Source organism: Balaenoptera acutorostrata, chromosome 17, assembly GCF_949987535.1.
Source record: "Balaenoptera acutorostrata chromosome 17, mBalAcu1.1, whole genome shotgun sequence".
Lineage (NCBI taxonomy): Eukaryota > Metazoa > Chordata > Mammalia > Artiodactyla > Balaenopteridae > Balaenoptera > Balaenoptera acutorostrata.
This window is the reverse complement of record NC_080080.1, coordinates 6,860,729-7,004,907: the sequence shown is the minus strand read 5'-3', so window position 1 is coordinate 7,004,907 and position 144,179 is coordinate 6,860,729. Positions and strand designations below refer to the sequence as shown.

The following is a 144,179-nucleotide window of genomic DNA, read 5'->3' as shown; positions in this document are numbered from 1 at the left end:
CCCAAGTCCTGGACGTCTCCAGAGTTTTGCGTTACAGGATATAGTTTTGTCACGCACATGTCACTCTGCTAATGCACAGAGCTGAAGTTCCATCCATCCTGTGCCATCAGTCACCTTTCTCCGTGCTATTTCCCAGCACTTTAATGAAATCCCTTAACCGCTAATGGACTTTCTGCAGGTACTATCTTCATTGTGAGTTTAAATACTTTCTACTCCTTTACAATTGTAGAGCTTCAGAGCACAGGGCCTGAAGATGCAGTGCTTGGGAAGTGCCTCTACTTTTTAACTGTGTATCTTTGGGCAAGCTAGTTAGCATCTCTCTGCCTCAATTTTTAATCTGTAAAGCGAGAATAATAATGACTTTCCTTGTAAGATTTTGTGAGCATTAAATGAGGTAATCCAGGGACTTCCCTGGTGGCACAGTGGTTGGGAGTCTGCCTGCCAATGCAGGGGACACGGGTTCGAGCCCTGGTCCGGGAAGATCCCACATGCTGCGGAGCAGGCGGGCCCATGCGCCACAGCTACTGAGCCTGCGTGCCACAACTACTGAAGCCCAAGTGCCTAGAGCCCGTACTCCACAACAAGAGAAGCCACTGCAATGAGAAGCCCGTGCACCGCAACCAAGAGTAGCCCCTGCTGTCTGCAACTAGAGAAAGTCCGCGCACAGCAGTGAAGACCCAATGCAGCCAAAAAATAAATAAATAAATAAATTTATTTTAAAAAAAAAATTTGAGGTGATCCAGGTAAAGAAAGGAAAACTTGACATCTAGTAAGCTGACTCATAGCTGACCTTTCAAAAATCTCATTCATCATTATTTTAGTGGATTTTTAGCATGGAGAAAAAATAAAAGCTTGTTTCAATCCTCTGTCATTAACTGGAAGTCTGATGAACTTTCCTGATATTTACGTATTTCAGGCAGTTGCTTGAGGAATTAATGAGCTAATATATGGAAAACACATAGCACACGGCAGACACACAGTCATCCTTATTAGTAGTCGTTGAATAAGTGTTTGTTGAATGACTGTTGAAGATAGAGTGTTATACAGGAAGCAATCCCAAGCCTGGATGTTGGATGACCTGCATTTAGTCCTGGTTGCCACTCTCTTTCTGTGACTTGAACAAGTCAATGAACCTTTCTGAGCCTCAATTTCTTCTTCTGAGAATAGGAATAATAATAGCAGATACTTAATGATGTTATAATGATGAATTCTACGATAAGTGTTATGCAAACTGTAAAGTGCTTTATAAATAATAAGCTATATGTGGGTGTGCACACCCATGTGTGACCATGTGAGTTAGGCAGTTCGAAAGACAAAATGTGAAGATGATACACCCTCATGATGTTGTCAGAGATGTCAAGAAATTACACCACTTCTTAAAAATGTTGCAATTTCCAGATGTAACCCAGACGTCTGTGCCCAAGAACAACTAATCAGTGCCACCATCTCCAGACTTGTGTTCAGTGCTTTCCACTGCCTGTGGCTCTTAGTGAACCCAGTCAATGGGGAAAGGCTACTCATCATTGATCAGAGTGAAGCACTAGTCACTTCCTGCCAAGTTGTTTCTGTCACTGAAACGTACTAGACACAATTTTGATGAAAAGGAAGAGACAAGAGGCTATCTATCTCTGAGTCTTTGCATGGAGACTCAAGATTACAAATCGGTTCCCCTTAACCAAGAGAATTCCAATTTATTTATTTATTTATTGGTTTGGCAGGGAGAGCTCTCAAAGATGGGTTTTATTTTCGTAATTTTTCTCAATTAGCACTAAGCAATGTTCACAAATGACCAATGAGAGAATAAGATGAGATGGAAATCTAACCTCCAAGCAGCTCCCACCAAACTCCCATGAAGTGGCTGCTTATGTTAACTTCTGAGGGACCCCCTCCTCAGCCCTGCATCATCTCTCTCCCCCTCAGACAGACCCGTGCACTGACTTTCTCCATGGAGCCGGTTTACAGGGAAGCTAATTATTTTTCCTCGTGCAAAAGCCCACTTCTGACTTTGCAGCTGTGCTCCGTCTCCTGGGGGAGAACAGATCTGAATTTCAGTGCTCCCGACTGTACATTGGATGGCCTAAAAATACCCACAAATTGGTCTTCTCTTTCCTAATCGGGCTGGGCTCTTATCGAAAGGCAAACTCTTCTGAGAATTCTGAGGGACTATTACTTCTCACGGATGGCATCAGCTATAAATAGCAGTGCCTTCCAGGTAGCGTGCTGCTGGCTGGCACAGCTCTGTGCTTGCTTTATTCCAGGGAAGATTGAATGCCGCTGGAGGATTCTGGGAGCGAGAAGGCTGGTCTGGCACTTGGGGCTTGGAGAAATTCACAGGGATCCTCCCTGGAGACCCTTCTCTGTACCAGCTTCCCTCCCAGTTGGGTACCAGGGTCACAGATACGCATAAGACAAGCTTGAGCTTTTCAGGGTCTCATAGCAGAGAGCAGAGCTGCCCAACAGGAGTGCAATGCAAGCTACATATATAACTTAAAAATTTCTAGCAGCCATATTTTAAAAAGTACAAAGAAACAGGCAAATTCATTTTAATAATGTATTGTATTTAACATACTATATCCAAAATATAGCCTTTTCAATGTGTAGTCAATATGAAAAAGATATTTTACATTCCCTTTTTTTTGGGGGGGATGATACCCACATTGTGACTGATTTTCATTATTTGACAAGCTCCTAAAAGTCATAAGCTGTACAAAAAGGTAGACTGACAGAAGTGTCCCCTCTCCCTCTCCCTCCCTACTACTTAGTTCGTAGGCCAACATTCTTTATACCCTGTCCTTGTCCCTTCGCCTTGAGAAAGCATTCTCCTTAGTTTTTGGTTTATCTTTCCTGTCCTTATCCTATCCTTTTCCAAAAATGAGCAGATATACTTTTAAAGAAATATTCCTCCTTTCCTATATGAAGGGTTCACACTATAGATATTCTTTGGCACTTTGTTATTTTTGACTTAAAAATATATCCTGTAAATCTCTCCATATTGGTACACAAAGATTTCTCTCTCTCTCGTTTTTTTTTGTTTTACTTTGGCCACGCTGTGTGGCTTGTGGGATCTTAGTTCCCCAACCAGGGATCGAACCTGGGCCCTCAGTAGTAGAAGCGCAGAGTCCTAACCACTGGACCACCACGGAATTCCCAAAGATTTCTCATTCTTAATTGAACTTCAGAGCCCTTCATTGTATAGATGTACCAAACTTGTCTCAACTATTCTCCTATGCATGGTCATTTAAGTTGTGTCTAACATTTTGCAATTACAAAAAATACTCCTGACGATTCTGATTCCAAATACAAGGTATGGGTTTTTTCCCCACATCAAGCAATTTTCTGACACCAGCCGGGTGTCTTACAATTCAACTCAATTCTGACGCTGTCTACCTGGAGAGAGCATCAGATCCTGCAGATTAAGGGCTCAGTCCTGCAAAACTCTCTCCCTCACCCCCGCATCAGATACTAATTGCAAGTCCAGGTTGTCACCTGTGCTTCTGCTGGCCCGGCTATAGATCCGAGGTTCTAACAACCCCTCCTTATGTTGGATTAATTTGCTACAGCTGCTCACTGAACTCAGAGAAATAGTTTTCTTACTAGATGATTGATTTATTATAAAAGACATAAGTCAGCAATAGCCAGATGGAAGAGATGCATCAGGCAAGGTATGGGGGAAGGGCATGGGGCTTTTATGGCCTTTGACCTCTGAGCGCATCACTCTCCCTGAATCTCCACGTGTTCACCAACCCAGAAGCTCTACATTCCCTTTTTATACTAAGTCTTTGAAATGTGTGAATTTTACACATTTAACACATCTCTCTTTGGATTCTAACTTTTCATTGGAATGACTTGATTTTTACTTAAATTTCATAAAACTTGCAGTAGGAAAAGTGGATTCACAACAACGCAGGTTGTTTCAAACATTCTTACAAATTTTCCAATAACTGAATTGAATATCAGTTTTAAAATTTATATTTAAATTAATTAAAATGAAAAATGCGGTTCATCAGTTACACTGGCCACATTTCAAGTGCTCACCAGCAGCATGTGGCCGGTGGTTACTACACTGGATTGTGCAGGTCTGGGATAAGGAGGCTGTAGGCTGAACCCCCTTGCATGGGACAGATTTCAGACCCATCACTGGCTGGGTGACCGACTGACTCACTAACACCATCTCATCACCGTGCGCCAGCCACGTACTCTTTTTTTTTTTTTTTAACATCTTTATTGGAGTATAATTGCTTTACAATGGTGTGTTAGTTTCTGCTGTGTCACAAAGTGAATCAGCTATACATATACACGTATCCCCATATCTCCTCCCTCTTGCGTCTCCCTCCCACCCTACCTATCCCACCCCCCTAGGTGGTCACAAAGCACCGAGCTGATCTCCCTGTGCTATGCGGCTGCTTCCCACTAGCTATCTATTTTATGTTTCGTAGTGTATATATGTCCATGCCACTCTCTCACTTCGTCCCAGCTTATCCTTCCCCCTCCCCATGTCCTCAAGTCCATTCTCTACGTCTGCGTCTTTATTCCTAGGGCAGGACAGGCATACTCTTTTTTTAACATTCTAATTTTAAAGGCTAACAAGCCCCGCCCCTCCACAGACCTTTGCCTAGGCTGTGTTCTTCTTCAGCAGCACCGGCTCTTTTCCCTCTCCACCTCTCATCCCGTCACCTCCGATTCATCTGTCATCCTCAGCCCAACTGTGACCTGCCCAGACTACATCAGGTCCCCTTTGTAAATTGCTCTCTCATTACCCTGCCTTTCTCCTTCCTCCGCTCATTCTCCACAAGCATGTTGAGAACTTGCCACGTGCCAGGAACTGTTCTAATGCTTGGGGCACCATCAGGGAATGAAACTGACAAAAATCCCCACCCTCGTGGAGCTTATGTTCTGATAGAGGGAAACAGAGAATAAATAATAAATAAAGTTATGCTATGTTACTGGAGAAACTATTAAATGCTACGTTTAAAGTAGAGCAGGGTGAAATGGAAGGGGAGTGTGGGGTGGAAGGAGGACAGGTGTTCGGCATAAGGTAGTTGAGCCGACTCGAAAGAGGTGAGGGAATCAGCCATGCAGCTGCCTGGAGGAACAGTGTTCCAGGCAGAGGGAACAGCCAGTGCCAAAGCCTGGAGACAGAAGGACAACTGGCATGTTCCAGGGCCAGCGGCAAGCCAGAGGGAGCCAGGAAGAAAGAGGCTGGCATGGGTTGGACAGGTAGTAGGGCGTGGGTCATGTAGGGCTTCTAGACTTTGGCTGAGATGTGGTTTCTCCTGAGTGTGCGGGGCGCCACTGGAGGGTTCTGAGCAGATGAATGGTTCTCAAGCTGGCTTCCTCATCCACAGCGCTATAACATCGGGCAAATTATTTAGCAATGAGCAAGACATTGAGCAAGGCTGCAGAACTCTGCTTCCTTCTCTCTCTGCTTGGCTCCTTTGGAAAGAAGTCTGAAGAACTTTACGTGGCATCATGTTGCTTGGCTGGAGATGCCAGCTGGTTGGGGGCAGGAAGCCCAGCTGGCAGGAGGGAGAGCAGATGAGGGAAAGGAGAGGAAGGAGGATGGTCCAACAGTCTGGGCATGCTGATTCTCAGAGGTGGGTGAAGTGTGGCCAAGAAGTTCACTGCGGATGTCCCAAAGTGGCAAGTCCTTCTTATACCACCCCCAAGACATGGCACAGTGCAGGAAGGCCCACAGATGGAGTCCCAGTCATCCAAAGAGGAGAAAGGGCAAGGAACTGGTAAGACAGCTGGGTTGCATCAGAACTGCCCTATCAAACCCCACTCTCACACGTGCTCTTCAGGAACCACTGCAGAGCCTACTTTCAGATGGGAGTGCACGATTGAACCCCCTTTTTCATTTCCTTTCCTTTGGCCAATGGCATATTTCCTCATAATTGAACTTGGAGCCGTTATTTGTTAAGAGTATCAGGTATTTTACACGTCCTGATGGCATTTGTTTTCATCTTTGCAATAATAACTCTCAGGCAAGAATTATTATTTGCATTTCCCAGGAAGGAAATTGGGGCTAACAGAAATTCAGTAACTCTCCCAAGGTCAGCCAGTTAGCCAGGTTTGAATCTAGGTCTGTCTTACTCCAAAGCCTGTGCTTTGTCTTTTAATTCATTTGTTCATTCATTTATTCACTCACATAGGTGAGGAAGACAGACAAATGTCCTGCTCGCATGGAACTTTCTTTATAATAGGAGAGGTATACAGGCATAAACAAGAAACAGATACAAAAATGTCATTTATATAGTGATAAATTTTATGAAGATAAAAGTGGCTGGGGTGGGAGTGGGGGTATTTTAGACTGGATAATTCGGGAAAGCCTCTCTAAGGAACTGGCATTTGAGTTAACACATAAATGAGAAATAGTAGCCAGCCCGTGGGAAGATCTCAGTGTAGAGATCTTTTATCCTGTCCAGATAACCTGAAAGCCATACTCACATAGAGACACAAAGGTTCTCTTTTCAATCTGATCACCTATTCTCATATAATCATGGAAACCGAGGAGTCAGGGTTGGAAGTAGACTTAGCTGGCATTTCATGCCATAAAATATCAAATTTCTGTGCAAGGCTTTGCAATTTATAATTGTCATATGATATTCAGAAAGGCCTTGTGAGGTAGGAAAACATGTATTTTTGCCCCAATTTTTCAGCTAACAAAATAAGCAAAAAGAGATTTTGTCCCTTTCAGGAGAGTTTTTTGCTCTTAAATTCCTTACCCACTGGGCAGGGTCTGTGCTTATTTATTGTGCCTGGCCAATGGCTGTTTGCTGAATAGGAACCCAGGGATTTTAAACTGCTTCCTGTTTGCCCAGGATCCTGTAATGCATCACTCCTCTCCACCTACAGAATGAGTCTACATTCTGAGGAGAGTACTTGCCTTTTTAAAAAAAATTTTTTTTTTTACTTATTTTAGAGATCTTTCCATATATATTTATATATATATATATATTTTTTTAATATTTATTTATTTATTTATTTTGGCCACACTGGGCTTTAGTTGCAGCATGCATGTGGGATCTAGTTCCCTGACCAGGGATTGAACCCAGGCCCCCTTCATTGGGAGCACGGAGTCTTACCCACTGGACCACCAGGGAAGTCCCGAGAGTACTTTGCTTTTGATCTCTGCTTCCTCTCTCTTTCACCAAAATTACCTTATCCATGTTCAATTTTTCCAGAACTTGAAGTGTGAGTAGTTAAACTGAAAAATTAATATATTTATATATTCCAAATTTTGTCCCCTGCAAAAAATTTAAGATGGTTCAAAATTTAAGAGGATTAAAATTACACAATAATGATATTAAAAGTGAATATACTGAATGGGGGGAAAAACCTACTGAATAGGAGAAAAAAATTACAAATTGTATATCTGATAAAGTGTTAATATCCCAAATATATGAAAGACTCATACAACTTAATAGCAAAAAATCAAAATTAGATTACAAAATGGGCAGAGCATTTGAATTAACATTTTTCCAAAGAAGGCATACAAATGACCAACAGGCACATGAAAAGATGCTCAACCTCATTAATCATCAGGGAAATGCAAATCAAAACCACAATGAGATATCACCTCACACCTCTCAGAATGGCTATTATCAAAAAGACAACAAATAACAAGTATAGGTGAGGATGTGGAGAGAAGGGAATCCTTGTGCACTGCTCGTGAGAATGTAAATTGGTGCAACCACTATGGAAAACAGTAGGCAGTTCCTCAAAAAATTAAACATAGAACTACTATTTGATCCAGCAATTCCACTTCTGGGTATTTACCCAAAGAAAATGAAAACAGTAATTCAAAAAGATACATGCACCCCTTTGTTTATTGCAGCATTATTTACAATTGTCAAGATATGGAAAAAACATATGTGCCCATTAATGGATGAATGGACAACGAAACTGTGGTGTATGTGTGTGTGTGTGTGTGTGTGTATATATATATATATATGTATATATATATATATATATGTTTATTTATTTATATACAATGAAATACTATTCAGCCATAAAAAAGAATGAAATCTTGCCATTTGTGGCAACATGGATGGACCTTGAGGGCATTATGCTAAGTGAAATAAGTCAGACAAAGAAAGACAAATACTATGATCTCTCATAGATACAGAGAACAGATTGGTGATTGCAAGAGGCAAGGGATGGGAAGGTGGGAGAAATGTATGAATTTTTTGTTGTTTTTTAGTTTAAATAATTCAAGTAAAAGTTTTTAAAAAGTAAGTATAGAGTAGGGACTCTTGAGCAACGTATAAGAGAAAGGCTACATGTTAATCCTAAAGGAATTACCTCTCCGCCTTTTCTCCTGTTATTGTTTATGACCAGTGTTGTCTAAGACTAACCTACACTTTGGTTTCCTAGTTAACACAGACTCTTGCATATTCAAGGGTATCATTTCATAAAGTCTTCCTCTTCTTTCCTAAGTCATCCATTTCCCCCTTTCAACTGGATCACTCCCATCAGCATGGAAATAGGCTATGATTTTTGCTACCTTAAAAATACCTCTCTTAAACCTATATTCTCCTCCAGATACTGACCCTTCCTTCTGCTCAAAACAAACAAACAAACACTTCTCTGTTGTTTAGTGCATATATATTAAGGATTCACCAATTTAGAATTAAATAATGTTCCTTTTTATCCTTGATATATTTCCTTGCTTTGAAATTGTCTGACATTTGCCACATATTTGTCTTATATTTGCCTAGTATTAATACAGCCATTCTAGCTTTCTTTTGTATTTGTATGGTAAGTATTTTTCATCCTTTTACTTTTAACAATCATTGTTACAGTTTGTTTCTCATAGACAGCATATAATTGGGTCTTGCTTTTAGAATCAATCTGATAATATCTGTCTTTTAATTTAAGTGTTTAGACCATTTATATTTAATGTAATTATTAATACACTTGGATTTAAATCTAATAGCTGTTTTCTATTAGTCCCATTTACTCTTTGTTCTCTTTTCTCTCTCTCTCTTTTTTCTTTTTTGTTGCCTCCTTTGGATAAATTGAGAATTTTATGTGTTTCCTCTTTTGCTTTGGCTTCCAGTGTTTTACACTCTCACACTAGCCCACATCTAGCCTTTAGCAATTTGTTGAATTTTTTTTAGCTGCTTGTATGGTGCCCAGCATCTCTTTCTTCTGTGGTCTGCCACAGGTGAGCCAGGTTTCAAGGTCTGTTTTTCCTTGGATTTCAGGTTACTTTTTAGCCCCGTGACTTCAGCTGTCTGATGGGTTCAAGGAAAATAATAATTTTGTATTCTATCCCCCTTATTCTTGTTGTTAGGATTGAAGTGATGCTCTTTACAGCTTTTTACGTCTTAGGCCTAAATTCTCTGATTGTTTTTACAACAAAACAATGAAAAAGAGATGTCTATATTCATATTCTCCAAAGTATCTCTCTTCATTATTTCTTGAAACTTACTCCAATAAGGCTTGTACCCTCATCCTTACACCAAAAATTGTTTTTCTTTTTTAAGGTTTCCAATAAACTCTGTGTTGTTAAATATGATGGTTAGTTCTGAGTTCTCATCTTACTTTACCTTTCAGCATCATTTCACACAGATGACCTCTCACTCCTTCCTCAGTAAAATACTTTAACTTGGCTTCTGGAGCACCATACTTTCTTGAATTCCCTCCTACATAAGTGGCTGCTCCTTCTTTAACACCTTTTTGAGTTCCTTCTCTTTTCCTGACCTCTAAGTATTGAGTATCGTGGGTTCAGTTTCTGCACCTCTTTTCTTCTTTAATGATACTTATATTCTTTTTGTGATTTCGTCTAGTCTCAGAGTTTTAAATATCATCTATTCACTGACAAGCCCCCTGAACTCCAAATATATACCCTACTAGACATCTCATTTGAATGCCTGAGACATCTTAATTTAACATGTCTAAAACCAGATCTTCCCCCAACAAACCTGTTCATCCTCCAGACTTCCCAAACTTAGTAAATATATTCTCAGTAAAAGTCCTTCTATCTGTTCAGACCAAAAACCTTGGAGTCATCTTGGCACCTCCTTTCAGAGGAGACCACATCTGATCAATCAACAACCCTTGCTGACTATACCTTCAATATATATCCAGAACTAATTGTTTCTTATAATTTCTGCTATTACTACCCTCATCAACACTACAGTCATCTTTGGCCTGGATTATTGTAATAGAACTCTAACTGGTTTCTTTTCTCCTGCCTTCCCTACCTAGTCTATTAATGTACTGGCCAGTAACAAAAAAGCAATGGCAATTATAATTAGTAGTGTGATATTAGGCAGGTCACAACCTCCCTGTGTCTCATTTTTCTCATTTGAAAACTAGAAATGTGAGCAGAATTCTAAAGATGTTCTCCCAAAATTTTAGTCCCCTGGCTACTCAATTGAACATTAATTTAGGTACTGTTGTGAAGGGATTTTGCAGATATAATTAATGTCCCAAATAAGTTGACCTTAAAATATGGATATTAACTGGGTGGCCTTACTAAATCAGTTAGGTCTTTTAGAAGCAGAAAGTTTTCTCCTTCTAGTGGTAGAAGAGACATTCAGAGATTAAAACTTGAGGGGAATTCAATGTGCCATTGTTAGCTTTGAAGATGGAGGGGGCACAATGCAAGGAATGCCTTCAGCTTTTAGGAGCTGAGAGTCAGCCAGCAAGGAAATGACTACCTCAGTCCTACAACCACAAGGACCTGAATCAGCCAATAATCTGAATAAACTTGGGAGCAAATGCTATCCCTAGAGCCTCCAGATAAAATCCTAGTGTGGCCTGTGCCTTGATTTCAGTCTTGTGAGACCCCAAGCAGAGAGCCCAAATGAGCCTGCCTGAAATTCTGACCTACAGAACTGTGAGATAATAAAGGTGTGTTATTTTAAGCTGCTTAATTTGAGGCAATTGTGGTGCAACGATAGAAAACTAATGCTAGGAATAATAAGAAACTTGTTCTCTTCATGGTACTTGCTCCTTTTCAGAGATAAGTCAGATTATGTTTTTATATTTCTTTCGAGAAAAGGGTTTACCATGTCACATTGAATAAAAACTAGATAGGTTAAAGGGTTCAATAAGACTCTACTTTATCCTGCCCTTTCACCTCTTTGACTTAATTTACTACTTTCCTGATTATTCACTCATCTCCAGTCAAATTGGAATCCTTGCCTTAGAATGCTTGTACTTGCTGTGCCCAAGGCTCAGAGTATAGGCTCTAGTATAGAGCTTAGATGTCTTCACAGCTCCATCATAAAGTAGTGGAGGTCTATCTCAGTTCTTTGCTCAAGAATCTGTGGCTTGATATGTTTCATTAGCTCATTAGTTGTGGAAAGTCTACAGTCACAATCTTTTCAAATACTGTCTTTAACTGATTTTTTCTGTCCTTTCTTTCCAGGACTTTAATTACTGTTAAATCTTTTGGTTGTGTGTCAAATGTATCCTATTCTTTTTTTCTGTGCTTTTCACCCTTTCGTCTCACTGTGATTTAGTCTGAATATTTTCTACTGACCTGTCTTTTAGTTCATTAATCCTTTATTCTTTTGTGCCTAGTTTTCTTTTAAACCAATCTATTAAGTTCTTAAATTCAGATACTATATTTTCAATATTACAGTTTCCATTTAATTATTTTTTAAATAGTTTCCAGTTTTATGGTCAAATTTCCTGCCTGGTCATTTATTTTCTTGCACATATTAACCACAGTTATTTAAACATTTACTTCTGGACCTCTTTTGGGTCTGTTACTATTGCCTGCTTTTTTCTCTTGCTTTTGGTTCTGTCTCCTGATATGCCTGGTAAATTTCACTGAATTCCAGCTACTGTGTGTGAAAAAATTCTAGAACTAACATGAGACTCTGGGAGGAAATTATCTTCCTCTGGCAGGAATTTAGGGATTAGGAGGATAATAAGCCAGTCTGGGATTGAGCTGAGTTGAAGCTGTGTCTTCAGTCTTTGTGGAAGTTGGCAAATTTCTAGTATGCCCTTATTCCTGGGGTGTAGAACTTCAGTGGTTCCAACTGAAAGCCCATGGTATTTACCATGTCCCCTCCTCCGTGACCTGTTCTGAATTGCAATGTTTTCTCCCTAGCCCTTTGATATGGCTGAACTCTCAGCCTCTCAGCACAGTTTCTTCTTGGTTTCTTGGCCTCTTGGTCATTATTTACTAATGAGCAAATACCTCAAGCAGAGGCAGGATGTAGGGCTCACTTCTCTATGCTTCTCTTCTCTCTTGAATCTTGGCCCTTCAAGTTAAGTAGCTCTTTAATATTTTAAAAATAATTATCTTTTTTTTTTTTTTCTGGTTGTCTTCAGAGAGAAGCTTGGTCTGATCTAAGCTGGCTAAGATATAGCTGGAAATGGGAGAAATGTCACCACCTTTATGATAACTTTCCTGACACCCTGTAAAAATGGCAACCCATCACCTCCCCTCCTCTATTCTAATGCTTTTTGTTTCTCTTCTCTGCATTTTTTCTGTATAGTATTTATCAGTATTTTATGCACTATATATGTTTATTATTTATGTGTATTCTCCACAAAATATAAGCTCTAATAGAGAAGAAATTTATAAATATATTTCTTCCATTGCAGTATCCTTAGCCCCTAGCACAATGCTTGGAACAGAAGGTAATTAATTAACCAAATTAAATATTTGGTTAATGAGTAAAAAAGTTGAATGAGTAAATATGAAAAAATGTTGAGTAAATTTGGTTTAGACACTTTTTGGTGGCAGCGACAGAGGAGAAAATGTGATAGATTGAAATGCTCTTATTATCTGTTAGAAGAAAGGATACCATTTATTAAAGAAGTACAAATTTATTTCCTGACATGACTTTCTTAAAGGAATTTATTACCTGATACAATATATGAGTCTTTTAATGACATAATAAAAAATATATTTAATGGTACTTTCATAGAAGATGTAGAAGCAATTTTATATGATTCTTTTGGTTCTATTATCCATAAAAATTGAGAAAATGAGTTTAAGCCGGATAGGTAAGGGCTGAAAAAAAACCTCAAGGTAACTAGAATGGTAAAATTTGTATTTTATAAGTAATTCTCAGAAATTATGAGAATTACCAGTAACATCAGCAACAGGAACAACTACAAAATCTAGCAGGGTGACAAAGAGCAGGTTAATTACCTCTTTGAGCCTCAGTTTTCTTTCCTGTAAAAGAGGAATAACGAGAACTCTACTCTTTCCAGAACTGCTGTGAATATCAAAGATAGAATTCTAAATGCTGGTTAACAAACAGCTGAATTGATTAATCACCATTGATAAAATGCTTTTATGTGCATTTTCACATTCACATAAGCAGGTTCTGTGTGCAAGTATTGTCATTACTCTCCGTTTTCCAGGTGAGGAAACCAAATTCAGGAGGCCCATTTGGCACAGCCAGCAAGCAGCAGAGATATAATTCATCCCTCTGTCTTTGATTCACGTGCTCTGTCTCCAGAGCCATATTGTCTCTCCACTGGAGGGATTCTCAAGTGGTAGAAACTCAGACATCAAGGCACACACTGATGGGTCTGGTGGCCTTTCTCAGGCTCCTGTGGTTACTCCACATCAGCTCAGCTCATCGACTGTTGCAGATGTGGAAGTAGATAAAAATCCCAAGGACTTCTTTCACTTCAACACCTAACCCCAAGGGCTAGGGACCAGATGAATTCCTCCCAGTTGTGAGAAATCTACACAACTTCTATTTTTTCTTAGTTAAAAGGCAACACATTTCATTTTTCCCTTAAAAATTAATATTTGGTCTTTATCTGGAGCTGAATATAAAGACCCTCCTGATATCTGATTCAGTAAATTGACTCTATCCTTTGATCTCTGCAATGGCCTCAGGCTACAAGAGTACAAGAAATGCCTTCACAAATATCAAAGGCACAGCAAGTTTATCTCTCTAAATATTAAACCTAAAATAGCCACGACTCTGGGAGAATAGACCTCCTTGCTCTCCTGGCCTCCTTGCTGGAGTCTGTGGTGCTACCTTGGATTAACAGAGTCCATTCTTTCCCTGGAAGAAGGGGAGAGGTTGTGTATTCCTGGAGTCTTCCAGAATGCTTTTGAGCCCAGAACCTGGGAAAGCACATATTTAGGGTTTTCTGTTGCTCTCATGACCTCATCCATTGGCATTTTATCTCTACTCCTAAGATCTAAGGAACCGGAAGCAGATGATGCATTTATTTCATGGTCTAACAGATTGGCCAGTAACTCAGACAAGCCAATTCTTTAGGAAAAAATATGCCAGGAAAATGCAATTACATTTAGCTGGAGCTAAAAACCCCACACAATACAATAATGATGCCGTAATTTATTTTTCCTCTTCCTTTGTGCCAGATGCCACACTATGCATTTCATATCCATTGTTTCACTTCTGTCACATAGTATCTATGCAAAATTCAGTATCATCCTGTGTTTACAAATGAAGAACTGAGCCTTTGAGAAGGTAAGTGACTTGTCCTATGGTCACATGTTAGGTGGGTTGTAGAGTTGAGATTTGAACCCATATTCTTTCTGATAGCAAAAATGACACTCTTTCTCTTCACCATTATTATTATTATCAGTAGTAATTGTTAGTATCTTATTATTTGTGGCAGGCAGCCTCTAAGATGGCCCAATGGTCTCTGCCTTATGTTGAGTGTGGACTGGACCTAGTGACTCAGTTATATCAAATGGGATACAGCAAAATGATGGGGTGTCACTTTTGCAATTAGGTTACAAAGAGACTACAGCTTCTGGCTTGGGTATCTCCCTTTGGGAAAGCAAGATGCATGTTGGAGAGGCCCATGTGACAAGTAACCAATGTTTCAGACAGCCAGTAAGGACATGACCAGCCAACAGCCACAGGAGTGAGCTGAGAAGCAGATCCTACCCCATTCAAGCCTTGAGATGAATGAAGCCACGGATGACCACCCGATCGTAGTCTTGTGACAGACCCTGAGTCAGAACCATCCAGCTAAGCCAGTGGCTACCCAGGGCAGATGCCTTCCTTTATGTATCTCATTCTTGACCTGCTGATCTGAATGGGTGGCATCTACCTGGGCATGTTCCTCCACGGTGGGAATCTGAAGTTGTCAGAAGGGCAAGAGGAAACACACGAGCTCCTAATGTGTGGGCTTGGAGCCGGCACTCTGCCATTTTTGCCCATGTTTCATTGGCCAAAGTAAGTTACAAAGCCAAGCCCCACATCAAAGGTCAGGAGGTACTCTCTTCCCATGGAAGCAGGATGGGGAAGGGAGTTGTTGGACAACTAAATTTTCAAATCCTCTCTTATGGCTGAGCAAACATTGAGCTCAAGGATGAAAGAGACTGTGCTTAGATGCAGCATTTTGTGGCCTCAAATCCCGTGAGCTTTTTCTTAAAGAAAATCTTCCTCGGTTCAAATATTATAGGGTTCTTCAGTTCTCTAGGCAACAGATAGAAATTAGAGCGAGCATCATGGTGCTCTGAGAAAAGTCAGTGAATTCTGGGTTAGTTAGAAAAGGAACTTAAACTTGGAGCAATCAAGAGCTGATTTGATTTGAGTAAGCAGGGATGCTGAGCAGCGAGGAAACAAGAGGAATGAGGGGTGCTCAGGCCAACAGAGGAAGATAACATCTACAGAGTGTGAGCTCCACGTGGGTGGGGATCTTTTCGTGTAGTGCTCCCTGATGAATTCCAAGAATAGTGTCTGGTAATAGTAGGGGCTCAACGTGTATTTGTGAAGTGACTGAAAAAATATGACTAATGAGATAATGAAATATTTGCTAATGAAATGCTGCTAATGAATAGCAGGATGATATAGACCAAGGGCTTTAGAATCAGATGTGTGAATGTAAGCTGTGCCACCTGTCAACTCTGTGTAAACTTGGGCAAAGTATTTACTCTTGATGACTCTTTTTCCCTTACCTGCCCATACCCGATTCATTATCAAGTCCTATTGACTTGACCATCTAAATATCCTTTCACTCCATCTTTAGTAGTAGAGACTTTGCTCTAATCCAATTTACTTTCCTTTTGCAATAACCTCTCAATATCTGGATAAAGGCAAATTGGGTGCTAGGGTTAACTTAGGAAGGACACCTAAATTAAACCAGTGGGACAGGAAAGGCTTCCCAGAGAAACTGATCCTTGAGCTGAGTCCTGAAAGATGAGAAGATGTTATCCAGGCAGAAGGGAATGGAGTGGGCTTTCTCGTAAGAGGAGTTAGCAAGTGCTGAGGCAGGAATTTCCATGAGTTGGTTATTTGGGGGCTTCACAGCACATGGGAAATGTGAGCATAGAATGGTGGGACATTTTGCAAGAGAGGTAATAACTCACCTGAGTGATTAAACTCAACCTCCTAACGCCCCCCCCCCGCCACCTCTGCAAGCTAAAAAGCCAGAAAGAAGAGTCTAGGAGGAATCATTTAAAAAAAGACAACTTTGTTGAGCTTGATGGTCATGCTTGCTGAATTCACTTATTCTTCTATTCATTAATTCTCTCAACATGCAGTTTTGAGCCCCTATAATATACTAGGTAATTAGCTAGCATGCTGGGAGGGTATAAAACCAATGTATAGGATGCAGACCTTTCCCCCAAAGTCAAGTAGGGAAGCACATGCAAGCAAAGAGTAAAATGCACTGTCGTAAGTCCTGTAATCGATGTGAGTACCGAGTGCTGTGGGAGAAGCCAAGGGCCGGGGAGGGCAGTTGGAGAAGTCCTAGAGGAGGTGATAGAGAGTACTTGCAAGATGAAGGCGTGCCAGAAGGAGCTGGGGTAAAGGGAAGGCCACTGCGGGCAGAGAACACTGCGTGCAAAGGCATGGACGCATGAAAGATCACCATGTGCTCTGAGAATAATAAGCTCAGTGATCCTGGTAGGGAGAGATGGGGGGTCAACTAGTAAGTAGTAGGAATAAATCAAGAGCAGGGAGAGAGGACAGCCCACAGCTTCCTCTGGCTTCCTGCTTCTCTACCTCACATTTGTAGTCGATGTTCCTTCATTTCCCTTTTGTCTATGTGAGTTTTCGTAACTGTGTCCATGGACTCTTGATTCACATTATTGCTGATGATCAGCTTTGATCATCACTTTAAGGCAGTTATGAAACCTACCGAAGACCTCTCTCTATTGGGTTAAGTAAAGCCAATTCCTTTTACTTTTCCTTGGGGTTTTGGTTTTATTAGAAACGTTAATGAAAAAATATAGTTTTTTTAAATGCAAATGTCCTCTTCCCCGGGCCTTTGGACTCTTTTGACTATAAGGTTTTATTCTCATGTCCAACATGGAAGGTTGGCCTGAGGGGGTGTTAGGAGACTTTATTGATGGAATCAGGGGGAGGAAGACTTGAGGAAGGGAAGGTCACCTGCTGGGCTCTGTGCAAGGTGCTTGAAATGTGAGATTTTTATAATCCTCCCAGCATCTCTGAAAGGTAGGTGTTACTCTCCCCAGTTTGCAGATAGGCAAATACAGCCTCAGGAAGGTTTCTGTGATTTTCCCAAGGTCACATCATTAGGAAGAGGCAAAGCTGGGCTCTGCACCAATGCCTGGCTGAACTCAGAGCTCAGGTTCTCCTCATTAAACCTTGCTGACTCTCCTTTGTTTGTCCAATGATGCACTTTCAAGTTACTCGCTGCTGTCCACATTTCACCAAATATGGACCAAACAATTACCCAACAGCAACAGTCATGATGACAACCAAACACATCCAGGACCACTACAACATGTATTGCTTTCTTTTTGGTAAAAGGCCACCCAAACTACCTTCATTTTGGATCCTCCCAACCCTCTGCAAGAATAGCAGGGCTGTGACTAGTATCATCATTTTACAGAGGAGAAAAACTATTGGGATATCAGCAAAATGAATTTTGTATTTGGTGTGTTTTTTAAAAGTAGTTTGATAATTTCTGGGATCACAGGATCTGCAGAAGGTAGCCTATTTAAGTCATTGTGGGCTAATGGAGAACAGAAGTTGAGGAGCTGTGTGACATTTGGTAACTCACTAACCCCTCTGATCATCAAATTCCACATCTTCTAAAGTGAGTTCCTACTTTGCATCGTACCACACTTAAATGGGCTTGTGAGACTGGCAAAGAAAGTACAGCAAACCTTGGACCAGGGAAGGAACAAAACCTCGAGGTTTTCTTTCAGTGGATGGAACATAGGCATCTACCTTCTCCCCTTCCCCAAACCGTTCTGAAATGCAAGTAAAGAAATAAAAAGAAGCATAAACCTACAAAAAGGAAGAATAGGAGGGGTGATAACATAAGATGAAAGATGACCAGTGTCTGGTCATTTAAAAGTTGATGAAAAATTATTAAAACAAAGACAGTCAGGCAGTAGGAGCCTTGCAATAAAAAATAAGTTGTGTTGCTTCCACTGAAACTCAGAAGTGCTCTGGAATTAGAGGCGTGAGGCATAGAGAAAGGTAAGGATGAAAACAAGGAACTTGTTAGTCTCTATGAGGAGCAGTGCCCTCCTTTCCATATTGCATCTCCCATCCCACACCGTTGGATCACAGCTTTCCCCTCCCCTGGAAAAGACAGGTTTATTCTGCAGAAGCCATCAAAAAAAGCAGAGGAGGGAATAAAAGAGGCAAACTCCCCCACCCCTTTCATTGCTGGGCTCTAGGAAGGGAGAAGAGACTAACTATCCCCAAAGGAAATGCCTGTGGACACTAGCATCTTTCATTCCCCCAACAAATTATTGGAGCCCTACCCAATCATCCTAAAGTGAGTGAGATATAGCTGTTAACAAGCCCTGCCCACACCTAGAGAACTCTCACAGCATTTTAGTGGCTTCCCTTTTAAATATGAACAGACAAGATAGAATCATCATGTTCCTGAAGAAAACCTCCAACAAGAAAGAGAGAAACCAAAAAAGTAATTCGGCGGAAACAGAAACAATACAAGGAGCAGTGTTAAAAGAAATTCAGGACTTCCTTGGTGGTCCAGTGGTTAAGACTCCACGTTCCCAATGCAGGGGGCATGGGTTCAATCCCTGGTCAGGGATCCCGCGTGCTGTTCGGCCAAAAAAAAAGAAGTGGCACAATGTTTAAAAAAGAAGTGGCACAATGTTTATCAAGTGCCGAAAGAAAATTGTTGAGCCAGAACACACAGTTAAACTGTGGTGCATTTATACCATAGAATACTGCTCAGCAATAAAAAGGAACTAACTATTGTTGCATGAAATAACCTGAATGAATCTCCAGAGGATTATGCTGAGTGAAAAAAGCAAATCTTAAAAGGTTACACATCGTATGATTCCATTTACATGCAATTCTTGAAAAAACAAAATCATACAAATGGGGAACAAATTAATGGCAACCAGTGGTTAAGGAGGGAGTGGGGGAGGGAGGGAAGTGGGTGTGGCTTATAAAAGGGCCACATGAAGGATCTCTGAGGTGAACTTTACTGCATTATTGTTAATATTATATTGCTAATATTGTCCTGTAGTGTTTTCTTTTTGAATTTTAAAATTTTATTTTATTTATTTTTTATACAGCAGGTTCTTATTAGTTATCTATTTTATACATATTGGTGTATACGTGTCAATCCCAATCTCCCAATTCATCCCACCACCACCACCCCTGTCCTGTAGTTTTGCAAGCTGTTTACCATGGGAGGAAAGTGGGTAAACAGTAGCTCTCTGTATCTTTCCTTATGAATGCATGTGGATCTACAATTATCCTAAAATTAAGATTTTAATTTAAAAAATACTATAAGAATATTCCCCAGGACTGAAGAACGTAAGTTTCCAAATTGTAAGGTCCACCTGAAGATCCAAGACAGACTTATATGAATTTTATGTGAAATTCCAGAAAACAGTAAAAAAAAAAAAAATCCTAAAAGCACACACAAGATAGAGAGAGAGAGGAAATAGAAGGGGGAGGGGCACAGAGAGGGAAGGAGAAGGGAGAGGGAGGAAGTGGTCAGGAGGAGGGATAGTCAGGGAGTTTGGGATCGACATGTGCACACTGCTATATTTAAAATGGATAATCAACAAGGACCTACTGTGTAGCACAGGGAACTCTGCTCAATGTTACGTGGCAGCCTGGATGGGAGGGGAGTTTGGTGGAGAACGGATACAGGTAATGTATGGCTGAGTCGCTTGGCTGTGCGCCTGAAACCATCACAACATTATTAATCGGCTATACTCCAATATAAAATTATAAAAGCTTAAAAAAAATTTAGGTCTTTAACCTAAAATTCTCTACCTCTTCCAATTAAGCATGAGATTAGGATAAAGATATTTTCAGGCACGCAAATACTCAAAATTTTTACTTTCAATTTAGCTTTTTGTAGGAAGGGAGCAAATCAAGAGAGAAGATATAGAATCCTAAACAGAAGGTCCACACCCAAGTGAGTTGAAGCGAAGTCCTTTTGTGGCAGCTGTGCTGTGAGTGAAAGGTCAACCAACACAGACTACAGCAGGCCAGTGAGGGCTGCAGAAGTATCTCTTCAGGAAATAAATTCATTAATGAGATTTATGGCATGCTTGTTTGTGAAGAAATATTATTTAAAGTGGTTATAAAATTTTGTTAGAAAATTGGGAACGTGGAAAACTGAGCAAATTCCCAAAGCCAACAACTGAAAATGAAGCAATTAATTACCCTTTTGAAAAATAAAAAGCTGTATAAGAAAAAAAAAAACTGCATTCTTAGTTTGACTTGGCTTAGTCATGAACATATTTACATCATCATAAGAAACACTGGATTTAACAAAAAATGTTAATAGTAGGAGAGAGGGAGAATAAAAGTGAAGGGTGTGTGTAGGGGAGACTTAAAGGTGCTGTCTTGCATTTTTTATATGATAGATTTAGATAATGTCCAAAATCAAGAAATCAAGAATCACAGTAATAGCTAGCATTTTAGGTAAAAAATCTAATATGGTGGGAAGTGCAGAGTGTATAGCTAAAAAAGTGAAAATTGGTTGCTTTTAAGGATAGGGAGAGATGGGGCAGTCCGCTGCTGATTTGATTGTAAGTCTTCTAGTGATTTTGACATTTTAAACCATGTGTGTGTATGACAGCGATAAAAAAAAATTCTTAAATTTGAAAGGTAGGACCAAGAGGCAGTTTTTTCTTTTTTTTTTTTTCTTTTCCATTCAGATACATTGTGGACACAGGCTCAGTTGGGTCAGAGGCATTTACTTGTCTAGAGATATTTCAGAAGATATAGGCACACCTTCCAGACAATTCTTCAGGACCCTCTGCCCATCATCCATATTAGTAGTAACCATGGTAACCTGACTAGATGCTCCAGTGGCCGAGCCAAAGATAGAAGGGCAAGATAGAAAGATGGTGGGTATTTTCTGGTTTTTGTCTCCTTGGCCCTTCCCTTTGGCTCCTTGCCTCTATAAAGACAGGGGACTTGTGGTTATGATAATAGAGCAGATCCATGTACCACCTAAATGATCCTGTTTCTCTTCTTTATGACCTGCTGAGGGCTGAATGACTAAAAAATAAGTGCGTTAAAATGCGGCAGCTAGCACAGCTAAACCAATAAAGAATAGCAAGGGAAAAAATTAGCCCAAACAGATGGTTTTTCAATCTGACCTAAGGAGGAGTCATTTATTGCTGCCTCTGCTCTGGTACAGACTAAGTTTTCTGATTTGTACCATGCTGTTCTCATACTATCAAACTTTCTGCCAACGGGTGGAAAATCCTTTGTGTCTCACTGAGCTGGAAGTTCACAAATAATCAGCTGCCCTGTCTGCATGGAAGCAAAGAACATCCCCATTTTACAGATGAAGAAAGTGAGGTTTAAATTTATTCATCCATGTGGCAAAACATTTAATAGGCACCAGCTATGAGGCAGGCAGTTTCCTGGGTACCAAGATATGGAGATGAAAGTCAGATGCTACGTGAGCACAGAAGAGGGGGGCTGACTCATTCATTTATTCATTCATTCAACAAGTATGTATTAAGGATTCAGTGCTTAGTACTGGCTGGATGCTGGAGATAGAGCTTGGAATAAACTAGACTGAGTCCTTGCTTTCATGAAACTTATTTTCAAGTCTGGTGGTTCTTGGCTGTGCATTGGAATCTCCTGGTGGAGATTTAAAAGCTCCTGATGTCCTGGTCTTATCCCAGACCCACTGCACCTGGGGGAGGGAGGGGTATCCAGGAATCAGTGCTTTCCAAAGCTCCCCAGGTAATACTTATGTGTAGGCTACAGTCAATTGTAGACAGGGTCTCACGGTGCAGATTTGGTAAGAAGCCAGGGTTTATGGAATTCTGGAGAATAGCCTGTTTGGGTTCCTTGGCCAGAAGCTCTTTTTCCTTCCACATTCCCCCTGGGTAAATTCCAGAAAGGAGCATCACATTCAGACTCTCCTTTTTTCCTGCCTGTATCGAAAATCAGAGCTCCATTTAATGGTAGGTACTGCTGCTGATTCGACAGCATGATGCTTTTACGATTACTTCTTTTCTGAGAGTTGCTCTTGAGACTTTAACTATAGAAATGCTTAGAAATTTTCTAGATTTCTCATGGCTCAGGCAGTGTCTTTGACACACCCCTGTCACCTGCTGGTGTCTATTGTCCCTGGTCTTTAAAATATATCTGACCTTTCTCCACCTCCATGAATAGGATCAGGGACAAAGATTACCTGGAAGCAACAACACTTGTCCAGGTGTTCAAGACAGTCCCAGGACAGGTGGCTTGTACTTACTCTCTAATAATCTTGATTCTGAACCAACCCCCAGTTTGGCTTATTATTCAGGACTCTTTGTTGAAAGTGGCAGAAAACCAATCCAAATGAGCATTAGCCAACAGGGAACTTCACAGCTGGCTCCAGGATATCAGACATTATCAGGATGTATCTTTCTCCATCTCTTTTCCTGCCCTCTTCTGTGTCTTGGGCTTATTTTTACAGACGAGAAAGCACAGAGCTGGTGAGCGGAGTAGCTGGAATTCTCGCCCAGATCTTTATGATTCCAAAGTTCATGCCCTCTTTTTCCATTACAACATCCTGCCTTCTGAAGCGCTTGGATTCCACTTCTTCAGAGTACGACCCCCCTGCTGGGGCTGGCGTGCAGAGCTGAATGTCACCAGAAGCACCCGCTGCCAGAACGTTAGGGACACCACCCTTTTAAATCTGTCCTTTCCTGTCCTCCTTTCCCCATATGGCAGCTCCCTCTGTTCCCAGTTCTGAGTACTGGGCAGAAAAAGAGGTGCTTTCCTTTTGCCAAATGCAGGAAACTACAGATCTCCGGATTCTTGTTCCCATCTAACTGCCTGTGTCTGGTCCGCCTTCACCCAGATCCTTCCTCATGTGTTATATGCTCATCTGTTCAGTTAATAATCACTGTTTATTAATCACTGTTTTAGCTCACTGAACCTTTACTGAGCAATAACCCTGAGCCAGGACCTCTGTTAAGTGTTGGGATTAAGAGAAGAATAAGGCACACGTTCTATGTCTTCCATGAGCTCAAAGACCACTTCAGGAGGCAGACAGCTCCCGTGATGCAATCAAGGATGTGTTCGGAGCACGAGAAGGGCATGGCTATTGCCACTTGGGCACGGAGTGTCAGTGACACATTCTCAGACAAAGAGGTAGCAATATTGGGCAGTTACTGCCAGTTATCCAACCACGACCCATCCTTCTATCCATCTGACAATTGCACTTAAGTCCACTTTTGCCTAATGAACTCTGGCACCTCAATGTGATGGTTTCCCCAGGATTTAGGGTCTTCTACAGGCCAGCCTCCATGCCAGACATAAGTGTGGGAGGGAGTACGTCCTCTTGGAACTTAGAGTTTATGGGAGTCAGGTTCCCAAATGTGTTGAACATAATAGTCACCTGGGGCTGTATTAACAATTAACAACACATTCCCAAACCTCACTTCCAAAAATATGAATAATTAAGTCAGGAGAGCAACCTTAGAACCTTCACGCTTAGGAAGCACCCCAGGTGAATTTAGGTAGATTACACTTTCAGAAGCATTGCTCTCTTTGATGTCTAGGCCTTGAAAAGTGAGAAGCTGAAAGTAAGACTAGACATTCAGGGTAGAAATACATCATTAGAAAAAAAAAAAAACACCCAGGAATGCAAAAGTGCAGGGGTGAGTTTAGGGAGGGAAAGAGATTCAATGGCCAGATAATAGGGTAAACAGGATTCGGGCAAGCAGTGGGCAACATGAACTGAAAATGCTGGAAGGTGGATAGAAGCTAGGGGGTTGAGGTTCATGCTGACAAGTTTTGGCTTCATTTTATAGGAATTGGAAGTTGTAGAGGTACTTTAAGGACCTGATTTCTTTTTTTTTTTTAGTATTTTTAAAAACGGAAGTATAGTTAATTTACAATGTTGTGTTAGCTTCAAGTGTACAGCAAAGTGATTCAGTTATACATACATTATATATATATATATATATATTCATTTTCAGATTCTTTTTCTTCATAGGCTATTACAAGATACTGAGTATAGTTGCCTGTGCTACATAGTAGGTCCTTGTTGTTTACCTACTTTATATATAGTAGTGCGTATATGTTAATACGGAGTTGGTTTTTTAAAATATCCCCATGAAGTTACACAAGCTGGGGCTTTAGTCATTTTCTAACTTTTATGAGCTTTGGTGTCTTCACCTGTGAATGGAAGTTTTCTTCATTCGGGAACAGCCATGCCCACCTTGTAAGGTAATTTTAGGAATCTGATGATAGCACAGAGACACAGTAAACAGCAGTGTCCTTATGTGTATTATCACCTGGGTAGGCACAGAAGCTGTGACCGTTCCCCCTGGACGTGGAGGACTCCAGGAGCGAGACGCGGCGAGGGGCTCTCACTGAATTAAGCGTAATATAAAGTGAGACATAAAGTTGGGGGTATGGATCCTTGCTCCCAGGGTTAGTTTGTGCGAAGACGACACAATAAAGGAAAAGAGAATCAAAATCTGGGGGCACCTATTCCACGCTTGGCTGTTCATATAAAAGGCTCAGTAAGTCTTCAAAATGACTTTAGACTTACTAGTGACACGTATTCTTAATAGGAACAACCCCGGCAAAAGAGAAACAAAAAGAATTGCTCACAGCCCTGGCCTTTACACTGCTGTCTCATCTTCGTGTGAGCCTTCTCCCTGCCCTATATCCCCCCACCAGTCCTTCCAGATCTCTGCTCTAGCTGCCTCTTCTGGCAGCAACTGGTTCCAGGAAGGTCCCTGAGGGACAGTGGGCAGGCACATGCCCTCTCTGGTTTCCTTGAGCCCCTGGAGGGCAGGACAGTCCTCCTGGGCATCTCTTGTGCCATTTGGCTTCCAGAAGCCCTGCCTTTACCAGCTTTGGCCACCTCTTCATGGCGAATGCCCTGGGCTCTTCTCCTTGTCGGCAGGGCTCTGGGTTCTGGGAATGGTACCTCACTTACAGGGTCTGCTTCTCTCACTAATGAGTGAGTTGGGTGGATGCCGAGAAGTCTATTAAAGTTGTTGATTCATTAATTTTTTTCTCTCTCCCTTGGCCTAAAGACAGCAGCATAATCACGTTACTATTGGGTCGCTGCACCTGAGTGACTCAGTGAAAGGAGGGAAACCCAGAGGGGAGACGCTCCGGCTGCAGGACCCTCAGTGTAACCACTTCTGTGCCTCCTTCCTCGGAGTTCAGGGGGCACCTGCTATGGGCCCTGCAAAGCAGGCTTAGCGATGAGGGGGAGGTGGTCCTTGCTCCTGTGGGATCTACAGCCCAGTGGAGAAGACCTGAGTGAATGAATGGACGAACACAAGCATGAGTGAATGCATGTGCCTTCATTTACACAGACTGCCGTGGGCACCGCCCGAATGTGTGTCCTCATTTATTTATTTATTTATTTTAACATCTTTATTGCAGTATAATTGCTTTACAGTGGTGTGTTAGTGTCTGCTGTATAACAAAGTGAATCAGCTATACATATACATATGTCCCCATATCTCCTCCCTCTTGCGTCTCCCTCCCTCCCACCCTCCCTATCCCACCCCTCTAGGTGGTCACAAAGCGCTGAGCTGGATCTCCCTGTGCTATGCAGCTGCTTCCCACTAGCTATCTATTTTACATTTGGTAGTGTATATATGTCCATGCCACTCTCTCACCTTGTCACATCTTACCCCTCCCCCTCCCCATATCCTCAAGTCCATTCTCCACATCTGCGTCTTTATTCCTGTCCTGCCCCTAGGTTCTTCAGAACCATTTTTTTTTTTTTTAGATTCCATATATATGTGTTAGCATACGGTATTTGTTTTTCTCTTTCTGACTTACTTCACTCGGTATGACAGTCTCTAGGTACATCCACCTCACTACAAATAACTCAATTTCGTTTCTTTTTATGCATGTACCTTCATTTATACAGACAGTAGTGGACACCGCCCGAATGTGTGTCTTTATTTATTTATTTTTAATTAATTTTTATTGGAGTATAATTGATTTACAATGTTGTGTTAGTTTCTGCTGTATAGCAAAGTGAGTCGGTTATACATATACATATATCCCCTCTTTTTTAGATTCTATTCCCGTAGAGGTCATTACAGAGTACTGAGTAGAGTTCCCTGTGTTATACAGTAGGTCCTTATTAGTTATCTATTTTACATATAGTAGTGTGGATATGTACATCCCAATCCCCCAATTTAACCCCCACCTCTTTTCCCCCATCTAACCATAAGTTTGTTTTCTACATCTGTGACTCTATTTTTGTAAATAGGTTCATTTGTACTAATGCGTGTCTTTAAAATACACAAGGTAACATCCTTGGGTGGTTCAGGGAGCGAAAAGATGGTCTGAAATTCCAGCCCATTTTTGTTCAACTAAAACAATATGGACAGGCCCCAACCGGACGGTGATTTGGAAACTCCTGGGATTCATGGATGAGAAGTTCTGGAAACCTCCCAAGGATGAGTGATGCAAATTCTGAGCACTCTCCACCTTGTGGAGTTAATTGATTCAAAGTCCTAGAAACCTCAGGAGGCTAATTGCTGGCGAGAACGATGTTCACTTCCAGCCTTCAGAGGTCCTATAGGCGAGGAGAAATACTCATGAGCAGAAGCATTCATGAGAGAACTAATGGATTGATTGAGGGGAAGGGAAGATAATTAAGGGGTTGGAATAGTCGTCAGTAAAAGGCTAAGAATTCAGCTGGAGTGAGATCAAGGAATCAAGAAGAATAGAGATAGATATACCTTCCAGGCCCTGCATGCCAAGAGCAGAGGTCACCAGATGAAGTAAAGGAGGGGAAAATTCGAGTGCATTAAGGGGAGGTTCTCAACTTTACAAGCCCCTGGAGACCCCCCAGGAGGAAATATTTCAAATTGAAATTACACTGTTTCCTTTCTGAATATTACTTTTATTTAATATTCATCCTCTTCCTCTAATAACTAAGTTTCCTTTTGGCTTTTTCAAGGAGCAATTATAGATATCTTTAGATATTGTGTCCATGAAGAAGCTGAGATACAGAGGTGAAACAACCTAGCTGGGGCACAGAGCTGGTTTGTAGAATGCACCTGTTGGCCAGTGAAATGTATTTCAGCTTATTATCAATGAGCCAATTGTTTTCAGAATGATTTTGCTCCAGACAGAAATATGTCCTTTAAAAAAATGTTTCACTGAAGTATACTATACCTACAGAAAAAGGCATGTATCATAAGTGTGCAAGCTGGATGAAGTTTTGCAACCTGAATATACTTATGTAACTAGCACCCAGATCAGGAAACTGAACATACGAGCACAGGGAAGCCTCTGGTGCCCCACTGTCCTGATTTCTAACAGCCTAAATTAGTGTTTCTGCTTTAGGAACACAGAATAAGAGAGTCCCATTTGCTCAACATTGTGTTTGTGTGTTTCTTCTATGTAGTTGTAGGTTGTTCATTCTCACTGCTGGTAGTATTTTATTCCATGAATATGCCACAATTTATCCATTCTACACTGGTGAGCATTTGGGTTGTTTCCAGTGTATGGCTGTTACAAATGGTGCTACTATCAATGTTTAAATATTTCTTTGGGTAAAAATATGTGCGCATTTCTGGAGTTGCTGGCTCAGGGGGTGTGCATATATTCACCTTTAGTAGATGCTGCCAGACTGATGTCCAAAGTGGCCGGACTAATGTATTCCCACCAGCAGGGCATAACCATTCCTATTGCTTGACTACCTTCCCAACTTTTGCTATTTTCTGTTGTTTTCAGTTTTAGACATTCTTGTGGGTAGTAGTGGTATCACATTGTAATTCTAATTTGAATCTCCTGATGACCAATGAAGCTGAGTGCATTTCATACCTTTATTAAGTCCATGGTTAGTGCCTTGGCCAGCTCAGGCTGCTATAACAAAATACCACAGATCAAGTGGCTTAAACAATAGACAATTTGTTTCTTCCAGATCTGGAGGCTGGAAGTCCAAGGTCCAGGTGCTGGCAGATTCAGTGTTTGATGAGAGCCCTCTTGGCTTGCAATGGCCACCTTCCTCCTCACCTGGTAGAGAGAGAGAGAGGACTAGACTCTTCCTCTTCTTGTAAGGACACTAATCCCAACGTGAGGGCCCCACCCTCATGATCCATCTAAACACAATTCCCTCCCAAAGACCCCACTTCCACATATTATCACACTGAGGGTTTAACATATGAATTTTGGGAGGACACAAACATTCACTCCATAACAATCAGGAAGGGGCCTAGTCTACCTTCTCTGGGCACCAAAATCTTGACTGCAGTTGTCAGTGGGAACAATCTATTTCAGTTACAATTCATAAGGGAACATGTAGGAATTTGACAACATAGGAAGATAAAAATACAAAAAAAAAATCATCAAATTACCTTAACTAAAATCAAACTCATCCAATTACCTTAACTTAGTTTGTTGACATTCACTTAGGCTTGACTCCATACCAGGCACTGCCTGTGGGCTTTATTTAAACCATACCATGAAATGGTCTCAGTGCAGCTTGTTAAACAGTGAAATGAATCCAATATCCATGCATGTTTCTGCACACAGGAGTGTGTGCACACAGAGAATGCACTCTTCATGCTGCAATCCTGGTACTGCCCCTACTTCCCCACACTACCTTCCCAACCCCAAATGCAAGAGAATTAGTAAGACTCATGGTTAGATATGGCTAAGTAAAATATTTCCTTCCTGACCCCACTCAGCCTCTCGCATTCATTCACTCAACATCTATTTATTGGGCATTGTCTAACGCCGAGCACTGTCCTATGCATGGGATACAGCAGTGAGCGACCCAGGCAAGGTCCCACCCTCATCTAGCTCCCAGTATACATCTTTGTAAACTGTAAGAAGAAGAAGAGTGCACAGGGACGATCACAGAAACCAAACCATAGCACAATGCATCAGGGTTTTCTGGGAAAATTAAACCCGTTAACAGACAACTCCCAAATGAAGTCAGATTTCAATTCATTTTCATGGCTTGAGAGGTGACTCACCTCCATTCCCCCTCCCATGCCCTGTCCCACTAGGCTGGGGTTCCACTGTGCAAGGGAAATTCAGACCCTAAATTTTGTGCTTTTTATCATAGAAATGAAATGAATACTGGAGTGAAACACCTTTTTAAAGTGAAGCTGTGTTGGAAGAAAGACGAGCTTCAGGAAAGAGAAGTGACTGATTGGGGGAGGAAACACATCTAAATGATCTATGAGAACACGTATGCAACTATTTATGAAAATCTTGGAAATCCTCCTTTGCTAATGAAAGATAAAAGGAAGAAACTCACAAAGCTCATCTTCAATGCAAGATAACATAATATTTTCCTCATACAATTCTTGGGGAAGATAGATTAGTTCCACTTTTTAAGAGCTGTAGGATTTTGGAGGAGGGGAACTTAACCTAATCTTGGGGGATGGAGGCAAGTTCTATGAGGGGACCCGTCTTTGTTATAAATCCATACATGGAGGGCAATATCCTCTCATGAGTTCCAGTCAAAGACCATACTTTTTGCAGTTAGAAGCAAAAAATTGGTCAGTTTCTTCTTTGACTTAGCTAATTGGAACATTTCATTAAATGGGCTTCCTCCCTAATTCTGGTCTTAAACCTGCATCAGCATAATCATGACATAATCATAATCATGACGTATCTTCTGGCTTTTATTTCATCAATTTCGGCCCCTCTCACTCAAAGACCTTCTGTGAATCCACTCTGTCCAAAATCCTACCTTCTCAGGGCCTCATTTGAGAGCCCCAAAGTCTGACTTCTACTTACTTTTTTGCCATAATTGCCTGCTGTCCTTTACATGAGGGTGGGCATGGCAGAAGGAGACCTGAGTATCTGATTGGTTGGAAAGTTCTTTCTGGCTTCCTCTGGGGGCCTTTACATGGGCCCCTCTCCCCATGTGATGCATCCTCTCAAGCCCATTTGCCATCTGGGTTTTTTTCTGCTATGATCTGTTTAGTATCTTATTTTGTGTTTTACTCTTCTGGATTTCAACTCAGTTGCAAACTTTTTGAGGAAGGCTTTTCTCCTCTACAGGGTCCAGATAAAAATGCCTGCAGCAAATGATACCACGCCACTTAGGTGGAAATGCCTGAGATCACAATAAAGCCGGATCGACCTGACCTTTAATCAGCTTGTTGACCTTGGGAAAGTTCTTTAACCGTCATGCAGCCTCAGTTTCCTCATCTGGAGCATGAGCATGATTACGCCTGGCTGCATTCTTGCCAGCATTGGGCAAGAAATCTAAAGTAGTTAGTACGTGTGGAGCAATTCTCCCTGAAAACTACTTAGCATCGTGCAAAAAAGTACCTGTGGCCTGTTGCCTCCCTCAATAGATCCTCACATATAAACAGATTACTCTTACTCTGGGACCTAGTACTTTACCTATAATACAAGATCCAGAGTAAAATTTTACAATATTATGTATTTATTATCATTATTTATAAAGAGGAAAAAAAATTACAGTACAGAAAATAGAGGTGGGGTGTATGCAGGCTGCAAAGTTTTAAACTAAGATGGAGCCCCAGAGCTGAAAGAATGAGTGAGTGCGTGGAGGAATCTGATGAGAGAGGGGTTTGAAATGAGACTCTGCGTTGGACGCTCAGGCATGGACTCCCCTGTCTCCTCTTCCGGCTCAGTCTGCAGAAATGTCACCTTGAGGAAAACCCAGGGAGTGTTGATGCTTTGAAGGGTTTTCAGAATGTTCTCGCCTGCTGTGAGGGTTGGGACCGAGGAAGGCAGCCGAGAGCACATCAAAACCCACAGCTGTCTGGAGCATCAGCCGGGCAGGGGTTTTGGTCTCGCTGGACAAGTTTTGATCATCTAAAAGCAAGAACTCTTCCATTTTGCTAGCTCAGGAAAAGACCCTAAGGTTTTTCACCAAAGTCAAAGCACAAATAAAGACTTTCTCTGCCTGACAAGGAAAAGAGGGGCCCACAAAACTAAAGACAGGGCTCTGTAAGAGATGCTGGGGGCAACATTAGGAAACTGTCTTATTTTCACAGTGGCTCCTCCTCCCACATTTAGTGGCCGATCCAGAGCTGATCTGAGGCCAAGCCCGTGGGAAACCATGTGGTATTTTTTGAGCGACTTAGGGAAGGAACCCCACCCAAAATATCACCTTCATACTCGATTTCCATCATTAAAAGTCACGCCCTTGAAGCCCGAGTGATTTATCAACTCACTTAGTAAATGTGTTTATTTATACCAGGCTGCATACCATAAAGAATTTTAAGCACCTTTCCAGGACATATTTACTATAAGCTAAGGCATAAAGAAGAATTAAAAGGGACCAAATAAAAATAAAGGTAAAAAGTTTCAAAGAGAGGTAAAAATAATACAAAGGTGAAAGGCATAGGGTATATATAAGTGCTATAATTGAATCTAAAATTTTTCTCTTGGCTGGGAAAACAAAATAGAAGACATAGTCTTCTTACAGTTCTTACTATCAGGGAGGAAAAACTTAGACGCCAGCGTAGTAAAGGCTCTGAGAAGTCCTGCAGCAGATTACAATAGCAACACAGTAACAGCCATTTGTGGTTCTATGTTCCAGGCACTGTTGGAAGTGCATTGCACATATTACCTCATTTAATCTCACAATGACCCATGGCATGGAGAGCTGGACATAGTCATTTGGCACCTGTCAGTGCTGTCCCCTCCATCTTGTGTATCTTCCTGAAATGCAGAGGCTGGGACTCTGAAATGGCATGGTCCACACTCTCTTACACATGGGATTCCAGCTGAGAAAAAAGTTCCACTAGCAAGATGCTCTGTGCTGAGATGGGGAAGGAGGAAGTGAAGATGGAGCCAGTTCCTGTGGGTTGGCTATTATTAGTGTCCAGTGGGCGTGGTCACGGGGACCAGTGTCCAGCTGCTGCCTTTGGGTACAAAGAGGCAGTTGTGGTGGTGACGGTGACTAGACTGACTTTTTGATGGTCAGGCCAGTCCAGCAATGGCAGTGGTGGCTTCCTGAACCCTGAATGGTACCTACCATGGTATTTCAAGCATGGCCCTATGATTCCTCCCATTTCTGATCATGACAGAGGCACAGTTAGTTCTATTTTCTTTTTTTCTGGACATCACTCCTGGAGGTCCAGCCTAGAATTTCCTCCTCCAGTCTTTCCCGGGCTTTTTTGTAAGCACCTAATTTCCTCTGTTGAATCCTTTTCCACCCAGAATGCTTGCAATGTTCTCTGTTTCCTGCACTGAACCCTGACTCACACGGGCAGGTAGCAATATCATTTCTATTGTGTGGATAAAGAAACCGAGTCACAAAAAGCTTAAATAGTTTGCACCGAGTCACAAAGCTAATAAAAAGCCAAGCTAGGACTCAAACCTGGTTCAGTAGTCTGATGCCAAAATCCACTCTCTGAACTGTTTAATTTTGTTTAACTCAGAATTTCCCAAACCAGTTGACTCCAGAAACTGCTTTTGTGTAACACCTATTAATATTCCGTGGAAGTAATCCCCGAAAGGACCGCCTTCAAACATGGTATTTTCAGCTACTTTTTTTCACCCAGTGGGTTCTGGCCATGAGTGACATGGATGTATCAGTGGCGGGAGAAGAAAGGGGGTGCGTCCTCCACCAGATTCTGGAAAGAATACATGAATTGGGAGCTGGGGAGGAAAAGCACAGTCCAGCCAGAGGCGCACAGGAGTCTTTGAAGTGCAGAGCATGAGGTTAGTGTGGTATATGTTTGAGGGCAGGACTCGCAGTGTGTCTTAGGGACAGGTCATCACTTTTCTGCACTTTTGTTTCTGCACCTGTGAAATAAAATCAACAATACTGTTCACTCGCTGGTGTTTTGTAAAGAGATGATTTGGTCAGAATTCTTCCTGATGTGAGCCACGGAAGGCCAATTCAAACTAGCTCAAATAAAAGATAAACGTTTGGCTCTAGGCCCTAGCTCACATCCTCATCCCTCCTGCTAACTTACAGCCAGCATCAGTGTGTGGGTCCAGAATTCTTTTGACCTTCAGGGCAATTTTTTCTTTCCAGGGGCTGATTTCTCCTTCCATGGTTCTGGGTCTGGATTAATTGAATCTATTGAACTGATTTCCTTAGTTTTGAATTTTGGAAAGAAGGAATAGGGTTCTTGTTTAATCTCTCTGGAGGCATCTGGATATGTTGTGCAAAATGACTCCCTTCTCCCCGAGCTCTGCATGCCCAGGGGAGGGGTAGACTTTGCTAAACCACACACACACACACACACACACACAGGCATGCACACACCCAAGGCAATGCACACACACATCCATGAACACTCATGCATGTGTACATACATGCACACACACATGCATGAACACATACACACTACTGTAATTCACTGTGCAGTGGAGATCTTGGACTCTTGTTGAGAGTGGAGATTGTTAGGAAGGGGTTTGGAGGAAGCATGGAAAAGGGGGCAGACGTGTTGGGAAAGGGGTGGAAGAGCCTCTCCCTCAAACTTTATCTTGGGATTTTGGGCCGTAAGAAAAGACTAATGTAAATGGTCTTACGCTCAGTGAGTAAGAGACGTTCTAAGGCCACCTGCTTGCTTCACTTCAGGTCTTCGGGCCACCTCCCTCACACCGGTTGTGTCCTCCCTCTGCCCGCTGCCCCCCTGGGATTCATGGTCATTATGTTTATGGTAGGCATTCAGGAGGATGCAGAGATCGACCCCGGCTGGAGGAGCCATTAGTCTGACCCAGGTCCCTCTGGGAGCCATTAGTCTGACACTCCCTCTCCCTCTGGCTCAAGCCTTCCTGGGCCTCTCTGCCAGGTGGCTGCATGGAACTGGGGCCCCAGGGGCTCTGCAGCAGAGAGATGTCTGGTTAACCATTAAATTGGAACATATGCTAGAACATCTGAAATGAGGGAAAGACAATGTCAGCACGGCAGGGCGGGAGGAGCGCATTCCTGGAAGGAAGGAGGCCCAAGCTGGCTCTGTCACCTGCGAGTGGTGTCACCTTGGACAAGTCCTTTTGCTTCTCTGACCCTGGATTTCCTTCTCTGCAAAATGCTGTGGTTGGACCAGCTGAGTTGAAAATGGCCGAGTTACACTACCAGCCCTGGGCCATGACCTTCCTAGTCTTTAGGCGAGAGAGAAAAAACTCCCATTGTGTACCCAAGGTGGCTTTGGATTTTTGTTGTTGCTGTTGCTACAGCGACTTAGCCTGTACTCCAGTCCCAAGAATGACACCGATTCCAGTAGGGGTGGGGAACCTGAGAGCGGGGATGACCTGTGCCCCATACCCAAGGTGAATTCCTGGAAAGCAGCAAGACCTCAGAATTTCCTCTGGACCAGTATGCCTCAGGCAGCAATGCAATAACTGGACCAGGTGCCTCCCACTGGCATACTTGAGGGATTTAGATCCTGAGAGAGGAGCAGGGAGGAAGCTGAATGTTCAGGCATCAGATGAGGAACCGACTGGGTCTGCTCGGAGGTAAAAAGGCATAAAAACGCAAAGCTCATCCAGGGTCATTCTCTTTTTCCACGTGTAACCTCCTGTCTAGTTTCTGCCTGCTTTTGGTCGTTCTCCTGTACCTGCAGGTAGTTGATTTATGTATGTTTTGCTTGTGTCTATGTCTATGTTTATGTCTATATCATCAAGATCTAGCTAGCTAGCTAGCTAGCTATCCTCCAGAGGATATACTTATTATCTATGGGAGGATTGGTCCAATGTGAGCTAGTTCACCATTACTAGAAGCAGAATTGTAAAACTCTATTCTCCTGGGCAATAAAATGTTATTTCTAAGGCAGGAAAGGACCAACTATGGCCATACACATTTGTTCACTTATCACTTATGGCTGCTTTCTAGTTCCAACAGCAGAGTTGCCTATCTGCAGCAGAGATGTGCAAAACCAAATGGTCTGCAAAACCTAAAATATTTACTGTTTGGCCCTTTATGAAAAACTTTCCAACCGTCAATCCACAGGGATGAATGAACTACATAATTATTCATAAATAAATAAATAAATAAATAAATATATATATATATATATATATATATATACACCCAGGATATAATTATCCTGGGTAATTATCCATAAATATTTCTTGTTAATAGGATTTTGAAAAGAATTAGAAGGTAGAAAGTTTAATGTCACATTTTCTGGCTAGAATTTGGGCTAGAAACAGTGTGTGTTGCTCCTTAAATGAAGATCTGTATGCTTTGATAAACTGAATGAGGCTCAGGGGTTAAAATTCTTCACCAGGTTCACAAGGGTAGTGAGGCCAGGCCATGAGTCAGACGTAGAGCCTCTCGCTCCGAGGTGTGTGCCCTTTCTACTACACCTGCAGAACTGCCTCAACCTGGGAGGAAACATTCTTCCAACTCAGCCTTCCGTGATGTTTGTGGAGAGAGCGCAATTAAGATTCTGACTTGAACGACTGGATGCTCTGTTCTTTGGAATCTCTCGAGGTCAGAGGCCAATTGACTAGTCCCCTCCTCCTGTTTCCTTCTTTGTCCACGTTCCTCTCAGCTCTCTTTTAAGATACATGCATTGGCTTTAGCCTTCGGCACCTAACTTCCCACTCCAGCCGGGGCTGCCATGAAAGATTCACGCTACCATTCATGTATGTTTCACACGCTATCTGCCAAGTCATAGCCCTGCTTATCTTCTTCCTCCTGAAACATCTCCTGCCTCCCAAACTGGGTAAATGACTGCCCTTTTTCAAAACAAGAATTTTGTCCCAATTTCCTTGTTCTTACAAAGCAAGTAAGTGTTTTTTAGACCAGTAGGCATATGGCAGAAATTACCACTCCATTTCTTGGCACTCTTAAGTCTTTCTCCAGAAATGTGTTTCTTGATACAAAAACATTATTTGTAATTTATTCCTAATATTGTTCCTTGGTGAGGGGCAGTGGGAAGCACAAAGAGGAAGAAAGAGAGTGAGTGAGGTTGTGGTGATCATGACTTTACCTACAAACATGGATAAAGCCGGAGGACTCTCAAACAACGACTGAGTCAAATCAATGAATGGGACCTTGAATTTTTCTGCATTTTCACGTGTGAGAATGGTTAGCATTTGTTAACTCTGTAATTCATGTTTGTTGTATCCTTCTCTGTTTTTTTGGTATATCTTCCAAATATACAAATATATATCTCCAGCCAGGAGCTCTGCTCTGAATTTCAGTCTTATACGTACAGCTACCTAAACACTGTCTCCACCTACAGTACCAGATACATCTCAAACTTAAAATAAACAAGCCAAAAAAACAAAAAGAAAATGAGAGAAAGAATGGAAGGAAAGAATGGAGGAGGGAGAGAAGGAAACATTCATTCACTCCCACTCTTTAAAACCTGTTCCACTCCTTTTTTCAGAGCCCATTTTTGGAACTGGGATCTAAAATATTTAGGACTGAAATGCCTGTCCCTTAGGTTTCCGGACTACGTGTTAGTTAAGCCATAGGAGATGAACAGTGGCAGGTAATTCTTGACCTCGCCCACCGCATTCTTGCTTTTGGCACGTGTAACTTGCCCAGCCACTCTCTCCACTCCCCAGCACTCCCCTTGCATTGAAGGGGGAGTAAGAAATATGAATGTTCAGAGACTAGGATATAAACTGGACCACAGTTACTGGTAGACTTGGATGTTGCATTGACAGATGTTATAAACTTGTTTCTCACTCTCTTTTCCCTCTTTGTCAGTTGGTGACTTGGGTGTGAGGACCTCCTGCAGCTGCCTCCGTGGGGAAGTGAGCTTGGAGCCTGCTCTGGGGAAGCAGCTTCTGGGCCCTGCAGGTAGTTCCCAAGGTCGAGATTTGGACTATGAGTGGAAGACTCCACTCAGCCCTAGTCTCCAATCCAACTGTGGGTCCAAAGCTATTGTTTGTTCTTGTTTCTGTTCCTGTCATCTTTTTTCCTGACTATTATCCATCGTCAGAACACTTAAAAAGAAGCAGCAGTGTGGGTTATATATATTTGGGCACTGAACCCCAACCTCAAATTTTTAACAACATGAAATATATGAAGAGGAGAAGAAAATTGACATACGCTGAGAAGCAGCTATGTGCTGAGTACTCTACGTATATTGTTTCACTTAATTCTCAAATAATGCGTATCTCAGCTGAAATAGCTTTTCCCCCATGTTACAGAAAAACCTAGCTTCATCTCATTGCTAAGAGCTACGATTCTCATATCCATTTGGGTGAAAATGGGGGTGGGCGCTCTCCTCGCCCACTGTGCTCTGGGCACACACACCTCCTTGTGTTCTCCAAACATGCCCAGCCCATGCCACCTGAGGACCTCTGTGTGCTCTCCTCTCTGGCTTGTTCCCCAGCCTCCAGCTGGGCTCCCTCACCTCCTTCCACTCCTTTTCTCACATCTCACTGTCTCTACAAAGCCTAGCCTGATGACCCTATTTAACATTGCAAACTGCCTGCCCCTTTTGCCGATCATGACATGGTTGATCCCTCTTCCTTTAGTCTATTTTGACTGTTTTTCCATAGCACTATCCCCTTCTCACCTACCATATAATTTACTTACTTCAAGTATTATTTATTCTCTGTCTGCCGCCTCTGAAATGTAAGGTCCATAAGAGTTAGAAACTTTATTCTGCTTACTGATGTATCCTGAGTACTTAGCAGAGTGGCTATCTAACCTACAGTAAATGCTCAAAAATATTCGTGGAGAGAATGAACGAATGGCCTCCTTCCTTTCTTTGTCCAGTTACTGATGTAGCCCGCTTCTCTGCTGCCACTTTCTCCTCACCTCACCTTCACCTCCACCCTGGACCTCCACTGACATTGTGGGTGGTCACCTCCTAGAACCCCAGAACCACCTTCTTTCCTTGATGCTCTGCTGGTACCACCCCTCTGGTTTCAGAATGAGGGAATTGTACGTGTCCCTTTACCTCCTCACCCAAGGCATGAACATCTGTAACCTTTAATTCCTCCAAGACACCAACAATCCAAGTTGGCTGAATATAGGACTTTAAATGACAATTTGGAAGAGAATAATGCGAATGGCAATTACACACTGCATGGGGATCAACTCTAAGTCAAATGTCCAACCTCAGTCACTGATTCTAAACATTCACTGGTCATTCCTGATACACAGGAAATTTCTTTTTGCTGGGTCCTCTTAGGTTCCAACCTCCTGCCACCCCCTTTCATCCCGTCTTGGTTTGATGACTATTCCCTGCTTGCCTCTCTTGGCTGGGTTTTCTGGATCTGCTGAATTCCATCATTTGGAACAATCCTAGGACAGCCCCCCAGTTCATCTTCCATTATTGTCCAGGGTCATTTTATTTTCCTTTTTTGCAGTCATCACCTTCCAAACCATTATGGCGCTTTGTTGTTCAGAAGTAGGAAACCACTGTGGTTTTGCTTAATCAAACCTCCACTGTGTTCAAATCTCCACCCAGTGACATGAGGAATAATAGGAACTTTGAAGTTCCAACTTTGCTTTCTGATTTTTGGTTTTTGTAAGGGTCAGGTCAAATGTTTAGCCAGGGCTCCTACCCTTCTCTCTATGGGAAAAGCATTGATGGGACCCTGGAGAGATGAAGAACCCAGGAGGGATGGGGTTTAGTTTCTTTCCTTTACATGGGTGATTTTTAACCCTCGCTGAACACAAAGGATCACCTGGAGAGCTGTTAAAAATCTTGACACTCAGGCCATACCCAGGCCAATTAAATTAGAATCTTAAGGGTGGGGCCTACTTTGCAGTTAGGCTGAGAACCACACTGTTTTATATTTATAGCAACTATAAAGTGGCAATTGTCTGCTTTAGGGATGTGAGACCGAAAACCAGAGAAGTCTGCACAGCTAGTTCCTTGTGGAAGGCATCAACCCGGGGGTCCATACTCCACACTCCAGGTCCCACGCTTTTCCCATGAGAAGCAAGACCTCATCTCGTAGGGGAGTCAGACGTGGAAACAAAAAAATTCAGTATAATGTTACAGTAGAGGCATTGTAGGCACTTTGCAGTCACAGAGGGGAGACCATCTAACTTTAAGTGGCAGGTCAGGAAAGGGGCTTTTGTGAACTTTTTCCTGCTCTAGGGCAGCCTGGGGGATGTTTTGTTCTGGCCTGGTTTTACTGGGATAAGCAGATTAAGAAGCCAAGGGAGTTGAGAGCATAAAGGATGAATTAATGCAACCCCTCATCCCCCAAGGGAAAAATCCTCATCAAATTCCCATTGAGCTTGTAGCCCCTCTCCTCTCGTTAACCAGGGAGGGAATCTTCCCTGCTCCTGCTTCTGTTCTTTCAGGAAGGCTCATTAGCTACCGAGCAGTTCTCCTTCAGCTGGGGTCTGCTTTGAGATCACTCCATCAGGCTTTCAACAGTGTGGTTAGGCTGGGGTCTCACGCCTGTAAATGGCCACCTGGGAATAAGGGGAGTCGGTGGGATCAGGACCTCTTTACTTTGCCAGCAGGTTGGGGAGGACGCTGCTAAATTCTGTGGAAGACTGTGCTTTTCCGGCTGGCTTTCTTTCTTTCTTTTTTTTTTTTTTTGGGTGGGGATGGGGGTGATGCAAAAAGAAAGAGATGGTGTGGCAGAGACAATAGGAGGTGTTCTCCAAAATCCTGTCTCATTTTTCTATGTGTTGGCACACAAAGGACTGCATTCCTCAGTCTCCACTGAAGTTAAATCAGCGTCATGGACTGCATTTTGGGGTCAAGGGGATATTTAGAAATATTAGCTACTTCCAGGCCTGACTCTTAAAAATGCCCCCACCTGGCACTCCTGTTTTCTTTTCTGTTGCTACAACAACACTGTAAGTTGTATATTGAGGTAGGGGAATACGGATCCCTTACAAAAGAACTGTACCATAGAATCTCCTGGCCTGAATGAACTTCACATATGTAAAGTTAAGGCCCTGAGATTATGAGGTTTGTCCATTGCAGCAGCAAGAGATTACCTATCCTGACTAATACACGTAGACAAACTTTAACTCCTATATTCCAGCACAGATAATCCTGAAATATATTTGTACACACACAAATAGACACATAGACAACTTCACATACACAGAATCTAACTCATATACATAAGTACAGACACAAATGCACTGACATTCTATGCACACACAGAAGCACAGTTCATCCATACATACTTTCTTCAGCATGGGAGATGCACACATCGACCTGCTATGGATGGACAAACATGCACACAGAGTGATCCAATTCCTGATCAGCTGCGTTCCTTGCAGCCCAAGACTTACTTAGGTTGATTTAAACCTCCACCAATTTACTCTACCTCAAAACTCTGCCAATTCCCCCTAATTGATAAAGTCTCCATTGAGGGACTGTTCTTTCTATCTAGGGGGGAAGAGAGGCCTCAGGTTATTCCTCTACAGCCCTTTCAGGTTGAAGTCTTCCTTGGAAATAAATGCCCTGTGGTGTCACATCTTACTCACTGTGTGCAATGAGCCAGGCTGAGGGACAGAGGCTGTAGGATGTCCTCCGAGACGGCACAGTTAAATGGAAAAGTCTTAGTGTTTGAAGTCAGAAGACCTGGATTTGATCTCTGGCTCTGATCTTGGGTGAATCACTCAACTCTGAGTGTTAGTGTCCTCGGGTAAAAGCAAAGATAATGTGATCCCTACCTCACAGCTTTATGAAGATACACTGAGGTCATTTATATGAAAGTCCACTGTTAGTATTTTAGATCAATGAGCATAGCTTGAGTGCCATGCTTGTGGACGAATACTGTGTTCCATCTCTGTGCTAGATACTGGAATTACAGAGGTAAGCAGTCCTGTTCCCCCAGTTCATGGGGCTGTGAGTGTAGGGCAGAGAAGTTATCTATAAACCAATGGCCATACTGGAGGCCACACAAGGTACAAAGAAAGCGTAGGAAAGGGACACTGAAGTGGGAATGTTAAGGAAGGCTTCTCAGTGGAAGTGATAGTTGAGTTGTCTCTTGAGAGGTGAATAGGAGTTTGCCAAGTGGACAAAGAAAAGAAGAAACCGCGAGCAGAGAAACAGTGCTCACAAAGGCCTAGAGGCATAACCACATGACCTGCTCTGTGAGTCTCGTGGATAATTGGTCCTATTTCCTCAATTTCAGATGCATGTTTTTTATATTTTAGTATTTTAAAATTCCATATGAGTCTGGAAACTAAGGAAATACAATATAAGATAGATTGGCCTTAAAGATGTACAATTCCAAACATAAACATAAGATTTAAAAAAAAATGTGACTTGCACAGTGAGAAAGCAAGGAGTAGAAATCCTAATTTTTTTGGACAGCCCATTTTTACATGTTTTTGAGGCTAAATTTACAGACTTGGATGTTTCTAATTTACGCTTGTATAGTAAGTTGTTGAATAACAGCTTCTCGACCACTATCACCTAACTCAAAATTCAGGTCCACTTTTCCCGTGAGCTCAAGGATTTAAGTTTCAATAGCTCTGATTCATGAGTCACTCCTGTTGGGAGTAATTGTCAAAAAAGGATATTAGGCAGTTTTCAAATAGCAGCTCAATCATGACAATTTAGTAAATAAAGGTATGGTTTCACTTTGGTTTTGGCACGGGAAGTTATTTCCTCAGACCGAAATAAATGCCATTCTTTCCCATGGATTTTGACGTCTCCAAAGTGTTTCTAAACCAACTGCCCTGTCAAGCATTCAAGTCCCTCTCTGTATCTGGAGCCATGGTGGGACCTGAGAGGCAGAGGCAGAAAATTCAAGGCGTAAATTAAGAAACGCATCAGACAATATCACAGGGGAGCAGGGCTGGTGGTGGGGATTAAAGGGAAGGCCTTCTTCGTGTGAGTGTTATCTACAAGAAAGCCAGAAACGTTTTTGAAGATTTTATTGAAATGTAAGAATAGGAAATCACTGAAAAGCTTTTAGCAAGCTAAGTTTACGAATAGCATAGGTTCATTAGAACAAAAAAAAGGAATGTCGTCGAGGTCTGCATTTTGGGGGTACACTTTTTGTGTATTTTTCTGAAGGTGCAAGTATTTGTTAGGGTCCTCATAGGCTCTCTGGGGATACTGCTCCCTCTAACACTTCTTTCGCATTGGGAATCAGGTTCCTAGGCTGGGAATGCTCCTACCACATTGTGATTCCAGAAACTTATCTTTATGGAAGGAAAGGGCTGATTTCCTTCCAAACTCTTTGGTCCATAGCTGAGAAAATTGTTTTCTTGTTCCTCCCCACCCCTGAAAATTTTGTTGTGTCTCTTCTGACCAAGAGCTCAGGACAGGGTCATGTTTTTATTAGAGCTTTTGTAAAACCTATATCTGCTTTTTTAAAATGTCAAAGCCAGTTTGCCTGTGCCCTTCTTCCCATTCACATGATTCTGCTTTGCTTTTAACAATGGAGTATCACCTCCTCAAACAGGAATTGTCATTATTTCCCCTTATTCTTGACATCTTCAAGTTGTTTGGCAACCTACTTGGATTTTGTCTCACTTATAAGCAATGACATGTGCCTGAACACACCTTCTTTCTGTTTTGATGTGTGTCCTCTCTGGGGAACTTTGCTTTGTGACAGTTGTAAGAGAACTGATTTGAAAGAAGAGATACTTGACATTACCACAGAAGATTCCTGAAGGCTGGCGAGTCTGGGCATTGACAATCATCTTCTCACTGTGACTCAGGTAACTTGATTTATTGTTTGTTTGTTTTTTTTCTTCAAAACTCCAAAGTAATGGGCTAGGGTAGGCACCTTCTATGTACCAGAGGATTTATAAACATAATTTCAGGCATTGCTCACAATAATAACCTTGTCATGTTGGTATAATTATAGTAACCTCATTTTATGAATGAGGAAACCAAAGCCTTGAGAGGTTGAAGATCTTATCTAACCCTCTAGTCAGAACCTCTGATTAAAGCATCTGCAACCGAAGGAAGGAAATCAGTGCTGCAGTTCTGGAATGAGTACCACGAGTCAATAAATATAATTCTTATTATTTTCATTTTTAGTTTTAATGATGCCTGCTTACCGTTTCCCTTTTTGTACTAGTTGCAGTAAAAAGCTCTGCTGAAGTAATAAGAAGGACAGTAATAATATGGTTTAAAGCACAAAGAAGTTTACTTCTCTCTCATGTTAACAGTCTGAGGAAAGCATTCTATTCAATGGTACTCTTGCTCCACAAAGTCATTCAGGGATCCAGGTTCCTTCCATCTTGTGGTCCCTTCACCTCCTACAGCAGAGTCCTCAACTGTCCAGGCAAATCTGGGCCACTGTCAGGTTCCAGCCAAGCCAGTGCAGAAGAAGAGCAGGTAGGTAGAGGAGACATCCATCCCTCCAAGGCACCAGCTTGGAAATGGCATATATCACTTCCACCATAGTTGAGCTGGCCACGTCTTTAGTACTCTTACTAGTACTAAAGAAGAGAGAATTGATTTAAGGGAATAAAAAACAGTCTCCAGAAAAATATCATTATCCTCAAATTTGTATATTCCAGCAATATCTGAGGACCCACTCATTTCTTCAGAGTGGGTTATCTTTAGAATTTATTTTCCTTATGGGTTTTGCTTAGCACTGGACTGAGGTCACAGTAACTCTGTAGTGATTCGTTGCAAACGTGACTAGATGAATATAATTTAGAATTCTCCAAGTGCCTACAGTTGCTAGGGTCTGTAGTTTTCTTCTCTTAGTTCACATTCCCAGTTTAACACAAAAGGGACCAAGACTCAGGGGGGCTGTGTAACTTAGATGAGGTGGGGCAGCTAATCAGTGCACAGAGTGGTCCGCCTGAAGCTGAAGTCCAGTGGTCTCCCTGACCACCAGCAAGACTAAACAGAGAAGAATTAGTAAACAGGGCTACCTCTCACCTCTTCCTGATGGTAGACCAAGCCCATGCTCTGGGGAGAAAGACTGGGGAAGGGGTGAGCATGCAGTCCTGGCTGTTTCTGAATCTATAGCGTCAGGGATCCCATTTCTGCCTCTTAGGGTCACAGTCATTCACCATTTTTGATGGATTGCTGCAAAGATGGGGCAGAAGTGTATTGAAATGAAAAAAATACATATTTTCACTGCTCAGACCTCCCATTGCAGAGAAAAGAGGGATCCTGGTAAGAGAGAGAGAGAGCAAAGCATTGGGTGTCAGCAGTCTGGGGTTCAAAGCCAGACATGCAACCTTTGGTAAGATAATGAATGTTACCAAGCCTTTGCTTCTCATCTTGAAAACAGGCATTATAACTACCTTTTGGGTGTGTTGGGAAATTAGATTATAGACATAAAATCCCTGGCAAAGAGTCTGGCTCATAGTAAGCTATAAATTATAGCTGTTACGATTGTTACTACTTTACCTTTCTGCATTTTCCCAAACTTTTTCAATGAATATGAATTAGCCTATTCAGTGAATATGTTTGGTACTATAAAAAGTATGTATACACCAGAATAAAACTAAACCATGCTAGGCTAACTGCATACTCTAGCTCCTATAGGGGGCAGTGCTCTTAGAGTTGCATTACTGAAGGGAGTCTGAACTTGGATTTCCCTCCCTCCCTCCCTTCCTTCCTTCCTTCCTTCCTTCCTCCCTCCCTTCCTTCCTTCCTTCCTCCATCCACCCATCCTTCCCCTCCTTCTTTCCTTCCTTTCCTTTTCCTTCTTTTTTTCCTAACTTATACTCACCTACTTTAAAAAATTGAGGCAGTTAAAAAAAAAATTGAGGCAGTCTGCATCATAAAAACAAGCGTGTGCTGACATGGTTTACACAGAAAAGACTAGAAATATTTTAAGAGATGAGAAAGAACGGAACTAAGAACATAGGTTGAGATTCATTCACTCATCACAACTTTCAACATTCATAAATAGTTTTATCAAATATAGAAGAAACAGGGGAGCGGAGGAGTCAGAGTCTCTATCTCCCAAGAAGCTATTGTCTAAGGAGAGACAGAAAGTCATTAAAAAACACTTATTGCCATTTTTAATATACACAGAGTCCAACACTTGGGATTGCAACTGAGTTCTAAATGTAGCTGTTTCCTGGTAGCCAAGGCAAAAATGTGCCTAGAACACAGTGAGTTCAGTCTTTCCTTTTATCTGATAAAAGGGCACATGCAAATCCTTCTGGCAAGAAAGCTAACCTGGATTCACACACTGAGTCACTGACTCACCAGGACTCTTGGTTACTGTGTTCATGCCATTCATAAAAACCTTTAATTCAAAAGTGGTAGTTACAGCCTGTTCTGTCATCATGGGTGATGTTATGCAAACAGTGTGTGCATGGCAGGGTGTGAGGGTCACCGCACTTAACAAAAATAAGAGCAATAATGATTTCATTCTAAGCAGTCTAATTTTGCCTTTGGAGTATCTCGGTCCTCCCTCTCTGGGCTCTCTGTGTCCCTAAGTTGGTTCCCATCTCTCTCTAAGCTCCCTTTTCTCTTGGGATGCCTGATTTTCCAATTTTCCAGAGCTGCCCCTTTGCTGCCCTTGTGGGCTGCTCATCTCTTAACTATCCTGATGTTACAGCCTCAGTAACGACTCTTGGGTCCACCTAGGTAACCTGTCCCCTGTTGTCATTCTCTAGAGTTGATTCTCTGTTGGGGCTACTTTGAGAACGGAGCCGGCTCGTGAAGAGGCTTGATGCATGAGCACACGTGGGCAGGCAGGCCTCCTTTGGTTGCACCCTGCGGGTTTCTTTTCACGATCACCCACTCTTCTTAGACACCAACTGGCCTCTGACCACCATATCAAGTCAGAACTATTCCTGACATGTGCAGAAGGCTTTGCAATTTACAAAGCACTTTCACACATCTCATACATGCTAACTTGGTGAGATTATGCATATTTTTAAATACTGCTTTTTCCCAGTTAACTTTACATAGTAAGTATTTTTTCCATGTTTTTCTTGAAAACTTCATTTTTAAAGGTTTCCATTGTATATAGGCAGCCAAAAGTTCTCTATTGTTGGACAATTAGGGTGTTTCCAGTTTTATTTAGAAAGCTACATTGAGAATCTTTGTGCAGAAATCTGGGCTCCGCATCTCAGATTATTTCCCAAGGTTGGATCCCTATCAAGGGGATTTCTGAGTCAAAGATTATAAAGCATTTTAAGATTCTTGAGAAGTATTGGATCTTTGCCTCATTGGTTGTATTTTCACGTGGATTCCCTTGCAGATATTTTAACAATACCAGGAAGTGTTCTTCTAACTGAACGGTGTGAAAGGATTCATTCAGAAAGACACAGTTCAACTAACAGAGAGTCAAACACACACACATACATGCACACTCAATGCTAACAGTAATTCTTTCTTTTTGAGGAACTGGTAAAATTCCTAGTCAAGTGTGACCAAGGAAAGTACCTGATCCTGCCAGAAGCCTCTTCTTCAGCTGTTTGCCTCTGTATTGAATATTAATTCTCTTTCTGTTTAGTTTGTCTCATGTACCAGGACAGTCTGTGTTTTGATGGTTCCACCTTGGGTCAAGGATTTTATACTTTTTGCATAGGACTGTTTCTCTCTGTCTACATAGAGTACAGACTCTCCTGCCACTGTCCTTCGCCACATCCATTCCTAACTTGCTATTGTACCCATGTGTGCAATGATGGAACATAAGAAGGCCTGTCACCTTTGGGGAGGGCTCTGCAAAATGTCTGATCCTGTTGTTTGTCTCTGTGAGTAATTACTTTCGTGGGTCCCATGACTCTGTGTCCTGTGACACTTTCCATTGATCCAAGTAGCCCACAGCTATGTCCTAAGCACCTATGTCCCATGAATCTCCACTCCTCCTAAATATGTCCTCTAATCCGGTCACCTAGTGGCTTGTTGTTTACCTGTTCTCACATTCATAGGGCTTTGCTGGTGTATGAACAGAGTTTTAATTTTAATTATTTGTCCAGCTCTGCTGTTCAGGTAACTTCTGTATTTTCACAGTGATGTTGTATCTTACTCATTTTTGTGATACTGAGTACTGGGACATGGTTGGTTTTTCTGTTCACTTTCTGGCATTTATTAGCGTCACTTTTTGACCAACTGCAAGCACTGGCGCTACATGAATGTGCCCTGGATTGCAACGTCAGGAGCAGCACCGCGAGGGGAGCAGCGAGACGAAGGAGTCACTCCAAGTGATACAGACGTCAATGCCAGCACCTCTTGCTTCAGAGAGGGGAAAAAAAACACAGCATGTTAGAAACTGAGGGGAGAATTTAGCTCATATGTTTGGAATCTTTAACAAGCCAATTTGCTCCCCGAAGACAGGTCTGCAAGAAGGAAAGTCAGTCTGAGCAGAGGAAGCCAATTGCAAGGAGTTAACAGCTCTCGGCTCAAGTGAAATGGCTGGAGAAGAAACCTCTGGCGGAAACCAGTAAACACGAGCTTTGCAGACACCACCTCCAGCTGGTTGCTTGCTCAGGGCTGGAGCCTCCAGAGACAAGTCAGGGACAGCCCCCACCCCGAGCCGCCAAATGAATGTGCCCACTCGGAGCTGAGGGGAAAGGGTTAATTCAGCTGAGACTTTGCTGGCTTCTGTGGGGAAGCTGAAGGGAAAACCACGCAGAGGGACTCATGAGCCTTCATGAAATTTTAATTTGATTTCATGAAAAGGTAAAGACTTGTATCTGGTCTTGCTGTATTTATTAAAGCAAGGATGAGTTCTTAGGACCGGGATGGAGCTGGGTAAAACCATGACCCCAGAAATACAGCTGTGTGTGTGTGTGCGTGTGTGTGTGTGCACGTGTGTGTGAAAGAGAGACAGAGAGAGAGACAGCGCTAAATGGAAGGTCTGAGGGTCAAACCCAGGCTCTGTTGGGGGAGGAGGGACTTCTGTCTCAGGCCTCATGTTCATAAAAATCCTCACATGCAGCCTTTTCTCCAAATGGCACTTAACCTTCACAGGGATTTCTCAACAGGACTGACTGAAGTCAATTTCCTCAAACTTTAAAACTCATTGGGGACTTCCCTGGTGGTGCAGTGGTTAAGAATCCACCTGCCAATGCAGGGGACACGGGCTCGAGCCCTGGTCCGGGAAGATCCCACATGCCGTGGAGCAACTAAGCCCATGCGCCACAACTACTGAGCCTGCGCTCTAGAGCCCACGAGCCACAACTACTGAGCCCGTGTGCCGCAACTTCTGAAGCCCGCGTGCCTAGAGCCCGTGCTCCACAACAAGAGAAGCCACAACGATGAGAAGCCCGCGCACCACAACGAAGAGTAGCCCCCGCTCGCCACAACTAGAGAAAGCCCGCGCGCAGCAACGAAGACCCAACGCAGCCAAAAATAAATAAAATAAAATAAATAAATTAAAAAAAAATACTCATTTGGGGCCCGATGTGTACTCCACATTCGTGTTTTAAAATAAACTGTATAATTATTCTATGCAAATCATAATTATACTGCTTTGTAATTTTTTATGCTAAAAGCGTTAATTTATTCAAAGTCAACATTTAAAACAGGCCACAATTTTTGTAAGCCTGTTTTGGCAGTTTTCCATCTTTTTTGATGTAATGAGAAACTCTTAAATGGGAAGTGGCTGGGGCTGCTAAGTGACCTGCATTTGAACCAGAACCCAAATAACAACCACAACAATAATAAAAGTAACTGCTAATAATAATAATAGTGATATTTACGTTAGTGAGTCCTGTGAACCAGATACTCATCAGCTCCGTTCCAGGTGCTGTAACACATCATCCCCATATACAAATCCCTCTTTGAAGCCCACCCCATACTGAACAGGAGTGGGGGGAAGTGGACTACTTTCTAGTGTGCACAGGCATCTTTTAACTACTAGATGTGTTTTATACTTATTAAGAGTCAGCTATGTTTGTTCTCAAACTGGTTTATGTTAGTTTTCCTGGTTATCAAATATTTAATTAGCCACTAGGTAATATGATGAAATATGATGTCAAGAAACAAGTTACTATTGCTTCAAACACCAAGTTGAATGCATTGGAAAGAATTTATTGAGTGCTTACTATGAACTAGGCTCTCTGCTGAGCAGGTTTTACATGCATTATCTTCTTTTTCCATTGTAATAGCCACCCCCCAAATTAGATATTACCTTTACTCTAGTGATAGCCAAAATGAAGCTCAGAGATCTTAAGCAAGTTACTCAAGGATACACAACTAGTAAATAATGGAACCAAAATATGAATCCAGGCTGTCAGACTCCAAAGCCCACTGCAGGGAACAGCCAATGCCCATCCGTGCCTGACGTTGCATTAGGCAGGAGGAATAGGGCTGAAAAAGACACAAGGCATGCCCTTGAGTAGCTCAGAGTCGTAGGGGACAGGAAGACAAGTAAACAGACCATGACAAAGAAGTGCACATGCATGCTATGGGGAAAGGACCTGGAACTCAATGGGAATGCCAATATGGCGTGTCTGACCCAAGCTGGGGGCGAATGAACTGGAGAAATCTTCTGGAAGGGGAAATTCTGGGTTGGGTCTTACAGCTTGAGCAGGCAGTTATCAGGCCTGTGTGCTACATTCTGCCCCATCACAGCACCCCGTTTTATTAGAACCTTTCCCTGGTGAAATTCTGTCCTTGCAACACAGCCTGGCCAGGTGCTTTGGGTGTCTAATGGAATGATGAAGGGGCAGGTGGGAGCAGAGGTTGGGGCTGCGCCCTCCATGCCTGTGGTCTGGATGACACTGCTGCCCCAAGGCCTCCCCAAATGCCACTGTACTTTTCTGCAAGGTAGATGGGACTCTGTCAAAACAGCTGGAAATTGCTTACCTTGTCTCGTTGGTCAGTATAAAGACAACGAGCCAAGATGGGTAGCAGGGGGTGGGTAGAGGTTCTGGGGACTCTTGCAGCCTCATTTGAAGTGAGACGTGCTAAGCCTGCCATATTTAATGGCAGGCCTGGGAGTGCAGTTGAAAGCATGGGAGCCGTACTTCCCTTGACTCTCGCTTGCCCTGTAACACTGCCTCTGGGCCTTGCTAAGTGGTAGCTCCAACCTCACCGTGGACAGGGGCCAAGGGACCGGCAAAGATTCTCAGACAGCCCCTTACCTGCCAAGCCTGCAGATTTCTTTTCCTTTTTTTAACTGTTTTAAAGAAATTGGCTTTTCTTCTTGTGGGGTCCCTGAGGTTTTTGGGAGGCCATGAAAAGCTTCAGAAACTTCAAAATGTGGCGCTGATGAGAAGACAGGAGCAAGGGACAGCATCTAATGGAAACTGAAGTCATAGTAACAGCTTGGGGGCTCCCAGATCTCAATCCCCTTATTGTCAACTGCCTTTTTAAAGACGAAATCTTGATGACTGGTCAAGACAGCTAATTAGAGGTTATCCCATTACACAGCATTCCTGGATTAAAAGCTTTCTGGGGTCCCTGAGATTGTGGCAGGTACAGATGTCCATTTGATCCTTTGATTATGCTTGAGCTCAGTACCAATTCTACTGGGAATTGCCCAGAATGCCTCTCCCATTTCTCTGGGGTCTGGCAACAGCTGGGATATGGACCCAACAGTGAAGATGTTTTCTTCTCTGCCTACTGACACCTGATCAAAGTCTTAGCCCATCATTTACAAAAAAAAAAAAAAAGGTAAAATAAAAGCTGCAGAATCAACACTTTAAAAAAGGCTTCTTAACTTTTCAGGATGTCTAATTAATGATGTGAGTGGGCAATTTGCTGCAGCCCTCGCTGATTAATTTATCAAAAGCTGAAGGCTTTCTTGTTTGCCTCTCAGTCCAATTAGTTAAGTGTTGCATGTGACAAGCAAAGCAGTGTCTCTGGGAAAGCGCTGGCCGCTCCTCATCGAGGTCCTCCTCCCACCCAACCCAGTCCACTCCTGGCGCATCTTTCCCCTCCCTGCTCTCCTGGGTGAATCGCCCGAGGCTGGTTACTAACAATCCTGCTCATCCCGCCTTCTCTGGTTGAGTGGTCCAAGGCAGGCTGTGGCTCAGGACAAAGCCACACGCTTGTGAGCTGTCCCGGAAGGGCCACTGCCACTGCTTTCCTGCCGGCACTCCCCAGCTCACCACTTGATTAGGCTCAGTTTAGCTCTTCACAACAGATCGACGCATGTTGTTCTCTAATTAATAACAAGCAAGAGCTCACATGTGTCTGGCGTGTCATCATCTGTGAAGTGGCTTTCACACCTGTTGTGATGAAGAGTCTAGGACAGTAATTATTATAATCTCCATTTAGCAGAGGAGAAAGCTGATGCTTAGATAGGCAGATGTAAACTGTGCAGGTTCACTGCATCATTTATCTAACTGCTACAATTGTGATGCATAATATCTACCCTAAAACTCAGCATACAACAAGGAGCATTTATTGAGCTCACTTATCTATGCATTAGTTGTGAGTCAGCTGATTTAGACTGGGTTTGGCTGGTGCAGTTTGGTTCTGTGCCCTGAGGCCCTCGTTCTTCTTCTGGGACAGAGGGCAGTCCTGGGTGTGTTGTTCTCATGATGATGGTAGAGACTGAAGAGCCTAGACTTGGAGCTGGCACACAGTTACCTGAGTCTCATTCTGTTGGCCAAAAGGAGTCATATGGCTGAACCAACGTCAAGGATTGGGAAAATACACTCTATTCCCTGTAGTGAGAAGTACTGCCAAGTCGCATGGCAAGAGGTATTTACATCAAGGAGGGGTGAAGAATTGTAGTTTTGGGGCCCATGGCAGGCTGTCCCCAAATATGCCACAACGGCATAAAGATTATTTTGAATTAAAGTTACTGATACTTACAAAACGGCCAGTGCAAGTGCAAGACGGATATCCTGACCCTTTTCTCCTGTCTCCTTGAAAGCAGGAAATAAACCCTTCATGTGAAAGGCACACACCCTGCATCTGGAGGTTGAAGGACACCCTTATTACCAGAAATAGGAAATTTGGCCCAAGAAGCCTGTATAAAAACATCTTGTTACTTCTTAATTTCCTACCCCAAGACCAAACTGTTTAGATTCTTCACTAATTAAGCAATCAAAACTTTTGTTTCTTTGTCCTGTTAATCCCTCACAAATTTATTGTTTCTTTATCTAAAAACTATAAAAGCTTCCTGCTTTGGCCACCTCTTAGGTCCTATTTCTTTGAGACCTCCAAGCGCATGCATTAAAATTTGTTTCTTTTTCTCCTGTTAATCTGTCTTGTGTCAATCATTAGTCCAGCCAGAAGCACTCAGTGCCCAGTAGTGCAATCTACTATAGAACCAAAAATCTGGCCAGGGTTTTACTCCAAATCCTCACCTCTTTCATGGTGCAAATATTTTGGGAGCACCTACAGTGTGTAAGACACTTTTTAAAAAATGGGGACTGAGTGAGAAAGACAAAATCTCTGCTGTTACAGGATTTAATTTCTAGTAAAAAGAAAGAAAAGTAGCTAAACAAGGAAAAAAAAAATCAGCTCATGATATAGACAATGTGGACCAAGAGCTGGAAAACTTCTGTGAAGGACCAGAGAGTAACTATTTTAAGTTTTCTGGGCCATCCAGTCTCTGTTACAATTACTCATCTCATAGTTGCAGCATGAAAGCAAGGACTGAAAAGATGTTGCTGCTTTTCAGTAAAAATTTATTTACAAAGAGAGCTGGGGGCAAGATTTGGCCTTTGGGCTGAAGTTTGCCAAACCATGATGTACAGAATGAAAACAGCTATGGGATGGAGAGATTAGGACTGGTTATTTCAGATTGGTGGGGTCAGAGTGGCTCTTTGTGGGGCTATGAAGTTCAGACTGAGGCCTAAATAATAAGAAGTCAATCAGGTGAAAGTCATGTGTAAGAAGGGCCAGCACAAAGGCCCCAAGGTGAGAAAGACCTGACATGTGTGCAGAACCAACAGAAATTCAGTGTGGTTGGAGCTAGTGGGAGACAGAGAAAGCAAGTGAAGATGATATCCAGGTTAATAAATTTGGGTTTTATTTTAAGTGTACTGAGAAATGTAAAAGAAAAAATTTGCACTGAGTGTGTGTTAAAAATAACAAGACAGATTTTATTTGCGCTATTGCAGTAAGGGAGAGAGACTTTACTATAGGACTGAACTCAACTCCAAATACAGCAGCGATTGCTAGGGATCTATAGCCAAGGAACAGAGTGTGGAGGTCAATGGCTCGAAAACTACCAAGGAGAATTTGATTAGACATCAGGGGTAGGGGGTTCTTGCTAAACAGACTTAACAGGATTCTTGCTAAAGGCAGGTAGAGAACTTAGATATCATGGGTGAGGAATGAGAAATTTGATCGTATATCAAGGTTTGGGAGAATTCTTGCTAAACTGACTCAGAATGATTCTTTGCACCACCGCCAGGTAGGCGCCTCCTGCTCTTATTTTCCCTTCTACTGTCGTTAATGGCTCAGCAGTGCCCTGCAACCAAATCTTCTAAGGAAATCTAAGTTCTCACTGAGAAACAAACAAAACAAGTTCATTCCATCTTGGCAACAATCAGAAAAATCAGACAGAATAAAACCCTTGGGAAAGAAAAATGTCTTTTGCCAAAACTACAGCCCACTCAGGAACTTTAAGTTCCAAGCTTCCAACTCAGCTGAAAGCTTTTCCATTTCTAGTTCTTGTCAGAGTTGGCAAATGGCAATATAGTGAGTGAGGGAAACGTCCCTTATTATTAGACTTTCTGAGCCTTTTTCGCTCTTGCAAAACACTATTTTGAACGACCCTCAAATGATTCAGAAGTGAAGAGACTCCACTGGCTTAGCGATACTGCCAATGCTTCATGCAACATGCACCATGGATTTTTCCTCCTCTTGAAGGAGACATCTTCCCGTCTTTCCTGCCTTGGAATAAAATGCAATTTATGGATTTCAGGGTGTCTTTCTTGTTTCACAGATTATGGCAGTTCTGCGGAATCTCAAGTGCACAGAGGTCACCACTAGGTTGCAAGCCTCAAATTTCCAGCTAGATTTATCACATGCATGGAAAACTACTCAAGTCTCCAGTGCACCCTGTGAACCCTCTTGTGCCTAATGCTTCTAAGAACAAAATCCATACTCTGTAGCATCACATTAATGAGCCATCAGGATCTGACCCTGACTTTCCACCAGCTGTGCTTTCTTACCACTCTCCACAGTTAGAGATATACTGCCCTCTGACCCTACGGACATACTCCTTACCATAACCCATGTTGACCCACTGTTCGATTCCTTGGCTTCTAACTAACTTCCTCTCATTCCTCCCGATTCAGCAAAGGCATTTGTCCTTCTTTTGGTTCTTTGCACAAGCCAAACTCATTCTCAACTTTGGGTCATTACACTAGCTGTTCCCACGGCTTGGAATGCTCTTCTCTCGTGTTTGCACTTGGCTGACTCCTTCTTGTCACAAAGATTTTAGCATGAATGTTTCTTTCTCCGAGAGTCCTTTCCTAGGATTGTTGCCAAGCATTGTCCGTGTTGTGCACTGCACAACTTCAGGGGGCACTGTTCCCATGACAGTTCATGTTAATGGTATGTCTACGGGTTGTACAGGCACAGTCAGCACAGCCATGCTGGATGGCCCTTGTCTTCTCTGACGTGCACTCTAATAACCTTCCAACCCAATCCCAGTCATTTTATATTTTTTCACCCCTTTAAACATTTTTTCGCCGTACCTACCAGTATCCAAAATAATTTCATTTAATTATTTATTTACTTCGTTACTGTCTACCTGCTCCTATGAGACTGTAAGCTGCATAAAAGCATAGCTTGTGACTTTCCAGTTCATGCTGTAGCCCCAGTGCCTAGAAGAATGCCTGGGAGATCCTAACTGCTCAGTAAATATGTCTTAACTCCAAAGAGCAAAATGTAAAGAGGCATCAGAAAAGACAGCAACCAGGAAATGAAAAGTCACAATAGACCTGCACAGAAACTCTCTCTCTCTCCTCTTTGTCTTTTGGTTTCCCTATTTGTCAAGTTAATATCTGCAGTTGTCTGCAGATAAGCTTCTCAGCTTTGTAGTCCTCTTGTTAGATGATGATGACTCCTTCCATATTTCCAGATCCAGCCACAAGTAGGGAAACACTCAGATCTCTCTTGATCCTGATCCCACATTTCAGAATAAGGAATGTGATTATTTCAGTTTGAGCCAAGTGTCCATCACTGGTCCCATCAGGTCTGGTCAGGAGAGTGAGGCCATGTGATTAAACATGGCTGCCAGTGAGAGGTAGTCCTGGGAATTTCCCAGAGAAGAGGAATCTTCATGATCCAGTTAGACTCCAACAATTTCTGATCCAAGGTGGCAGCAGAGCCTCAGGTTCAGGTAAGAGCTGATGAGTCCAAATGCTCAGTAGAAGAGGTCATGGGATAAGGGTCCAGATTCAGGTAGCTTTTGGTAATCAGCAGTGTGATGCTGTACAAGAGTTTAAATTTATTGTCCTTATCTGAGAAACAAAGGCACTAGATTCAATTATTCCTATGCTCCTTTCCAACTCTGCCATTTCATGTCTTGCAACCTGCTAATCACCCAGGTTAACCTGCTCTCCCACTGAGTTAATCTTCCTTCAACTCCATTCTCTAACCCTGATCTACCTAGTCCCACTGGCAATAGCAATGTATCAGGGAAAACAACTTCCACACTGCCAGCCAGCGGCCAGAAAATGCTGAGAAGTATCAGAATTAGGGACACAAAATCATGTTAAGATCCACAAAAAAGAGGTTGTTGTACTCTGGGACGTGATAAAGACCTCAAAGGAAGACCAATAAAAGGTGTTCAGACCTCTAGACCCAAATAAAGTGAACGCGCTTGAGGGAAAAAAGAAAAAATTATAAGAAAAGGTAAAAGCTGAGAAAATGATCAAGATGCTCAAATGGAGATTATCACAACGTTCCCGGATGGAGATACTTGGCAAAGGGACAGCTGTAATCCATTCTCCCAAGTTAATGAGGGTCGAAGCCTTCAGACAATGTGTTCTAAATCCTCCAAATATCCCCAACCATTACCCCATTAGTGCCTTTGTGCATGTGAGTGTGCTTGGAGACGTCTTTTCAGCTGAAAGATCATGACAAACAGAGAGCTCTGTGCAGCTTGAAGATCTGAGGGGGCTCAAGTGCTTAAGTGGTTCTGGCTGCAATCAGCAACTGCAGAGATGCCTGGAATCAGACACAAACTTAATTGAACAGTGGAGAATAGACAGAGAATGGAGAAGAGGCACAAAATAGGAGACCTAAAGAAATACTGATGCTTTGATGAAAATAATGATGCATTTTTTGCTCACGAAGGGCAGGGGCTATATCGTGTGTGCTTCATTGTTTATTTATTTTTTTGTCGCTAATAGCAGTTGTTATGATGCCAGGCTCAAGGGATGCGTGACTATATGTCTGTGAAAGGAATGTCTGTGTTGGAATAGTGGTACTTAACGTGCCCACAGAAGATTCTCGGCTCTGCAGAGCTTTCCTTTGTAACTTTTTTTTTTCGGGGGCGGGGTTGGCTGATGTTCCTCTTGAGCCAACCTGGGATTCTCTAGGGTTCCCTCACATGGAGAAAAATTCTATTCGTGTGTGCTCTTAAAGTCTCACTATCTGGGATAACGCCGATGAAGCTTCTTTTAACAATACTGACCTTGGAAACTTTCTCAATTCTTCTTGGAAATGGTGTAATAGATGTTGATCATCTTCAGAATAAAGTCCAAATATCTTAGCATGGAAACCCATGATCATCACACTCTGGCCTTTGGAAAACTCCTCCATCTCAGCTCATGGCACTTTTCAGTTTTACACCTTGAAATTCCCTGAACTTGCCATTCTTCTTCTAGCTTCTGAACCTTGCTCATTCTATTTCCCCCTTTCCAAGGATGCTCCACCTCCTCCCTCACCAGCCCCATGGGGCTAATTCCTTTAGGATTCAGCTCATATGCATGTCCCTCTCTGTCCCCTCATTAACTCTTCATTTATACCTCATCACAGTACTCATCATTCTATGCTATGATTCACCGTTTCCTTTTCTTCCAATCTGTATTAGAGGCCACTTGAGGACTGGACTACTATTTTATTTATTACTATCCCTTCAGTTCATATGACCATGCCTTATATATTCTAGGTATTCAATAAGTTGTTTGTTGAATGAATAAATGAATGAATGAGGTGATGGGTTAGAAATCAATCTAGGAAGATGGTATAAGAACTTTTTTATGTTAAGGACCCCATACTCTTAATTTCTTCATTGGTGGACTCTGCTGAATCACTATGATTGAAGCCACACTCTAGATCTCTGAAATCCATAGCTATTATCAGAGATAATCTAGGGAAAGAATCAGAATCAACTTGAAAGCACCATGTGGAAGCATCTTAGAGAGGCTACAGGGAAGCCTCATGAGCAAATGGAGATGATTTTGCCATGGCTTCCTTCTTGACCCTGGACTCAGGCTACAAGATTGACAATACTGAGAAAGCATTCAAAATAAATGAAAGAAGTAGCCAATCTTGTACCTCCTGTCAGTACTTGCCATTTATAATATAAAGTCAAAAACTTCACACACTGCAACTCTTGTCATTTTGGGGAGGGTCCTATCCCAGCCCTCAGGAAAGTCATTTCTCCTACAGTTTGAAGTCTAAGTCAAGCATTGGATATCCCAGGTCTCACAGCTAGTTACGGAAGAGGTGGAAATGGTGAGCGTGTGGATGAATAGATGGAGGGACAGAAGGATGAAGGATGGACGGATGCAGGTATGAATGCATGTATGGATAGATGGGAGAAAGAGCAAGAGCGGGGAGGGCAGGAGAGCAGAAGGGACACTGAGCTAGAAGACAACTGATTGAACTTAGTATTTCATTATATATTGGGGACAAAGGAGGCAGAAAAATTAAATAATAATGAACAGCATTCAGACTAGAGAATGGTGATAAAAACTAGGGAGGGGGCTTCCCTGGTGGCGCAGTGGTTGAGAATCTGCCTGCCAATTCAGGGGACACGGGTTCAAGCCCTGGTCTGGGAAGATCCCACATGCCGCGGAGCAACTAGGCCCGTGAGCCACAACTACTGAGCCTGCGCGTCTGGAGCCTGTGCTCCGCAACAAGAGAGGCCGCGATAGTGAGAGGCCCGCGCACCGCGATGAAGAGTGGCCCCCCCGCTTGCCACAACTAGAGAAAGCCCTCGCACAGAAACGAAGACCCAACACAGCCAAAAATAAAATAAAGAAATTAATTAATTAAAAAAAAAAAAAAACTAGGGAGAAGGGTCAAACTGCTTTAAAAACACTTCTATGCATAGGAATAGATGAGAAGTGACTTTCTCTTCCCCAAACTGAGGGATTTATTTTGATTGTAGACATAAGAGAAGGTTTCATCGGAGAAGGTTACCTTTCCTTTGCTCCAATAAGACCTTCAAATTTGCTTTCCATGATATTTTACCCTACACAAAGGGCAAAAGGACTGAATTCAGACTGTATGTGCACATGGGTGTATGAGTACATAACCTGAAAATGTCTCAGGTGTTCAGGAAAACAAGAGATTCTTGTATTTCACTTATTAAAGCTTTCTGATTACTAGACTATGGTCATATAGGGTTGCATATATGAGTGTGAAAAGTGGGTAAAATTAACAAGGAAAACGCTTTTACATTCAACAATTAGTAGCTATTGTTACGGATATAAACAGTAATATAAATAAAACATTTCAAGAGAACAGCGAAGGAAGTTATTAATTTTGACCTTGGAGGAAGCCACAGAGGAATCTGAAGGACAAGCTTCACTCATTCTGTCATCCTCCTCCTCCATCACTTACATTTGGCAGGACTCCAACTCTGACTAAGAAATGTCTTGGAATCTGGGCTGTGAGTGTGAAAATTATGAAGTCATATAGCACTTGTATTCATCAGAATTCACACTCATACCCATGGGAATACATTCATCTTTCCCAAACTCCAAAGAGAGTAGCTTAAGGTCGTGTTAGTATTAAGCATAAATTGGTGGCTGAAATAGTGCCAAGAGGAAAATTATCTGTAACAAGAGCCATTTGTCAAGTAAGGTGGCCCAGAGTACACAGAAGCAGGTGGACCCTATGGCCAGCGCTTGCAGGATCTAGCAGGTGGTCTCTTTGTGCAGGCTGCTGGCTCCCACTTCCTGAGTCACCACAACATGTAGGATGGGGACATTTGTGAGTCCCTCCAGAGCATTCCCATTGTCAGCTCATCGGCCACCAAGCCCAGCAAGCTGCACAAATTTATCTACCAAGGGTGAGGGAAAACATCGTTTGTCCTTCTTCTGCCCTTGTTTTCTGGGGGAAATGGAGATGAAAAAGAGCGACAACAGCCCTTTTCAAAGAAACGAAGAGTATTAGCTTATGTTCTGGGACTGACATTAACAGTTATGAGGCAAAATTGTCTGCAACCCAGGAAAATGATGGAATCTTAATTAGTGCTTTGAAATTCAGACTCAAGACACAGGGAAAGGTTTGGAATCAGGAGTAAGGTTTCCATAGACAGAGAAAAGAGAGTGGAGGAGAGCTTTCCTGGGGAAGAAAAACCAAAGGACGCAAAAAGTACAAGACCATTCTTCAGGGTGCTTGGGGAAGGGATGCTGTCAGGAAACACTGCCTGGTTATGGAATTCTGAAGAATTATGGTGCAGGGGATGGAACTTCAGATTTGGAGTGAGAGCAGCACTGGGTACAAGTCCCAGCCAGGCCACTCACGAACAGGATGGCGGAGGTGGGGTGACTTATTTAACCCCTGAGCCTCAGTATCTTCATCTGTAAAAGATGTCCCCTTTGTGATGCCTAACTACAACATTCGGTCCATACTAGGTTCCCACTGACCAGTCAGCATGGGGAAGGGAACCCCCCATGGGGTGGGGGGTGGGGGGTGGACAGTCTCCCCATAGGGAGACTCCCAGCAGAGGCTCGGTTAACTCAGAGCTGAGTTTTAGGGAGATAGCAGTGACAGCCTTGAAGCTCTGGAGAAAGGCTGCAGTTTGCAATTGTCTGCTTGTCTCCTGAAACCCCTTCACCCAGGCTGTCCGGTGCCTCTGTGAGCTGACTCACCCCTCACCTCTCTGGAGCCCCTGAGACTGAGACTTCCAGGAAAAAAGGCAGCCCTTCTGTCTCAAGATTTGGTTTTTTTCCGCCAACAGACGGGCAAGCTCACTGCCTGGGGTCTTTAAACAACGTGCTGTCAGCTGTTAGGCGTTTTCCACAGGGCCTTTTTTCCCCCTCCCATCTCTGATAGGTAACCTCAGACCTTCTAAGAGTCGGGCCAGGAATTTCACTGTGACAAGCCCCTCTGAGGCCTGTCTGAATGCACACTCGGGAATAATCAGAGGAATTGGTTGGACTAAGAGGCCCCCAAATCTGAGAAAGTCCTAGAGAGCAAGAACTCCCCTACGTTTTATATCCCCGAGGCCTTTGCCCTGCAGTTGAGGAGAAACGTCCAGAGTGGAGGTCCCCCCAGCCGTCTTGAGATTTGAGACGCTCTCCACCTGCACTAATCACGCTGGCCTTTTGTTATATTGGCATCTTGGTTGAACATGTGATAAGTGCCAGGCATGGGCTGGGCTCTGGAGCCTTGGAGGTGGAAGAAGGTGGAAGGTTGTTCTTTCATCTCCAGGTTTAGACTTCTATTAAAGAGACAGTCACACAGACACATGTGAGCACAACATGGCATTTTTCAGTGAATGATAAGACTACCCACCTGGATGCCCAAACCAGAAATCTGGTTGTCATCTTTGATACCTTCCTGGATGGAGGGATGGCCAACTGCCCATGACATACCCCCTGGGAAGGGGCAGTCCATGTGGAAGGTACGAGATGCTACCTCCTACCCCCTTTGTTGATGTGGCTATAAGATTGAGTGTTTTTTTAAAATGTTCTCAAGGGATGTTTATTTGCACATGAAAGATCACTCACAGATTACCCTGGTTTTAAAATTTAACATTGAGTTTATTAAATTTTAAAACAAAGTTGGGTTCTTTCTCAAACTTTTTTTTTTTTTTAATTTATTTATATTTATTTTTGGCTGTGTTGGGTCTTCGTTTCTGTGCGAGGGCTTTCTCCAGTTGCCGCGAGCGGGGGCCACTCTTCATCGCGGTGCACGAACCTCTCACCATCGCAGCCTCTCCTGTTGCGGAGCACAGGCTCCAGACGCACAGGCTCAGTAGTTGTGGCTCACAGGCCTAGTTGCTCCGCGGCATGTGGGATCTTCCCAGACCAGGGCTCAAACCCGTGTCCTCTGCATTGGCAGGCAGACTCTCAACCACTGCGCCACCAGGGAAGCCCTCTCAAACTTTTAAGTTCAGTTTATGAGCCTTATTTTGTTTGTAAAAGTCTAGTGAAAATTAATAATCACATATAAGGAGACCTTGGTTAATACCTAAGCTTGTTTATAAGGATTTTCAACTGTGTTTATAATTTTGATACATTCTATTTTCAGTACTTTAATTGTCTGATTAACAAACAAAATTTCCCAAGTACTCAAGACTTATAAATCTAATAGATACATTAAACTCATAAACATGGTGATTCTTTTTTTTTTTTTTAATTAATTTATTTATTTTTGGCTGCATTGGGTCTTTGTTGCTACGCACGGGCTTTCTCTAGTTGCGGCGAGTGGTGGCTACTTTTTATTCCGGAGCACGGGCTCTAGAGCGTGTGGGTTTCAGTAGTTGCGGCACGTAGGCTCAGTAGTTGTGGCTCGTGGGCTCTAGAGTGCAGGGTCAGTAGTTGTGGCGAACGGGCTTCGTTGCTCCATGGCATGTGGGATCTTCCCGGACCAGGGCTCAAACCTGTGTCCCCTGCATTGGCAGGCGGATTCTTAACCACTGAGCTACCAGGGAAGTCCCATGGTGATTCTTATGATAATCAGAAATGCTCAAGCATTATACATAAATCTAGTAAAAATTCAACTTAAAACAGCAAGTCTAAATCAATTCCTAAATTAGTCATTTTAATTGTGATCACAAAGTTTAACTGCTATCCCAATAGACCAAACACTCTTAAAGACAAAAATTTCTATATGAATCATACATTGCTTTTAGAATAATACAGGCACACCTTATTTTCTTGCACTTTGCAGATATTGCATTTTTTTACAAATTGAAGGTTTGTGTCAACCCTCTGTCAAGCAAGTCTATCGTCACCATTTTTTCAATAGTATTGGCTCACTTCATGTCTCTGTGTCACATCTGGGTAATCCTCACAATATTTCAAACTTTTTCATTATTATTATATTTGTCATGGTGATCTGTGATCAGTGATCTTTGATGTTACTATTGCAAAAAAATTACGACTTGCGGAAGGCTCAGATGATGGTTAACATTTTTTAGCATAAAATATTTTCAAATTAAGGTATGTACATTTTTTAGATATAATGCTATTGTACACTTAATAGACTACAGTATAGTGTAAACATAACTTTTATATGCACTGGGAGAGCAAAAAATCTGTGTGATGCCCTTTTTTGTGATATTCACTTTATTTTGTTAGTCTGGAACCAAACCTTCAACGTCACTGAGGTCTGCCTGTAATTGGTTAATAAAAACTATACATAATTATTTTATTTTTTTGTAAAAATGTATACTAACAATTACATAAGTGTATACACTAACATGTTAACAACTAATAACTCTGGGTGGTGGCATTTTGGCTGAATTTTATTTTCTTATTCAAACCTTTCTTCATTTTCGAATGAGTATGTGGCTCTCTTTTTTCTTTTTTTTTACAATCTAAGGAAAGACATAATTAAAAAAAAACAAAACACTTTGTTTCTGTTCTGGGATAGAGTCTGTGCTGGGATCCCATCTTATAGTGTGGTCCCTGGATACCTAGCCCCCGCTGTGTAGCCTTCCTCATGGGCCATCTGGAGCCTGGACCCATTTAATCACTGCAGCAGGCCTCACGGGACTCGCGTTTCATGAATGTATTTGTGCAAAGACACTTCTGACATCAGGCTTTGAAATTTAGTATTATTATTTTTTAACAAAGAGAGGAAGTCTATACCTAAAGCCAACCTCCACAGTCTGAGCCTTTGGGACCATCACGCAAATTTAAGTTTAACTGAAGAAAAGTATAGATCAGAAGCTGTTCTCTCCAAGCCTGGTGGACAAGCTCACTATGACTAAGGAACTGATTGCCTGACTAAGTAACTGTCTGATGAGCTGAAGGACCCATGAATAAATGAATAAATACATGTACACAGTGAATTAGTGACTGGCTTTGAAAGTCTGAATAAGTTAGTGAATGGATGAGTAAAAATAACTAATTGCTTAATGACTGATTGATTGACAGAAGCAAGGACTAACTGGATGAGTGAATGAGTGAGTAGGAATCAAAGACTTCCCGAGACTGACCGTGGGTGAATGAATTAATTGGTTGAATGGATGATGAGTAAACGATTGACAACACTGACTGACTAAATTGTCCACTGAAGACCGAGTAAATGAATAAGTGAATGAGAGAATGAATGACTGAGAGTGAACTCAAGGCTTGGCTGACTTACTGACTGTGCTTATCTGAATTAGTTGACTGACTGAATAATGGTTGTCTAAAACAACAAAACGATTGACTACAGTAAATGGGACACTGAATGCATGAATGAATGAACGAGTTTGAAGGAGAGGGCCTCACGGGATCTCTTTTGTCCTTGAAATTGCCATGCCTCCATCCCAGCACTGCGGCTTCCACCCAGCGGTATATGGCCCCTTCCCTCCACATTCCCAAATACCTTAGATTTATTGATATAGTTACTCAGGACCTCCTGGTTGCCTTCCCAAGTGCTCTCTTTTCGTTTCATTTTGTGGATGAAACCTGATACCTGACTTGTGGTCTCTTCTTACTCTTAGGATTTGTCAATCAATCTTGATTTTTTGGCTTGCTCCCTAGGGGATCTAAGAACACTGAGTCACACCTGAGCCTTGGGTCTTTGCTTCTGGGCACCTTAGGAAGGATCCAGGCCCTGGGGAGGCAAATCTTTCCCAGGGTTCTTCCCAGCCTCTGGAGGAAGCCATTCAAACTCCAGGTCTTAAGGTCTCTATCTGTTGGGTGAGAGGTTCTACTGCACCTGGAGCTCTGCTGGGAGGCCCGGAGCTCATCCACCTCAGTGCAGGGGCGTGATGACCTGATGCATGGCTATTCTCAGGCCACTGGGATGTGGGGAATGGTGTGCACTTGCAAGCTTCCTGGGGCACATTCTGTTGAGAAATTCCAGTGTTTGCCTGCTCATCCTTTTATTGTTGACCCTTGTGAGTTTGCCTTTATTTCTCTGGCTTACCTGAAGGAGACTGACCCTTGAAAGAACTTTCATTGAAATAAACTCCTCCTCGGATCTGGGAACGAAGCCTCCCACCCCTCCTCTCCTGCCTGCTCAGAGCTGCCTCCATGGACAGAGAGATTTTGCTAAAGGAGGCTCTGTGTGTTATCAAAGGATTCATTAACTGGGAGCTCACTGTTTGCCTCTTGTTCATCAGCTCCGGATCACACAGTGGATCTGTTGTCTATTTACATTTATTAAAGGAACATTTCAGAAGAGTATTCATTCTTAAAGGGAAGCTCAGAGGTTACCCTTGAATTTCAGAGTGAAGATCTGCCAAAATCCATGGCCAAGAGGCTGAAAATAGACATGGTGTTTATTTGTCTGCAGCCTCTTTGGGTGTGTTATTAGCTGTGGGCACGAAATTAGAACATCACCTGTAGTGCCAGGCTGGAATGAAGGTGGGAGTGACATGACCACGGAGACAGGGCCTGATGATCGTGTGAGAAATCATCTTGCTTGGTTCAAAGCTAATAAACAAAAAGACATTCTAATTAGATGTCAACTTTTACGTCAGGATTTGTAGAGTGGGCTTAACGTCTCAAGGATCTTTACATGTGTGAATACTCACATTGACCTCGGAGAAGGGCAGGAAGATTTAAACCAAGTTCATCGTCTGTCTGTCTAGGGTGACTTCCTGATTTCTGACCCTCCAATTTCCATAATCTGTTGAATTCTAATTATACATATATTTATTCACCCTATACAGTGTCTGGTGCATGATTGGTGTTTGATAAATATTTGTTGATGGTATCAATAAATGGCTAAATGTCAAACTCAATTCACCTTTTAAGGCTTAGTTCAAATTCTATATCATTGTGTAATCATTCCTTGAATTTGCTTACAACATGACACAAAAGAAAAATCAAGAGCCGTGGAGATAGGCCAACTTGGTTTCACTCCCCAGTTCTTTTCCTAATTAGTTGTGTGTTTAACTTTTCTCAGCCTGTTTCTTCTTCATCATTATGTCTGTCATCATGATCACCATCATCACAATAACGAATACTCCTGAGTGCTTACCATGTGCCAGTTAAGCACATGCCATGCATCTTCTTTTTAATCTCCACAAAACTCCACTCTGTAAGTTCTAGTATCTTCCATGTACAGATAAAGAAATCGAGGTACGTGGAAGATCAGCAGTAGTAGTAGCTACCTCTTTACTATTTGCCAGGCACTGTGCTAAGCATTTTAAAATCCCTTCAACCATCGGATGAGCAACAGGTCTTAGTGTGCCTAGAACTGTCCTGGTTTTAGCACTGAAAGACCCATGCTCTGGGAAAACCTTCAGTCCTGGGACCACCAGGACAGCTGATTACTCAATCCTCGTAACAAAACAGGAGAAAGGTGATACTCCTCCAACTTACAGATGAGAAAACTTGCCGAAGTTCATGCTAGTAAATGGCAGAACCACGTATTCTGGTTCTCTGAGCCTCATTTTCTGCACGGGGAAACAATTTTCCCGTCACTGGATTGTTGGGATATTAGATACTCTAATATGTAACAAGGGTATAGCACTTACTTTTCTACCTCTTGTCATTCAAAACTATCACCTTTTCTTCTTTCTCTTTACATCAAGAGCCTTAAAGAATCACATCTGGTGGTCTCCACCTCCTAACCTTCCATTTTCTCTCAGCCTGTCCCAGTTTTACTCCTTTCCCCATCACTTATCTAAGAAAGAACTCTAGTCAAAGGTCATCAGCTATCCACTGATCTCTTCATAATCCTCATTTTACTTCCCTGGAATGTGAGAGGCAGTCTATCTATGTTTGAAAAACTAAAACAAACGGAAATGAATTGAATCAGAATGAATCCCAAAGCACTTGACACTTCTGACCTCTCCCTCTTCTTAAAATTCTTTGCTGTCTTGGTTCCCATGACTCTCTTAGTTCTTCCACGTGTCTGAATGCTCCTTCTCAGACTTCATGGCTCCTCTTTATCTTTCTTCTTTTTAAATGTTACTGTCTTTCAGAGTCTTTCCATTTGCCCTCACTTTGCAGTCTCTCACGAAGCCATCTCATTCATTTCCCAGACTTAACTGTCATATTTATACTGGTAAAATTCCAACACTTTCTCCTGAGTTTCATACATATATATCCAACCATATTAATAAGGAGAGCATAGGTCATGCTGCAGTAACGAATTTACCCTCAACTCAGGGGCTTTATGTATCAAATATGCAGTTCTGTCTCATGATTCATGTCCAGCAGAAGTTGGTAGACAGAGCTCCATAGAGTCACTCAGGGACCCAGGCTGGTGGATGCTCTGTTATGAACTCTGAACGCATGACCTCTAGTCTCTGTGGCGGGGGATAGTAAGGGGGATGGTTGTACAATGGCTCTTAAATCCTCCCATCTGGAAGTGACACAGATGACTTCTGCCCCTACTCAGTTAGCAGGAACTAGTCATAGGACCCTGCAAACTGCAGAGGTGCTGGGGAAAAGGAGACATGTAGTGAGCCATAAATCAACACATCAACTGGCCCCTGGACATCTGCATATAGAGTTTACTAGGGCAGTTCAAGTTCAGGTTCCTCATAGAATCAATATCTTCTTCCACCAAACTGCTCCATCTTCTATTTTCCTGATCTTAGAAAAAGGGCCACCATCCGCACGGTATCCTGGACTGTAAGCATCTCTGGTTTTTACCTCCTCTCCCCTACTTTAGGCCACTTGTGAAAACTTACTGATTTTACCTCCTTGCCTTCCTTGTCGCTGCCTCTGTGAATCTAAACCTACTTCTCAACCTGCTGCTCTTAATCAGCTTCTTATCATCAGGATTCTGGATTTTGGTTTTAGCACCTGAAATGCCTCCCCTTACTCCCGAGCACCTCTTGCTATTCGTACTTCCTCTCCAATTCATCCTCCCTAAGGCTCCAGAGAGGTTTAGCTTGTTTTTCCTCAAGTGTTAATCCAATCACACAATGTCCTTGCTTTAATGTCTACAGGTTTCCTGAACCCAACTCCTGTAACATCTAACTTCTAACCTTCCTCCTCAAACTTGCTCCTCCTGAAAGTCTCCCCCGCCCATGTACAGGAATTCCATCCTTCTAGATACTCAGCCAAAAACCTTGAAATCACCTTGATTCCTCTTGATTATTCTCATATTCCACACCCTATCTACCAGCAAATCTTGTTGGCTCTACCTTCAGAGTATATCCAGATCCAATCAATTCTCAAGAACTCTTCTGCTCCCTCTCTGGTACAAGCCAGCAACATATTTCACCCAGATTAATGTAAGACCCTTCTCATGAGTCCCCTGTCTCTACTTTTGTCCCTTTTGTTCTATTTCCTAGATTAGCAAGAGAGGTCCTTTTATAAGTAAGTCAATCTTATCACTCCAGTGGTCAAAGCCCTCTAAGCGCTTCATATCTCACTTGGGATAAAAGCCAAAGACCTGGGGACCCTGCAGGCCCTCTACAATCTGATCATCTTGGTGGAGCTCTTCTTCCAGGACCTTCCCCCAGAATCACTCCACCTGGTCATATTGGTCCCCTTTTTCTTGCTTCAATACACCAGAGTCCTCTGCCTTCAGGAAGATCTTCAGAACCAGGCCCCATCCTTTGGGTCTTTGGTCACTTGTCATTTCTCAGTGACCAGCTGATATAAAATCCTTATCTCTCTTTTCCCTCCCTCCTTGTCTTATTTTTTTATCCATGGCGCTTATCACCATTTGACACACTATATATTATACCTATTTATCTTGCTGACTATCTGTCTCTATCAGGGAGAAGGAAAGCTACATGGGGATAGGGATTCTTTTTCTACCTTGTTCACTGAGAGATCCCCAGTGCTACGAAGAGTGCCTGGGATGTAGTAGGCATTCAGTAAGTATGTGTAAATTGTCCTGAAGATAATGGTGAAACCTCTTAGTCCAGCCTTCACCAATTACCGCAATCTCATTTGCCATACTACCTTCTTAGTACAAAACCAACATTTTCCAAATTACTATCTAGACAATGCCAGTCCTACTTGCATATTTGCCTTTAAAAAATGTTCAGGAAATATTTTACACTCTTGGCTCGCCCACCATCCCACAAAATTGGCCAAAATTCAAAATACATAATAGCATATTATAAAATCTAAGAAGTACTACAGGAAGTTTAACTTTGTTTCTAAGCTTACTTATTCAATGAATCCTTTTAGATGATTTATATTAGCATCCTGTACAATTGCAGCCCTTTGTGGATTTTCTGCTACATAGCTTCCAACTCCCAGAAGGCATCAGACTGTTTTGTTTTGTGATGTTGTTTTCTCACTTTTGAATTGCCAAATACTCTCCCTCATCTCTTCCCCCTCTACATAAGCACACACACAAGCACACACTGTCCAGGACAAATAGTAACTTCCCTTTCCTGCTTTTGTGTGAGCTTACAACTCTTTTATGAAGCCTACTCTGATTCCCCACCCTCCTCAACTACTTTTTCCTTTAGTGCCCTCACCATGGCCTGGTAAAGTATTTATCAGCACAGCCAATTTAGTTAATCCCAGATATGAAATCACACGTCTATTGTCCTGATTAGTTCTTAGCTTCCCAAAGGCACAGGCTGTATCATTTTATCCTTGTAGGCCCAGTTTGTACCCCTCTTCCTCACACAGAGAAGGTTGGCCTTCATCAATAGAACTGACCTGTTGGGCCTTCTGAAGTTAAAGCATAAGAAGCCTTGAAAGCATCTGCCTGGTCCTCTAGGAACTCTTGCTTGTGGGATACTCCCTCTCAAAACCCATCCACCAAAAAAAAAAAAACAAAAAAAACAAAACCCATCCACCAGCTGTGAGAAGCCCAAGGCACATAAAGAAGCCACTTGTAGGTATTCTGGTTGAGAACTGCAACTGAGCTCCAAGCTGACAGCCAGCACCGCTGGCAGCCGTGCAGTGAGTCACCCTGGACGTCCAGCCCAGTCAGGCCTTCAGATGACCACATCCCCAGCCTCCATGTGACTGCCACCCCTGAGGGACTCCACATGAGAACCATCCAGCGGAGCCCAGTCAACCCACAGAACAACGAGAGATGAAAGTAAACTGTTACATTAGCCCACTAATTTCGGTGGTAATTTGTTACACAGTTATAGATACCTGAAACAGTCTCTTTATCCCACCTTAACATGTAAATTGTAAACAAACCCGATTTGAACTTGTCCTTTCTGGGCAACCCTGCTGTTCTTAATGAAGGAACTTGGAATATGAATCACATCCCTTGTCATTCAAAAAGTCCTGTAAGCTTTTACATCTGCCGGTGAGTAGTAATCCCCTTTTATCCAATTGATAGGCTCCCCACAAAAAGGCCAGCCCCCTCCCTTTTCTTCGGTACGTCTCATCCTACTAGAAGAGCAGGATGTCTTTTTAGAAACTTCATTCTGTAAAGATCATCTACTCTTAAGCACTATCAAAATGTGCTCCATGAGCCGGTGCCTGGTGTGTTTAAGTTGGTGGGACACGTTATCCTTTGGTTGCAGCCCACAGAACACAACAATGTGCTTTCAGTAAGCTCATTTTAAGACTCCTACATGACACATTCTTGCTTGGGGATCACCCAAAATGCTCCAAGTATTTCCTGCTCTGTAGTCATTTGTGTACCTGCCTTCCTTCCCTAAGTGTGTGAGCCCCCTGGGGGCTGGACATGTGCTATATGTTCCTATATTGTGCTGTTTGCAGAGCTTTTCTCTCCCATGATGGCTTTCAGTTTTCATGGCCGTTTGGTTTTCAGTGATGTTATAGTTTAATCCCCAGAGGTTCGCCTTATTTTCCTAAAGCGCAAGTAATCGGTGGGGCAGGGTGTGCTGCTCACTGCTCCCTACCCGGTACCACCTGCAACAGTCGCGAGTCTCAGCGTAGGGAAAGGGGTCATTGCAGGATTTAGGACCTGAAGAATCAGCTCTGGGGCTTCCTGGATGTGTCTCTGTGCAGCTGGCATGATTCCCCTGAACCTGAACCTCAATTCCCTCATCTGAAAATAGGCAAAATAGGCACCCCTAACCCTAACCCATGTCCTTGGGAATATCAGGTGAGATAAAGGAAATGAAAGGTCTGAGACACTCACTAGATTACCTCTAAGTTACCTCTCCACTGAGGCTCTAGGACAGGGCTTCTCAGTGAAAACTGGGAGGTAGAACTGGAAGTCAAAAGAACCTCAAACTCACTCGGACGTTCTTTACTTTTCTGCTAAATTCGGAGGGCGGGGACATATCTGATTTATAGTGAGCTCCCCTCCCACACAGTGCCCAAGTCAACCCTAAGCATCTGGTAAACCCAAAAGGGATTACAGTCCTTCAGGGAAATGGGTTAAGACCCAGGACAATTGGATATATTGGAACAGAAGCTTTGGGAATAAAACAGTAACCACCATACAACTGATCACTTTGTCTGCATTCAACACATTCTCTGATTTATCCAATCTGTCCACCAGGGACAACCACCACCAGTTGGGGAAATCAATCATTAGGTTCAAAATACAAGATTCAACACATGAGGGACTTCCCTGGCAGTCCAGTGGTTAAGACTTTGCCTTCTAATGCAGGGGGTGAGGGTTCAATCCCTGGTCAGGGAGCTAAGATACCACATGCCTCGTGGCCAAAAAACCAAAACATAAAACAGAAGCAATTTTGTAACAAATTCAATAAAGACTTTAAAAATGGTCTACATCAAAAAAAAAAAATCTTAAAAAAAAAAAAAGATTCAACACATCAAAAATCTGTAAATAACCAGTTATTAAAGAATGATTATTACTACATCCATTAAAAATGTGTGGCTCGGGCTTCCCTAGTGGCGCAGTGGTTGAGAATCTGCCTGCCAATGCAGGGGACATGGGTTCGAGCCCTGGTCTGGGAAGATCCCACATGCCGCGGAGCAACTAGGCCCATGAGCCACAAGTACTGAGCCTGCGCGTCTGGAGGCTGTGCTCCGCAACAAGAGAGGCCACGATAGTGAGAGGCCCGCGCACCGCGATGAAGAGTGGCCCCCGCTCGCCGCAACTAGACAAAGCCCTCGCACAGAAACGAAGTCCCAACACAGCCATAAATAAATAAATAATTAATTTTTAAAAAATGTGTGGCTCATACTTAATAAAACTAACTCTGTTGCTTTTCTCCACTGGGCTTTGTTCTGTCTGTTGGTGACACTTGGTCCAGTGCCTACCTTCCCAGATACCAGCTCTTTAGGCATTTGGAGCCAGTGGCTATGCCCACTCTCTTCTGCAGCCCAAACACCTCACTTCCTTGATCTGCTCCTCATGCAGTTGTTTCCAGTCTTGCTGCTATCCTGGAGTCCCTTCTTTGGGGGTAGTTATATCTATTTCTGTCAATCTTAGAGCACATCTTCTTTAGCACCTTTTATCCAAGAAAAAAAAAAATTGTTGCATGGATGAATCCAGAGAGTACTCTTAGAAGCCATGGCTTGCAGAGAACCATGGGATGAACATACCTGAACCTTGGTGAGATTTTCTAGGTGTTTCTACATCTCAGGAGAGACACCATATTTCATCCTTGGTTTGACCCAAAAGCCCATGTGAGAAAGTTTACTTGAAGCCAGAACCACCTTAAGCTAACAGGGCTGACACAAGCTTTGCAGAGACAGACCTAGACCTCTTGCTTGGATGGTAGCAGCACTGAATGGAAGACCAGAGGGAAGGTGGACAGGGTTGGAGGAAAAGAGAAAAGAAAGAAGGGAGGGGAAAAGGAAGAAAGGAAGAAAGAGAGAGAGGAAACAGATCCTATTTTTTTCTCAAGTGTCTTCCACATTTTGAAGGCTCACAGGATGATTCTGAAGCTGGAGCTCTTTAAGTCATTCCATTATTCACTGTACAGGCTTCTACTGATTGACTCTACTGAATCAAGTATTGCACTAATCATCAAGGATACAGAGATAAAAAATTCAATTCCTGCTCTAGGATCTCAACATCAGTATAGAAAATGCACAGGCAAATAACATTATGGTAAATAAAATAGTAACCCACACACTAGTGGGCATGAAGCAATTATATGATACTGAACTTCTTTTGCTGCTTTAGACAGGGCTGAATGGTGTTATCCAAGAAGTGAGTCTCTTTAACCCTACCCCATCCTCAGACAGCCAGGGTCTCCCATAGTGGAGACAAAGGCTAGTCTAGCTTGGGGTCTGTTAGGAGACATTGCAAAGTTTGTGATACTTGCAGCCACCTCAGGCATAGGTAATGAGTGTGGGACAACCATACATCCTGCTTTACCCAGGACAGACTTCATTTACACCTGCTTTCCCAGTGTAATTCTTGATAGTGCACACTTTCACTCTCAAATACATCCCAATCTGGATGATAAATTATATGGTCACCCTAGTGATAAAACATCAGGAGCCAGATGCCTGGGTTAAATTCCAGCTCTCTGCTTAGTCGCCACTCTCTTAGGAGTCCCTTAGCTTCTATGTGTCTGTCTCCGCATCTACAAAGTGAGGCCAATATAATCTGCCTCACGTGGGTTGTCGTGAGGATTCAATGAGTTAAAATATGCAAAGCCTTAGAGCAGAGCGAGCGTACCTGCCCAGGTATAGAGCTCTTGCCCTCTCCTTGATTTCCACGGAACACAGAACGCCTAAGGTACACAGGCATTTCTGTGTCTGGTGGTTTTACTGAAGACCTGGGGAGTTGGGGTTGGACATCAGGGTGCAGAAGTGTAGAGCCCACTGTTCCCTGGAGTCCCCATCCCCTCCGCTGGCCCCATGACTGTTCCATTCATGGCTCTATTCATGGCTTCTTTCCCTCTCCGCCTCTCCGGTAATATGATGCTAGGCTGAAGGGACCTGCCCCTGGCCAGGGAACAGTTTTCTGCTTTCAAGGGGAAGCCCTGGATTTTTCTGTGGTCCTGGGGAGAAATATTAAGAACTTCTCCTGTGTACCTCCTCAGGAGGGCTGCTGGAAAAAAATACAGGACACCCAGTGAGTTTGAATTTCAGATGAACAACCAATTCCTTATTTTTATTATAAATAATCCCCCCAAATGTCATGGAGCATACTTACACTAAAAAGACATTTGTTGTTTATCTCAAATTAAAATTTAACTGGGCTTCCTACATTTTTACAGGTATAGCTCGGGGATATTGCAATTTTTGTTCCAGACCATCACAATAAAGTGAGTATCACAATAAAACGAGTCACACGAAATTTTTGAATTCCTAGTGCAACTGAAAGTTATGTTTACACGATAGTGTAGTCTATTAGGTATGCAATAGCCTTATGGCTAAAAAAATAATGTATATACCTTGATTAAAAAATACTTTATGGCTGAAAAATGCTAACCATTATCTGAGCCTTCAGGAGTTGTAATCCTTCTGCTGGTGGACAGTCTTGCAATATTTCAAACCCTCCACCAGGTGCCCACACTCATAAGAATATCAATAACTTTCCAAGTGCAAGGGTCTTATTTCATTTCTTAAGCAACCACATGGCATTTTTATACTGAGAACTCTCTGCCTCTCCCCTCCATGGCCTCATGTCATCCCAATGTCTCAGCAAGGTCTTGAAATCTTGAAAGGTCAGAGCCCTCCAATCTGTGCTGATTTGGGTCACCATTTCCTTGAGACTTCCTTTGCCTCTTCTTTGATTAAAGCTGTGTTTGCCTCGCCTCCCGCTTTTTAAGCAATTACACTAATTAAGCTAATTTTTCTTTGTTCTCTCTTTGCAATTTGCATAAATGGCAAATTTATATATAGTGTCCCTAATTCTCCTTTAACTGCTCTGTAATTAACAGGATGTTCAGGCTAAATATAAATAAGTGCAGAAGGAAAAACAGCCTTCTGCTGAAATACCGATAAAGGCTGGGAGAAAAGAAAAGCAAAGAGGAGAAAACAGTTCTAAGCCCTGCTCTAAACTCATTATGCCTGATTGGGTCACAGTTGGAGGAGACTAGCTAAAGGTCAGCTGCTGCAAGAGCGTCTTTCTGAGAGCCCTGACACCTGGAGCAATTTCAGGATAGAATTCGGGCTATTTGCTTGCAATAATAATACTGCACAATTTTTCAAGGGAGTAGAGCAGCTTGGCGTGAGGGAGATAGTGGTATGACAGTCAGTGGGGCTCAGTCTGAAGCCCTGCTCTAATTCCAACCAGTCGAGTCACCTTGGGCTAAGGAACAACAAAACCCAATACCTGGGCTTCAGGTGCTCTCCAGGCAACACATACTATAACACTCAGTAACCCCATCATCCCATTATTTCCCAGATATAAAAATATCCCCACGATGGAGATGTGCTTAAAATATACTCCTAAATCAAGACGAAGTCTTTCTTCTACAAATGCACATTCATATATTGACACAGGGCTTATGCAATAGTCCTTTGGCAATCAGCTTGGTTTAGTGATTAAAAAGGTGGTTTTTGGGGGCTGGTCTCAATTCTACCTCTAGCTTTAGCTCTGTGACCTTGGAAAAATTGCTCAACGGGTCCAAGTCCAAGTTCTCTTTTCTGCAGAGTGGCATAAAACACACTTGTGAGGCTGTTGGCAAGATTACAGAGGCAGCTTTAAAGTATCAATACTTAGCACCGTGCCTGATGCCAGCAAGCCCTCAATACCGTTTAACGTTCATATTTGTCAGGTCACATGTTTCAGTTGGCACTGGTTTCAGGTGAACCGCATTGGTTTCAGAAATTGGTTTCAGAAATATGGTTTCAGAAATACGGGGTCTCAAGACCTAGAAACTTGGGTGATCCAACCAAGGAACCATGGGAAGACCTGCCTAAGAACAGAATTGTCCTCTCCTCCAAATCTTCGAGCTGTGATCATAGTCATTGTAACAATATCAATGCCTCATTTGTGTGTATATTTCCTGAAAAGTCTACAGAGTCCACTCTGTGACTGGGCACACAGAGGGATGAATGAGACAGTCTTCAAGGTGGGGAGATAGACAGGTTTTAAACAGTCAATTCCGAAAGGGTGAGTGAGAGCCGTGCTGGTCTCGCGTGCTGGGGAGTCGGGGTCCCTGCGTGGACCAGAGGATCCAAAGAAGGTTGTGTTCATACCATGTATTCACACCATTTCTATGTGAGGAAATCACTTAGGACTTCTCTTCCCCCAATTTTTTATCTGTGTTTTTTAAAATTGATGTTTTGTATACAAGTATCCCTTAACTTTTCGAGAGTTCACTTTATGCCACTTTGTTACTAAGGAAAACTCACATTAGTACCTGTCTTTGATAACCAAAAGAAATCAAAAATAGCATTCAGCGTTTGCTTTGCAGCAGCCATTATAGAGGGAGTGAGCACCCAGAGAACCGAGAGCTGCTTCCCTGGGAACCACACTCAGCATCTCAGCAAGGAGTCAGCATAGCTTTGAACTGTGTCTATGAGCATCTGTGCTTTATCTCCATTTATTTTGTGCATCCATGAGCAAGATGTGTCCTAAGGTAATTGCTTCTTCGCTTTGCACCACTTTGGCTTACGAAAGGTTTCAGGTAGTGGGGGATACCTGTATTGTTATATTATATATTAGAATATGCATATAATTTGTAAATAAGTAATACATATGCAGAGGAGTGTGTGCTCAAAAGGTTTTTACTGAGATCAAAGGATACAAAGGAGAATCAGCAAAGGGAAGATCAGAGAAAAGAGGGTTAAGTGAGGAGGGTTTCCTGGAAGAGAAGCTTGGAAGCTGTAAGCTCCATGAAGGTAGGGGCTGCTTCTCTCCTGTCCCTTGTTACGTCTGCAGCATATAGAAGAATGTCTGACACACAGGGGACACTCAGGATCTGCTGAATGAGTGGGTGAGGTAAGGGGGTAGGAGGGGAGAGGAGATGCCCCCTGAATTGCCCATGCTTTATGGACTGAATGCTTGTGTTCCCCCAACTTTATAAGTTGAAGCCCTAACCCCCAAGGTGGTGTTATTTGGAGGTGGGACCTTAGACAGGTAATTGGGTTAGGTGAGGTCATGAGGACGGGGCCCTCACAATGAGATTAGTGTCCTTGTAAGAAGAGAAAGAGGCAGCAGAGCTCACACTCTGTCTCTCTACAATGAGGGAAGGCTACATGAGGACACAATGAGCAGGTGGCCATCTGCACCCCAGGAAGAGGGTCCTCACCTGAACCCGATCATGTTGGCGGCACCCTGATCTCACAGCCTCCAGATCTGTGCTTAACTCACCCACTCTATTGTATTTTGTTATGGTAGCTGAGCTGACTAAGAAACCATGGTTACACAACCTGTAACATGGTCATGACCTGTGTGATTTCTGAAATCAGAGAAGGAAGAGACGTGTCCCAGGAGGGGGAAGGTCATGGACTAAAGTGCATAGGCTGGAGAGAGCCCGTGTGTTTGGGGGGCCACAGCAGCTTCCATAAAGTGGGAGGCAAGAATGAGGGTGATGACATGGACAGCTCCACTCTGACTTGGGCTAGAATCCCACCTTGGCTTTTAGCAAGTAACCCGGGCTCTCTAAAAATCATAATAATGTCTGGTTGCTCAGTAAAATGGGATTAACAGTAGTTCATGGTGTATTTATGAGAAACAAGATAATGTATGTAAAGTGCCCTCCGCGCCCAGCATGGTGTTTGGCACAAGAAAGTCTTCCAATAAACCCTTATTGGGACTTCCCTGGTGGTCCAGGGGTTAAGAATCTGCTTTCCAATGCAAGGGACATGGGTTTGATCCCTGGTTGGGGAAATAAGATCCCACATGCCACGGGGCAACTAAGCCCACGTGCTGCAACTAGAGAGAAGCCTTCGCGCCGCAAAGAAGAGCCCGCTTGCCTCAAAGAAGATCCTGTGTGCCACAGCTAAGACCCGATGCAGCCAAATAAATAAATAAATATTAAAAAAACAAAACAAAAAACAAAACAAAACAAAAAAAAAAAAACAAAAACCTTTATTGATTGGCTGAGGCCCCTTTAAGCAGATGGCCAGCAGGGCATCTTTTAGAAGACTAGAATCATGGCTGGCATCAGTTAGCAGAAATTGTTCTCCATGAGCGGATGTTTCCAAGGATCATTGAGAGTCTCAGAGATACTTCCTTATTTTCTGTCTGCTAGAATTCAAAGATCCCTTGTTTCAACATTACATCACTGGGGAAGTACTCAAAGACTCAATTATAAAAAATTTAAAAAATTTAAAAAATTAAAAAATCCCAAGAGTTTTTTCATTTTGGTTGGGAGAAATATTTTCAATAATTTGGGGGGAATGGGGGAATCTCTTTTACTAAGTTGTTTTGTGATAAATATTTTAATGGTGTCAGGAGGGAAATGCCTTTTGTGCTGAATGTAGCTCATTACAGGCCCCTCAAAGGAAGCCTTTGTTAGCATCCCCAGTAGCTGATGAGTGCTACTTTAGCATGATGTGAGGGAAAGAATACAGATTTTGTCTGAATTCCAGGCCTATTTCAAATCCTGGTCATCCTTTGTGTGACCTTGAAAAAGTCAGTTAAACTCTTAGTTCAGTTTCTTCTTCTGTAAATGAGACTAGAAATACTTCCTGCATAGTTTTGTTGAGAAGGTAAGATAGGATAATGCATGCAAAGCTTCTACAGAGTAAGTGGTCACTAAATGTTATTTCTCTCACTGGAGTAAAAGTTTGATTGTTTAGGATCCCAATTTAGGCAATAGTTTTCTCAAAAGGCCAGCTAATCCCAAGAGACCCCCAAGGAAATACCTCTTGATATTTGGTTCAATATCATAATCATCACTTTTCCCTGTTAAGAGATGAAGTACTCACACTGTATTAGACAGCTTTGCCGAGTGACAAATGACCCCCGAATCTCAGCTGCAGATGTTGATTTCTGGATCGTGTCATGTTGGAAGTTGAGGTTTGTTTGACTGGCTGTGTGTCCATCCTTGAGACTGAGGAGAAGAGCAGAGAAGTCAAATCAGATGTTGGGGGAGGTCATGGAGAGAACATGACCACCATATGCCCTGCAAGCTGGGACAGGGCAATTGGAGGCTCCTCACCCATCCTCTGTCCTTGGAATGTATTCTCTGTCCCCTGTTCCCACACTGGAAGCTGTTCCAAAGAGAACATGAGCTGCCTTGGGAGAGCATGTGTGGTTGACATCATCTGCATGGTGTATGTGACTGAACCCCGTTAAGCCCTCTCTATGAACACTTTTTTCCTTTTTTTTTTAAAAATTTATTTATTTTTATTTTTGGCTGCATTGGGTCTTCGTTGCTGCATGTGGGCTTTCTCTAGTTGCGGTGAGAGGGGGCTACTCTTTATTGCAGTGCACAGGTTTCTCATTGCCGTGGCTTCTCTTGTTGCAGAGCATGGGCTCTAGGTGCACGGGCTTCAGTAGTTGTGGCTCACAGGTTCTAGAACGCAGGCTCAGTAGTTGTGGCACATGGGCTTAGTTGCTCCGTGGCATGTGGGATCTTCCCAGACCAGGGCTCGAACCTGTGTCCCCTGAATTGGCAGGCAGATTCTTAACTACTGTGCCACCAGGGAAGCCCTCTATAAACTCTTAAGATTTGAGATTTCCCAAGGTGTTCAGTGGGATGTTTTTAGTGTTTCCTAGGCTGATTGGAGAGCAAGATCTCCCCTCTCCCTTCTTACCTGATCATCTGTTACTTGGAACACACTCTGGGAAACACTAATTTACAGCACATAATTTAAGTTTTAAAAGAAACGGTGAGGTGCAGAAATCCCCCATTAACTAGGCAGAGAGCCAGCTGGTGGGGGTGGTCAGTGGTGGATTCACAGGGCCAGAGATGAACATGAGGGGTTCCTTCTGAGCACAACCCATGATGCTGGGCCTCAGAGCAGTGACAGCAGGGAAGTCAGGTGGGAAAGGACAAAGCCTGCATAGCGGAGACCAGATCCGATAACAGCAACTCTGTGTCTGGCTCAAAGAGTGTGGCCAACACATATATGGTGAATGACTAAATAAATGAATGGAGTGCAGGATCAATGGTGGGAACTAGGGTAGGATAGGTTTGGCAGAGGGAAACAATAAATGCAAGTTGGGGACCCGGAGGAGCGGAATTGAGATACGAGGGTCTCTTGGACCCTGACCTCACGTACTCCTACTCTAGCCATGGCTTCCCCAGCTTCTCACAAGTGTGACCGGGCAGCACCTCACCTGAGGCACCTGCCATCTGTCTCTTTCCTTATGTCCTGGACTTCTCTGACCCCAGGGTGGAATCTCTGGGCACTCATGCATGTGCCACTTCTGAGATGCTTTCTACAGTCTTCCACAGTGTCCCAAAATTGGAGCACCAGTTGCCCTGAGTGGCCATCTTGCATCTGTGTTCAGCTCCTCTCAGCTGGAGCACAGCTTCGCATGGGCTCTCCCTCTTCCCTGCCCCCTCTGTTTCTGGCCCTGTGTCCCTGCTTGCATTATATATAAGCCACTTACCCATCAGTCTTTGTCTCAGGATCTGCTTTCAAGGAATCCTGGGCTTAGACACAAGATGACCAGTGGCAGAGATCACCGTCTGGGACAAGTCGGGGCAGGCCCTGCACAGACAAAGGCAGGAAAGCATCATGGTCAAGAACATGGCTCTGGCCTGGGACTGCCTGGGTTTATATTCCTACAGAGTTGTGGTGATTATTAAACATGTTAATGAGATCAGTGACATAGACAGAGTGCTTTGTAAGCATTTAGCTGGGTCCAGCTGGGGCAAGGGGGGCCAAATGTGGGTGAGACAGTAAGATGGATATTAGCATCTATATTTTAGCCACACAGATGCTGAGATTCAGAAAGGTGGAGCAGCTATCCCACATATGTGATCAGCTGCTAAGGGGCCAGTCCGGGAACCCCAGGCCCACGTGACACCAACACATGTGCTCCTCAGACTCCCTGCCTGACTTCTGTGGATTTCTGGTCCTTGGGGGCCTGACCTCAGGTGACTTCTCCTTGGCCTCTTCTCCAGAGCTTGTGGGATGTGCTTTGTTGGTGCATTTCCACATCATCCATCTGGTGATTTCCCAGAACAACCTGCCTGCCAACCCACCCCTGGGGGTGATGTTGAGCCTGAGACTCGATGATTCTGATCTTCTTCCTAAGCTGGCTTTTGCCTAACACACTCCCTGTTTGGTCGGGTTCCTTCCTGCTGACTCTTGCTGTCATCTCTCCAAATCGTGGTCTCCAGTATGGCTGAGTATTGTCAGCATGAGAGCCAGTCATCAAGGCCACCTGGGGTTGAGTTCCAGCTCTGCCAGTTCCTGGCTGTGAACCTGAGTGAGTTACTCAGTCCCTGGGTCAAGCTGCATTAACTCGTCCATGTAATGAGTGTACTATGATCTGCAGAGAGGGTTCCTTGTGAGGCTAGAGGTGACCTGTGTCCAGTTCCTAGCATGGTACCTCCAGGGACACAATGGCTAGTCAGGATGTTAGTTCCATGACCTTCTCCCCACACCTTGTACATAGATGTTCCCCAGTATCCCTGAATGATCAATTTCTTCACCTCATGACCTTCCCAACACATGCCAGAGACCAGTTTTTTTTTGGTTTTTTTTTCTTGCCTGGCTGGGGACTTAGGGTTCTGGATGGAAAGAACCCCCCTTGGGGCTACCCTGATCTCTCTCGCTAGTGCCCTCTGCTGTCCTGTGTGTCCTACCTCTGCTTCTCTGCTTGAGGGCTTTTTCTGACCTCACATGAGCCATCCAGCCTGCCTGTCACTGGGCAGCCCCAAAGTGCAAGGCATTTAATGCCTCCCATGGGAAACTCCCAGCCAATGGGAAGGAGAATCCACAGATAAATGCTGCAGCTTTGCCGTCAGCCCTCAGTGGGTCAATTCTCAAGTTCAATCCATGAGGTTCTTCAGAGGGTCCTCTGCGGGATAGGGCTCCAGCTATAAACACACCCTGCTGTTGACCTTTCTCCTTTTACTTTCTCACTTTTCCCATTCCTCACAAATGTTTCCTGCAATCACCCTCCAGATGAACTGCCTTCCTCCTAGACCTTGTTCCAAGATCTCTTTGCAGGAAAATCCAAACCAAGATGCATGTAGAGTGGAAGGGCAAACAGAGTCTGTGCAGCACAACACAGAAGGGGGTCTGAGTTGTGAGGGAAACAGACATTCTAACCCAGTGTGTCAAGCTCAGCCTGAAAGCAAGCCCAGAAATAATGGGAAGACAGAAAGGGGGGAGCCCGGCCTTGGGGGTGGGCGTGGCCAGGGAAGTCTTCCTGGAGAACATCTGAGTCCCAACTTCTTTCAGAAAGGAGTTGTCATTCTCAAAACTGAAAATCTTGTGGTGCCTGAAGGTGAGAATTCCGTTCCCTACCTCTACTCAGCGGGTGAGGAGCTGGGTGGCCGACCATTTGCAAGCCTTCACTCCTCCTGCTATTTTGAAAGGTTCTAATATGCAGGAAAATATCCTCTCTGGGGAGCCCTTGCCCTTTCATGGTTTGCCAGACACCTCCTCAACAAGGTACCCAAAAGCCTACTGTAACCAAATGAGATTCCAAAAGGAAGCGGATCTAAATGGAGAGTTGGAGTGAAAAGACCGTGTTTATCATCAATCTCGGGCACCTTGGCAATCTTCACCAGAGGAATTTCAGCACCACTCACGGACTGCCAGGCAATGGGAGTGATTTCTCACCTGAGTGGCAGACACCTCTGTTGAATAGGGAAAGGCTTGTCATGGTGAATTGGAAGCTGATGCATTCAGGGCAACTGCCCTAACTGGCTCTTTGATGTTTCTCTCTTAATAACCTCAGTTCTGACTGAGTGTGACCCATGTGATCTTAGAGCCAAGGGAGCTTAGAAGAAGAGAGGATTTGGGGCCTGTGGTTCAAATCTCTCATTCATAGTGGGAAACTGAGGTCAGAATGGGGAAGTGACAGGCCCCGGGTCACATAACGTGTGAGTAACAGACCAGAACCCAGTTAGCGATTTCCAACCCCAAAGGCAAAAGAGCAGGGTGGTAGATAAGTTTTTAAGCTCTGGCCTGATTTGTTTCCCTCCAGAAGCCTTCAGACATTCTCCTGGATTCTAATATCCTCAAGGGCAGAGATCCCAAAGGCCAGTCTCACAAAAAATATGACTGTAAATCAATGACATTTCACACACGTTTACTGAAGGTCAGTCATAAACATGGCCGTGTGCTACATCCTTGATAGAGAAAGGTGTAAAAAAACAAAAGCAGGGGAATTCCCTGATGGTCCAGTGGTTAGGGCTCCACGCTTCCACTGCAAGGGGCACGGGTTCGATCCCTGGTCAGGGAACTAAGATCGTGCATGCCACATGGTGCGGCCATCAATCAATCAATAAATAAACAAAAATTAAAAATTGGTCTCTGTTCTCAAGATCTCACCATTTGGCAGGAGACATAGACTTGTAAACAATCGGTTATTATACATTGTGAAAAACCAGCCAGAGATTGATAGCTCAGTACAGAGATAGAACAGAGGAGAAAATCACAAGGGTCTTCATGATCACCATCACTGTACTGGGTTGAATAGGGTTGCCCAAAAAGTCATGTCCACCCAGAACCTCAGAATGTGACCTTATTGGGGAGCACGGTCCTTGAGTTTGAACTTTCCGGACTTCAGAACTATGAGAGAATAGCTTTTGTTGTTTTAAGCCACCCTTTTGTGAATTTTGTTACGGAGGACCTAGGAAACTAAGATAGTCATCAAGCCAAGAGGCTTGGTTTTAGCATGAAGGCTATGGGAGCAGTTGAAGGGCAGATTCTGTCTTTGATATAAGGCTGCCTCATATTTCTATGCCTGTTTTCTGCCTTTCTCCCCACCACTCAGACTCCATAGCCTCCAGGGTACCCCTCTCCATAACACACCTGTATCATGAACCTGCTGTACAAATCTCCCACCTACAGAAGACAGGCCAGGCCCACCCACCATCCAGGAGGGTGTCCTGCCTGCACTCTCTTCCTAGCCCTCCTACCTCACCCATCCTCTGAAAGGAGAATGGATATATTGAGCAAGTGCATCTCATGTAACTCAATCTAGCAACAACTCTGTGAAATGTGACCTCATTTTATAGATGAGGATGTGTCAGCTTCCATATTCCCACTAACACATCTCAGGAATCTCCTCTTGGTTTACTTGACTGACGACAAATTATCCTACCAATGACTGTACTCCAGGTGTGAAAGGCTGGCTATGCCTTAATTTTTACCTGTCCCAGGTGACATTCACCTTCCAACAGGGGAGCCTGGAAATGCAGTGCTTCAGTCCACTGGTTCCCTGCACTGGGTCTCAGCCCTGGCTGTGTACTGCAATTACCTTTGTTACAAGGTTAGAAAAAGTTCCACTCCAGAGACTCTAGTTTAGTAGGGCTGGATGGGCTCTATCAGCTGTACTTTTAAAAAAACTCTGTAAGAACTCTGAGGCCCACTAATGGTTATAAAGTGCTTCACCTCCTAAGAGTTCAAGCGCTGGGACAGGCTACATTTGGGGTTGAAAATCTTTGAAGTAGATGGGACTCAGAAACATTGAAACCGTGCTGTTTCAACCTGCTGTCCAAATGTACCATGGCAATAGCAGTAATATTTCAAACAGGTACCAATTATTAAACTTCCACCAGGGCCAGACGCTGTGCTTGGCTCCTTAAACATGTCTCTAATCCTCACAGTGGCTACACAACGCGGTTTATTTCCATTTTATGAAGAAAGAACTGAGGTTTGGAAAGCTCCCTTGCTCCGTGTCAAAGCTGGCTCTCACTGCAGTACAGACGACCGCCTGTGCATAACCCCACACTTTTCTCACTCTGGCTTCAGCAGGTGGTTTCCCACCACCCCTAGACTCTAGCATAGCCTTCACAGCCATTCTTTGGCTCCTGTCCCCTCCCAGGGACAAAGCTGCTTACAAATGTGCTCAGAACTGGAGAACAGACAATTAAATCTGTGTAAAGCCCTTGGCTCCTACCAAGCCGACTTACATAAATGGCTTTTTTCTGCGTCTGGAAATCCTTCGGGTTTTTTCTCCACTATGAACATCTTTCTTCTCACACAATTACTCAAAATCCATCTCTTTAATCTGTTCTTCCCAGACCTTCCCTCATCTTTAGACTTTCTCTCCATTCATCAGCCTGTATTAAACATCAGCCATGCCTAGTTGAATGATTTATAACATATTTACAAGGTGCAACAAGCTTACACATATTATATCTCATAGAACCCTTACAATAACTCCCCAGGATGGTACTATTATCCCCAGTTTTCTGAGGTTCAAGAAGCTAAATTGTGACTTGGTCAAAGGCTTATATTTAGTGATGAGAAGAAAGGGGGTTAGAACACAGTATTGTCTCTCCCCATATCTGATACAGTATCCGTGACCCACACTAAAGAGTTGCCCAAATGCTAGTATCAGAGTAAGACCTCCAGTTATATACTCCAGGAAAAATAAACATCTTGGGGTATTTACACACTTAGTAAACTTTTCCTGGCTGCCCACATGCAGTGGGTCCACTCTTCAATCAAGGGACACCTAGTGGATGCCCATTAAATGCCCAGCGCTATTCTAGGTACTAAAACATTAAGGCAAATAAGATCCATTCACTGTACTCAAGGTCTGGCAATCTACTGGGTGACAGGCAACATAGAGAGAGTACAGAAACATGGTTACAGTGACAGAGACAGGCACACATTGTGGGAGCAGCGAGAAACTGGCTTCAAGGGATCAAGGGAGGCTTCAAGACAAGATGGCCCCAGGTGAGGTTCTTTAAGGATGGTTAGGAATTAACCGACAGAAATGTAAGAAGAGTCCACATGGAAGGGACAGTATGGCAAAGGCTTGGAGTCAAGAAGTAGGGCTATGTGACTGAGTGGGTGTGTATGTGTGTCCATACACATAGGTATGTGTACATGTGTGTGAACACGCCTGTGCATGTGTGGTATAGCAACAAATAGCTCCCCATGGCCTGAGGATTGAGTATAAGGCAGTGAGGAGATAGGGGATCTTCTTCAGAGGATCTTTTTTCTGGCCCTTGTTATGTTGTTTGGACTTCATCCAGGTTGTCATGGGGAGTTAGGATACAATGGAGAGACAGGCATGTTACTGTATTATTTTTTATCATAGAAATTTTCAAATATGGAAAAAATTATAGATAGTATTGTTATGACAAGTAACCACGGACCCACCACTGAGAATGAACAGAGGTTAATATTTTGTCCTATTTGCCTTAAAGCTTTTTAAAAAATGTGAAGGCATCAAAAGTAGAGCTGAGGTTCTCTTCTTACGGCTTCTGATCGCTGCCCCTCCCCAAGGGCACATACTGTCATCAACCTGCTGTGGGGATGAACTTTCCTGTGCCTGCTTCAAACATTGTGCAAGTTTCCATATACATTGCCTTGTGTGGTTTTGCAATTTACATAAATGGTAATATGCTGTATGCGACATTTTGTTACAAACACAAATATGACTATATTCATTGATATTTTCTATAATAAGCAATGGTGGGGTTTTGGTCTTATTAAAGAAATCCTGCTAACCCATATATCATAATATTTTCCTATTATTTTTTACAAGTTTTACATTTTGCTTTAATTCATGTTAAATTTGCTTTTGTGTAAGGAAGGAATTAATGATGTGAGGTCGAAATCTAATTTTATTGCCTTCCATATGTTAATCAATTGCTCAGTATTATTAATTGAACAGCCCTTTCTTGTCCACTGATTTGTAATTCCAATTTATTTTAAAAGTTGCAATATCTAAGTGACTTTCCTTCTGGGATTTCCTTTCTCTTTCATTGATCTACATGGAAGGTCGTTTGCAAAAACAGCTGCAACTATTGTAGTGGAGGCCAGATAGGAGAAGGGTAGGACGGGCTGATGTGTCAGCCAATAGTGTTTGTCAAATTGTTTTGCTCCTTAATCCATTAAGGTAGAATTTGATAATCGATTTTTCTAATATTTTTCCATTTGGTTTTTTCTGTGAGTGTTTATAGAGAGGTGTGTGTGTGTGTGTGTGTGTGTGTGTGTGTGTGTGTGTGTTTAAATACATTGCTGGAATCAATTTGCTAATATTAGGATGTTTGCATCTTTGTTCAAAAATGATATTGCCAATAATTTTATTGTCCACTCTTATCTTCATCTATTTGTTATCAAGTCTAGACCGGCCCCATGATTTGAGTCTTGCAATATCCACCAACAGTGGTCTCAGTTTCAACTAGACATTTAGGCTCTAGGGCTGAGTCCACAGGCCACAACTGGTACCAGGTGACATTGAAGGCTGCAGGTCATACACACCTGTCAGCAGGACATCTCTCTTGGGTGGGAGTCTTTGCAGCAGCTGACACAGCAGTCACTGGCTATTCTCAGATCACCCAAGTGGCAGCTCAGGTGAAGGGAGAGAGACCACCTGGGTGGATTTAGGAGCCATCAACTGAAATAAGAACCAACAAAGTTGTAACAACTCCTAGCCATAGCTTCTATATCCCCATAAAGGACAAACCCAGTTACAGATTGCCCCACACAGGAAGCTCAAATTACAGCGTCCTGCCAGGCATTTATAGTCTATCCACAGTCCTCCCAGGAATGATGCAGTTCATCAATCATGGAGGTTTTTTTTTTCTTCCCTAACCGTAAGTTACATTGCCTGGAACAGTGCTCACATTTCACCTTTAGCAGGATTTCAGGGTTAACACACGGTCAAATTTGTCCATCTAGAAAGAAAAGGTTTTTCTTAGCCCTTTTCTCTCAGCTAGTTTCCCTCTTTCTAGTCTCTAGAAGAACTTGCATAAGATAAGAATTGTTCATTCTTAGGTTTGGTAAAACTTGAAATTATCTTGTACTGTTGCTTTTTCTGGAAGGGTAGGCAGATTTTTGACCACAAATTTAATTTACTGAATGGTCAATTCAGGTTTTCTATTTCTTCTTGAGTCAATTTTGGTAATTTTTATTTTTCTGAAAATATTAATCTCATCTCAGTTATCAAAATTATTGTCATAATACTCTTCACAGCATTGTTTAATGATTGCTAAAATGCCTCTGAAACTGCAGCTATGTTCCCTTTGTTGTTATAAATATTGCTTATTTGTGTTTTCTCTTTTTTGTAGAGCAATCTTGTCAGAGAGCTATTTTATGGGTCTCTTCAATGAGTTACCTTTTCAAAAATAAATATCTTTACAGCGTCCTTATTTTCTATTTAATTGCTTTTATATTTTATCTTGATTATCTTTTAAAGTTTCTTTCAGTTTATTCTATGGTTCTTTACTTTTAGTTTGTGTATTAAATATGTAGCTTCTTAAGATTTAATTTTTTCCAATACATACATTTAAGACAATATATTTCCTTCTAAGTATCCTTTAAATTGCATTACTCATGTTTTAATATGTAATTTTATCATCACTCACTTCTAGATTTCCATTATGAGTTCTGCTTTAATTCATGAATTATTAATTGTGCTTTTCAATTTCTAAACATATGTTGTGTTTCTTTGCACAATTTCACTCCGGCAAGGTGGTAGCTGTCTATTCTCCTTACAGCAATAGCGCAGAAGGTTCCCAGAAAAAAATTATGGTGGAGGTAATAAACATATCAGGTTTATCTCACAGAAAAAAGATAGAAATAACTTTGCTAGATCAAGTATACAACAGCACAGGATAGTGTTTACTTACAACTGAGTTTAACCTTATTTTTTTATGGGTGTGTTGTCATTCAACCAACATTTATTTACAACTCAATGTATGCAAGAAATGTGCTTGGGACTGAAGAGACAAGAAATCAAATGCATAAAGAATTCTGTGATAGGGACCAGCAGAGAGTCTACAGGGTGAGAAAAGGGGCACCTAACTCAGAGAGGGCTGAGAAATGAGGCTCCTAGGAGGGGAAGAAGCAGGTCAGCCAAGTGGTGGAGAATGCTTCTCCAGGCCTGGGAACAGTCTAGACAAAGGCATGGAGAATCACAGAGTAGGTGGACTTAGGTAAGACCCAAGAATGGCTCTAGCATTGAGTTACCTTTTAGCAATGCCTAGAAATAAGATGAGAAAAGCAACAGGACTTAAGAGTAGGATAGGCTTCTTGTTTTGTTTTGTTTTTCCTCCCCCTTTGGCTGCACCTCGCAGCTTGTGGGATCTTAATTTCCTGACCAGGGATCGAACCCATGCCCTCAGCAACGACAGCACATATTCCTAACCACTGGACCACCAGGAAATTCCCAGAATAGGCTTAAGCGATGGTTTGGATGTTGAACTTCCCTTCTATCCATAGCCCTCTAGCCTCTCCAAGGATTCATGATGCTGCTTCCTTTGCTATGAGGCCCAGGTGAGTGGTCCTTATCCTAACTTGCAAGGGAAAATAAGAGCTAGCCAGTTTCCAAGCAACTCAAAATCGTTCAACACTCTCACACCTCCACAGGTGGAGAACAGAAATCGCAAAGCAGGGACTGAGTTCTCACCGCCTGCCGGGCGCTGTGCTGGGTGCCTTATAGCATTATTATCTCATTCAATTCCTCAAGAGTTGGAGTAAGTCCTGCTGCTATGCTTCGTGTTACAGATGAGCAAATTGAGTTTCAGGGTGGTAAGTACCTGCTCAAGGTTGCACAGATGGAAAGTAACTGAGATAGGATTCAGTCTTTTCAGGTCCAAAGAAAAAGCCCATGTCTCCCTCTGTGTCTCTCTGGAAAACAAGAATGTTGGTTTTTCTTGTGGGCCTCCCAAAGGTAACAATGCAGACTTACATGCAATCCTCAACATTACCAAAAGCTTTGGAGAAGCCGTACTTAAACAATAGTCTCATGGGTGACCAAAGCAACGGGTAACTCATTAAACAATTACATCGGTTAGGATGCTTTCAGCTAAAAATAACAGAATATCTCACTAAGAATGACTTAGAGATTAGGTCTTTTTTTCAATAACAAGGTGCCCAGAAGCAGGTGGTTCCAGTACTGATTCAGCACCTGGTCAATGCCATCAAGGACCCAAGTCTCCCCTCTCTCTGAGCTGATGTGCTTTGTGCATAAATCATGTCACCAGGCACAGCCCTAAGATGGCAATCCCAAAGGAAAAGGGAGGCACATTGCTTTTTTTTAAAAAAAAAAATCTATTTTTATCATGGAACAGGGAGGAGTATTTTCTGGAAGTCTCCTCCAAACACAGCAAACTTCCCTTTATGTCTCATTAGCCCAGATTGATTTCCATGGACACCCCTCGCTGTGAGGAAAGCTCGAAAGCAAGGATCGAGCACTTTCTTGCTGTCAGGAGAGGTGGGCTCTTCTGGGACAAAGAAGGATGAGGAACATCGTCATTGGTTAGGCAGCCAGCAGTGTCGGCTGCAGAAGCTCCATTTAACAGTGTTTTATTGCTCTTTCCTGTTTTGCATTTAGCGTCTGCCAATTTATACCCATGTATGATTAATTTAGGAAGAGGAAACAATTAGTTATTACTTAAAAAATAATATTTGTTTGGTGGAAACTCTTTCAAAGCCGAATCTCAATCATGGTTTCTTCCATTGAGCTTTAAGGTTCTTCCCTAGAGAATCTCCCCACTGTTCCTACTTCTACCCTTTGGGGCCATCCAAAGAGTCTGAAAAGTATCGTGTGTGTTTCAAGGAGCAGTGGGGATGGCAAAGAGGACATGGACTGAGGAGATATTAGAGAGACAACCCTGACAGAATGGTCCCCAATATGCCCTGTTTTCCGGATGGGTTTGCAGCTCACTGGAGGTGAGACAGATGCTCTGGACTCCCACCCGCCCCATCACCATGCCTGGCCCATCATGTATTACCTGCAAGTTTCTCCTGATGAAGATTAGTTCTGACTCCAATTTAAGCCAGAGGATGCTTCATTGCCTCTTTCTACGGGCTGCGTGGGCAGGGGTGGCAAAATAGGGTGTCACTAAGTAAAATTAGGTAATACAAACTAGGTGATACAGTTTTTTGAAAATGTGTCTCTCGTGCAGAATGCAAGATGTGGCAGCTTTCCTCCATGAGAATTGAGTTTGACAGTGTTGAGAAAGGATTTTTTTTTTTTTTTTTTGCTGGATTTTTTAGTGTCTTGGTGCTTTTAATGGATAGAGATTTTTATGTGTTTTTTTTTAATTGCCACCTTTGAAGTCCTTGAAGACCGATGTCCCCTGATCTGAATTTATTCAGATTGCCATTTGTAATGAAACACCATTTAATTTTACCTCTACAAATGTATTCTACTTTTCCTGCTCTCCCGCTTTCTTGAAAGTTTGCAGAAATATTTGTCACTGGCCCCCATAATAAGGTCCCAAATTAGGATGCACTTGTGGAATGAATGTCTTTATCATATAACTTCCCTGGCTTTCTGCACGTTCACGCATTTTTCGATTATGAACCGCCATGTGTATTCAGTAACGAAGATGGATAAAAGAGAGAATGTGAACTGGTTAGCAGGGCCAGAGTCTGAGGAACTAAGAATATTTTCACTTAATTGAATTGGTAAAATTATGGACAATATTTTGCTTTCAGAAAAAGAGGGAGACCAAGCTCCAGTTTCTTGGGCATACACCATAACAGGAACTAATTTGCCTATGAGGTCAAAGTTAGAAGGAATCTTTGTCCTGTTTACTCTTTCCCTTTCTGGAGGCTCCATGACTGTGAAGACCCATTTCATGGGAGGCTGGAAGCAATCCTTCTGTAGTTTTGGCCCAGCTAGAACAGGATTACAGGGGCAAAAAACACTCGGGAGAGGAAAAGTCAGAGGAGCTATGCAGTCACGTCCTGAAAAGAGGAAGACACCCGAAGCACCTAAGCAGTATTGATGCTCATGACCCCACCTCCACCCCCCAACCACATCCACCACCCAAATGTACCCGGGATTGCCTGAGAATTTCAGTGGCTCAGGGCAAGCCCAGGGCAGCTGGTCAGGACTTGGCTAAAGGCTGAGCCTCTGTTCAGCCAAACTAGGAACAGGGTATGTAAGCAGATGGGGTATGGAATGGGAGGAGGGTTCCAGCCAATGGAGAGGGATGACAGCTGCTTTAGGAAAGGAAAATTTGAGAAAATAAAAAGATGCTTAAAGAAGAAATTTAGGTCTGGGCATTGGTATATGTGATTTATTCCTCTTTGTAATCTTAAATAGCCTTAGAAATAATACTTAAAAACAAACAAACAAACAATCTTTCTCTTTCAGGTCTTAAGAATTGATTTGTGATTTGACAGAGGAGGAGGTAGTTTGGAGTGCGTGTGTGTGTATGTGTGTGTATGTGTGTATATGTGTGTATGTCTGTGCGCGTATGTTTGTGTGTGTTGGTTTGCTTTTTTGATGTTTATGTGGTGAAAAATGACTTATGTCTAGACTGAGGCAACCCAAGAGGTATAGCTAAATCCAGGTTACAGCGATAGACAGGGCTCAGAAGCCTTAAAAATGGCTCAGAATAAAGGTGGGCAATGCAAGTGTCATACACATGATTTCCTCACCCTGCAGTGCCCAACCTGGACGATTCTGTTCCTAAAAACCTTCTTGGATGAGAATTTCAGGTTGACAAACTAGAGTTCCTAACAGGAAAGGATGAGAGTTGATACTAAATCAAGAAAACACAAGGGACTTTTGTACATCCTAAGTGAATGATAAGGAGCACTGTACAATTGGTATCCATTTGCCATTTCTTATTCTTAAGTAATTTTTAAGGATCTTTCTTCCCTGAAATTTCAAAGAGATGCTTGAAAATCCCTTATGAGATACAGGTTGAACAAGCACAGCTTATGAAGCAGTTAAAATGCACTTGTGGTTTGTTCTCCCACCACTTCTTTAAAATGTACTCAATGGGGCAATCTTCTCCTGCCCTTGGAAGAAAATAAGGTAAGTCCAAGACCTTTCTGACAACTCTCAGGTAATTGGCATTTCCATAGCCATTTTAAGTCTCAAAAATTAAGTGCCCAGTCAAAGGTATTAGCCAAAAGTCTAAACAAGATTTGGTAGTGAATCTTCCTTCTCCCCCCCAGCTCAGACTTTTTTAGGTTGGAAGCCCATGCAGGGAAAGGTGGGGAGTTTGGGACTGACTCCTCCATTCCTCTGTCTTGTGCTTTAACAATTTCCAAAACCACAGCTTCTCAGCTGCTTCTGACTGCTCCAGGATTGGAGGGGGGAAGAAGGTGACGTAAGAGAATAGGATGGCATCTTTGGATGACACCATCATCGGCTGCCCTAGCGCCCCAGGACCTGGCAGGAGTATCGACATTTTGGGGCTCTCAGAAATCCTACCACTGAGAACTTCCCCTGAGGCTCCCCCAACCCAGCTAGAAGCAACTCAGACCCTAGGAACCCAGGTTGTTGATAATAGAATCCCCCCACCCCCCTGGGAGCCTGATGAATTTGAGAACATTCCCACCCTGGCTTTCCCTCACCCCAAAGAGTCCCACACTGGCTCATGGGAAACACCAACATCCTTTTCTCCAAGAATCACTGGGTCCCTGCACAGCAGGATTCCCAAAATTCCACCCCCAAAGCAGAATATTAGCCCTCTTCTATCCTCTGCATTTCCTGGCTGGAAATCAGACCTCAGCTGCAGGGAACATACTTCAAATCTCTTAGAATGATTCCTTTGAAGGCTCTTACCACACTTTAGCTGGGACCCATGAATACAATGGCATCTCTGAAGAAAGCTCCTCGATAATTTCCCTCCTTCCATCCCCCCTTAACTCTCTTTAAATCCTCAGTGAGGAAGAGGGTCCTAGAACTCTGGGACAGGTCTTCTGACATTTCCTTTGCAAATACCCAACCCAGAGATCTGGCTTTGAATTTCTTGTCTGTTATCAGAGGCTTCAGTTTCAACATCCTATTACAAATTTGTTTCAAGATAATTCATATGCCAAGAACTTTTATTTTTTTTCCCTTTGGTCTTCCATCCAAATGTTTCATGACTTTATAATTTTATGACTCAGTTTCTAAGACATATTCCTTAAGTCACAAGATGGAGTGACTCATACCTCGTCTGTACTATCTCTGAAGCCCAAAAAATATAGGATGGCTGTATAAAGCAAGTCTGGATATTCTAGAATTTCAAGTAAAGGGAATTCAGAATAGAGAGAGGATTTTGTGTGCTAATAATTAAAGGGAGAGACTTTTGCATTTTTTCTGGGAAGATGGTGACTAGATCCAGGTAAGAGTACTTGAAAAATTAAGGTGAGAGATGGAATTATTTATTGACCATGACCTTCATAACGAACATATCACTGAATCCTCAAAACAGCCCTGCATATCCCGTCATTCATTCTTTTTTTTTTTTTTTTAATTTATTTTTGACCGCGTTGGGTCTTTGTTGCTGTGCGAGGGCCCCCTCTAGTTGCGGCGAGCGGGGGCTACTCTTCGTTGCAGCGTGCGGGCTTCTCATTGCAGTGGCTTCTCTTGTTGCAGAGTACGGGCTCTAGGTGCGTGGGCTTCAATAGTTGTGGTGCACGGGCTCAGTAGTTGTGGCTCACAGGCTCTAGAGCGCAGGCTCGGTAGTTGTGGCGCACAGGCTTAGTTGCTCCATGGCATGTGGGATCTTTCAGGACCAGGGCTCGAACCCATGTCCCCTGCATTGGCAGGCGGATTCTTAACCACTGAGCCACCAGGGAAGCCCCTGTCACCCATTCTTTAGGTTCTAACTAGATGTTACTTTCTTTAAGAATGTTTCCCTGACCCCAGACTATATTAAATTCTCTTGCTCTATTCTCCGAGAGCAAATTGTATTTGAGTGCATATCACACTGTGTTGTAATCATCTGTTTACCGTGTTACTTCATCACTAGTTCGCTAAATGAAAACAGGGCTCATGAGTATCTTTGTTATCACTTATCCTAATGGCCTTGTGTAAAGCAAGCAATAGTAACTGTTTAATAAATATTTCACCTACATATTAGTTAGGATAGGTTAGGTTATGCTATAGTAACTAACAACCCCCAAATCTAGGCAGCATAGCACAGCAAAGATTGCTTAGTCATGCAGAGTCCCGGAGAATCTCCAGGCCAGCTTTCCTTCACACAGTGACTCGGTGAGCCAGGCTCTTGGATCACGTGGCTGCATTTCAACAAGGGTATTGTAATGAAGAAAGAACACTTAGAAGATAGTGTATCAACTGGGGAGTGATTCCAGACACCTCTCATGGCCCATTGGTCAGAACTGGTCACGTGAAATGCTCATGAAATGCTTGGTAAGCCCCGCCGCAGCTGCACACCCTGGTCCCCAAAGCCTCAGGTTCATCCTTTTTATGCAGAGATCCCAGCATGCTGAGCCCCTGAACTGACCTCGTTTGACAGTAGTTCAGAGCTGGAGAGCAGGATCCTGACAAGTATTCAATCGGCTGAGCCTGGAAAAGCGTCCGTGCCAGGCTGAGGAGTCAGGAACTTTCCTTTTTAAATAATATGAGCGATCATTTCTTGGATGGCTACTTGTGTCGTAGCTGCATTATTACTGCTCTTTGCAACAAACCTCTCAGGGGAGGACAGCGGTAGCCACGTGGCAAAGCTGGGATTTGCGATTAGGTCTGCAAAGCCTTCACTCTTTACAAGGGAAGGGCTCGGGGCAAGTGTGGAAGTTTCAAACCTGTGTGGGAGGAAAAACCCAGGCATGTCGTGAAAGAGAGAAAGAACAGGATGCTGTTGAAAGCGTTCTGGTGAGAAGTTACGAAGGGCTGAGCCAGGGCAGGGGCAGTGAGGACTGTACTCTTCAGAGACACTGTTGGGGCGGCTCGTCTCTCGATCAGCTATTCAATATCCCCCTGCCCTGTCCCTGAGAATATTTCAGATACATATGGTCAAGTTGTCAACACCTGATCTCCTTCCTCTGTTTTCTTCTTATCAACTCACTGTCCCAGATCAGGGCATCAGAAGAGTGGGAGAGGTGAGGCAGTAGCAGGGGGTGAGGGGTGAGATGCAGGGTCTCTGGGGGACTCTGTGGCTATAGAACTTCCTAGGCTACTGTTTGGGCAACACCAATGTCAGTAAGTGACCTAGAAAGAGTCTCTTTCCAAACCACAGCCCCAGTTCACCCGGACAATGCTTTTTTTCTTTTCCAAAGACAGCACATTTCACGTTTCACAAGTGAACAATGCAGAAGTCAAATTTCTTTTGATAGATTGAATCCTGGCAACTCTCTTGAGCGCTGGTAGGAGCCAGGCAGGAGCCTGTGACAGGAGGGCTTACAGATCCTGCCCTCTTGGCATTCAGCATCTGAACGGGAGCCATGATCAGGTGGGTCCCTCGAGCTCCCAGCAGCCTGGGAAGTAGGCACGGCAGGATTTACCCTCCTCACCTTGCAGACGACAAAACAGGGTTGAAAGTAAGGGTAGAGCGCTCTGACTCGCGCCTTGCGGTTGCCCTGCAAGGTGGATTCTCATCACCACCTTCATCTCACAGGTAAGACGGCACACTACAGCGATTCAGGGATTTCCCCGAACTTGTGCGTCCGGCTTAGGTGCCAACAGCTGTTCCAGACCCCATCAGTTGGCCTCCAGACAACATGTCCTTCCACTTCTGCCCACACCTTTGCAGTGCAAAAGCTGGGGTGTGATTTTCAGGAAACGTGACACATCACCTTCTCCAGAGTGAAGACTTTTCGTACTTTTAAAAATGTGTTAAGACATTCTGCCTCTAGTACCTTCTGTGCGGACCTGAAGCCATTTTATGAGTGGAATACTAGGAAAAAGGCCACCAATCTTTATGCCCCCATGCCTTTGAGGAACCAAGGATATTTTTCCTTTCTAAAGCAAATTAAATATTCTACCAGTGAAGCATAATTTAACAAATCTATGAAAATGAAGCTTGGGCTCTCATTAAAATGAAAGCCATTCATTTACCTTGCCATCATTTGGGGAAATCTTTCCATGACCTACTGGATCCTGAATCACCCCCAAAGCCTACAATCAAAGCCATCTGCACTATTAGACTCCCAAACTCTTTCTTCTTCAAATATTATTAAATTTATAAAATCTTGAGTAGAATGGCTTTGATCTAGTATTCCAGTATAGAAAAACCTCATTAACTTAGGTGTCCCTAATTCACAAAAGGTGGAAATCTGGGCTTGAGGTGGGCTGAAGTTGACTTTCTAGTTTCTACTTTTCTGAAAGTCAAATGTTTGCAGTTACAGAAACTCATCTCACTTCTGATATTTTCTGTTGACACTGATCCCAATTTTTCTTCATATTGGTTCCCCTTCTCTTCATCTTTATTGCTTCCTCAGTAGCTCTGGTCACTGTCTTGGTCCAATTCCTCCAGCCTCCCATTTTTCAATGCCCAAATCAAGTCTACGTAGTGCAGCCGGATGATTTGTCAAAAGTCCGAATCTGCTCATGTCACTCACCTAACAGAACATCTACACACCTTCATTATCTACAGGATGAAGTCTAATCTCTTCTGCAGACTTCTGAGGACCTTTATGTTCTGCATGGGTCTCTCTTCTCCAGCCTCATCCCTCTTTACTGTTATCTTTACTCTGAGCTCTACTTTAGCCACGTTAACCACCATACTTTCCCCACTATGGCTTACTCTTTCTCATCCTGTGTTTCTTCTCATGCTGGTCCTCCAACTAAACAGTGCCCCTCTACCTCTTTGCTAATTCTTGGCACTGACTCCTATTCAGGAGGTCTAAACTCAGACTAAACTCTAAGATCCTCTAGGAAGATTGCTTGATTTCTCAATCCTGAATAGGAATGAATCCTCTATGTGCTTATAATCCGCTGTTGCTTCCAACTTTGCTGATTTGTCACTGTGAACCGTCACTACCTATTAATTTATCTGTATCCCTGATGAGACCATCAGCTCTTACAAGCTGGAGTCATCAGAAGGTACCATCGGGAAAGTACCTGGTGCACGGTAGATTTTCCATCCGTATTACTTGGATGAACAAATAAGCAATGATGAGCACCTTGATGAAACTTCAGGTGAACCCTGAATATAAGGAAGCTGCAGCTTTAGTGATTATCCCAACCAGGTGGGATTCTTACTTCACTCCATACTTGATTCATCTCCGTGTCTCCAGCCGTACCAGCATAGTACGTTGGGCATACTAGGTGCTTAGTAAATTTTTTGCATGAATAATAGTACAGGACAAGTAGGGTCTGGTGTTGAGCCTGTGGTTTTCTCGGACCTGGAATCAAGTGTGGCCACAGGGCTGGCAGACGTGGATAGAGCTCAGCAAGTCCCGATGTCCTAAAAGTGAGTCCCACGGTCTCTGTTTTTGTCCTCTTCTCTAGGGTCACCTCAAGAAGGATTGGGAGAAAGTCAAAACAGCTGGGTGATTCCATTAACAACCAATAATCTGGGAATGCTGCTGAATGCTTTTGAAACTGAAGTAGCAATAACTCCCCACGGGTCCATTAACCTGCAGCCAAAATTAGATTATGTAGAAATAACATTAAATAAAGAGCCACAGTCCTCAGTTAATTGAAAGGCAAACTTGTGAATTATATGATCATTCTCTTTGAAAGGCCGAATATTCCATCGCCCCAAGACCCTTGGGACCACTCTTGAGTGTCCAGCTTGAGGTTCATTTTAGAGAAAACACATTTCCTACAGGGACGCTTTAGCAATCTATTTGTCGTAGAAAACAGTTTGAAATGGGGAGAATTAAGAGCTTTGGAATGAGACCACGTTAAGGCAGGTTTAAATCTTGGATCTGCCACATCCTAGCTCTGTGACCTTAGGGAAGGTACTTAATTCCTCTGAGTTCCAACCATCTTGTCTGTTTACGAAGGATGGTGGTGGTAATAACATGTATCCCCCAGTCTTGTGAGGAAGGTTGGCATGTAAATAGAGCATTGCTGTACAAAGAAGGGAGTGCATTGAAAGAGAATAGTGTGGGAGCATCCACGGGACCATCTCACCTGGCCGAGATGGTTAAGAGATGCCACCTGGGCTGAATCATGAAGAATGAACAGGGGAAACTGCATTAAGGGGTGGGTCACTAGTACTTGCCTTGGAAGTCACATTTACTAGTATTAGGTTCCGACTGCTGAAAACACAAGGAGATGGAGGTCAGGTTACTGATCAAACTCCCTCCTTTCCGGTCTCACTTCTTTCTAGGCTTCTGTATTTACTTCTTTCCAACCTTCCTACTAAAATTCTCATGTTCCTTCTCATCTTGGCTTCAGTGAAGCCCGAAGAAAACTGTCAGCAGCCATTCTCTCGGGATTGTGGGGAACAGAGCTTCTTGTCCTGTCTCTTCCTGGAGGCGCCAGTCCCTGCAGAGGACAGAACATTGTCTCCATTTCCCTCTGCCTCGGGCAGATGGTGGAGAGTGCAGTGTGTTCCCACAAAGGGGCATGCTGTCCTTGCTCTAGAGTCTGTGGGCGAGTCCTACCACGGAAGGCAACTAGGACAATTTGGAACTCAGCACCTGCCTTTTTAAAACACAGGAGCGTTCATGACCCGCAAAATCCCATGGCTGACCCATACCTGCATGGGCCTGAGGCACTAGGGACCGAGGTCCTGAGACAAGTGGCTCTGGGGAGTCGCTTCACACTGTACACTGTGATGGCAGTGGCAGGAGTGATGCTCATTATCTCTATTTTATGGATTAGGAAACTGAAGCTCAGAGAAGCTTGGTAATTTTTTCCCAAAATTACACAGCAAGATTAGACAGACAGAGGTGACATGCCTGGTCTTCTGAATCTACATCCAATGCTCTTTCATGATGATACCTTGTCCCTGTATATTCATAAATATCTGGATTTTGACCAAGGGTAGATAAACAACCTGGGAATTTGATTATATTTTCACTTCCTGGTTTTGGCTTTGCTTATACCTAAATTAAGATCCAATCTTTTCCATGCAAAATCTGCCCCTTCTTCTGTCATTCTATGTCTTCAGTGGGGGTACCACTCTCATCCAAGAAAAAAGCCTGGCCATCATCTTAAACTCTTCCTACTCCTCAAACCCACCCAATCCTCTGCCCACCACTTACAACGCACCCCAGGTCCTGTAGATTTGACTTTCCAAATTCCTCCTGAGTGGCCCCTCCTCTCCTTTACCCCTCCCCCAGGCCACTGCCCTACCCCAGGCTCCTTCTTGCCCAGTAAAGCAAAATGACCTTCCGACGGGTTGCCTTTCTAACGAGTTTGCCCTCAATCAATGCTCCATTCATCAGCGAGATGATCTTTCAACACCACAATAAATACTTTCAATGACCATTCATTTCCTAAAAAAAGCAACTCTCTACAGAAGAACATCTCTGAGCTAGGCATGGCCAGTCTGCACACATCTCTAATCCTCAAAATAACTCTACAAAAGAAGTCTTGTTATCCCAATTTCACAGTTGGTAAGTAGCAGGTCAGGACCTCCAATACAGGGGGATTTGACTGCCCAGCTGTAGTCTATTCACTGCACCGCACCAGCTACCAGCTAAAATCCAATCTCCTTCGCATCAAGTACAGCCTTGCCTCCTGCCACCAGAGCCCTCTCACGCCGTGTTCTCCAGACATACCGCCCTTCCTGCAGTTCACCCATCTCTCCAGATGGTTTTGCACTACCTCTTCCTGGAAGTCCTTTCTCTTTTCAACTGCCCTTCCAAACCCCACTCAGTGGGCAGCTAAGGTTCAAACTCAGGACATTCTCACTCCAGTCTGTTCTCTTTCCCACCGTAGAGCCCTGCATCCTTCCCACGTGGACAATTTTTGATTTGTTCTAGGTTATAATGCTGTAATTGGCATGGATGAGGAAGGGGAAATACCACTGGGGACTGTTTCACTGGGTAGTTAACGTAAAGGGATAGGTCTCCGTTGGTTTCCTCTGGAAAATTATTTCAAGATTTAATTTTTAAAATGTAAAGGAAACAGGACTTGATTCCCTGGTCACACTAATTACTGCACTCCTAAGTCATGCTGATGAGATGGCTTCAGGAAAACAATGGTTCTCCCACTGAGCTGCAGATCAGAGAGTGCTCCCTTACTCTCAAGGGGGGTCATTGCTGGGCTGGAATGCACTGTTTCTTGAGGAATAAAAGTACCAAAATTGGTCTAGTAAGTGTTTCTGTGTGGCAAAGAGGTCTCATTCCTCAGCAGTGAATGACTCAATGAAAGGGGGGATGTATGTGGTTTGCGTGCACCATGCTGTTGGACTTGTCAATACCAAGTTTAAGGACAAAGAGAATAAACAGAAGAAAAAGAGTTTGCCTTTACAAAGTTATTTGAACTACTTCTCTACCTTCCTAACCATCACAGGTTTTCTGTATTCACACACTGCTGGTTCTCTAATGTTTTTCCTTTAATTTCACTTAAATCAATCTGATTTTAAAGCTTTACTTAAATCAATCTTATTCTAAAGCTTTACTATTTCCTAAGGAATAATATTCATAAAATCATGGGTTTGCTTTGCTAATTACATGTTTTCACATTGAATCAGTTAGAAGGTCTTTGGTTGAAAACAATTGAAAAAAATTCCAGCCATCTTCAGCAAAGAGGTTTTACTGGAGGGATATTGTGGCTTCAGATAACTTTCAGGAGGCTCGAAGATCCGACTTGAAAGCAGCAAGTATCAAAATGTTCCAGTTGACAAGGCAGCAGAAGCATAGCAGCAGTGGTCTTGCAGAGTAACCACTCTGGTCTCTGCAAAATGCCACTGCCACACCACAGCCACTGTACGACTATGACCATCAGCCATCCCTCAGCCATCACTGTGTCACCTGCTCAGAATTCAAAATCCCAGAGAGATTATCTTGTTGGCCAAGCCACATCTATACCCTGTCTACCTTGGGACAGGGGTGGGGAGGATGAAAATTTGATCCCTTTGCCTGCCATAGATGATCAAGGATCCCTAGGACAGCACAAAATGGGAGATTCCCCAGTAGGGAGAACAGGGTGCTAATTGAAAGGCAGACTGAATGATGAATAGCAAAAAGCAAAACAACACAAAACATCAAAAAAAAAAAACCCTCTTCATTACATTCATTAAAATGAACACATAACATGAAAATAAAAGGTCGATTCAAGTATCATAACATAATAAACTCATGCACCAACCGACCTGTGTACCACCCTTCAGGAAGCGCTGAACCAGCTGCCCTCCAAGGACCTTGTAGCTTTGGTCTTTATTGTATACCAGTGACACCACTCTATTAGAAAGTACACACTCATCTGTAACTTTCTGCAAATAAACTGACCCTTGTCTATTTTTGTTTGGTTGGTTTGGAAGCTATTTTTGTTCGGTTGGTTTGGTAGCTATTTTTGTTCGGTTGGTTTGGTAGCTGTTCTTTATTTGCTTTGTACAGAGCCATTTTTTTTTCTGTACAGAGCCATTCTTTGACTCTTTTAGGTTGACCTGTCACTTCCAACTCATTTATGATGCGTTTAGATCCTCATGCACCCTCACAGTTTTGCATTTCACTAAGGAAGTAGCAGGTAGTTGGCAAGGCGGAAAGAACATGAGCCTTTCTAATGATCTTGAGATCTTGCCATTTTGTAATCAGACTGTAGCTTCCTGGAATTCCCTGAGCCATTCCAAGGAGTGCATATTCCGAATAGTCCAGATATGATCTCATTGCCAGGATTCCTCTAGGGTTCCAGAGAAAGCATGTCTTGCAGAGGACTTTAAAAACTCTTCACTAAGTCAAAGTTTATTCTACTCATTCTAACCTGTATTTGGTATTTCCTATTACACTCATCAAATAAATGTTTGCTCTGGAGGAATCTTAACAATATTATTCATTTTTATTGATAAAGTCCAGAAAGGCAATCTATTACCCAAAGTGACCACCAAAGAAATGATACACTAGGACTAGAATATTCTGGAAACCCATAATAGAAACCCATAATAGAAACCCATAATAGAAGTTCTGAAACTTCTGAAACCCATAATAGAAGTTCTAGCTCAAGTATTAAGTTACCATTTTTTCTAACAGACCCTCTCCCCCTGCCAGGAAAGACTATTTCCCAGTTAACCTGATACTTTATGAAATAAAATTCTCCCTTTAGATAGAGTTATGGCTTCACAGAAATCAAATAATGTATCTTAATGCATAGTCTCAACAATAAATGATAAGTAATTTCCATGCATGTATATACACACACACACATACACACACAGCCAAAAGAGAAGGTAAATGATGCCAAACATTTTAATTTTTGTTACAGAAGTGAATATTAGATATAAAGGTCAAAATCCAAAGTATTGTCGGGAAGGAAAAGGTTAGCAGTTGGAATTTCAACCATTCTTTTTACCAGGGAGGGATGAATAAAGAAAAATGAAAAGAAGAAAGAAATAGCCAGGTCAAATCTGGTAAATATTCCATCAGAAATCCTGATGGTCTTTATTGATGAAATGATAACAGAGAGTCCAGCCTCTTCAATAAGTGGTGCTGGGAAAACTGGACAGCTACATGTAAAAGAATGAAATTAGAACACTCCCTAACACCATACACAAAAAGAAACTCAAAATGGATTCAAGACCTAAATGTAAGGCCAGACAACTCTTAGAGGAAAACATAGGCAGAACACTCTATGACATAAATCACAGCAAGATCCTTTTTGACCCACCTCCTAGAGAAATGGAAATAAAAACAAAAATAAACAAATGGGACCTAATGAAACTTCAAAGCTTTTGCACAGCAAAGGATACCATAAACAAGACGAAAAGACAACCCTCAGAATGGGAGAAAATATTTGCAAATGAAGCAACTGACAAAGGATTAATCTCCAAAATTTACAAGCAGCTCATGCAGCTCAATATCAAAAAACAAAAACCCAATCCAAAAATGGGCAGAAGACCTAAACAGACATTTCTCCGAAGAAGATATACAGATTGCCAACAAACACATGAAAGAATGCTTAACATCACTAATCATTTGAGAAATGCAAATCAAAACTACCATGAGGTATCACCTCACACCAGTCAGAATGGCTATCATCAAAAAATCTACAAACAATAAATGCTGGAGAAGGTGTGGAGAAAAGGGAACCCTCTTGCACTGTTGGTGGGAATGTAAATTGATACAGCCACTATGGAGAACAGTATGGAGGTTCCTTAAAAAACTAAAAATAGAACTACCATAGAACCCAGGAATACCACTACTGGGCATATACCCTGAGAAAACCATAATTCAAAAAGAGTCATGTACCACAATGTTCTTTGCAGCTCTATTTGCAATAGCCAGGACACGGAAGCAACCTAAGTGTCCATCAACAGATGAACAGATAAAGAAGATGTGGCACATACACACAATGGAATATTACTCAGCCATAAAAAGGAACGAAATTGGGTCATTTGTAGAGACGTGGATGGACCTAGAGACTGTCATACAGAGTGAAGTCAGAAAGAGAAAAACAAATACCGTATGCTAACACACATATATGGAATCTAAAAAATAAATAAAAAATAAAATAAAATGGTTATGAAGAACCTAGGGGCAGAACAGGAATAAAGACGCAGAAGTAGAGAATGGACTTGAGGACATGGGGAGGGGGGAGGGTAAGCTGGGACAAAGTGAGAGAATGACATGGACTTATATACACTACCAAATGTAAAATAGATAGCTAGTGGGAAGCAGCTGCATAGCACAGGGAGATCAGCTCGGTGCTCTGTGACCACCTAGAGGGGTGGGATAGGGAGGGTGGGAGGGAGATACAAGAGGGAGGAGATGTGGGGATATATGTATATGTATATGTATAGCTGATTCTGTTATAAAGCTGACTTTGTTATGAAGCAGAAACTAACACACCATTGTAAAGCAATTATACTCCAATAAAGATGTTAAAAAAAAAAAAAGAAAGTCCTTATCAATGGAATTATTTCAGCAGGATATACTTGATAAGATTAGATTGCTATGGTAAACAAACCTGGAATTTATAGATTTCTGGACCATAGCTTGCTGCAAAATGTCAGCTTCAGGTATGTTGTGATCAGAGTGTAAGATAGAGACACTTCATGCTGAAAATCTCCCTTTGGGAAAGTGATGGACCCCATGTGAAAAATCAGAGCATGTCCTGGTGATGAGGAAAAGCCTAAGAGGAAGAATTGGTGATCTTGGACTTCTCATGCTTGATTTGTATGTCACCTTCACCTCTATCCTCTGAATTATTAGTGAAGTTTGATATTAGATAAGATCTTTGATTCTTGTGAGTTTAATTTGACAATGTGACCCTTTGTATAATCTTAATAGCAAATGTGGAGAAGGCAAAAATGTTCACAAATTCTTGCCCTCCCTGTATTCCCCTGTCCCCTTCCCCACCACACACTCTATTCTGCCTCGGCTCAGCCATGTGACTTGCCTTGGCCAACAGGATGTTAGCCATTGTGATGCAAGGGAGGCTTGAAAAACATTGGACAGTAGAAATTATATTCTCTTGCTGCTGTGTAACTCTGTGCCATGTGAGTAAACCTGAGTTATTTGGCTGGAGGATGAAAGACCATGTGGATGAGAGACAAGATAACTTAGCTGAGGCCCTCCCTAGACAAACCAGCCTTGGCAGCTAGCAGGACTTGTTAGTTGACTACAGATGTATGAGTGAAATCAGCTGAGCCCAGGCTAATTGCTGACCTACCAAATTATGACATAAATCAATGTTTTTTTTTTAAGCATCTACATTTTGGGGTGTTTCATAGCACAGAAAAAGCTAATTGACACAGCATATGCAAAATCCATTGTGATCACACTCAAGCCTTCTTCTCACAGCCTTCTCACCTCTACTGCTTATTCTTTCTTAGTTTGAGATTAGGGCTTGTAAACTGGTGGCCTAGGGGCAGTCCAAATGTGTCCCATGCAGAACCAACATTCAGCCAAGAGTCACTGGAAAGACCACACTTACTGTGTATGTGCAGTATACATCTGATTTTTAAGTGCCCTTGCCATGCTAACTGCTAAATATCTTCACTGTCTGTCTTGGTCCTGTGAATACAAAGTGTAAATCAGATTTTCCATGGATATCTGGATTTCTGGCTCGAAGAAGAAGAGGAAGAAGAAGAAGAAGATGAAGGAGAAAAAGAAGAAGAAGGAGGAGGGAATAAGGAGAAAAGATCTGGGAACACTGGGCTAGGATCTGGGAAGAGTGAGCTGGAGCTGAGGAGGGACTGCTCATTTACATGGGACATATGCTGCCAGGTCACCAATGTCCCCATCACTTCTGTTCCATGTATGCATATTGCCCGACTGGCCCCTAGAGGAATTTGACTGTGTATATATGTCACATTGGCTAATGCCCAGCTTTAGGGCATGACCATGTACTGTCTTGTTTCCCCACGTATTGATCTCCTTGCCTAAGATGTCCATCTCCTTAGACACGTCCTGAACCTTTGCACATTCTTCAAATCCGACTCAGATGCCTCTTGTTCTGTGAAAATTTCCTTGTGGCTCTAGATAGATAAGGCTGGCTTACCCTCCTCGGTTCCCTGGAAGACTCTGCACACGATCTCTCCTGGCAGCCTTGTCATCATGTCCATCATTATCATTGAAAAAGCTGCCTGTACAACGGGAAAGGGACCTCCTTGAACACAGCACCACCTTCTCCCCTTCTTTATCCCTTGGGTGTGGCATGTGGTGAGGCCCCTCAAACCGGGGATGAATGAAGGACTCAACCAACTAGACATACTGGCTGAACTTCAGACCATAAATTTGATGCAATTTGTTTTTTGCGTAAAACCGAGTTTATGATTCTCTATTTTTGTCATATTCTCTGAGGACTACTTTATAATCACCAACATTCTGCTTTGTTTTGTTTTTTAATTTTTTTTTTATTGGAGTATAGTTGCTTTACAATATTGTGTTAGTTTCTACTGTACAGCAAAGTGAATCAGCTATACGTATACATATATCACCTCTTTTTTGAATTTCCTTCTCATTTAGGTCACCACAGAGCATTGAGTAGAGTTCCCTGTGCTATACAGTGGGTTCTCATTAGTTATCTATTTTATACATAGTACCAATAGTGTATATATGTCAATCCCAATTTCCCAATTCATCCCACAGCCCCTTCCCCCTTGGTGTCCATACGTTTGTTCTCTACGTCTGTGTCTCTATTTCTGCTTTGTAAATAAGATCGTCTATACCAATTTTTTCAGATTCCACACGTATACATGTTAATATACGATATTTGTTTTTCTCTTTCTTACTTACTTCACTCTGTATGACAGTCTCTAGGTCCATCCACGTCTCTACAAATGATCTGTTTTGGTTTTAAGGAAGCTCTTTGCTTTAAGGTTAGCAGCTTGTAAAGGAAATAAAAAGTGGTTTAAAGTATAAGAAAACCTGAGTCTAATAAGTTTGAAGAAATGTAGTTAAAGAAACCAAGAGGAAACAGAGAGCAGAGTAGTCAGTATAAGTTCCCATCTTCCTAATAAAAGAGCATCTACACTGAGCATTGGGATAATCAGTATCAGGCAAGACAGGCTGGACTATACTTTGGTAGCAATCCCCAAATCTAAGTGACTTAACAGCAAACATTTGTTGCTTTACTTATGCTACTTGAACACCACGGGTGGGCAGAGAGTGGTCTATTTATATTGGTCACTCAGGGAACGAGGCCAAGGGAAGCTCCATCTCAACACATGCTTCCATGATCACTCAGGCAGGATGCAGGGAATCTGTGGTCCACACACTGGCTGTTAAAACTGCCATCTGGAAGTGACACACATCATTTCTGCTCCTATTTCATTGGCCAAAGCAAGTCTTCATGCCAGGCCTAACTTCAACAGGCCAAGGAAGAGTAATTCTTCTACGTGTCAGGAAGAGAAACGGTGACATATTTGTGAACAAAAAGTGAGTATCACAATCAGTGATTTTGTAAAATGTCCTTCGGTTTTCAAGATGTACTACCATTGTTGACCTTATAATGACCTTCACCAGTGAATTTAAAGTAGAATTTAACATCAATCCATTGGATACAAGTACTCCCCCACCATTGTTTAATAAAGCAAGATTCCTTTGTTTCAAACTCCTGCAACTAAGCAATAAATGAAAGGGGGGAACCTGAGACTGCTTCATGATTATGCCCACCCTCCAAGATGCATCAACAGGCCATCACAGTATAACGTGGAAAATGTTATGTTTTGTGGGAAATTGGTGCTACAAAACAGATTGGGGACACCGAACTTGGCAGAAGACCATTGAGAAGAAGGAGTGGAATCTAGAAAGAAGTGTGCTTGAGCAGAATAACAGCACATTTCTTCCTTGATCCTTCCACATAAAGGAGGATGTGTTGGTGTTTGTTCAATGGACAAGGGTAGGGAAGATATGTGGTCCCAGAGGACGTGTACATGGATGAGATCCTTAGGGTCGTGACTCTCTGGTCAGGACAGGGCAGCTACCCTAGAAATGAATTATCTGCATGTTATTTACACATATGTGACCTTGAATAAATGCCTTCTTTTCTCTGATCTGAGTGCCCCTTTATGAAATGAAGAGGCTAGAATCAAAATCCCATTTTTAAAAATAGAACTCAACAAGCTGATTCTAAAATTCACTTACAGAGTACATTAGTAAGAATAGCTAAGTGTATTTTGAATGTGAAATACAATAAGTTCAACTTGCCCTATCAGAAATAAAATCATATTCTAGACATATGGAAATTAATTTTTTTCTCAAAGCCTGGCATTGTCCAAAGACTAGACAAATCTATTAAAAGAACAGAAAAGAGAGACCAGAATCCAATCTGTGGTATTTGAGAATTTATGATAAGAGTTTCATTTCAAATCTGACAGAGAAGGAGTAACAATTCAAGAAATGGTGTTTAGACAATTGAATAACCATTGAAAAAATTATCTCTCTAATTCACACCATATATAAAAATAATACCCAGATGTATTAAAGATATGTTTTAAAAATAAAATTTGGGAAGCATTATAATAACTCTAGAGGAGTAGTTTTATTACCTTAGGTTGGGCAAGTTGTCCAATGGAGGATTCAAAACTTTTGAGACCATAAGGAAAAGACTGATATACTTGATTATAATACATTTTTGCATTTCTTTTTTGTGAGACACAACATAAATTAAAAAGAAAAATGCAGAATAAGAAAAATATTACAATATATGTAACAAATGATTAATAATCAGAATATACGAAGAACTCTTTACAATCAATTATTTAAAATTTTCATAGAAAAATAGGCACAGAATATAAAAAGACAATCAATACAAGACATACAAAAGGCTAATAAACATAGGAAAAGTTTTCAACCCCACAAAATATCAAGGGAATGCACATTGAAATAAAAAATGTAAAATTTATATTGTTAGTAAAAAAATACATATGTATATAGTTCATTAAATCCAATGTTGTTTAAGTTGCTTGAAAATGGATATTTTCATTAAATGACAAAAAATTAAAACGGGTTAGGAACATGGGCTGTGAAGTCAGACCACCCAGGACCACATCTGGCTCTGTGTGGCTTTAGGCAAGTTACTTAACCTCTCTGCACCTGACTTTCCTTATCCATATCAGAGTCTACATTAATAATTCTAATGTAGAAATTAAATATAATGATTCATGGAAAATGCTGAGAGCAGTGCCTGGCACATAGTGAGTACTCCGTGATGATTAGTTTTTATTTTTTTCACTGTCAATGAAAGTACTAAAATTAGAAGTGCATATGCAATTCCATTTATAGGCATCTGTCCTACAGACATAACACCCATGAGCATACATTTCTTTTTATAAGAATATCCATTTCAGTAGTTTAATGGTAAAATTTTGAAGACATTTTAGCTGTTAATAAAAAGGAGAAGAGTCACATAAATTATGACAACTCCCCTTTATAAAATTGTATTCAACCATTTATAAATAATGGGCTAGATCTGTATTTACTGAGGTGGAAGAATCACTAAATATATAATATTATATTAAAAAGTAAACCAGAGAACAATTTGAATTGTACAATTTCTGGATATCACTTAAAATATAATATTTGTAAATATATTGACTTTTCTGTAAGGAATCACGCCAGACTGTTAGTAGCAGTTACTTTTGGGGAAGGGAGTGGGTTGAATGATGGTAAAGGCATATTTTTAAACTTACTTCGGTAGTATTTGTGTTTCTCTATAACAACTGCATATTTCTTTAGGTACTTTAAAAACATTATTTTTCAATTAAATGATGGTTGAGCTATATAGTCACCAACTAGACAAGCTTCTAACTCAAATACTCTGATTCTCTAATTTTATCCTCCAGGAAATGGGGAGCCATGGATGGTTTTCGAGGAGGAGATTGACTTGGTCACAGCTACAGGAATTCTTGAATACAGCTTCTTGTCTTACTCTGTCTTCCTTTCCTCACCTACTCTTCCAAGTGCCTACATGCTCCTTTTTGTTGTTGTTGCCTGCAGTCAGTGGTTTTCCTTTAATTTTCTCTTAGCCAGGCACTCACCACTCAAGTTTATTTCCCTCTTAAGGTCTTTATTGTTTTCCTCTTTTCAGACCAAAAAGAAATTGGTTTCTGAAAGTATTTCTTCTCTGTTGCTCGGTGAGATCTCAGTGAGGTCACTTACGGCTAACAAGCTTTCTTTCCTACTTCCCCACGTGGTGAGGGCTAGTGGGAACCCCTGTGCCCAGAATTAGGAGACCAGGCTTTGGGCCGTGGCTTGCCGCTGGCCTGGGGATTCGCCCTCTCTGAACTCCACTTTCCACACGAACAATCTGGAGAATTCAAAGCAGACATCCTCTACGGCCACATCCAGTTGTGATCATCAAAGTTCACAAGGCAGTTATGGGATATTGGAGTTCAACTGATCCTAGAGAAAGAACTATAATCTGATGTCTCCATGCCTTTGCCCATCGTATCCCCTCTGCCTGGAATATAGTTCCCCTCATCTTCCAGCTGGCCAACTCCTACTCATTCATTCATCTAATCATGCAATTAATACTGAACACCTACTAAGTGCTAGGCTCTGCCGTAAGCATCAAGAATACAACAGCGAACAAGACCTACAAGAATATGGCCTCTGAGTAGCTTGCAATATAGTGGGGGAGACAGACTTTGCTCAAATAACTACAGAAATAAAGGTATCATTGTAATGTTTATTTTGTGCAATGAAGGAACATAAATGGTGCTTTGAGGGAGAGTTAAAGGGTGACTTCCTCTAGACTGGGGATCAGGAATTGTCTCTTGGAGGAGGTATCCTTGGAGGGAATGTGTTCCAGGCAAAGGAGGGAACGAGTTTGCTGTGTCTGAGGAAGAGGAAGAAGTCCATTGTGGTCAGAGCAATGCGATGATGGTGCAAACGAGAACAGGGAGGTGGGGAGGTGGGCAGGGGGCAGGTCATGTGGGATGTGGTTCTGAATCTCAGTTTTCTTATAAGTGCAATGGGATTTTAATTAAAGAAGTAACTTGTTCTGGTTCACATGTTTAAAATATCACTTAGTCTTTTATGTGGTGGGTGAACTAGGGGTTTCAATCATGGGAGTTGGGTAATTATTTACACTATTGCTCTTGTCCCAGGAGAGGAATGATTGCTAAGACTAACTCATTGTGGAAGAAATAAGGAAAGTGGTAGATTCAAATGGAAATCAAGGTTTATCTTGAGTCAAGTTTTCAGAAACCATTTTAAAAAATGCCCCCTGGTAATATTAATATACACACACACATACAAATACACTTGCACATATACATGCACACTGCCCTCTGTTCCAGACAATTGATGCCTTATGGAACATGGGGCCACTATTACAAGATCATCTACTTTTATCAAAAGAACCCATACTGCATAAGCCAAAGAAAACAAATCTGTGGCTAGAACCAGTCCATGGGCCACTGGTTTGCAATCCTTAACCTAGATAAGCTTCAAGAGGGCAATGATCAGATTTGCCCATTCTGAATATTCAGGTACCTAGTGCTGTTCCTGGCACATAATTGATGCCTAATACATACTTATTGGATAAATGGATGGATAGAAGGGTCAGTGACAGCAAAGGTTGGAAATAGTTGGGTACAGGGATGGCAAATATGTAGAGTCCACTGGAGAAACAAACGAGAGCTTTCTTAGATTCATTGGATACTAGGGTTGAAAGTTCCTGAAGAGGTCATCTAGTCATGGCCTAAGTTTGTGCAGCTAGGAGGAAGCAGAGCCTGGGCTAAAACTTAAATCTCCTCCTGGTCAGTCCAGGCAGAGTTGGATTAAAAGAGTACAGGTTAGTTAGCCATAGGAACAGTCTCAGTGAGTTCTCAAGAAGACTCCTTGATTCTTTCACGTCAAGAGCTCAGAACATCCTGTCCCTAACCGAGCCACAGGGAGAGCCTCTCAGTCCCTGGAGAATCTCTGGGTAGTGACCTGTTCTACGGGCAATGTCTGGTCAGATATGGCAGGTACCTCTAGTTAACCTAACACTCTGTACTAACCAGAGCTTGAGGCCACTATAGGCATCAGGGAGACCAAATGCTTCCTTTTCTTGATAGGAAAAGGGGCATTAAAGAGATGGAGTGACTTGCCAAGGTCATGTGCCTGCACTGGGGATGGGGAACCAAGTCATTGAATCTGGAGCTCTCGGGATGATGAAATTCCCACATCTCCCCAGTCACCCCAGGTCCTACCCTTCTGCCACGTCTATCTACCCAGGGAGAGTGTTTTCCAGTGAACTGGCTTTAAACAAATCTACACTGATTTCCTTGCATCTAGCCTTATTCCTTGTGTTAGCCAAGTTTTTGCTACAGTAATGCTGTATAACAAACAACTCTATAATTCTAGAGGTTTATAAAGCAATGTTTTATTTTGGGCCCATGAGTGTCAGGTTGGCTGTGGTTCATCTGATCTCAGCCAGGCTTGACCGACTCCAGGCTTCAGGCTGGTTCAGGCCAGCTACACATGTCTTCATTCTGGAATCTAGGCTAAAAGAGGCTACCTGGGGCCTGCTCTTATTATGGCATAATAAAAGTCAACTGAGACAGGAAAGAAAGCTCATTTAAAGCCGCTGGTTGGATGTGGCATATATGACAACTGCTCACGTTCTACTAGCTCAAGCAAACGGATCAGTTGGTCAGAGTCATATATTCCAACTTTTTCTAGAATGGCAGTTTTTAAACTAGGGGAGTAGGGTGGATGATTTTGCCCCCCAGGGTCACTTTGCAATATCAGAGATATTCCTTTTTTTTTTTTTTAACATCTTTATTGGAGTATAATTGCTTTACAATGGTGTGTTAGTTTCTGCTGTCTAACAAAGTGAATCAGCTATATGTAAACATATATCCCCATATCCCCTCCCTCTTGCATCTCCCTCCCTCCCACCCTCCCTATCCCACCCCTCTAGGTGGTCACAAAGCACCGAGCTGATCTCCCTGTGCTATGCGGCTGCTTCCCACTAGCTATCTATTTTACATTTGGTAGTGTATATATGTCCATGCCACTCTCTCACTTCGTCCCAGCTTACCCTTCCCCCTCCCTGTGTCCTGTCCTATAACTTGGTAGAATCCCTGCGTTTATTATGCTATTAATTCCCCTTGCTTTTCCTAGAGTTGTTATTGGTAAAATCACAGGGAAAACATTTAAAGAATCTGTCTAAAGAAGGGGCAGGGAAAGGAAGGGAAGAAGTCTTAAAACTGCATCTCAGGGGCTTCCCTGGTGGCGCAGTGGTTGAGAATCCGCCTGCCAATGCAGGGGACATGGGTTCGAGCCCTGGTCTGGGAAGATCCCACATGCCGCGGAGCAACTGGGCCCGTGAGCCACAACTACTGAGCCTGCGCGTCTGGAGCCTGTGCTCCGCAACAAGAGAGGCCGCGACAGTGAGAGGCCCGCGCACCGCGATGAAGAGTGGCCCCCGCTCGCCGCAACTACAGAAAGCCCTCACACAGAAACGAAGACCCAACACAGCCAAAAATAAATAAATAAATAAATAAATTTATTAAAAAAAAAACACAAAACACTGCATCTCAGTCCATGGCAAACTGTGTAGGAAAGTGGGATGGGACAGGGAGCAGGGGTGGCAATTTTACTGGAATATAGTGGGTAGAGACCAAGGATGCTGCTAAACATCCTACAATACACTGGACAGACCCCACTGCAAAGAATGACCCAATACAGAAGGCCAACACTATTGACGTCAAGAAATCCCACCCTAGAGGGAGTCACTGCAAAGTGGCGTGACGAAAGCTGTCGACATAGAATTATAAATATAGGGAGAAGGTGAAGACTTGGGAACCATAACCTGATCTGCCGCACTCCCAGCCACTCTCCTCTCATCAGCCAGAGTGAAAGTCACATTTATCTTTTCATTTCTCTGCTTAAAAACCCTTAGTGGCTCCCCATGACCTCTAAGTTCAAACTTCTTAGCGAGACTTACAGGTCCCATCATGAGCTTATCTACTTCACCAATCTCGCTTCTTGTTCGCCTTTCTTCTTTGATTTTATACTCTTGCCACATGAAAAAAAAAATCATTTCTTGATTTTTTAAAAAAGACAGCTTATATCTTCACATAAGCTGTTCTCAGTTTCTGATGTTCTCCCTCTTCTTTGTCTATATCCAGCTTGCCTTTGTCCTTTAAATTTCGATTAGGAGTCTCTTCCCCTCTAAGCTCTTCACACCTTCTCCAGGAAGGCTTGCCCTCCCCTTCCCGTCTCTTGCTGTGTCCTTTAGTTAGTTCATCTCTCACTCTGGACTACAATGCTCTTTCCCCTTTGCTATCTCCCAGGTAAGAGTGTAAGCTCCAGGTAGTGAAGAGTCTTGACTTATGTACCTCCACCAAAAGGAGCACAGAGTAAGTGCTCAAAGAATACGACATATGAGACTGTTACAACCCAATACATAGGGCTGTGAGACTACAGAGAAGAGAATGTATCCATTGCATGCTCCCTATGTTTGTAAATTCCCTAAGGATGTAGAATTTATCCATGGCGGGTGCCAAGCACAGTGCTCTGCACAGATTGTCGTTCTCCAAATATTCAATAAAGAGTTCAGATGTGAGTTGTTTCTATCAATCATTTACACCTTAGTATGAAATTGGCGCAGCTGTGCCTGCCTCTCAGGGATGCTGGCATCTTGAGTTTCTCTCCTTGTGGAATTAAAAGGTTGTGAAGGGTCAAACATCAAAAAGCAGGGGAGAGGGCTTCCCTGGTGGCTCGGTGGTTGAGAGTCTGCCTGCCAATGCAGGGGACACGGGTTCGAGCCCTGGTCTGGGAAGATCCCACATGCCACGGAGCGACTAGGCCCGTGAGCCACAATTGCTGAGCCTGCGTGTCTGGAGCCTGTGCTCCGCAACAAGAGAGGCCAATAGTGAAAGGCCCGCGCACCGCGATGAAGAGTGGTCCCCACTTGCCACAACTAGAGAAAGCCCTCGCACAGAAACGAAGACCCAACACAGCCATAAATAAATAAATAAATACAATTAAAAAAAAAAAAAAAAAAGCAAGCAGGGGAGAGGGGAGGAGTATGGAGGACAGGGTAAAGCGGGGGGGGGGGGGGGTCAGCTTCTCCGAAAAGACCAGTTTAGCCCCTGGGTCTGTGCCTCAGACTGGCCTCTCTTTCCCACTCCGAGTTTCTTTGCCTGTGCCTCCTACCCCTCTTCCAATCCAGAACACCAAGGATCTCAGCAAGGCAGTTTCCTCACACTGATACTCCACCCTGAGCCTGCCAGAGGCAGTTTATTTCATTGTTTATGTGCTGAGACACACAGCCCTTATTTAGAGGGAAGTGTGAACAAACAGACCTGCGGCAATTTCTTTTCTCCACGGCCTCCCCCCCTGGAACAACTGTCACTCCTTTCTCCCTCCCACCCCTCCTCCCTCAGCAGGCTTTAGTGCTGAGAACACCATGTGGAGATCACAGTTCTAGATCTGAGTCCTAGTGTCACTACTGACTAGCTCTGTGACATTCTGCCTTGGTTCCTTCATCTGGGAAAATGGGCAAAATCCCTGTCATCTCCTCCACTATGCAGTCAGTTCAGGTAAATGCATCAAATGAGTTCAGTGAAGGCATCACATCTTTGTTGATACAGGCATTGAAGCTACAGAAATACCTAGGATGAAGTTTGCAGAAAGCATTTAAAAAAACAATTTGGTTTTTCCCTTTCTGGCTTACTTCACTCTGTCTGGGGTACAGATACACCTATTTTTCGGGCAGGAATAGAGACGTAGACATAGAGAACAGACATGTGGACATGGGGGTGGAAGGGGAGGGTGGGTCTGGGGTACAGATACACCTATTTTTCGGGCAGGAATAGAGACGTAGACATAGAGAACAGACATGTGGACATGGGGGTGGAAGGGGAGGGTGGGACGAATTGGGAGATTAGGTTTGACATAAATACACTACCATGTGTAAAATAGATAAGCTAGTGGGAACCTGCTGTATAGCACAGGGAGCTCAGCTCGGTGCTCTGTGATGACCTAGATGGGTGGGATGGGGGTGTGGGAAGGAGGTCCAAGAGGGAGGGGATATAGGTATACATACAGCTGAGTCACTTCATTGTATAGTGGAAACGAACACAACATTGTAAAGCACTTTTACTCTAATAAAAAGAAAAAAAAAAAAAGGGGGCGGGGGGAACAATTTGGGATACTGAGAAAGAAGTGGAGTTTGATTTCAGAAGACCTTGTGTCCAGGTTCTGGACCTACACCTTCCTGATGTTAGGTGTTGAGTTTAGTTTCCTGGAGAGCACCATGGTGTAGGGATGGCATGCATACTTCTGCTTCCCTCCAACCCATGGCAGACATCACTAATCAAACCCAGATGCCATCTCAGTATTCTCCTCAGCACAGGGCACCTGGGACCCACTGACAATCAGCCAGAAGCTGAAACCTATGTGCCATTTTGGGAAGAAAAAGCACAGCTTTGTGGTCAAGCCAATGTGGTTAGAATCATGGTTCCTGTGTAACATTAAGCAAGTCCAACACTCTCCTTAAATCTCAGCATCCCTCCACATCTGTATAAAGAATCTATTTTTACCTCCCTCACAAGTTTCCTGTGATAACTAAATAACATTAAATAGTACATGTCATAGATACTTAATACTCATTTTCTACCTCTTGTCTTCTAGTTTTAAATAGACCTTCTCTCTTACCCTCAGTTTTTACCACCTGTAAAATATTATTATGAATGCCATTCTCACAAGGTTATTTTAAGGATTCAACATGCTGCCCTGGATCATATAAACGTAGGAGATGTAAAGACTCTCTGTTGTCCTGACTCCCCCTCATAGTTTCTCTCCCCACAGCAAATCCACTGGCTCCCAGCTGAAGGTCCATCCTGCCTCAGTTTCCCTTCCATCCTCTGGCCAGTTCTGAGAATTATTTGGAGAAGGGTCATTAGCTTCAAGCTAGCCCAAGTGCTAGATCTTGGTCCAAATTGTGTCCCTCAGTCCTCTCAGGCCCTTCAGTACATCAGGGAATAAATGCCCCACTGCATGTCCCTTTGGAAGGGAAGACAGCAGAAGAGGCCACCAGTGTCCTTTTCACCACTTTTCAGTTATTTCTTCCTCCCCTTTGGATCCCACTAGGGCCTGACCAAGGTGAATAAGGAGAGACTCTTAGGTGGCAGATTTAAGGAGGCCCTTACTCTTGGGGGCCGTGCAAGGGCCGATTGCTCAGTGAGAGTGAGGGCCTCTTTAAATGGAGTAGCTTCAGCTCCCTGCTTGCCACACCCTGGTCCTGGTCCTGGTCCTGGCAAGTAGGGAAGGAATTTAGTAAAAGTATTATCTGCCAGATGGGAACATTTGAGGGTATGGGCTTTGGAGTCAGGCCTTCTGCATTCAAATTCTGACACCTCCACTTGAGTTGAGGGATTTTGCATAACTTAACTATATATATTTTTTCCTTATACGTAAATTGAGGGCAGATAATAATAGTACTGCCCTCATAGTGGTGTTGTGAGGATTAAATTAGGGGCTACATTGATGATAACCAAGAAAGCATTGGTAATCCTAAAAGCACAATTTTAATTAGACTGTGCAAAACTGGAAATAGTAGAGACCCTAGGAGAAGAGAAAGGGATCAAATTCCCACTGGATATGTTTTTCCATTTTAAGTCTCCAAACTATTCTCTGTAGCGCTATGATCCCCACTTTACGGGTTAGGAACTTAAGGCCACAGAGAATAAAGAAATTGCCCCAGGATGCTCAGTTGGTATGAAGAGGCTACAGTACTTGAACCCGTGTCCCCAAAACTCCAAATTCTTTGCTCTTCCCTTCCACCCTGAAGCCATCTCTGATCTGAAATCCATGGACTAGATTCATGGTTCCTTCAGCTGCCTGTTTATTAGAATCACTTGTGTGGCACCTTAAACACACACTTGACAGAGCTCCACTCTTGAATTAGAATCTTCTGGAAATCTGTATTTTTAATAAGAAGCCCTGGGATTAACACAAGTCGCCAGGTCTGGGCATCACAGGAGGCTGGGTGATCTCAAAGCTCACTTCCACCTCCCATTTTCTACGTATAGCCTCATGAGAAAGTGAGAGTGAAAGTGATTATCAAATTGCAAGAATAAAGTGCCTTGCTAAGAAAAGGCTGGCACTTTCTAAGGGACGTAAAGTTAAAGCCCAATAGATTAAAATTCCTTTAAGAAATGAGTAAGACAAAGATTAAGGCACATCTGATACAGCTTCTTGAAGGGCTGCTCAAAGATTTATAGGCAGAGGATAAATCAGCTCTGATGAGAGAAAGAAGAAAATGTGTCTTATCGCTCTCATCTTGCAGTGGAAGGTAAAGTATGCAGAAAAGGAGAGTTGGCAATCGTCAAGCAAGGCACCAGAGGCGCTTTTGCAAATATTTGCAACAAAGAGAAAGCAAATCCCCTTCAAGTGAGCAGGGAAGGTTTGGGTGTCAGTCAGGGGTCGAGTGACTTCACAAGTCAAATCCCTTTCTTGGGAGGTTTTTTTTTTTTCATCACACACAGAAAATGAGCAAAGGAACTTGGAGTAATTAGGAGGTAATGAAGTTGTCAGAATAAGCTATTGACTAAAGAGTAGACAAGGGAATAGATGAAAAATTTAAACATTTCTAATTTAGCTGATCTGGAAGCTGCACATCTTTTGTCCATATGGGAATTATCCTTGGTGCCTAATGAATGAGTTTTCTGGGCAAAGCAGGGAGAATCCCAGAAGACAAAGGAAGAAGGAATTGGAATCAAAGTCCAAAATGGTAATAGTGACAGTAATAGAAATTATAATTAATCCCTTACATTTTTATTCAGCTTTGCAAAGCACTTGAACATATATTACCTAGTTCAATTTGTGCAGAAACCTAAGAGGGAGGAAGAAATATCCACAGATGTAAGTGTGGAAACTCAAGGTCAGAGAATACAATGCCTTGCCTAAGGGTCATCCAACTTACTCTTACTAGTACAGAGCTGAGGCTTGAATTCTGGTCCTTTCAGCCCAAAGCAAGTGTTCTTTCCATTACAGATTAAGCTGGGGGACACTGAAGGTGATTGGAAATTGATAAGAAACTGATAAGCCAGTTTAACTCAATATTTAGAGCTAAAACGGCCAGACTATGCTCTATGCTTGCTTTCTTCTTGCATCCTTCCTTTCCTGCCAACTCGGTTCCTTCTTCCCTCTCTTATTGTTCAAGAGTTTTAACAGAAGGAAGTGCTTTCTCTGAGAAGAGCCTGGCTATCCTCTGTTTATTCTGGCTGGTGTTGCTAGTGGGGGAAAGAGACTAAGAGAATAATCATTTGCTCACTACAGGTCCTGGGCTTTGCCTACAGGATATCATTTGGTCTCAAAATCACTCTGCAAGGGAGGTATGCGTATGCCTCCTGTTATGGACGTGCAGACTAGCATCCTGAAAGACTAGGCAACTGGCCCTAAGCCTGCTGCTGTGTGGTACAGCCCCACCCAATCTCTCCAATACCCAGACTCATGATCCTTCACTATTATTTCCACCTGGCAGACCATCTGGGCTGAGGACATCAGACCACAAAGATTACTATTTAGTCTGGAAAGCAAAGGCTGGAAGGGAATATGGTTCAGTTTGCAGTCAGTGTTAGTCGAGCCCCCAGCCAATGTCCAGCACTCATCTGCCAGCCACACGAATGAGCTGTCTCAGAAGTGGATCCTCCAGCTCCAGGGAGCTGTTCTCAGGAGGTTTTCTGGAGCAGAAACGAACAGTGCTGGTTGAGCTCTGCCCAAACTGCAGGAAAATGAGCAAATAAAATGGCTGTGTCTTAAGCTACAGAATTTTGGTGTAGTTTGTTCCACAGCAAGCGATCCCTGGGATACCCGTTCTACACTCTTCAGAGGAGGGCTTATCTCTGCAGGTGATATTTTCCAGGAAGAGTGTGGCCAATGGAAGCCACTGACAGGAGAATGAAGGGTGGAAGGAAGGAGGAAGCCTCAAGCGGGTTCTCTGGCAGAGGCTGCATCTCCTCTGTCCTTCTAGCTCTTCCTAGAAGGATCTTGTGTGCTTCAACTTCTGCCAGGTGAGCCCTGCCCCCATGCTGCATTCTACTGCCTCTTGCCTCTATCCCTCCAGGCCAGGGCTGGGAGTGTCTTCTGTTATTGCTGATCATCGGCCCTGTTTTTCCCAATTTTCCCATAGGTTATGCAATTAATGTCCCACATTAAATTCCCTCTGTGGAAAATAAATGAGTAATTTCTGTTTTATTGGTTAGATTCTGCTGATGGGTATATCACAAGTTACAATAAATAGTCCAACCCAGTTCTTTCCCACACGTTCATTCTTTTCCATGTCCTCGAGCCCCCATCGGAACATAAACACACGCTTATCCCTGGTCACTGGCCCCTTCTGGCCTCTCTGATACATCTCTGGCACTCTCTCCTCAACTCTCCACTTTGCCTTAGGGCTTTTACACTGGCTGTTCTCTCTGGATGCTCCTCCCTCAGAAGTGTGCAGGGTTCACTCTCTTATCTCCTCCAATCCTCTGCTCAGGTATCACCTTCTCAGTGAGGCTGGCCTCAATCCTTACTTTAAGTGACACCCATGCATCGCCCCCCTGCCTTCCCAGTCCCCCTTATCCTGTTTCTTTTTTCTTTTTTTCCCCCATAGCACTGATCATCTTTGAACATGCTATGTAATTTTCTTGTTTATCACATTTATTATCCATTGTCTCCTCTTTCTACATCAAGTTCCATGAAGTCAGAATCTCCCTTGTCTCTGGTCACTGATTTATCCCAAGTGCCTCGTACACAGCTGGCACATGCTGGGAAATATCTGCTGAATAAGTAGATGACTGTTTTATGCAGAATCTCAGTGTCCAAAGCAGAGAAAAGCTGAACCTCTCTGGCTGAAACAGAGGAAACGGGCTAAGACCCCAGGCTACTCATAGCCCGCCTCTTTCTCTGCAACATTCTCTTTAGGATAAAACAAACCCTGCAGTGTAAAACCCAAAGCTGCAGGGGACTCTGAGAGCCCAGATTATTTGTGCATATGTACCTAGTTGGGCTTATAACTTGTGATCCATTTACTACAGTTTGTTTCACAAACACTTTCACTGAGTTTTAACAGGAGATATCCCCCAAGACAGTCTGGTGGGCAAATAAAAACATACAAACAGATTTCTTTCCTGCAGTATTTCTCAGAGCCTTTTAATATGCTCCTGAGTGTGGTGAATTTCCAGGAGGGACTTAGAATATTTCCCAAAATTTTGTGACCACAGAACCCTCTCTCTATGGACTATCTGGTAAGAAATGCTTTGGGAAATGCAGATCTTCTGGCTGATCTCAGTCTCCAACCTGTTACTATGATAATTTGAATCATCATAAATATTTAATTCATAATGCTTATCTCAATTGCTAATATAGTTAGTAACTCCACATTAATATCACACCTATAAGCATAATTATTAACTATTAATTCTAGAACGATTAACTGTAGGTGAGCCTCAGTTCACATCAAGTACACTTCAGTCCTGAGAAGAGGTGAAGATGGTGGATGGATGGGATTAGGACTTGGATGGGGTTCAGACAACCTGGACCGGGTCCTGGCTTTACTGCATGTGACTTGGGGCAAGTAAAAAAACTCCTGGGCCCCAGTTTCTTCTTTCTTAACTGAGCTGTTTTGATTCAGTTGGGATGTTTAAGCTAACAAGGTCCCTCAGATGTGTGGCAATGAGGGAAGGAAGCTTGTGGTTCCCCATCCCTAGCCCCAGGAGCTCTGCTGCCTTTAAGTGGTCGATGGCAGCTGACAGGCATTGTTCACTCAACATCTGCCAGGCACTGTCCTAATGCTCCCTGTCACAATGCCCACAAAACCCAGTGGCAAACGCTCCAAATAAATCAGAGTAATGAGGTGGAGACTGACTGGGGTACTTTTCTATGAAGTCTCTAGCTTCAGTCTCCTCTATTAGCAATACCCCTACACACACAGACACACCAAATGTGTTCACATGTGCGTGCAGGTGCGTGTGTGTGTGCCTGTGCCTGGGTGTGTCAGGGCTGAAGAACAATACGTTACAAGAGCTTAAATGAGTGTCAGAGACCAGGCAGGCAAGCAGGAGTTTAGAGAAAGGAGAGGTGATCTTCTCAAGGACGGTTGTCAGGTCAGCAGCTTGAAGGCGTCCTCAACCAGAGTATTTCCATCTACAATGAGAAGCAGGTTCCCAAAGGTTGAGAGTGAGTCAACAGCTGAGAGGTAGAATGTCAGTTGGATCTGCTTGGTTGTTTAGAGTCAGACTGGAAAAGCGGCAAGAGCATGTCCTTCTCCAAACGCTGGCGGGATCCCTGAGAAATCAGATGCTGCTTCAATGTCCTCACACTCTCTGTCTGGTCCTTCCACAGATAATAGCTGAGCCCATCTCTCAGCAGAGGAGAAACTGAGCACTTGGACTGAAGCCATTCAATATGTCTGCGTCTTGGAACCTCTCTGAACCCTGTAGGTGACATATCAAACACATCTAGAGATAAGAGCCCCAAAATATAGACTTGCACTCATCTGGAGATTATAAAGCATGCTTCCAAAACTATTAAATCTACAGGTAATAGATGAAAATAGAGACTTGTCCAAATTCCCTTTTCAAAAACTTAGTGAGGTTCTGACCAAGCAAGATGGTAACCGAGGATGGAGACAGGGTAACCTGTCTTCCCTGAGTTCCGGGACCTGAGGGGAGATTCTGAGCCAAAATCCCTTAACTGTGCCATAAATCAAAGCCAAGGACGTCAGTTTCAGTGTAACAGGTGAGTGTAGGGTTACAAATCTGACCCCCATGCCAAATACGAGTGGGAAAAATAGTACAAACTAATCAAGGAGGATTCTTAGGTAAGACCTGGCCCTTCCACTAATTTCCCACATGACCTTTAGCATGTGGGATGCTGAGCTTTCCATAAAATGGGCTTCAGTTTGCCCAACTGTAAAGAGTTGGTACAAGATAAAATACGGTAGATGCACAGTGTGGATTCCTGTATTTGTCATCTTGTTGCAAAGACAGACATTGTCATTCAATCAAAGCACTCTTTTCACCAAGTCCAGTTGGTGCTTTCTCAATGCTGTGCTCCAAGGAACCACACCTGAGATGACCTGGGCATCCCTGAATTAGAAATACCCAAAATTCCTTCCAGTGCAAACAAGCTTCTTAATTCTATGAGAAATAGGCTTCTTCGTGTTAGAGCACTGTGGTCATTGAATTTTCCTCTCACTACATTAATGGCACCTTCATATGCTTCCTTCAACCTTATGATTGATGCCCCAAACGTCCTCACCATGAGCCATCTCCCTTAAGGTATCTGCACCTGAAGGTCACCTGTAACCCGAAGCCCTCGATGCTCAGAGCAATCTTCCTGATGAAGAATACAGTGTGAAGACAGAGGCATAGGTGCTGACAGGCACCTTAATGACTAAACCTTGGGCGCTTTTACAACCAAACACATTTTTAATTGGACTTCCTTGGAGACCGCCTCTTATGTGGTGTCTTGAGGAATGTTCTTCCCTGGCATCCTTGTGTGAAGGGCATTTCACAACTTCCGGTGCTAATTATCCTCTGGAGAAAAGGGGAGAGACCCTGGCCAGCAGCTGGTTCCATAATCTAGGTCAACTCTCTGGAGTTGGTCTTTTGTTATTTCAATTTCCTCAAGCTCATTATCAGAAGGAACCTATAAACTCTTGATTAACTGGGACCTAACTGAACAGAACACTCGATTTCCAGTAAATTTTCAGGGGCCCTCCTCTCCAAGAGCAAGAGGTAAATGACAGCCATACAAGTCAATATGAAGGAACCCAGAACAACAAAAGACGCTAGGAAAAAAGCATGTTTGACTTTGTGGCACGTATTATCATGTCATTTTTTGTTTTGTCTGTTTTAGTAACTTAAAACATCAGCCATGTTTTTGTCCATGCAAAAAATGGGCAGGAGTTCAGGCCAGGCTTAGCAAAGATGGTTCATCTCTGTTTCACATGGTGTCGGCTGGGCAGCTTGATGGGCTAGAGCATCCAAGATGGCCTCACACACATGTCTGGGCACTTGGTGCTGGCTATTAGCTGGGAGTCTCGCTTCATCTCTGCCAGGCATCTCTTTCTCACGAGATGGTCTCTCATCAATCAGGAATCCAGACCAAGCTTTTTACATGGAAGCCGGCTTCTAAGAATGCACATTATTTTTAGTTTGCATTTACACTCTCCAGGAAACAGCAGTCTGAGGAGGACCACCAAGAAATTGTGGGCACCAACAATAGTGGCAAATAAAAAGAATCTTTGGTTCTTACACCTACCGTTGGGATCTGATGACTCTCAACTCCCAGGCTTCTTCTGCCTCAGAGATTCAAAGTAACTAGGATGCTTAGACTGGGAAACCATTGCATAACCTTCATTAATTTGCTTTCTTTGGTATATTTTTATTTTTTATTTTTAATTATGTATTTTTTTTTGCCGTACCGTGCAGCATGCGGGATCTTAGTTTCCCAACCAGGGACTGAACCTGTGCCCCCTGCACTGAGAGCACAGAGTCTTAACCACTGGACTGCCAGGCAAATCCCATGCTTTTTTTGGTACATCTTTAGAGTAGAAGTCTCAGTGTTTCACTGCGAGATTTCTCCAAACTTCTCCTCACTGCATAGCATTATGGAGTGTAAACCATAAGTTTAAGGATGAAGCCCATCCTTCAAGTCCACTGGCCACATACTGTCTCTGAGTTTATCTCAGTCCACCTGGCTGCAGACTTCAACAGCTGTTCAGTTCCCCCTAAAGAATCCACTTATACCAAAGCATTAGTGAGCAATGTGGATTCACTGACAACTACGGAATGGAGAAAATTTACATAGCACAACCCTCAGCAAAATTAAGAAAATATATGTATCCCCTGTTAGATGTTTGTCTTTCCCAAATTCCCTTCTCTACAGGATCCCTGGGAGTTCTTTCCCTTTCCTATTTCCTCCCACTATACCCAGGTTCCCTGGATCCTCTCTCTTCTCTGCCAAATGTTACCAGGTCCTTCAAATTCATCTTGCCTCTGTCATCCAGAACAATCAGAACAATGCAGCTCTTTGCTCCTAAATCCTTTACCTTTCTCAGTAAAACTGTTTTTTTTTCCTGTTTCGAGAGCTAAGCTCATAAAAACCACAGGGAGAAAAGTGAAGAACATTCTGACCCAAGTGTACCCACCTATCCCACCCTCAGTACCAACACCATCATCACGACCAACACAACAATGTGATGTGACACTAGAAGCCAGTTTAGTGGGCCAGGTCTGTTAATTTATTCATTTACACAACAGACACTTTAAAAAATTATTTATTTATTTATTTATTTATTTATTTATTTTTGGCTGTGTTGGGTCTTCGTTGCTGTGCGCGGGCTTTCTCTAGTTGCGGTGAGCGGGGGCTACTCTTCGTTGCGGTGCATGGGCTTCTCATTGCGGTGGCTTCTCTTGTTGCAGAGCACGGGCTCTAGGCGCGTGGACTTCAGTAGCTGTGGCACACAGTCTCAGTAGTTGTGGCTCACGGGCTTAGTTGCTCCACGGCATGTGGGATCTTCCCGGACCAGGGCTCGAACCTGTGTCTCCTGCATTGACAGGCGGATTCTTAACCGCTGTGCCACCAGGGAAGTCCCACAACAATTTTGAGAGCCCTACTGTGTTTCAGACACTGTGCTGGTCACACATGCAAGAGTGAACAGCATATGTCTACATGCATCTCACATTCTAGTGCAGGGAACCAGAAAATTTAAAAGCATACACATTCAGGACTTCCCTGGCGGTCCAGTGGTTAAGACACCAGGCTTCCACTGAAGGAGGCTCGGGTTTGATCCCTGGTCAGGGAACTAAAGATCCTGCATGCTGTGTGGTGGGACCAAAATAAATAAATAAAAGCAACCATATTAGTAGAAGAATGCATAGATAGACTGAAGGGACAGGAAAGAAATGGAGTGCTGTGATAGGAAACATGAGAAACTTTCTTAATCGAGGTAGTTAAGAAGGGTCTCAGGGGGCTTCCCTGGTGGCGCAGTGGTTGAGAATCTGCCTGCCGATGCAGGGAACACGGGTTCGAGCCCTGGTCTGGGAAGATCCCACATGCCGTGGAGCAAGTAGGCCCGTGAGCCACAACTACTGAGCCTGCGCGTCTGGAGCCTGTGCTCCGCAACAAGAGAGGCCGCGATAGTGAGAGTCCCGCGCACCGTGATGAAGAGTGGCCCCCGCTTGCCACAACTGGAGAAAGCCCTCGCACAGAGGGAAACGAAGACCCAACACAGCCAAAAAAATAATAATAATAATAATTAAAATGTCATGAACATTTTCCTTATTAAAAAAAAAGAAGGGTCTCAGGGGGATGGGGCATTTGGGCTGAGATCAGAAAGGTGAAAAGGAGTGTTCCTTCTCTTGCCAAACTCTTGCCAACATCCTGTTATCTTCTTGCTCTCAAAGGATAAATCCCAAGGAATGTTCAAAAATAGACATCAACTTGAAAGACTTGAAGCTGGAGAAGAACATGGCATGTTCTAGGGAGAGTGGAATAGGAGGAACGTGAGGAAGGTAGGTCAGGGTGAGGCTGGAGAGGCAGGCTGAGCCTCTGTGGGCCAGATGTGTCTTCCAGGCTTCAGCTGGGGAATTACAATCACTGCAAGTACTAGAGAAATGAGGGATTTATTATAGGAGTTAGACTTCCCATGTGTGTAGGAGGTGCGGGGAAGTAGGTGTCTGGAACGAGGGAGTTGAAGGACCAGAGAAACAGTCTCTGAAGCCCAGTCAAGGTGGGGATGTCAGAGCTTGTGGGGAGCCCACAATCATAAGCACTTCAGCCCCCCAAAATGAGGTGGGTGCTCAGTGGTCTCTGGAAGCTGCTGTCTCGAGGGGGTAGCTGAATGCGGATAACTGCTACCACTGCAGAGTCACAGCCGAGTGCCTGGGTTGTGGTCGGCAGCTGAGAGGAGCTGGCTGCAGAGGAGCGCACGGGCAGGCGGGGGCCGCTGGCCTCCTCTGCGCCCGTTCATCGCCCTCTGCGACCACGACATCCTTCTGAGAGTAATATCCCTGCTTTCCTTCCACCCCTGACTTCCTCTCTTGGCCAGCTCTAAACCAGAACCACAGAACAAAGGGGATTCTGGGAAACACAGATCCCAACACCCCAGATGAGGGTTTGGATTTTATTCTCATGGAAAGGAAAGGCCACTCACCTTTACGACTCCAGAGCCTATCATGAAAAACATCAATTCTTCTCTGCCATTTACCTTTGCTTCTTCACTACCATATTCCTTCTATATTTCCTTATTACTAACACAGTTCCTAAGCCCCAAATCCCTCAAGTTTCCCTTTTTCTGGTAGGAAACGGGTATACCACCCATCTTCCTCTTGAGCATTTAAGTTCCTCTCTGGAGTTAACAGGTGCAAATCCATGTCCCACCCCTTCAGAGGCTCAGAGGCTGGCGGGTCAGAGAGGGGATATATTTTGTAGGCTTGAGTCAGGACACCCATGTACTACTCAGTAGATGGTAATCAGGGGCAAGTTACCCGTCTGAGCCATAATTCATCCACGTATAAAGGGGCATAGCCATCCCTACCTCACAGAATCTAGGGGGTTAAAACAGAAATGCATTACAAGCAGACAGCATATATGCAAACTGTCTTATTCCCAGCAAGCGCTCAGTCTAAGGAAGTTCACCTTTTCTTTTCCTCTGCTGTGCTTTCTGGACTAACACTAACACCACGTTGGGGTTAGTCATTGCCCCGCTCGCACCACTTGTTCCTGCTTCTTTTATTGCCCACCACCAATGCTGCAGCTGTTTTAGGAAGCTTCTCAGCAGGGTGAACCAACTCTTCCATGTGTCAGGCTTCCCCAGTACTGCAACCCTGTAGTCACCCGCCTCAACTTGAAACAGGCATCGTCATAATGGCACCTAACTCCTTCTAAGGACTGAAAGAGATACCGTATGGAAAGGGCTTAGAACATAGCCTGGCCCATGGGAAGGACTCAAAGAATGGTAAATATTGTTATTATCACAGCCATTATTACCATGTGCATCCTTCCCTCAAAGGTAAACTGTCAAGTCCCTGTGTGGTGGGTAGAAGGACCCAGCACAGTGCTGAACTCTACAGTGCCTCCCCTCACGTAATAAGTCAGGTCATGAGAAAAAAGCCAAATACCTTAGTCACTTTCTTTAGGAGAGCTCTATGCCCACGAGGGTATTCTCGAGAAGTCATAAAATGGACTTTGTTATGTCTCCCTCTGATTTGAAACTCTGGTTGCCTAGGGCAGATGGGCAATTTCAAGCTCCATTAATGACTTTTCCCAGGAGCCGACTATGTCCTTATGTAAAAAGCTAAGAAATGTTAGCTGAAGAGACAGACACATCGTCATCCCTTTCTAGGATTCTCCAACATGTTTATAATTATTTTCCCAAATGTATATGTCTTGTTTCTTTTTTTTTATTTATTAATTTTTATTGGAGTATGGTTGCTTTTATGTCATGTTTCAAAAATAATAATAATGCCCAATATTTATTGAGCATTTACTATGTGGCTGACACTATATTGAGTGCATTAGTTTCATTAGGTATTTTATCTTCATGCTGACCAATGAGGTAGAAGCTGTTATATCAGATTTATAGAGGATGAGACAGATGTGTATGTATGCATTGTTCTAACACTAGGTACTTGGTGGTGTGAATAATCCAGAACCCTTCCTGATACATACATACTACTTACAAATGGAAATGATGGGAAAAGTATAATAATTTAAAAAGCAAGACACATGCACATAGCTTACTTAGTATTCAAGCAAAGAAAATTACCAAGTGCCAGGAACAAAGAAAGAATTAAAAGCCAGTGTGATAACTGTAAAATCTCATACTGTGGCAAACCTAGTAGGTAGGGAATAGTATTAGACCTAGAAAAATGCCCACATGTTTATGGACTTGGGTTTCAGTCTAATATAGGCACGGGAGTGTCAACTTAAAAAAAATGCACAATGTGAGAGTTGCGAGTTAAGTTTTATTTGGGGCAAAATGAGGACTATAGCCCAGGAAACAGCATTTCAGAGAGCTCTGAGAAACTGCTCCAAAGAGGTGGGGGGGAAGGTCAGTATAGATGTGATTTTGGTGAAGGGGGAGTACCTGCGATCAAACACATACTTTTTGCAGAAGGTTTCTGTTAGTCTCATGAGGGTTACTGCTAGTCATGAGGAGCAGACATCACCATGAAGGAATTTAGTGCTTTTCTAGACATGAGGAGATACAAGAATTGGGCTCATAAAATCAGCTCTTGAAAATATCTATCTGAAGACCTGTTCTGCCAGTTTTTCCCAGGGCACAGAGGGTCTCATTTCTGCTCTCCACCCTGAACTCCCTTCAGGGGGTGATGAAAGTCAGCAGCTGCAGCAGCACATGATTTAATCCTTACAGAGGCAGATGGCAAGTGCCCATGGCAAGTGCCAATTTGTAGTTGACAGGAGATAAGGCCTGGAGTCTGTGATGGGTGGAAAATGGGAACTGTGGCTGCATAAAGCTGGAACCATCACAAATTAATTCTTAGTGAAAATAGAGAGACTTGAACCACCAACCCTGAGAATTTACAGAGAAGCATCTCTCTACCCAGAGCTCTACAAAGGTTAAAAAAAAAAAAAAAAAAAGTCTTTGGTGAAAAATAACCCTAAACTTTCATTACAGATGGGTTTGGAAACTGAACTATGTGACACAAATAGTTCAAAAATCTCAAAACAACAGATTAATATAAAAAGTGATTCCTGGTTTGTGGTAAACCTGGAGCCCTTGACAGGGGCCAAAACAAGGGCTCAGAAACACAGATTCACTCCCAAAACACAGGAGCTTCCCACCAGACAGAAAATTAGCCTTCAGTGAAGATGAATTAACAATAAAAATGTACAAAATACATGGGGAAGTGACTCACCACAAGGGAGTTTTAATAATCACAATCATCAGGGAAACCAACTCCCAAGAATTTAAGGCAAAAGAACAGTCCAAAACAACTGCAAAATAAGAACTTTTAAAAGCAAATAGAAGTAAATAGAAGAACAGTAACCACAAGAAAACAAGATATTATTAGAAAAGGCCAGATTGCTTTGAAAGATAAAGACATTAAAGATAAAGAGGAAGACATTAAAAATTGGGTTCCCAATATTCAGAATCCAATGAATATATTAAATATCAGATTAGACACAGCTGAAGAGATGATTAGTTAACTGGAAGAACAAGCCAAAGAATGCATCACAGGGAATCCAGAGACAAAACATATGAGGGAAGCATAAGGAGACCTATGGCATAGAATGAGAAAATTCTATCATTTAAGTAGAATATAGAGAGAATGAGGGAGAAGCAATGTTTAAAAATATAATTATGAACTTTCCAGAGTGGATAAGATATAAATTCTTGGAACATAAGTTCTGAGAAAGAAGGGGTAGATAACTTTCTCAAGGCCACATAACCAATAGGCAGTGGAGTCAGATTCATACTGACTCAATCTGCATGAGCTCTTCATTTTAACTAGCACCCCCTTGCTGCAAACAAGTCTTTGGTATTCTCCTTGAGGGCTCAAATCATGACTAATTCATGGGACCCTTGTTGTTGTAACAAACCTCAAATTGTATCTGGTCCAAAACAATGATAATTATGAGGCTGTCAACCCAGCATTTCCTAAAATGTGTTTCAAAAAACATTTGTCCCATAGTGAAGGGTAGGGGTGAGGAGGGTTCTCTGGTCAAATGTTTGGAAAACACTATACATGCAATATCTCTTTGTGGAGGCATAGCAAATATCAGTGTATTAGACTTTCTGGTAAGTCTGATATAAAGACTTCTGTTTGATTCCAGAGCAAATTTCTCCCCAAATACCAACAGCTATTGACCTTCAGAAGTCTCTTTTTTTTTTTTTTTTTGGTTACAATTCTGTATAATATTGGAAACAAATAATTATTCAACTTTGTTTGAATACTTCCATTGTTATGGAATTCACTATCAACCAAGGCAGTCCTCTCTACTTTTAGACAGCTTTTATGGACAGAAAATTATTTTTTATATTGAAAGGAAATGTTCCATCTTCTACCCATTGGCATTAACTATGCCCCGTAAGGTTTTAAAGAAAATGTCCTGACCTTGTTAACGTCTGCTGCAGTAACAAATGACTTCTAAATTTCAGGGGTTTACAACAACAAATATTGTTTTCTTGCTCATGTACTTATCAGCTCCAGGTGAGCTGAGTCTCTGCTCTTTGATCTTACTTATTTCAGGGTTGAAGGAGCATTCTCCATCTTGGTTAGGGCCAAGGAGAAATTGTGATGGAGGTTCCTAAAGCTTAGCTGTGGCAATCACCACTTTCATGTTTAATTGGTCAAAGCAAGTCATATGACCCAGCCAATTCTCAAAGATGAGAAGATACGGTCCTGACATGGAGAGGGTAGCCAATATTTTGGAACTATAATACAAGCAACTATCTAGTCAAATCTGTCATTCAGAAAATCTGAAGACGGCTACTGATTAGGTTCTGGTACCAATTCCAATGTTCGGGGTTGGGGGGGATCTCCACCCCAACAAGTAATTCTCCTGATACGAGTGGGTGTTCTGTAATCCAACTCAATTCTGACACTATCTACCAGGAGATAGCATCAGATTCCACAGGTTAAGTGTTTATTTAGTTCCACAAGGCTGACACCCCCTTGCCCAACTTCAGACCCCAGTCGCAAATCCCGGTTGTTACCTGTGCCTCTGACACACTGGCTATAAATCAGTTTCCCATCTAGACCCTCTTTGTGTTCAATTAATTTGTTAAAGCAACTCACAAAACTCAGAGAAACATTCTATTTACTAGATTAATGGTTTATTATAAAAGGATGTAACTCAAGAACAGCCAGATGGAAAAGATGCACAGGGCAAGGTACCGGGAAAGGGCATGGAACTTCCATGCCTTCTCCAGGTGTGACATTATCCCCAAATCTCCGTGTGTTTACCAACCCTGAAGCTCTCTGAACCCAGTCCTTTTGGGTGTTTATGGAGGCTTCATTACACAGACATGATTGATTAAATCATTGGCTGTTGGTGATTGATTCAGCCTCCATCCCTTCTCCCCGTCCCCAAGGTTGGGTGGGCGTGGGCATGAGGGGGGAACTGAAAGTTCCAAACCTCTCATCAAGAGGTTGGTTCCCCTAGCAACCAGCCCCCCTCATCCAGCTTACCTAAGGGCTTTCCACAAGTCACCTCATTAACATAACAAAAGATACCTTTATCGTTCTTACCACAGGAAATTCCAAAGATTTTAGTAGCTCTGTGCCAGGAAAGGGGATGATGACCAAAAACATATTTCTTATTATAAATCAAGTATCACAGCTACCATGTGCTCCTGGTGTTCCCCAGCTTCTCCAATTTCCAGTTCCTTTTCTGTTCTTTTGTGACATGGTTTGGAGTATCTTGGGATCTCCCTTCCCTGAATATATTCCAGGTAATATTAATATTAATAATAATGATGACTGGTGAATATAAACCTGTGGCTATGCTCCACTCTTTACTGGCATCATCTCTTTTAACCCTCACAACAGCCCTGGGGACAGGTGGTGTTATGCTCATTTACAAATGCACAGATGGGGAAATCGAGGCTCGGAAAGCTTGATTAACTTAACCAATTTAGAGCTGGCATATGGCAGAGACTGTCTGACTACAAAGCTCAGCTCTTAACCTCTACTGTACACACTGCATCTCTGTGCAGTTCTGTTCCCTAAATATGTATGAGAAGCTGAGGAAGAGATGACACCTTTCTAGTCTCAAGAACATATGCCACGGGGCACAAATGTCCAAAAGTGAGATAGAAACCCCCTGAGTCAACATTTGAAGCAAGAATAAGAACATGCTGGCACATCTTTCAGAAGCACCGTGACCTCCAAGCACCTGGAGGTCCGTCTGCACATTTAATGTACATTAAAAACCATCTGTGCATACTTGGTGCAATAGTCAACAGGGTAATTTATGGACATGATCTGGATCACAGATGGAAAAAGTATTTTTCTTTCTATGTGAACTCCGATTTTTCATAAATGACCACCTTGAGGGTTGTGTTGAGAAGGATCCTGAGGGGTTCTTAAGAAAGTGTGGCATAATCAGTAAGCAATGTCTGCTAAAAGAAAATAAGAAGGAAGCTGTGCTAGGCTTAGCAAGCATTTGTCATCCTTATACTAAGGGGAATAAAGCCTCTCAGAAAAATACTGAACTAATATTTAATTTCATAAAAAGGAAGGAGAAAACTAACAGCACCTACCATTAAGCATACACTTTATTTCACTTACTCCATACAACACAAGGCAAATGGGTATTATGTCCCCATTTTATAGTCAAGAAGATGAAGTCTTGGAGATGCCAATTCACTCCTCCTGAGATCCATAGCTAGTCAATGGTAGAAACAGGATCCAGCTTTAGGTCTGATGGATTCTTGATGCTAGACCACAGCATGCCACCTCTAAAATGCTCTGAGCTACATAAATTGTCCTGCTAGCTGAACTAGCTCTTTTGCCATGATATGGCCCAATTCCAGGACGTCCAACACTTTTCTATTCCTGCCTTTCCTCCTTCTCACTGGCTGAAGACTCATTCCTCTCGGAACACAAATGGCTACAAGGCAAGACACTTTGTGTTGGACCAGATCATGCCTCCTAAAGGTGGCAGGTTTGCATCACGACTTTACATAAATGCTCTGCGCACCGACAGCAGGAGGCAGGCAGGAGTGTGGCTCTGCCATGAGACAAATATAGAGCCGCTGTCCTTAAACCTCTAACAAGAGACTAACCCTCAGGGGAGACGCCATGCAATAAATAATTTTTGCCATGACACATTCCTTCCCTTTGCATAAATTTAACACCCCGCTCTCTGTACAATATGTGATCTTCCTGCTAACTCCCCATAGACAGAAATAGCTCTGGTAAGATGTGATAAAATACAAGTGGCAGAAAGGAAGGGAGACACGACACATAGGAGAACTTGACTTTAGTGCCGGCTTTTCTACGATGGATATTTTTTTGCATGCTTCACAATGAACAATGTACAAAGCACAACCACAATGGGGCGGATCACCAGTCCATGGGACCTCCAAAGCATGAAAGGCATGTATTTTTGGACTCTGAGATGCTGGTTCCCTGTTTCTTCTGCCAAGTAGTATCTGGCTGCCAGTCTCTGCCTTTCTTGTTTTCTCCACAGCAATGGCCATGGACCACTTCCCTCACCGTAAACATGCAGTCCAGGCACCAGCCTCAAGAGCCAATCCTGCCTCCAGTGGAAGAGTTCTGTGCAGGTCTAGCAAAACTCATATATTCAGCTAGTATATCTCTGGATTTTTGGCTCAGTTTAGATTGCTGTGTAACTTTGAAGGGACTATGCAAATATGTATGTATGGGGTCCTTCTTTCTGGAGATCAGACCGCTAACACAAAAAAGTCTGCCTTAGATGTTTCAAATCTACCTAAACAAAATTTCCCTAATTTATATCCTCCAAAGAGGGACTTTGGCACTTGGAAAATCTTTCACTGTTGAGTAGTACCCTGTATTCCCTTTGATCCAGATAGCCTGCATAATCTTGGTATTCCCATCTCTAGGGAGGAAGCACACTGTATGAGAAGAATCCCTTGTTCTGCACACAGAGGCACCCAGATTAGGTAAGAGCATCTTTCCTCTTATATTGCCCTTCTCCTTTCCCATGTCATTCTGTTTGGGAATGTCAATCAAAGTAACCCATCCTTCTCCACCTCCAAGCTTCTGTGTGACCATGTGATCTATTTATTCCACCCCCTGGAAACCAGATGAGGAGAGCTCCAAGGGATGGGCACATGACTAAAGTAAGAGTAACCAAATCACAGGTATGAATTGGCCGGAAGTTTTCAGTTTCAAGTGACAAAATTGCCAACCCAAACTTAGGTAGACAGAAAATAGAATATATGGGCCTATGTAGTAAACTGAAAACCAAGAGTAGATGCACTTCAGAAACAGTTAAATCGAGGGTTGCAAATAATGTCATCATATAAGTTCTCTTTCCATTGACTCTTTGCTTTCCTTCACCCCCATGTCCAGGTCTCTGCATTTCTCTGCATTGGATTCACTATCAGGCACTCTCTCTTGATGTATGGCAAAAGTGCCACTAGCAGTTCCAGGATTGGGTTCTATAACATCAGCTATCTAGAGGAAGTAGGGCATTTCTTTCCCAATTGATGCAGTCCCAGGACTGACTCTCATTTGCCCAGCCTGTGTCTAAGGGTCTATTCCTAAGCCGGATCAAATGGTTATGCTGTTTTTAGGTGGAGCTCTGTCATATGCAAGTGGAAGAGATGGACCAATACCAAGGTTCCTTTCTGATGAGCTGGTGACTTAGACCTTGGTATCAAGAACCCAGAGGAAGGAGATGAGGTTACCAGAAGACACGTCAAGACATAAACAGCGGGATTTGGAGAGATAATAGACAAGACAGAACTCAACCCTACCTCACTTTTCTCATCTCTCCGGACAAAGGCACTAGCTGCCTAATATGTGAGAATTTCTGTCAAATGTTGCACCTGCCTGGTATGGTGCATGCGTCTCTATGGTGACCAAAGGGGGTTTAAACATTCTGTAGAAGTTTACTCCTGATGAGCTTGATAGCATACTGCCTCCTAACACAATGCTGGTTGGCATCAAAGGTCAAAAGAATCTCCTGGCTACTGCTTTTATTACCTCAGTTATCCACGAAAAGCCATAAATATTGAGTGGTAACACTAATAATTGAGCCCTGCTGCTTTCCTAGGACCTGGGTCCCCATGCTCATCACTCAATTCCTGTCTAGGTCTAGGTCTTATGTTCCAGTTATAGTTTTGGCTGCTGGCCTGGTATATCAGTCCCTCTAGGACTCTGTTTCCTTAGAAATGGAAGCTGTGTCCTTGAACCCCGAGCCAGTACTGAGGGGCTGTTGTGTGCTGGCATCGCTGCAGGGTGATCAGAGGCGGCCACACTGGTGTAAGTCGAGTCCCAGACTCAGTGACTAAACTGCCTGCTTGACATCTCCACTATGACACCGCTCTAGCTCAACATGCCCAGAATTGATCGCACTAAATCTCTCCTCCTCAATCTGCTCTTCTGCTAATGCTCTCAGTTTTTTCAGTAGATGGTATCACCATCTTTCCATTTGCCCAACTCAGAAATGCAGAGATCATCCTTGACTCTTTGCTTTCATTTACCCCCATGTACAGTCAATCACCCCATCCTATTGATCCCTATTCCCAGTAATTTGTCAGGACCATCTACTTGTCTCCATCCCCACATCTAGCACCTTGGCCCAAGTCACCAGCATCTTTTACCCCGACTGTGGGCCTATCTGTTTCCATTCTTGCCCTCTAGTCCATTGTTCACATAGCAGCCGGAATAACCATTTCAAACCGCAAGTTAAATTGTCTCAAGCCCACACATAGTGTCCTCCAATTGCTCTTCTTTGTCTCAGCCCCTATTCATCCTCTAGGTCTTAGACTACATGCAACTTCCCTGGGTCAGTTTTCCCTGACCACTTTCATAGCATCCTATATGTAATCGTCATAAAGTCTATCAGAATTACCATGTATCGATTATTTGTGTTACTATTTATTGAATATCTACCCTCCCAGGTGAATTAATTTCTATAGAACGTGAGTGCTATATCTAGTTTTCTCCCCATTTCCCCAGAACCTAGTTCTCCACATAGTTAATGCTCAATAAATATTTAATAAATAAATTTATGAATGAATACCATAGCGCATTCAAACAGTATCTAAGCAGAGCCTAAACAGTCATCATTCTGGAAGGTTGCAAAGAGAAATCTCTGTTTTGGAGGTTGGACTAGATAATTCTTCAACCTCCTTCCAAGTAACCCTTTTTAATTCTTTCTAAGAGTCTCATCATCCTAATGCTAAACACTAGCCATCACTCAACATCACAGCCACAAACATAGAAAATACAAGAGGTAATCTCAGCATTTACTAAATTAACCTATCATAGGAGATACCATTAGTTGTTATATCGTGTCATTAAGTCATCTTATTTCCATTCTATTTTCAAGCCCTTTCTTCTGAATATGGGAGAGGGAATAACATTTATCACCATCTAAAAAAAAAATTTAAACCTACCAACCCAATATATTAGGGGATTGTCTTAGGCCTTCCCAAAGAATTCACCAAAGTGGTTCGTTGAAACAACAAGCTCTCTGAGGGCATTTTAAATTGGATTTGATTTACAAAAATCTGATTTGCACATAACCATTCAGGAACATATTGATTGATTAAAGTGAGGTACACCGGGACATAACTACCTTTAATCTTTTATAACAAAGGCATCAATTAGAATTGCTTTTGCCAAGCAAGTTTTGAAACAGAGGGTTCGATCTCTTTGCTGGTACGCCCCTACCCAGAAGACTCCCTCTCTCCCCACACGCTTTTCTCCTCCTAATTAAATGAGGTAAACATTTTGGATTCTTTGTAGAATGCAGTTTCTGACAGGATCACACTCCTATCTTAGAGATACTGAAAAGGCTGTGTTAGGGGCTTAATTTCATTTCCATCCCTCTTTGTTAATATAGTCCCTTCTCATTCTCACTTCTTGGGCGCGCTGTTAGAGAGGGATCGATTTGTTGGTTATTAAAAAATGGTCAATTCCTATGGTATTAGATGGCCTTGTATTCCCCAACCACAGTGTCATTTTCAGCCCCTGAAAAAGTCTGCCCTTTGTGTGCGTGTCTGTTTGTTTGCTTTATTTAGCTCGTGGTGCGAAGTGCCTAATAAGGAATCCTGACGATAGTTTGCTCCATCTCCAGATTGAATTTCTTTATAGATCAGCCTCAGTTATTCATTTCCCAACTGGTTTTAATCAATACAGCTTGACTCAGCTTAAGGTTGGGGAAACTAACAAAAACATACTGACTGGTACTGCTTGGGTGTCTCAAAGCACCTTCTTCATAAAGGCTCTCTTTGATGGTGACCTGTCAAACTCATCCACAGCCTCTTAGTGAAGTCAGGGCCTGAGCTCTACCCAGGCCCCAAAGCTGTCATGGTCTTGTTTTGTTTGATTCTGTGAAGCCAGAGGCCAAAGAGGCTTTTGCAAAAACAGCATGGTATGAGGGAAAGATGAGTAATGGTGTATCAGGTTGCCCTCAGAACTTGCTGTTGAGCTTCAGGGAGTGGCTGGACCATTCTGAGATTCCATTTCAGCATCTACAGAATAAGGTAGCTGGACCTATGCATATATGAGGTCTCATTGAGCTCTGAAGTGCTAAGACGCTGTATGGAGATAGAAAGACCAGCTGTATCCCTATCCTCCAGCCCACTTTTCAAGTGCACGTTGCAATGACCCGCCATTTGAATAAAGAGAAGGAAAACCATTGTTTCTAAATAATGGAAAAAATACTTGCCCTCTGCCACAGGGATTCCAAACCCAGCTCTCATATTTTCTAGCTATGTGGCCTTGGCTAAATCATGTTATCTCTTTCATGCTCTGTTTCTTTATCTGTAAAATGGAGACATGTAATAATGCCCTTTGTCCATTCGGGGGATGCTGTGGGGATCAAATGGGGTCACAGGTGCAAGAAGCACTTTGGAAAGTAAAGCAGGATGTAGAAAAGGAACTGTTAATCAGGTGGCCAGTGCACTGCCAGAGAACAGAGGCTTGAACATCACCCTGGAGCTTCATAAATCTGGCTTCCTCCTGCTCCCTCCTCTCCCAGCTGCCCCACTGCAGCTGTAGTTCACGCGGGGACAGAAATCATGGCTTGTTTACAAGTTATTCAAGTGCAGAGACTCGTTAGTGTGGGCAGTGATACCTTCCTTGGGGAGTGCTACAGAGATTGAGCCAAGTCAGCTCAGCCAGCCTGCTCACCCAACCAGGGCAAAAGTCCTAACACCCACTGGTCAACCAGCCATTCAGCCATCAATGCTCTGCCTAACAAACTGGGAACACAGGGCTCATGAATGCTCCAGATACGGGATCAACAGTGAAGACGGGCTGACCCCATACATTTTTAGATCAATGATGGCATTCGTAAACTATTCAGTGATGTTCTAACACAAGGCATGTTTATGCTTTTTACCTAAGAGTCTACTGATTCTTTTTTTAAAATAGAATATCTGTAAACCCTAGGGCCTAGAAATAGAATTAATTTCAGTTATTATTTCTTTTAAATATCTATAATGTCCTGGATCTTTACTCTGAGCCAAGTTTTGTACGATATTACATAAATGATTGAATTTATTCTTTTTTTTTCTTTTTGAATTTATTCTTAACAACATCTCTGTGAGGTAGGTATTCACTTAGTAACATTTCTTGAATGAATGAATGAATACAGTTAAATAATGAACATATGTTGAGCGCTTTCTACATGAAAGGCACTGTGTGGGTCACTGGAGGTTCAGAATAAGCAAAATAAACAGTGTAGCTGTTATCATGGTCTAAGTATTATGGTCTTCATTTGTAAATAAACAAACTGAAACACAGAAGATGAATTAACTTGCTCAATGTCACACAGCAACACAGTAAGGCTCTGGTCACAATGGAGGAACTAGTACAACTTACCTTCCTACTTCAAACAGTGATAAAAACTTAAAAAGTATATAAAGCAATTGTTTTCAGGCCTTGGACATCAAGGAGCATAGGACTGTGATACTTAAGAAAAGAAAATCACACAGAATAAACCTCACGTTTGGTCTGGTTCTCTGCTTTAAGACACTTTCCCAACTTCAGCACAGAGAGCTGAGATCTTCAAGGAGGGCAGGTTGAGACATATGTTTGGGGCTTCCCACTGCATGTGCACAAGGCGAGACTCCACAAAGTCTAGCAGAGAGCAGCTGCTATGGGCTGAAATTAGAGATCATGGAAAACTGGTAGATATGGGAGTTTAAAACCAGCCAGAGAGGAGAGACCTCACTGAACACCTCAAGGATTTAGTTGAGACTTCATAAAGGCCAAGATTTAGGAGTAAGGACCAACTCCTAGAGTCAGGATCAATCCCTAGGATATAGACAAAATGAAAACAAACCAGCCCTTAACAAAGTAAAAAACTTTCCAAGCCTGGAAAGTTGAGAGGATCTACCAGTAATTTAATACCTCCCCAAGCAGAATGTAATACTCTTTAAAAGAAGACAATATGATCCAGATTTCCTACAATGCATCTTTCTAAATGTTCACCATATATTCAAAAGTTGTTAAATATGCAAAGAAGTAGGGAAATGACCCATAATTTATAGAAAAATAAGTCAGTAGATGAGGCAGTCACTGGAATTAGTAAATAAGGACTTTAAAACAGCTATTATAAATATATTTAAGGATGTAAGGGAAAAGATAGTCATAATGATTAAAAATAGAGGGATGATTTTAATTCTAAAACTGAACATTATAATACCTAAATAAAATTTATTTAATGACAATATATTAGAGATGGCAGAAGAAAGAATCAATAAACTTGAGATAGATCACCAGAAGTGTTACAATCTGAAGAATCCCGGGGAAAAACTTGAAAAAAGGAAAAGTGCCTCAGTGGCATGTGGGGTAATATCAAGTGTCTAGTATATGTGTGATTGGCGTTCCCAAAGGAGAGTCTAGAAAGAATATGGTAGAAAAAATATTTCAAGGAATAATGGCCAGAATGTCTCAAATTTGATGAAAATATCAACCTATAGACCCCAAAAGCCCAGCAAACCTAAAGCAGGATAAACATAAAGAAACCCTGGAATGGAAGAGAGAATAACAGTACAGATCTTGAAGATGTTAAAAAGATAATAGATTCCGTAACTTAGAGGAAATGGATAAATTCCTTTACAAGCATAATTTAATAAAAGTTACATAAGATTTTTACAAATTGAAATTTTTATTCTAAAATGTATATATAAGGGGATCATCTGGAGAACAGACTGAGAACTCCCACAACTCAACCCTTCGAGACACCAGTACGCTACCTCAAGCTTAATCCTAACAATGTGTGTATGTATGGGCACCTATATGTATTTTATACAAAATATACTTCTGTTATATATAATAAACATATATCATAAATTTATTATAAAAAATAATAATAAAATGTATATAAAAATTCAAAGGATCTAGAAAATGAAATAATCTTAAAAAGGAAAACTTGGAAGTCTTATACTATCTGATTTCTAGGTTTACTGTTAAGCTACAGCAGTCAATACAGTGTAGTATTGGCCTAAGGACAGAAAAATAGATCAATAGTACAGAATTAGAGAACCCAGAAACAGACCTACACATTTGGACATTTGGATCAATTAATTTTTTAAAATGCATGCCAGCAATTTAATGAAGAAAGAAAATTTTATTCAGCAAATGGGAAAAAAAAGAAATTCCAATACTTTCCTAATCAAACACAAAAATTAATTCAAGATGAATCATGGACTTACATGTAAATATTAAATACTATTAAATCTGATACTATTAAATCTTCTTTTTCTTAAAGAAGAAACATATTCATAGAAAAAATAGAAGAAAAAATATATTCAAACTTTAGCATGGCTAAGATTTCTTAGAAAAGACACAAAAATAACCCCAAAAGAAAAATTGGACTTTATCAAAATTAAAGATCCCTACTCATTAAAAACAAACAAACAATAAAAAACAAAAACAAGCCTGTTAAGAAAAGGAAAAGGCAAACCACAGACTGAGAGATGTTATTCACAGTGCATATATCTGACAAAAGACTCATGTCCATAATATAAACTAATCCCTGTAAGTCAATAATTTTTAAATGTTATAAAAGCAGACAAAAGACTTGAACAGATACCTCACCAAAGAAGTATAAAAATGGGCAATGAGCTTAAGAAAGAAGAGCTCAACATCCTCTGTCATCAAGTAAAAGCCAATTAAAACCACAATGAAATACCATTACATATCTACTAGAATGACTAAAATTTAAACAATAACCCCAAATGTTGGCTAGGATATAATGCCACCAGAACCCTCATACGTGGCTGGTGGGAATGTAATAATACGAATGCTTTGGAAAAACAGTTTGGCAGTTTCATACAAAGTTATACATCTCCCCTATGATTTAGCAAATCCATTCACAGGTATTTTACCCAAGATAAACGAAAATATGTCTAAGAAAAGACTTATCCAAAATGTTTATAAGAGCTTAATTTAATAGCCCCAATCTGGAAACAACCCATCAACAGAAGAATGCAGTATATTATAATATATTACATTAATTATATTAATTCAACAAAATACTAATTAGCAATAAATGTTATAAAGTATTGTTATCCACAGCAACATGAATGAATTTTAAGAACATTCTACTGAGTGAAAGTAATCATATATAACACATACTGTAAAATTCATTTGTTCAAAGAAGGCAAAACTAATCTTTGGTGACTGAAATCAGAACCCTGGTTGTCTCTAGGGTAGTGGAAATTGCATAGGATGGGTTATGGAGAACTTTCTAGGGTGACAGAAATGCTCCTTATTTTTATTGGTATTTTTTGTTGTATCCGAGAATGCATTTGTCAAAACTCATTGAACTGTACCTTTATAAATCTGTTTATTTACCTGTATATAATTTTTATCTCAGTTAAGATAATCCAATCTGTCTGATTCCAATGCCCACATTTTTTTTTTGCTATCCTGTGCTGAATATCAGGCAAAAAGTTAGCCATTGGAAATTTTACAAACCTGAATGTCAGCACCTTGTGAAGTAAAGAGAATGGATTCCTGTTATTAGAAGAGCATAAGTGAGGAAGCTCTTTATAAACTGTAAAGGTGACAGAAATATTTATATTTATTTTTTAAAAAACTATTATTATAAACTGTTAAAGCAGTATCACACCCTAGGGGCTTTGGAAAAAGTAGTCATTTGCATTATCTGTTGCTGCATAAGTGGCGTAAAGCAACAAATTTTATCCCCTCATTTTTCTGTGGGTCACGAATTTGGAAGTGGCTTAACTGGGTGAATCTAGCCAGCCAGCCCTCAGGCTCTTCATTTAACCTGGAGAGAATCATTTGTATAGGGTCAATAGGAATACGTGTTGCAGCGAATACCAATCAGGTTACTCCGCAGCTCACCACAATTGCCCTTCTTTGAGAATAGCCCCAATCACAAGGGTGGACCTGCAGTCACGATGTGCAGTGTCCTTGCAATTTAACCCTGACCTCTGGCCACCTCCTAGGGGTGGACAACTGATCGAAGCTGGACCAAGGTTTGAAACTTGAACGGAGAGACTGAAGCTGGGTGAAGCTGTTACCTTAATGGCAGTGTCCATATACTCCAGCTGCTGAGGCCTCGGCGGACCGCGACCCACGGAGACGGCCGCCGCCATGAGGTCGCGGAGGAGAGGATGGGGGAGGGGTTTGCTGCTGCTTCAAGGCCTGGGCCCGGCCAGTGGGCGGCCGTGGCGAGGGCCCTGGAGCTCTGCAGGACACAGCCCCTCAGCCTGTCCCCGGGCCCCTCCAGCTCACCTGCGTGTCCCAAGGTTGGAGGGCCTGGGAGGACCCCGGGGAGAAGGCCACGATTTGCATCTGACTGCAACCTCTGCCACGAGGACCACTGCCACGCTGACTGTTGTTGGAGCGAGACCCTACAGTCTCGCGATAACGGTCTCGCGATAACAGCCGAGCGCTGAGCGCCGCGGGCTAAGGGCTGCGCGCCCGCCCTGGCCCTATTACAGTCCGAGAGAAAGAACGCGAGACTGAAATGCAAGTCTCCTCTGTATCCTGACGTCCCTTTTGCAGTATCCCGTTGGTCACACAGACCAAGCCTGGTACAAGCAGGGCGGAGACTGTACCCGGGTAAGTCCTGGGGGCAGGAGGCCCGAGGGCCCTCTTGGAGGCCTGGAGGCCCGGTACCGCAGTGTTTCATCCCTGCTCCACAGCTCATTAGACGTGCGATTTGGAACAAATTACTTAGTCTTTTTAAGCCCCAGTTGCTTAATCTAGGAAATGGAAAGGAATAATTGTACTTACCTCAAGGGGCTAAATTGGTAATGTTAGAAGGTTCTCAGAAGGAAACCTGGAATGGAGTCAGTTTTCATTAACTGTATCTTAAAACACAAATCCATTAGTACCGCCCTATGGAATGTCTAGTATTGTTAACAGGGGCGGGGCGCTCAGACACCGGTCAGCGTCGCGGTGGGTGGTCCCCCCAAGGTGGTCTCCCTGGGTCTTGGTCTGCTGACCCGGTCCTCCCCCTCCTTCTCACCCCCCCCCCCCGTTTGTGCAGCCAGGGGAGCCTGAGGGCTGGCTGGGTCCTGGGCGCCCGGCTCCCTCAGTGATGGCAGCTGGGCAGGGCCTGGGGAGCTGGCCCCGAGGGCGCCACCAGTTGAGATCTGCCTCTTCAGCGGGCCTGGGCATTGGCGGGAGCACGCAGACCTGGTGCTGGACGAGCGGTCCCAGGCAGGGTGACGGGCCGTGCGGGGACCCCCCCACCTTTAGCCAGGGCCTGGACCCCCGAGGGCAAGAGTCTGTCCTTGGAACGTTAAACAAGTAAAATGAGGGGTAACGATGTCGCTTTGCTTACAGGATTTCTTAAGGGTTAAAAGCCGCCAGGAGGCATGGAGACAGAGCTTAAAGCCTCCCCTTCCCTTTCTTGTATAATTCTCAAGCCTGTGACCTTTAAGAGTATTACACCTTTAGATAAAAAGTTGCAGAACAGAGAATAACACTGTTTTGATGGAGGTTTACAGGAACATCGTGACCTGACCTTGACCTGACCAGTTGCAAAAACAAAGGATCTGACACCAAGCAGTTTGCAACAACTAACCACGCTCCTCCCTCACCTTTCCTATAAAAGGGCTTTGCTGAAAGCCTTCAGGGAGTTTGGGGTTTTTAAGGCATGAGCCACCTGTCTCCTCACATGGCCCCTGCAATAAACCTTTCTCTGCTCCAGACTCCGAGGTT

At 42.8% G+C, this 144,179-nt stretch overlaps 1 long non-coding RNA gene across 2 annotated transcripts; it reads right to left on the bottom strand.

Moving 5' to 3' along the window:
- Positions 1-28,281: 28,281 nt before the first annotated feature.
- LOC103000689 (uncharacterized) lies at positions 28,282-101,140 on the bottom strand. 2 transcript variants are annotated; one of them, XR_009005813.1, is made up of 4 exons: positions 101,052-101,140; positions 79,601-79,701; positions 77,968-78,092; positions 28,282-28,358 (listed from the first exon to the last, which is right to left on the bottom strand). It is a non-coding gene; the product is annotated as an uncharacterized LOC103000689 (long non-coding RNA). The 2 variants fall into 2 exon arrangements; XR_451627.2 differs by lacking the exon at positions 28,282-28,358 and adding an exon at positions 43,333-43,596.
- Positions 101,141-144,179: the final 43,039 nt, after the last annotated feature.